This window comes from Oncorhynchus keta, chromosome 15, assembly GCF_023373465.1.
Source record: "Oncorhynchus keta strain PuntledgeMale-10-30-2019 chromosome 15, Oket_V2, whole genome shotgun sequence".
Classification (NCBI taxonomy): domain Eukaryota; kingdom Metazoa; phylum Chordata; class Actinopteri; order Salmoniformes; family Salmonidae; genus Oncorhynchus; species Oncorhynchus keta.
Genome location: NC_068435.1, coordinates 43,409,976 through 43,554,154, shown reverse-complemented (window position 1 = coordinate 43,554,154; position 144,179 = coordinate 43,409,976). Strand labels below are relative to the sequence as shown.

Here is a 144,179-nt window from a genome sequence, read left to right as displayed (position 1 = left end):
AGATTTTTTGTGTCCCCCACCCCTGTCAAATCTGCCCTTCCCTGCCCTAGGCCAACCATACCAAACGTCCCCAAAGGATTGGTGTGGTCTGGGGCTGGTGCACTTGGTTTCAGGGAAGGGAAAAGCCCAAACACATCTGTTGACTTCCCCACTTGTGGACCCCGTCCCCTCACGGTGGCACACATACACATACACACACACATACACACACACACACACACATACATATACATATACACACACACACACACACACACACACACACACGTACACACACACACACATACACACACACACACATATACACACACACATATACATATATACACATACACATACACACACACACACACATACACATACACACAAATACACATACACATACACATACACATACACATACACACACATATACACACATACACGTACACACACACACAGTAAGGTCTGACGTACACACACATTTTACACACATACACACACACACACATACATACAGTTACACATACACATATACATTCACACACATACACATACAGAAACATGCACATACACATGCACATACAAATACACATACACATGACACATACACAAACACATACACATATACATATACGTACACACACATACACACATACACACACACTTACACATACACATACACATATACATGACAAACAGAAATACAGTTTTATAGCTAATGTCACTATACACATATTGCCATGAGGCACAGAAACATGTGCAGTTTTATAGCTAATGTGCACTATTCACATATTGCCATGCAGTCATACAGAAACATGCAGTTTTATAGCAAATACTATTCTACACATATTGCCATGTGGCATACAAAACATGTGCAGTTTTATAGCTAATGTCATACTATTCTACACGTATTGCCAGAGTCATACAGAAACATGTGCAGTTTTGAGCAAGGATTCATTTCCTGCCATTTTACACCTATTGCCATGAGGCATACAGAAACATGTGCAGTTTTATAGCTAATGTCATACTATTCTACACATATTGCCATGAGGCATACAGAAACATGTGCAGTTTTATAGCTAATGTCATACTATTCTACACATATTGCCATGAGGCATACAGAAACATGTGCAGTTTTATAGCTAATGTCATACTATTCTACACATATTGCCATGAGGCAAACAGAAACATGTGCAGTTTTATAGCTAATGTCATACTATTCTACACATATTGCCATGAGGCATACAGAAACATGTGCAGTTTTATAGCTAATGTCATACTATTCTACACCTATTGCCATGAGGCATACAGAAACATGTGCAGTTTTATAGCTAATGTCATACTATTCTACACATATTGCCATGAGGCATACAGAAACATGTGCAGTTTTATAGCTAATGTCATACTATTCTACACATATTGCCATGAGGCAAACAGAAACATGTGCAGTTTTATAGCTAATGTCATACTATTCTACACATATTGCCATGAGGCATACAGAAACATGTGCAGTTTTATAGCTAATGTCATACTATTCTACACATATTGCCATGAGGCATACAGAAACATGTGCAGTTTTATAGCTAATGTCATACTATTCTACACATATTGCCATGAGGCATACAGAAACATGTGCAGTTTTATAGCTAATGTCATACTATTCTACACATATTGCCATGAGGCATACAGAAACATGTGCAGTTTTATAGCTAATGTCATACTATTCTACACATATTGCCATGAGGCATACAGAAACATGTGCAGTTTTATAGCTAATGTCATACTATTCTACACATATTGCCATGAGGCATACAGAAACATGTGCAGTTTTATAGCTAATGTCATACTATTCAACACATATTGCCATGAGGCAAACAGAAACATGTGCAGTTTTATAGCTAATGTCATACTATTCTACACATATTGCCATGAGACATACAGAAACATGTGCAGTTTTATAGCTAATGTCATACTATTCTACACATATTGCCATGAGGCAAACAGAAACATGTGCAGTTTTATAGCTAATGTCATACTATTCTACACATATTGCCATGAGGCAAACAGAAACATGTGCAGTTTTATAGCTAATGTCATACTATTCTACACATATTGCCATGAGGCAAACAGAAACATGTGCAGTTTTATAGCTAATGTCATACTATTCTACACATATTGCCATGAGGCAAACAGAAACATGTGCAGTTTTATAGCTAATGTCATACTATTCTACACATATTGCCATGAGGCATACAGAAACATGTGCAGTTTTATAGCTAATGTCATACTATTCAACACATATTGCCATGAGGCAAACAGAAACATGTGCAGTTTTATAGCTAATGTCATACTATTCTACACATATTGCCATGAGGCATACAGAAACATGTGCAGTTTTATAGCTAATGTCATACTATTCTACACATAATGCCATGAGGCATACAGAAACATGTGCAGTTTTATAGCTAATGTCATACTATTCTACACATAATGCCATGAGGCATAAATCAAATAAAATAAAATCAAATTTTATTTGTCACATACACATGGTTAGCAGATGTTAATGCGAGTGTAGCGAAATGCTTGTGCTTCTAGTTCCGACAATGCAGTAATAACCAACAAGTAATCTAACTAACAATTCTAAAACTACTGTCTTATACACAGTGTAAGGGGATAAGGAATATGTAAATAAGGATATATGAATGAGTGATGGTACAGAGCAGCACAGGCAAGATACAGTAGATGGTATCGAGTACAGTATATACATATGAGATGAGTATGTAAACAAAGTGGCATAGTTAAAGTGGCTAGTGATACATGTATTACATAAGGATGCAGTCGATGATATAGAGTACAGTATATACGTATGCATATGAGATGAATAATGTAGGGTAAGTAACATTATATAAGGTAGCATTGTTTAAAGTGGCTAGTGATATATTTACATAATTTCCCATCAATTCCCATTTTTAAAGTGGCTGGAGTTGAGTCAGTGTCAGTGTGTTGGCAGCAGCCACTCAATGTTAGTGGTGGCTGTTTAACAGTCTGATGGCCTTGAGATAGAAGCTGTTTTTCAGTCTCTCAGTCCCAGCTTTGATGCACCTGTACTGACCTCGCCTTCTGGATGATAGCGGGGTGAATAGGCAGTGGCTCGGGTGGTTGTTGTCCTTGATGATCTTTATGGCCTTCCTGTAACATCGGGTGGTGTAGGTGTCCTGGAGGGCAGGTAGTTTGCCCCCGGTGATGCGTTGTGCAGACCTCACTACCCTCTGGAGAGCCTTACGGTTGAGGGCGGAGCAGTTGCCGTACCAGGCGGTGATACAGCCCGCCAGGATGCTCTCGATTGTGCATCTGTAGAAGTTTGTGAGTGCTTTTGGTGACAAGCCGAATTTCTTCAGCCTCCTGAGGTTGAAGAGGCGTGGACCAATTCAGTTTGTCTGTGATGTGTATGCCGAGGAACTTAAAACTTGCTACCCTCTCCACTACTGTTCCATCGATGTGGATAGGGGGGTGTTCCCTCTGCTGTTTCGTGAAGTCGACAATCATCTCCTTAGTTTTGTTGACGTTGAGTGTGAGGTTATTTTCCTGACACCACACTCCGAGGGCCCTCACCTCCTCCCTGTAGGCCGTCTCGTCGTTGTTGGTAATCAAGCCTACCACTGTTGTGTCGTCCGCAAACTTGATGATTAAGTTGGAGGCGTGCGTGGCCACGCAGTCGTGGGTGAACAGGGAGTACAGGAGAGGGCTCAGAACGCACCCTTGTGGGGCCCCAGTGTTGAGGATCAGCGGGGAGGAGATGTTGTTGCACACAGAAACATGTGCAGTTTTATAGCTAATGTCATACTATTCTACATATTTTGCAATGAGGCCGATCATTAAAAAAAAAAGCTAGTTCTCTGCTATTCGACACATTTTGTGTCGTTCGCACGCACGCACGCACACACACACACACACACACACACACACACACACACACACACACACACACACACACACACACACACACACACACACACACACACACACACACACACACACACACACACACACACACAAAGACCCCAAGTACCAACCAGTGGACACAATCTGGTCATGGTAGAGAGGACTTGACACTTTCTACCCACAAATGTGATTTTCACTACTGAACTTGACCTGAAACCCTGATCCTGGGTTTGTTTTGATTCAATGGTCTTAATTACGCAATCTTTACAGGAAACGTATGATTAAGCAGAAGTTTGTTGGGTGTTCCCCCCCATCCTCCGTCACCCCAGCCAACCCCTTTCTCGCTCTGAAAAACCCCCCACAGATCCAGACATACCAGATCAGGTTCCTAATTTTAGGGTTTAAAAGCTAAGGCTCTGGTCAAGAATGATCAGTCATCTCCTCTCCTCCAGCCGGTTCTAGCCTTCTGAATCAGACGAGAACACAGTTGAGAACACTACAGAACATCTCCATGGCAACCATGCAGCTGTGCCACAGAACAATAGCGTGCCTCGCTCTCTTCACTGTCGTTCTCTCAATAACGACCACTGACACTGGTAAGTACAGTCTAATACTGTAGTGAATTTGTGGGGTATAGCCCTTGCAGGACTTGAATCAACAACTTTTCATCTGTTTTCCCCACTAAACTTGACCTTATCTCAGGGTCCCATTAGCTATATACCAGCAAGCCAGGCGCGTGTGTGCGTGCGTGAGTGCCAGCGTGCGTGTGTGTGAGCTGTGGTGTGTTTAGCCTTGAGCCAGGCAGCGGGCTGGTGAATAATCGACAGATCTGTTGAATCTCAGAACAGACAGACAGTCTTCTCTCCATCTCACACTGCATCTCTCACCTTGCCTGCCGAGCCACTAATCATACCTCCCTCTGTAACTGACGAAGGCCAGACAGACAGCAGATACGCAGAAACAGGGGAGTGAAGAAGGGATTCAGAGAAGGATAGAGATAGACTGATACGATGCAGATGGACAGAGAAAGAGGGAGAGGGAACATTTAGAGAGAGAATGAGATACTGTACATGGATGCGGTCCATTCCTTGGTCCTGGAGTGCCTTCCACCCGGGCTCCCGTCAGACCCTGGCATTTGTGCGAAAACACTTTTGGTGACCTACCATGGTTCCTGACTCCTCGAGACACCTGTAAAGAACAAGACTCATCGGCAAGCTCCGACTGGTCTCCTTCAACCTCTGTCTGTCCCTCACCGTCCCTGGTCTCACATATCCCTGGACTTTGTCACAAGTCTGACCCCATCTGATGGCAACACTGCCATCCTGACAGTAGTGGGCCGGTATTCCAAAGCCGCCCACTTCATTCTTCTCCCCAAGCTACCCTCCGCCAAAGAGATGGCCAGCGGCTCTTCTACAGACCACCTCCGTGTATCGACGACAAGCGGACCGCCACCGGATCCAGTATCCCCGGTATCGTCTCGGGCAGATGGTATGGTTGTCCACCCGGGATCTGCCCCTCCGGATGGAGTCCCACAAACTTTACCCCAATTTATCAGCCCTTTCCCCATCTCCAAGGTTATTAGCCCCTCTGCTGTTTGCCTTTTCAAATCAAATCAAATTTATTTATATAGCCCTTCGTACATCAGCTGATATCTCAAAGTGCTGTACAGAAACCCAGCCTAAAACCTCAAACAGCAAGCAATGCAGGTGTAGAAGCACGGTGGCTAGGAAAAACTCCCTAGAAAGGCCAAAACCTAGGAAGAAACCTAGAGAGGAACCAGGCTATGTTTTGTTGCCCCGTACCCTCCCACCGTTCATGTGTCTAGAAACAAACCCATGTCTTACAGCCCTTTGTCTCCTGTTTTTGTTTGTCAAGCCTACCAGTGATTTTCCCCTTGCTCCTGTCTGTTTCTAGTTCCTGTTCTCTAGTTTTCCCAGTTTTGACCATTCTGCCTGCCCTGACCCTGAGCATGCCTGTCGTTCTGTACCTTGTCACACCACCCTGGATTTTTTTTTTTACCTCTGCATGCCCTGACCCTGCCTGCCTTTCTGTACCTTTTGGAATCTGACCTGAATTTCTGACCTTTGCCTGTCCTTGACCTGTCGTTTTGCCTGCCTCCTGTTCTAGTAATAAACATTTGTTACTTCGACACTGTATGCATCTGTGTCTTCCCTAAAACGTGAAAGACTGACCTTTTCACAAAACTGATATATCATTTATAGATCGTCAGGTAAGTGTGCTCTTGACCGGCTTGATGTTCTTTACATTTCGGTCATCAGATTTACCACCAATGCTCCATACAGGACACATCACTGCTCTCTATACTCCTCTGTAAACTGGTCATCTCTGTATACCTGTCGCTTATTTATAAAACCCTCTTAGGCCTCACTCCCCCCTATCTGAGATACCTACTGCAGCCCTCATCCTCCACATACAACATCCGTTCTGCCAGTCACATTCTGTTAAAGGTCCCCAAAGCAAACACATCCCTGGGTCGCTCCTCTTTTCAGTTCGCTGCAGCTAGCGACTGGAACGAGCTGCAAAGAACACTCCAACTGGACAGTTTTATCTCAATCTCTTCATTCAAAGATTCAATCATGGACACTCTTAGTGACAGTTGTGGCTGCTTCGTGTGATGTATTGTTGTCTCTACCTTCTTGCCCTTTGTGCTGTTGTCTGTGCCCAGTAATGTTTGTTCCATGTTTTGTGCTGCTGCCATGTTGTGTTGTTGTCATGTTGTGTTGCTACTATGCTGTGTTGTCATGTGTTGCTGCCGTGTTATGCTATGTTGTCTTAGGTCTCTCTTTATGTAGTGTTGCGGTGTCTCTCTTGTCGTGATGTGTTTTGTCCTATATTTTTTTTTTTTTTTCATTTTTAATCCCAGCCCCCTTCCCGCAGGAGGCATTTTGCCTTTTTGTAGGCCGTCATTGTAAATACGAATTAGTTCTTAACTGACTTGCCTAGTTTAAAAAATATATATATATGTTTCTCTTTATCTAGCTAATAGAATATCTACCTAATAATAATAATAATAATATATGCCATTTAGCAGACGCTTTTATCCTCTCTTTCTTCTCTCCGTCTAACATCCCCCTCTCTCTTTCTCTAGCTAATTAAATATCTACCCCCCCCCTTCCCCTCTCCGTGAAATCCTCCCGCGCTCTCTATCCCCCTCTCCCTTGCCTTTCAGACGTTCACTACCAGCAGGGGGTAAGAGAGAGCTCAGAATTATATTTATTTATTTATTTCACATTTATTTAACTAGGCAAGGCAGTTAAGAACAATTTCTTATTGACAATAATGGCCTACCAAAAGGCAAAAGGCCTCCTGCGTGGACGGGGCCTGGGATTAAAAATATATATATACACTACTGGTCAAAAGTTTTAGATCACCTATCAGTCGAGGTTTTTTCTTTATTCGTACTATTTTCTATATTGTGGAATAATAGAGAAGACATTAAAACTATGAACCAAAAAAGTGTTAAACAAATGAAAATATATTTTATATTTGAGACTCTTCAAATAGCCACCCTTTGCCTTGATGACAGCTTTGCACAGTCTTGGCATTCTCTCAACCAGCTCCATGAGGTAGTCACCTGGAATGCACAGGTGTGCAATGTTAAACGTTAATTTGTGGAATTAATTTCCTTCTTAATGTGTTTGAGCCAATCAGTTGTGTTGTGACAAGGTAGGGGTGGTATACAGAAGATAGCCCTGTTTGGTAAAAGACCAAGTCCATATTATGGTAAGAACAACTCAAATTCAAAATCAGTTAAAAACAAATTATTTTCTACAATAACGGCCTATCAGATTAACTGCCTTGTTCAGGGGCAGAACGACAGATTTTTACCTTGTCAGGTCGGGGATTCTATTCAGAAAACTTTTGGTTACTGGCCCAACGCTCTAACGACTAGGCTACCTGCCACCCCAAATAAACAAAGAGTAACGACAGTCCATCATTACTTTAATAAGACATTGTCAGTCAATATGGAACATTTCAAGAACCTTGAAAGTTTCGTCAAGTGCAGTCGCAAAAACCATCAAGCGCTATGATGAAACTGGCTCTCATAAGTACCCCCACGGGAATAGAAGACCCAGAGTTACCTCTGCTACACATGATCAGTTCATTAGAGTTAACTGCATCTCAGATTGCAGCCCAAATAAATGCTTGACAGAGTTCAAGTAACAGATACATCTCAACATCAACTGTTCAGAGGAGACTGTGTGAATCAGGCCTTCATTGTTGAATTGCTGCAAAGAAACCACTATTAAAGGACATCACAAAGAAGAAGAGACTTGCTTGGGCCAAGAAACACAAGCAATGGACATTAGACCAGTGGAAATTTGTCCTTTGGTCTAGAGTCCAAATTGGAGATTTTTGGTTCCAACCGCCGTGTCTTTGTGAGACGTTGTGTGGGTGAATGGATGATTGCTTCATGTGCATTTCCCACCGTAAAGCAAGGAGGAGGAGGTGTTATGGTGTGGGGGTGCTTTGCTGGTGACACTCTGTGATTTATTTAGAATTCAAGGCACACTTAACCAGCATGGCTACCACAGCATTCTGCAGCGATATGCCATCCCATCTGGTTTGGGCTTGGTGGGACTATCATTTGTTTTTCAACAGGACAAAGACCCACCATACCTCCAGGCTGTGTAAGGGCTATTTTACCAAGAAGGAGAGTGATGGAGTGTTGCATCACCTGGCCTCCACAATCCTCCGACCTCAACCAAATTCAGATGTTTTAAAAATTATAATATTTAACCTTTATTTAACTGGGCAAGTCAGTTAAGAACAAATTCCTATTTACAATGACAGCCTATGAACAGTGGGTTAACTGCCTTGTTCAGAATGAAAGATTTTTACCTTGTCAGCTCGAGGAGCCAATATAGCAACCTTTCGGTTACTGGCCCAACACTCTATACATAAGTCTAACCGCAGAGTGAAGGAAAAGCAGCCAACAAGTGCTCAGCATATGGGGGAACTCCTTCAAGACTGTTGGATAAGCATTCCAGATGAAGGTGGTTGAGAGAATGCCAAGTGTGTGCAAAGCTGTCATCAAGGCAAAGGGTGGCTATTTGAAGAATCTCAAATATAAAATCAAACACTTTTTTGGTTACTACATGATTCCATATGTGTTATTTCATAGTTTTGATGTCTTCACTATTATTCTACAATGTAGAAAATAGTACAAATAAAGAAAAACCCTTGAATGTGTAGGTGTTATGAAACTTTTGACCGGAAGTGTACATATATAAGTATAGGATAAAACACACATCCCCAAAAAGAGAGACAACACTACATAAAGAGAGACCTAAGACAACATAGCAAGGCAGCAACACATGACAACACAGCATGGTAGCAACACAATATGACAACAACATGGTAGCAACACAACATGGTAGTACAAAACATGGTACAAACATTATAAGAGTGTCCATGATTGAGACTTTGAATGATGAGATTGAGATAAAACTGTCCAGTTTGAGTGTTTGTTGCATCTTGTTTTAGTCGCTAGCTGCAGCGAACTGAAAAGACGAGCAACCCAGGGAAGTGCGTGCTTTGGGGACCTTTAACAGAATATGACTGGCAGAACGGGTGTTGTACGTGTAGGATTAGGGCTGCTGTAGATATCTCAGATAGGGGGGAGTGAGGCCAAAGAGGGTTTTATATATAAGCATCAACCAGTGGGTCTTGTGATGGGTATACAGAGATGACCAGTTTACAGAAGAGTATAGAGTGCAGTGATGTGTCCTATAAGGAGCATTGATGACAAATCTGATGGCCACATGGTAAAGAACATCTAGCCGCTCGAGAGAACCCTTACCTGTCGATCTATACATTATTTCTCCGTAATCTAGCATGGGTAGGATGGCCATCTGAATCAGGGTTAGTTTGGTAGCTGGGGTGAAAGAGGAGCGATTACCATAGAGGAAACCAAGTCTAGATTTAACTTTAGCCTGCAGCGTTGATATGTGCTGAGAGAACGACTGTCTAGCCATACTCCCAAGTACCTCAAAGTCTAAACCCCCAGAGGTAGTAATCACACCTGTGGGGAGAGTGGCATTCTTCTTACCAAACCACATTACCTTTGTTTTGGAGCTGTTCAGGACACCGTTAAAGGAAGAGAAAGCTAGTTGGACACTAAGAAAGCTTTGTTGTAGAGCATTTAAGACAAATTCCCAGGAGGGGCCAGCTAAGTATAAGACTATCATCTGCATATAAATGGATGAGAGAGCTTCCTACTGCCTGAGCAATGTTGTTGATCTAAATTGAGATGAGCGCGGGGCCTAGGATCGAGCCTTGGGGTACTCCCTTGGTTTTTATTTTATTTTTATTTAACTTGGTAAGTTGACTGAGAGCACATTCTCATTTACAGCAAAGACCTGAGGAATAGTTACAGGGGAGAGGAGGGGGGTGAATGAGCCAATTGTACGCTGGGGATGATTAGGTGGCCATGATGGTATAAAGACTAGATTGGAAATTTAGCCAGGACACCTGGGTTAACACCCCTACTCTTACAATAAGTGCCATGGGATCTTTAGTGACCACAGAGAGTCAGGAGACCCAGTTAACGTCCCATCCGAAAGACAGCACCCTACATAGGGCAGTGTCCCCAATCACTGCCCTGGGGCATTGGGAAAGAGTGCCTACTGGCACCAATCCTGCTTCCTGCTTTAGCTTCAGAAGCAAGCCAGCAGTGGTGTGCAGGGTGTTATGCTGCTGGCTTACCACCCTGCATCCCACTGCTGGCTTGCAGTGGCTGAGACAGCAGATTTTCTGACTTTATACACTGCATTCTTTGTGAGAGGTAGCAAACCAAGCCAGACCCCTCAGAGACACCAATACTCTGTAGCCGGCCCACAACACAGGAATGGTTTACCATATCAAAAGCTTTGGACAACTCCATAAAAATAGCAGAACAACATTGCTTAGAATCAAGGGCAATGGTGACATCATTGAAAACCTTTAAGGTTGCAGTGACACATCCATAACTTGATCGGAAACCAGATTGCATACCCGAGACAATACTATAGACATCAAGAAAGACAGTCAGTTGATTATTGACAAGTTTTTCCAACAATTTTGACAAACAGGGCAAAATAGAAATATACCTATAACAGTTAGGATCAGCTCGATCTCCTCTTTAAGTAAAGGACAAACCATGGCTGCCTTCCAACCAATGGGTACCTCCCCAGAAAGGATGGACAGGTTAAAAAGGTCAGAGATAGGCTTGGCGATGATAGGTGCATCAACCTTAAAGAAGAAAGGGTCTAAACCCAGATGTTTTTTGGGGGGTCAAGTTTCAGGATCTCTTTTATCACATCGGACTCAGACTGCCTGCAGGGAGAAACTTTGTAGTGGGGAAGGGGGAAAAGAGCGAGGAGCATCGGGGATAGTCGCATTAGAAGGGGTAGGAGATGAGGAAATGTTGGACGGGAAATGAGGCATGGCTGAGTCAAATAGGAACCCTGACTAAACAAAGTAGTGATTAAAGAGATCAACCATGTGCTTCTTGTCAGTTTCAACCACATCATGAACATTAAGGGACATGGGCAGCAGTGAGGAGGAGGGTTTATTCTCCAGATCTTTAACCTTTTTTCAGAACTTCTTTGGGTTAGACTAACAGAGAGATAACTTCTCCTTAAAGTAGCTAACAACTTTTGCCTTCCGGATAACCTGAGTGCACCTATTTCTCATTTGCCTTATTTCTCACAGCCAGTCAGCCTGAGTGTGCGTGTGCCGAGCCTTTCGCCAAATGTCATTCTTAATGTGGAGTAACTCAAGATCACGGTCGAACCAGGGGTGTGTTTGTTAACAATACCACTGAAAATATCAATAAAAGAAGGCCCAAGTGTCTTCGACAGAGGGGATCAAGCTGATTCTATACCATTTTACAGAGGTCAGTTCATGAAGGAAGGTTTGCTCATTAAAGTTTTTAGTAAGTGTTTATGACAAATCAGGACAGGTCCTTTCACTGAGCAGCTACATTACGAACACAGGCTGTAAAACAGTGATCATTAAGGTCATTACAGAAAACACCAGACTGATACCTAATCAGGATTATTTGTGAGGATAACATTGAGGAGAGTAGCCTTTTCTGGGTGTTTGGAGTCATACCTTGTGGGATTGGTAATAATCTGAGAAAGATTTAGGGAGTCCCATTGCTTTAGGAATTGGTCAGGTCCCAGTTCAGGTCACCTAGCAGGACAAATTCAGACTTAGTGTAAGGTGCAAGGAGAGAGCATAGGGCAGGTAGGGTACAGGCCGGTGCTGATGGAGGACAATAGCACACAGCAACAGTTAACAAAGAGCTATTTGAAAGTTTAATGCTTAAAACCAGCAGATCAAATTGTTTTGGGACAGACTTGATGGAGACAACTGAGCACTGAAGGTGATCCTAAAGTAAAGATTGCCACTCCACCACCTGTGGAAGATCTGTCTTGCAGAAAAAGCTTATAACCAGAAAGGTTAACATTAGTATTCAAAACACTCTTCCTTAACCACGTCTCAGTAATGACCAACACATCTGGATTGGAGCTGTGAACCCACGCTTTCAATTGATCCATTTTAGGAAATAAGCTTCTAGTGTTAACGTGCAGAAAACCCAGACTTTTACGAGAGCAGAGATCAGTGAAGCAGATATCAGAGCACAAGTCAGAATTGGGGCTAGCAGCATTAGACAGGCCAGGGTGTACATGCACATTTCCAGATATCATCAATAGTAATACAATCAAGGCACAACAGAGTACAGGGACAGCTCTACAGTGCTGATTTAAGACATCTGAATGTGCATTAGATGGCAACAATATCATGTTGTACAGCAATTTCATCAGGTAACATGAATACAAAGCCAGCAAGAGGTGGTTAGAATAGGATGGGAGGCCAAAAGTCTGTGTAACCAATAGACAGTGGTTACACAGACCTTTGGCCTCCCGAGTGTGGGAACAAACATAGTCTGTCCCACGGTTGGATAAAGAAAGTTCGTAGTCAACAAGGAATGCAGGAGTCATGAGACAAATAGCAAAATGGACAATATAATATTTTTTATATATAACGACTTGGGGCTAGCCATTGTAAGTTCCGAGTCACTCGCCCCAACAGTGCCTGTGTGCTGGAGACGAGCGAAAGCTCGGGAGAGAGGGGGGAGTGCGGTGGGGGTACCTGTACCAGACAGGGGGAGACAGGCCAGGGCAGACGGTGAACAGATCGCCAGGTGGAATCCAAGCAGCAGTGCAGCAGGCAATGGGAGTAGGTGTCACACCCACTTGGGAGAAGCTTTTATTTCTGGAGGCAGATTTCTTGTAGAAAATTCCAGTGGATGGTCTGCGGGAGGGGGCTTCAAATGAGGCTTCAAAGACTCCTGCCACTTTTTGGGCCCAAAGGCCTCGACACCTCTCACTTCATGCCTCAGTGCTAATTGAAGTTGTATCTGGTATGTCCTAGCAAACCTGGGAGCCTTAACTCAGCATTCAGTCCCCATAAAGTAAAATATATCATTGTAATGTACTTTATTTTTGTATTAAAAAATATATATTCTTGGCATTCAAAATAGCATCAAACACAACTCACTCAGTTCCAGGTTGGACGGTGTCCTCAGGTTTCTGCTGTTTGTTTGCTAGAGCACCCTCCGTATAGCTTGGAAAAAGGAAACCTTGGTAGCAGTAATCCCTTCGGGTAATTTTGGCCATGCTGTGGGAGGTAGCGTCCTACATTTGTTCCTTGGCTTCCCTGAAGGAGCAAGGTCATCAACGTACAATTTGATTTGCTACATGCGCCGAATAGAACAGGTGTAGTAGACCTTACCGTGAAATGCTTACGTACAAGCCCTTAACCAACAATGCAGTTCAAGAAATAGAGTTAAGAAAATATTTATTAAATAAAGTTTTTAAAAAATGTAATTAAAAGTAACAATAAAAGAACAATCACGAGGCTATATACTTCCATGCATACTCTAGCCACTACATCCACCCACAGAGAAGAACACACACAGACACACACCATGCTAAACATGCAAATGATAAAAGACTTGAGGAATCAAAGGTTCTGCCACCCCTGTGGGCACTCTCAGAAAAAGGTTGCCTTGGGGTGGAGCTGACACACACCGACACACACACTAGCTACAGTGTGAAGTAGGAGCATCACATTGCACCTCCACAGCCACTTACAATCTGTGGAATAGTCATTGGGCAGGAGGCAGCCAGTGCTTTGGTACTGTTATAATAGTTCACGCGCGGCTGCTCTACAGAAGTGTAATTACCTCTGCAGTGTTATTAAGCTGTTTTATTACACACATTCACACTGCCCACCCTCCTGCCTGCCTGTCTGTCTTTCTGTCTGTCCACTCAACCAGGAGTCATAGGTTTTCCTCTCTCACAGAGGCCAAAAACATGCAATGAATGCTCAATGTGCCTCAGATAGTGCAGCACACTTGTCAATGTGAATTATTTCTCATATTTCCTCACTTTTGAAAATGAAAAGTTATTTATTAACAAATTAGGCACATTTGGGCAGTCATGATGCAACATTTTGAAAAGAAATGCAATGGTTCATTAGATCAGTCTAACACTTTGCACATACACGGCTGCCACCTAGTGGCCAAAAAATAGATTGCACCTGGGCTGGAATAATACATTATGGCTTTTCTCTTGCATTTCAAAAACGATGGTAAAAATTGTATTAACTTTCGAATGTGTTATATTCTCCTAAATTCCTTTCCCATTTCCACAAACTTCAAAGTGATTCCTTTCAAATGGTATCAAGAAATATGCATAACCTTGCTTCAGGTCCTGAGCTACAGGCAGTTAGATTTGGGTATATAATTTTAGGCGAAAATTGAATTAAAGGGGCAGATCCTTTTAACATATAATCGGCAGGGTAGCCTAGTGGTTAGAGCGTTGGACTAGTAACTGAAAGGTTGCAAGTTCAAATCCCCGAGCTGACAAGGTACAAATCTGTCATTCTGCCCCTGAACAGGCAGTTAACCCACTGTTCCTAGGCCGTCATTGAAAATAAGAATTTGTTCTTAACTGACTTGCCTGGTTAAATAAAGGAAAATAAAAAAAAATGCAAACAACACAGTTCAAATGATGTCATGATTGTTTTGTTTTCATGAAATGTATGGTTTGCATTTCCTTTCATTGCTGATGCTATGTGTCAGTGTGAATCCTTTTTCATATTTCACCCCTTTCAGGGATGTAACATTACACTTGTGTAGCTAATAGGCTTTGTGTTTGTAGATCGACTGAGGTGAATGAACTTACTGCAGCCAAGGTGATCATGGCTGGGGTCAATTTGGCTTGTTTTTGCTGTTCTCCAAATACCATTTTAACGTTTTTTTTTTTGTCATTTTAACGGTTTTTTTGTTGTCATTTACTGCATCCGGACCTCACTAAAACTCAAACCCTGGTTACGGCCCTGGCAACAGATGCTGGGGGTAGAAGTGTATTTAAGCTGAAGGAATACACTGAAAGTTCATGTAACAGTCAGGTGGTTGATCTGAATAGCATTAAACCCACACATCCCTGCTCACTTCAACAGCGGCCATGAGCTGATGTTTTTTTTATAGAAAAAACAATCATGGCATATATTATTATTATACATTATGTTTACATCTGTGTGACAGGACAAACTTTGATCAGCCATAATCAATTCATTAAGAGAACAACAAACACATATCTGTGTGTGTGTCTGTCTGCTTGTGTGTCTGCCTGTGTGTGTGTGTGTGTGTGTGTGTGTGCGTTGTACGGTGGAGATTTGTCTGGCTCTCATGCGCTTATCTGACTCTCCTCAGGGTTCTATAAAACAATAAGCCTATTTAATGCAGCCCATTTGTGTGCATGTGTGTCAGTATTAGCATATATATGTTTATGTGTGTGTGTGTGTGTGTGTGTGTGTGTGTGTGTGTGTGTGTGTGTGTGTGTGTGTGTGTGTGTGTGTGTGTGTGTGTGTGTGTGTGTGCGTGCGTGCGTGTGTGTGTGTGTGTGTGTGTGTGTGTGTGTGCATTATTCTATCTCCGTCATGTTTGTTTCCTGGCTGTTTACGATGAGTCTCTCCTCTCAGCTCCCAGATCGATGTCGGGTGAGGATATGAGAGTCAGTATTGATTGTAATTTCCTGCAACGCTCATTCCAATCGCCTGCCGTATCACCAATCTAATTTCTATCTGCAGCGCAGTCAGTGATCCAAAAGAACCAGGGAATAACCAATAAATGAATAACAAATAAATGAATATTCTACCAAGGCATTCTCACTCCTGCATAGATAAACAGGGTGCTTGTATGGAGAGTTGACAATGACTCTCAAAGAGTGTGTGTGTGTGCGTGCGTGTGTGTGCGTGCGTGTGTGCGTGCGTGTGCGTGCGTGCATGTGCGTGTGTGTGTGCGTGCGTGTGCGTGCGTGTGTGTGTGCGTGCGTGTGTGTGCGTGTGCGTGTGCGTAAGGATATATATCTCCACACAGATTGAATGGGTGTACAGGGAAAAGCAGGTGCCAAGTCCTAATCTAATGATTGGATGCTTGTGATTCAGGCTTTTATGTCGCTGGAGATTTGATGTTGTTTACTGATGGACGAGAAAGGAAACTAATATTTGGGATGCGTTCAGCTGTATCCCACGTGGGACGGGATTCAAGGGTTCACTCCTAATATCAGAGCAAGCAGGAGAGTTAAGAGTTATGGTTGAGAATACAAATGTGGTGATCATCTCTTTTCTCCAACGGGGGCCTAGTTCTTTCCTCCCTCCCTTTTACTATACCTCTCCTTCGGCCCCTCTCCCTCTTTGCCCTTCCTTATCTCTCTCCTTCTACCCCTCTCCCTCTCTACCCTTCCTTATCTCTCTCCTTCTACCCCTCTCATTATATACACCTCTCTACATCTCCTCATTTCACTGCCGTCCTGTCCCCTAATCTATCTATCTTTCTCTTCCTTTCCCCCCTCTCTTTATCCTGTCATTCACCCTCCTCTCTCTCTCTGTGTGCACTGTCTTGTTCTGTTCAGTTAGACGTGGTAATAAGATGGAAAGCAGGTCTATTATACTGCCACTCAGCCTGGCATTAAGTACTTCTCTCCGGAGTGGCTATACTGCTGTGCAAAAGTGTGAATATTTGGGCCTCTGCCCTCTCTCTCCCTCCCTCCTTCCCTAGCCCTGTCGATCTAGTGCTGTGTTAAAAGTGGACATGTGTGGCGTCCGTTTCAAAGTCCTACCTCAGCAAGTACAGCTGCCATTGCACCCTTGCCCACGGTAAAACACATCCGCTGTCTGTCACATAGGAAGCCGATGCCACACAATTATACAAAATTGAATTGGAGCAGTGAAGTTTAACTCAGACCTGGCCTGAGCTAAGGACATAATGACATTGACTTCACTGTATGGGACAAGGAGAGACCGAGTGTGCAGCTATTGCAACTCTACAGGCCCCATTTAGACAATGTAAAAAAAGCTCTGCTACTGTCACCCACCCACACCCACTGAAAACCTCACTCCATTTCTCCACTTCAGGGGGGAAAGAATTCACAAATTACTACTGCACAACATACACTATCATATCATACATTCCCAGTGTCCAGTGTTTACATTGATGGCAGTTCTGTCCTTGAGCTGTTCTTGTCTATTGATGTTCTGTATTATGTCATTCTGTATTATGTTTCATGTTTTGTGTGGACCCCAGGAAGAGTAGCTGCTGCTTTTGCAACAGCTAATGGGGATCCTAATAAAATACTAAATACCAAACTCACGCTGTCTTCTATCTCTCTAAATAGAGACCAGTGGCCCAGTATAAGAGGTGTGTGTGTGTGTGTGTGTTAATGCGTTTGTTGTGAGGGGTCTTTTAGTCACAATCTTCCGTTCATAGTGAGCGCTCATATTTTCCTCTCCACCACCACAGCAGAGTCACTCTGTTAGTGATAGACCACAGGGGGATAGTTTCGGAGGAAGAAGAGGAAGGTGAAAGAGGGGGGGGTTATCAGACCTAATGGTGTGGGTGGAACTTTCTCTACCTATAAGGCCAGGGCTAAGAGATAGCCGATCAGTCAGAACGGCTGGGCAGCACATGAAGACTTCTATACCTAAAGACTTTCAAATCTGAAAACTTCCAACACCTAAAAATGAGGTTGAGACTGGTGTTCTCTTCTCTGCTCTGTGTAGCCACATGGATGACCAGGGTCGATGCAAGTGAGTTCTTACCTCTTATTTCACGGCTGGAAGTGTGCGTGTCGACGGTGTATGCATGTAATGTGTGTAAACCAGTAATGTATTGCCATGTTTTACCCTGTATAGGCTTTGGACCAGTCAACACTTGCTGTCTTAAGCTGACTCAGAAAAGAATCTCTCCTAAGAAAGTAGTGGACTACACCGTACAGACTACAGCACTGTGTCCCATCGATGTCATAGTGTGAGTACCCTATATTCATGTTTCCCACACAGTCACGCTACACCGTAAAGATAAGAATTCGTCCTGTTGAGAGTATCCTACACTGTCATACACAACTCCTGGTTTTACTTCACTACCAGTGCCGTGATCAGAAAAGGACAAAGTGAATAAAAGAATAACCTCGCCAGAGGAGACAATTGACCTCTTGATTCGTCTTCTTCCAGGTTACACACCATAGAAAGGAAGACGATCTGTGGTGACCCAAGAAGTGATTGGGTAAGGAAGGCCATGGGAAAGGTGGACGAAACCAAGGCAATCAAGAGAGAGGAGGAGGAGGAGGGACAGGAGGGCAAGAGAGTGACCATGGCACCGGCAGTGCCACGTAAGCAGGGAAAGGGACAAAAGAAGGGAGCCAAAAAGGGAAAGAGGAAAGGAGGGAAGAGAGGAGGAAAGAGAGAGGGAAGAGGGCGCAAGAGAACTGGTGTAAAAAACCAATTGAGTAACTGAGCACAATTGATGTTAAGTCTAAATTGTGGATTTCTGCCTCTAGGAGGAGAGCAAGAAAATCAACTGCTGTAAAAGCAGTACAATGGCAAGGACTTCTGCCTATGTTGGCATGTTGTAAAGAAATAAACATTTCAATGAGGACTGGACACAAAGTTGTTGTTTTTTACTCTCTGTGTCTCTGATATATGGGACCGACGCTGTTTTAGTAAAATACTGAATGAAAAAATCATAGCACAGAACTTTTAAATCAAATTTGTATTCTTGCACTGGCTGCCACTAGCGCATGTTTGAGAAAGGTTCAGGCCTCTTGGGATGATGGTGGTACAGTACGTTGCCTCGCCTACCTTTGTGGAATCTAACCTAGTTTTTATATGCATTTCTCCAGACCTTCTGATAAATGACTAGAATGTACATCTCCACATGGCCTTTCTTCCATATAGGCCTAGACTTACATTAACATGCAATCAAAATGCAAACAACACAGTTCCAATCATGTCATATGTTTTCCTTTCATCGCTGATGCTATGTGTCAGTGTGAATCCTTTCTCATATTTCCCCCCTTTCAGGGATGTAACATTACACTTGTGTAGCTAATAGGCTTTGTGTTTGTAGATCGACTGAGGTGAATGAACCTACTGCAGCCAAGGTGATCATGGCTGGGGTCAATTTTGCTTGTTTTTTGCAGTTCTCTAAATACAATTACATTTTATTTGTATAGAAACGTTTTAAAAGTTGAAGCTTATCGACTGCATCCAGACCTCACTAAAAATCTAACCCTGGTTACGACCCTGGCAACAGATGCCGAGGGTAGAAATATGGGTAGAAGTGTATACAATGAATGAAGGAATACAATCAAGTAACAGTCAAGTGGTTGATCTGAATACCATTTAACCCACACATCCCTGCTCACTTCAACAGCGGCCATGATGAATGAGTAGAATGTACATGTAAATAACACGCTTGTCTGTTTTAAAGTTACATTTGTATCTATTACCTACCCTGCTACCTCTTAATGTTCTTTATATTCGTACGTTTTGTCTCTCAATATTGCGTGTTTATGTTAAGTCAATAAAACGATATAATCATGATAACTTTTGTCACCTGGTGGTCATGATGTATTTGAAGTCTTAACACAATAAGCCACTATCACATGACAGTTGTCCCATATGAATAACTTCTCAAAAACATTCAATCATCTCCTTTCATTACACGGGGATGTAAACTGGCGAGGGCCCAAAAAGGTGACACTTTTGTTTTGCACTGAAACATGCTGCAGGGGGAAATGCAGGTTTAAACTAATTAAACAACAAATAATATCTGATCTACTGTACATGATCAGTCTCTTTGTGTAAAATAAAAAGTGGTTCATGTGAACCTAACTCACAGCCAAATGTAAGGAAAGCCATCCAATGCTATTTGTTGCCTAGACTTTACAGCAAATGACACTTGAGTCTTGAGAAGAAAACTATACACTAACATTGCAGTTAGCCATGACCGCCTTCACAATAGAACGCTTGTGACCACACACATCTAAATATAGCACTTGGGATTTTTTATTTTTTTTTAAACTAGGCAAGTGAGTTAAGAACAAATTCTTATTTACAATGACGGCCTACGCCGACCAAACCCGGACGATGCTTGGTCAATTGTGTGCCACCCTATGGGACTTCCAATCACAGCCGGTTGTGATACAGTCTAGATTTGAACCAGGCGTCTGTAGTGATGCTTCTAGCACTGAGATGCAGTGCCCCAGACCACTGCGCCACTCGGGAGCTATTTTAAGTAGAAATAGAATGAAACAAACAGACATTCAATTTTTGCTCTATTATCGTGGCCACTATAGTAGGGAAAGGGAAAGGGGGATACCTGGTCAAATGTGTCTTCCGCATTTAACCCAACCCCTCTGAATCAGAGTAGACATAGATCAAGTGCCCAAGGCTACATGTGTGCAAAAATAACATTCACTGAGTAAAACATGAAATAATCCCCCCTGCTCACACCAAGTGTTACTGTCAGGTTTAACACAACAAAAGCAATATCTTTGGGCTACACTGGACATTATTACATTGTGCACATTATTACATTGTACACTTTCTGCCTGGGGACATCTGTTCTACAATGTGCCAGCGGAGCATGATACCCTTTTGTTGGCATAATTGATCTCCTTCAGACAGAGAGTACACCTGGCATACCCCTTTCTATCCACTGTATTGAAAAAGTGAGAAAGAAGAAGTGAGTGTGGTGTTCCTTGCACCTCTATAGTAGGATCCAGCTTAAGCCAGGCCCGGCTCCAGCTACACTTAACTGTTTAACAAGCAACGCCTCATTTTCACCTAATTCTCTCATTCTGAAAATGAACCACATACTGTAGAGGCAAAACATTAGTTCACAGATAGTAGTTAGTTCGTTGGCTAGTTAACTAGTTAACATTTCACACAGATTGCCAGGGTCCAGTAAGCAACTAGCGCTGTATTTTAACTTGAGGAACGGCAAGGAGTCGTATAGCGTTACCAGTAAATACTATAGCGAATTGGTTAGGTTACTAACGTTAGCTCATTTGATGTTGTAAAATTGTCTGACTTTATTCGGCAGCTAATTTTCACATCATAAACTCAATTATTTGATCAGTTAAATTGGCTAACGTTGCTCAACATTTCTCTGGCTAGCTAACGGATAATTCGATCTGACTAGCAAGATACTTAACAATGCTAACAATACCTGTTCCAACACACTTTCTCCCTCACCTCAAACTTTCCAAATGCCAGTTGTTTTTCGGTTAGAGCTCATGACGTACGCTTCATCACCTTCTCACCCCCATCTTCGTGGTCAGGCTTCTTACTTACCTCTTCGATATCGTTCAGGGGGCGCGCTGGTGTAAGTTAACTGGCAAACTGCCTTTCCGCTCTCTTTCCAGGGCGAACACTGATGCTGTAACTTGGTTGCAAATTGGTTGTCTTTTCTCTCTTCAGTCGCGTGCTACGTGCTGTTGTTAAATGAACGATTGGCTGAGCCTGGGATACAGCCAGTATTGCTCCAAACGCGCATCACTTGTTCGCATATAGCCAGTAGTCATCCAAAGCCCCCCTTCTCCCCTCGGCCAAACTTTTAAACTTTTCTCATCAGATCTACACGAATCACGTAGGTCACCTATTTGGATTGAAAATGGCAAATTTTTGCCGAAAGGTGACTGATTAATTGCTATATGTGTTCCTGAAAAAAGGTTTTCTTCTGATGTTGATATGTGCTTATTTCTGTACTGTGCAGTAAATGCTTAATTAAGAGCCTCTATAGAACCTGGCCCATATTTTAGCAAGCATTCTCTTGTGGTTTGGAGTGGACTTCTCAAACCTCATACCAGGTAAGACAGCTACAGTGGTGGAAAAACTACCCAATTGTCATACTTGAGTAAAAGTATAGATACCCCGCCCTCCTTTCGGCAAATCAGATCACGACTCCATTTTGCTCCTCCTTTCCTATAGTCATAAACTCGAACAGGAAGTACCCGTGCTAAGGTCTTTTCAATGCTGACCAATCAGAGTCAGAGTCCATGCAGACTGAGATATGTTGTGGGTAGCCTCTGAGAATAACATTGACAGATACATTGACACTGTGACTGAGTTCATCAGGAAGCGTATAGGAGATGTTGGAGGAGATGTTGGAGATCTTGTTATAGGAGATGTAGGAAATGTTGTTATAGGAGATGTTGTTTCCACTGTGACTATTAAAACCTACCCAAACCAGAAACCGTGGATAGATGGCAGCATTCGCGGAAAACTGAAAGCGCCGAACCACTGCATTTAACCATGGCAAGGTGACTGGGAATATGGTTGAATACAAACAATGTAGTTATGCCCTCCATAAGGCAATCAAACAGGCAAAATGTCAGTACAGAGACAAAGTGGAGTCACAATTCAACGGCTTAGACACAAGACTATGTGGCAGGGTCTACAGACAATCCCGGATTACAAAGGGAAAACCAGCCATGTAGCAGACACTGACGTCTTGCTCCCGGACAAGCTAAACACCTTCTTTGCCCGCTTTGAGGATAACGCAGTGCCACGGACGCGGGCCGCTCCCAAGGACTGTGGCCTCTTGCTCCCCTGGCCGACGTGAGTAAGACATTTAAGCGTGTTAACCCTCGCAAGGCTGCTGGCCCAGACAGCATCCCTAGCCGCGTCCTCAGAGCATGTGCAGACCAGCTGGCTGGAGTGTTTACGGACATATTCAATCTCTCCCTATCCCAGTCTGATGTCCCGACTTGCTTCAAGATGTCCACCATTGTTCCTGTAACCAAGAATCCAAAAACAACTGAACTAAATGACTATCACCCCGTAACATTCACTTCTGTCATCATAAAGTGCTTTGAGAGGCTGGTTAAGGATCAGATCACCTCTACCTTACCTAAAAACACTAGACCCACTTCAATTTTCTTACTGCCCCAATAAATCCACAGACGATGAAATCGCTATCGCACTGCACACTGCCCTATCCCACCTGGACAAGAGAAATACCTAACTAAGAATGATGTTTATTGACTATAGATCAGCCTAAAAACACCACAATACCGCTCCAAGCTTATCATTAAGCTCAGGGCCCTGGGTCTGAACCACGCCCTGTGCAACTGGGTCCTGGACTTCCTGGCGGACCACACCCAGGTGGTGAAGTTAGGAAACAATACCCCCTCTTCGCTGAATCACAAGGTTACGTACTCAGCCCCCTCCTGTACTCCCTGTTCACCCATGACTGCGTGGCCAAGCACGCCTCCAACTCAATCATCAAGTTTGCAGACGACACAACAGTAGTTGGCTTGATTACCAACAACGATGAGACAGCCTAGGAGGTGAGGGCCCTGGCGGAGTGGTGCCAGGAAAATAACCTCTCCATCAACGTCAACAAAACAAAGGAGCTGATCGTGGACTTCAGGAAACAGCAGAGGGAGCATGCCCCTATCCACATCGACAGGACCCGCAGCAGAGAAGGTGGAAAGCTTCAAGTTCCTTGGCGTACAAATCACTGACGGTCCACCCACCATCAATCTGAAACGGTCAATCCACACAGACAGTATAGTGAAGATGGCGCAACAGTCCCTCTTCAACCTCAGGAGGCTGAAGAAATTTGGTTTGGCCCCTAAGACCCTCATAAACCTTTTCAGATGCACAATTGAGAGCATCCTGTCGGGCTGTATCACCGCCTGGTACGGCAACTGCACCGCCCACAACCAAGGGTTGTGCGGTCTGCCCAATGCATCACCTGGGGCACACTGCCTGCCCTCCAGGACCCCTACAGCACCCAATGTCACAGGAAGGCCAAAAAGATCCTCAAAGACTTCAACCACCCGAGCCACAACTAGGTTCACCCCGCTATCATCCAGAAGGTGAAGTCAGTACAGGTGCTCAGGGGTGCGAAGGTGAACGGCAAGGCACTGGAGCGATGAACTGAACCTTGCTGTCTCTGCCTGGCCGGCCTCCCTCTCTCCACTGGGATTCTCTGCCTCTGACCCTATTACGGGGGCTGAATCACTGGCTTACTAGTGCTCTTCCATGCCGTCCCTAGGAGGTGTGCGTGGTTTGAGTCATAGACGTGATCTTTCTGTCTGGTTTTGCGCCCACTCTTGTTCGTGTGGTGGAGGAGATCTTCGTGGGCAATACTCAGTGTTGTCTCAGGGTAGTAAGTTGATGGTGTGTTGATGTCCCGATAGTGGTGTGTGAGCTGTGCTTTAGAAAAGTGGGCGGGGTTATATCCTGCCTGGTTGGCCTTGTCCGGGGGTTTCGTCGAACGGGGCCACAGTGTCCCCCGATCCACCCGTCTCAGTATCCAGTATCTATGCTGCAATAGTCTATGTGCCGGGGTGCTAGGGTCAGTCTGTTATGTCTGGTGTCCTGTGTGAATTTAAGTATGCTCCCTCTACTTCTCTCGTTCTCCCTGTCTCCCTCCCTCCCCTACCAGAGGACCTGAGCCCTAGGATCATGCCTAAGGACTACCTGGCCTGATGACTCCTGGCTGTCCCCAGTCCACCTGGTTGTGCTGCTGATCCAGTTTCAACTGTTCTGCCCGCGGCTAGGGAACCCTGACCTGTTCACCAGATGTGCTACCTTGTCCAGGACCTGCTGTTTTCGACTCTCTGTTTCTCTCTCTACCACACCTGCTGTCTTGACCTCTGAATGCTCGGCTATGAAAAGCCAACTGACATTTACTCCTGATGTGCTGACCTTTGGCACCCTCGAAAACCACTGTGATTATTATTTAACCCTGCTGGTCATCTATGAACGTTTGAACATCTTGAAGATCAATCAATATTTATATATTTCTTAATGACATTATTACTTTTAGATTTGTGTGTATTGTTGTGAATTGTTAGATATTACTGCACTGTTGAAGCTAGAAACACAAGCATTTCGCTACACCAGCAATAACATCTGCACCCCAAAAATTGTATGTGACCAATAACATTTTATTGTATTTATACCTTAATAAAAAGTTACTCAAGTAAAAAATTACTTGAGTAAAAGTCAATTAAAATGTTATTGTTTTAAAAATGTATGGTTAGCCAGGGTCACACCAACACTCAGAAATTATTTACAAAATATGCATTTGTATTTAGTGAATCTGCCAGGCCAGAGGCAGCAGGGATGACCATGTGTTCTCTTGATAAGTGCGTGAATTTGACAATTGTCCTGTCCTGCTAAGCATTCAAAATGTAACAAGTACTTTTGGTTGTCAGGGAAAATGTATGGAGTAAAAAGTACAACATTTTCTTTATGAATGTAGTGCAGTAAAAGTAAAAGTTGTTAAAAATATAAATAGTAAAGTAATGTACAGATACCCCTAAAACTACTTAATCAGTACTTTAAAGTATTTTTACTTAAGTACTTTACACCACTGGGTAGCTAAAGGTAAATTAATAAAGTAATAGTGTGTTAATCTGAGTCTGAGGCCATGATCTTCTAAATAATTGTGGCGTGTCTACCTTTTCACTGGAACTGAATCGTATAACCAAAAACACCACTTCCTGTACTCTAGAATCGAGTGTGTAGAATAGTGTGTGTATAGTGCGTATATGCATGTCTTTATACAGGCCTGGTTTCAACCACAGGTTACATATCTGATAGTTTGTTCTCAGAAAAACAAAACAAATACAAATACATTTAAAAAAACTTGTGACAAACAGGATGTGCGTGATGAAGACAGACTGACAGATTAAAACCTTTTCTTTCAGAAGTATTTTTCATTAAAGATTACCTCGGCCTAACTGGTCAAAGCAAATCCAGTAATCGATGACAAGGCCCGCGAGAGAATGTGTACAGCTGTTGTTTCAGCCACAGAGCTCTATCTTAGACAGTGATACAGCCTAGCTGATAATAAAGTGCCACACAGAAAACGTTTGCTCCTGTTCTCACACTGTCTTCTTCCTTTAAAACTCTTGAGTTGCTTTTCATTATCGCTGCCTCTGTCTCCTGCTAACCTTTCTCTGGTCTCCATAGAAAAGATAGGAGCAGAGTTTTAATGTAGAAGGGTTTCCACCACTGTGGGTTGTGTCGGGTTAACACACGTAGCCTACCTAATGGTGGATAACATGTGTTAACCACAGCTAGTGAGACCCTCTACTTCTGACACTGGCGAAGAAAGGAACAACAGTAGGAGTCCTAACCTTTCCCCTTCTTTCCCCTTCTGACTGACAGACCACAGAGAGCCTCTCCATCACCACAGAGACTACACACACACACACACACACACACACACACACACACATACATACATACATACATACATACATACATACATACATATATACATACATACATACATACATACATACATACATACATACATACATACATACATACATACATACATACATACATACATACATACATACATACATACATTACACAAACACAGAATACTGGAACCTTTTCACTGCACTGGTAACGAGACAGGATAATGATGTCACTGATGATGACAACAAAGCAAAACTACAGATACAGGTACAGTAGAAACCAATGACTCTGACTCCGAATCAAGACTGCCTCTCATTCCTTTGGAGAACAAGACATTCCCAGTCTCAAACAAACTCTTATGGGCTAATTGTAAAAGAAGGACATCACTTAAGAAATGCATTAAAGGCATTTAATCCTAATCATCGCTACCAACAATGTAGTAGCAACAAGTGATTGTTTTCTAATCTCCCTCCAGAAGTGAGTGTTTTTATGTAAATGTTTTTCATGAATAACCAGAGTCAAAATGAAGGTACAGTTTGCTTTAGCTGCCTTTCAAGACACCCAAGGAGGGTACTGTACACACATGAGGAATTATACAATAATATGGTAATATTAACAGATGCTTTTATCCAAAGAAACTCATAGTTAGCAACATACTGTACATTGTGTGACTTACACACAACCATACACACTAAATAGTATTCATAGTGCACAGAACGATGTGACGTTACAGAGGTGGAAACAGAATTGGAGGTGTTGTAAGTGGCTGTACAGACGGAAGGGGAAAATCCGCTGTGGCATACTAGAGCATTCGCTACACCTCAAACACTCATACCTACTCCACAGCAGCCCCCAAAACCCCTTCAGGTTAACAGAGAGACAGCGTTAACTTTCTCTCTTCCCACATGTAGTAACCTATTTAACATCAACCGCCACTGTTAAGTGTACACCGCGCGCTAACCGGTTGCTCCACCGGAGCTCCAGCCATGTTTTACTGTGTACACCGATACAGTTGAAACAACTCCACAGCTTTCCCTCTCTCCTGGAGCCATTGAAATTGATCATTCTAGAATGAGTCTAATTCCAGAAAGCACCGTCTGGTTCTGACTCCATGGTTGAAAGACAGAGGTCACTAGATGGCCATGCTAAACTGTCACGTTCTGTCTTTGTTTTAGTATGGTCAGGGCGTGAGTTGGGTGGGTTGTCTATGTTCGTTTTTCTATGATTTGCTATTTGTGTGTTTGGCCTGGTATGGTTCTCAATCAGAGGCAGCTATCAATCGTTGTCCCTGATTGAGAAACATATTTAGGGAGCCTGTTTTCTATTGTGTTTCGTGGGTGATTGTTGTCTGTTGTGTGTCTGCACCAGCCAGAACTGTTTTCGGTTGTTTCTCTTTGTTATTTTTGTTGTTTCCGTGTTCATTTGAATAAATATGGACACATACCACGCTGCACATTGGTCCGATCTCTCTTACTCCTCATCAGAGGAAGATGACGAACATTACATAAACTGGATAATAGTGTCAATATGATCAGATTTGATGAGTAGGTACTAGGTAGAGATTGTTCTTTATCAAATAGGGTAAGAGGTCAAATTCAGGGTAAGGTTATAGTTCAGGTTTGGGGTTAATAGCATTTGTGTAACATTTGTGTCTATCCATCTGTCCTTTCTAGCACGGCCTGATGTGACGATCATGGAACTTATGGGTAGAGGTCAGCAGAAAACGTCACCTTTAACATCAATACCTGCTTTTCTTAACTTACCCCTCTTAATCATTGGTATGCGTTGCTTTTATGTCACTTTTTTCACTTATAGTATTGTAAAGTGCTGCTCATCCATTGCTAATGTCTAGCGCGCACCAGGGTGATGCATGGCAGCCATTTTGCACCAGAACCCTCACCACATGTTGGCTATCACATTGGATGACAGAGGACAACAAATCGGCCATTTAAAACTAGTATTTTATTAAGAAACATTATACATTGTTTAGGCATACTGGCAAATAGCCAGCAAGTTAACACACAATCACAATCATCAAATTCACTGTGGAAGTAAATTCGATTGAATCATTCATAAATATATAAAGATATTCATTAAAGTGACATAAACGTTATAATAGCTGCATATTGAAAATATTCAAACATTCAAAGTTAATAGTCGGCTGTACTAGGAACTGGAAAATTCTGTCCTTCTACGTCTTGTGGTGAGTTGTTGACCATTGAGAAGCAATTTTGGGGTGGCGAGCTGAAAATGTTGTTTTGTGAGGGTTGTTGGCTGGTTGTGCGATAGTGGTGGTTGTAGTAGAAGTAGTAGTTGAGGTGATGTGATGTTTTTGCAGTGTGTGAGACTTGTTCTTCTCGTTCAGGTACTGCATGGTTTTCTGTGCCCAGGGGTTGGAAGTGTCAGAGCAGATTCGTAGGCCTTTCACTGTGACAAACCTGGGGAAAGAACAGGTTTAAAAAAAACAATTAGACCAGTCACAATACGCGCTCAAAACAGTCATGCTTTCTATGAACCAACTGTCTATCTGGGTATAATGCATTATGAATGCATTCATATACTGCATTCACAACAGCTGAAATAAGTAAGGGATAATCAATGGAAAATGAACAATGTGAAAAGTGTGTTCCAAGACCCGCTAGCGGAGTGAAACTAACCTTCCACAGTTGCATTATTTATGCCTTTTATACCATGGCTACCATGGCTATAATTTAACACATTTGCCGCTAGAGATGTGTTCATTTGCAGGTAAAAAGTGTTCAATGTTCAACATCCACTGACGTAGCTAGCAAGTTTACTCGATAGCTACTGTAGTTGCCTTGGTAGTCAAACGAACAGACTTGCTAGTTTAGCTAACCACACCATCAGTCCTGGCGTGCTATTCTTAATTTCGAATTCAACAATGCCAATGATGTTATGAGCACTTACATCACTGCCTTTATGTTACACATGGCTGTGTCCTGTAGGTAGTAGGAATCGATCCGGTTGCGGCGCACTCTAGTGCCTTTAATCTCCAAACAGCAGGAGATTACTGATCCACCGGCTACAAGAGAGAGAAGAGTTGTAATTATCATGTTCATCATCATCCATGTCCACTGTACTTATAAAGCATGACATCATTTTCTTCCCCTTGAATTTCTATCGTCATCAATTTGCTTCCTATGCTAAGAACAAACATCTTGAGTGGAATCTAACACTATCTAACCAAATGCATGATCACAGGACACACACACACACACCTTGAGCAGAAGTGGTGGACATCAGTAGAGCGGTGGTGAAGAGAAGCAGGAGAGCGAGGAGGGCCTTCATTCTGCCTGTATCACTGGGTCTGCAGTCAGATGTGTCACGCTCACCAGAACTGTAGCTCTTTTTAAGCCCACCAACCTCATACTCATACTCAACACACCCGTATGCAAATACTTTTCCTACACTCAGAGAGCATCACAGACGGGTTTCCTCCCACAGAACCCCCTAACCATGAGGACTGTCTCCCCTGCTATCACTTTCTCATCACTGGTGACTTAGCGGGTTTCCATAGCGGTGGTGAGTGACACTACTCTAGCCATAGATTTCTAGTTCTATGACTGTAGTACTGAGAGGCTGGTTTAATGCATGTCTATGTGGACACAGAGGGAAGCGCTGTGTTTTGGTTAAGAAATGGCATGATAACATGCCCGACTGGTCTCTCAGTATTAGTGTTAGTGAGACAGTTTAATAAGAGGCCCATGTAGCATTTGAGGCTAACCACAAGATAGGTTTGCGATGCAAGGCAGAACATTTTCAGAGGCGTCACATCCAAATGGAAGATGTGGCTTGAGTGGGACGCCAAACAATTCCTACGCTAACCCTGACTGACTGTGCATACTGTACTATTCACACAGTAGTGGCAGTAGTGTGGCAGACACTGTTCAAATGGAGACTTCAACCTGTCACCGTGTGAGAGTCAGTTACCACAAGGGTAAAATGAGAAGTTGCCAATGACCTTTTATTTTTATATCAAAGCTTTTGCAGCAGTAAAAACACCTGTAGAATCAATGTATATATCTTAAACTGATTTAGAAACAGTTTACTAGGTAATAAATGCATGACAAAAAAAAAATACAAAAAAAAAAAATTCTAAAAAGTAAATAAGCATGTTAGTGTTTGTCATGTAAATACTGTTTAGGTCCAGTTTGAACAATCCAAGACTGATCTGTCGGGTGGCAAGGATATTTCCTCCAAATATTCTGCTACAAATACTGTGGTGATTGTCCAACTCCTATAATGATGTTATGCACCATGGTGACCATCACTTTGAAGGTAAACTGACCAGGAAAACCCCTAGTCAGATGAATCCTGCGTAGTCGAGATGTGTTTTCTGTTGCTGCAGGTAAAGAGGTAAAGTTGAACCTGATGAGTGGAGCTACTCATCTCTCCGACCACAGATTGTTTAGACCTCTCTAAATAACACACACACGCATTCACACACACCGTTTCCACTGGTTATGATATTTCTGTGGCCACGTGTTCTTTAGACTCCTGAAAGTCCCCTTAACGTTCTTGGGACATTGTGTCATGGCCCCCTGGAGGTGTTTGACACGTGATGGTCCCAGGTGCCCCAAACGATTACAAGTAAAGTAATTAAATGGTATGGGGGTTATAAGGTAACTGTTATAATGTTCAGCTAAAATAGTGTAAAATCTTCAATCAGTGACTATATGATAGCATTTGGCATGATCACTTCACACTGACTTTTCAATATGACCCCACATGCGTTTGAATTTACAACCTCTGGACTTGGGGTGTGCTGAACTTCCTGCTGGGCCACCAAAATCTGTCAAATTTCAGAAGTCCCCTACACATTCATCAGTGGTTCACCAATCAGGGGCTTAATGGGCTTGGCAACAGCAAACAAGGACGATGTGTCATGAAACTAGGGTAAATGTGCCCTGGGTAAAATGTTTGTTTGTTTGTTGGTAGAACGCCTCTTTGCGACCATTAGGTGACGTCCCTGGGACGAACCGGGGACTACACAAAAACCTCCAGGGAACCACGACACAACATCCCAAGAACGTTCAGGCGCCCTCCAGGGGACCATGACACAACGTCCCAAGAACGTCCTAAAAACGTCCTCGGGGACATTCCCGGGACCAACCGAGAACTAGACAAAACCACCAAGGGACCAGGACACAACGTCCTGACGACTTCAGGCCGACTATTACGTGACATCACGGGGTCGTCCTAACGAACTCATTATTGTTTGCAGGGGTCATATCTGAAAGTAATTGTTATCACTGCCCAGATGAATCATTGGATATTATTAGAGATGCCTTTTCTGTTGCTGTGGGATCTGAGTCAGGGTTTTATCTGATGAGTGGAGCTACTATTCTCTGATCATTTACACACACACACGCGCTCTTTCCACTGGTTTATGTGTTATGAAGTGTTCTTAACACAGGGCCTCGGTGTGACATGGTAAGAACAGAACGGTGATGGGGGCTGAGGGAGGGACAGGAAGAGAGTGAGAGAGGTGAAGAAAAGACAGGGGCTTACAAGAAAGGAAGTAGGGGTAGTGTTGGTGGTCTACTCAGTCATTCCATCAGTGTTTGCATGAAATAAGTCGCAACACAACCACTGTACAGTAAGAAGCATTTAAAGTAGCTGAGGACAGAGATTGATTGCGTGTCCTATTCGTACGGTTCATGCAAATAAGGCAATCACCATCAATAATAATAATAATTATAAGTAATATAATAATAATATGCCATTTAGCAGACGCTTTTATCCAAAGTCATGTGTGCATACATTCTACGTATGGGTGGTCCCGGGGATTGAACCCACTACCCTGGCGTTACAAGCGCCATGCTCTACCAACTGAGCTACAGAAGGACCATAAGTAATAATAATACAATGTAGACAGTTGAAATATAAGTGGCCGAGCACGTATGCATAGATCTGTGCAAAAGACAAAGAGGAAGAGAGAAAGAGAGAGAGAGAAAGAGAGAGAAAGAGAGAGAGAGAGAGAGAGAGAGAGAGAGAGAGAGAGAAAGAAAGTAAGACAGAGAGTGAGAGAAAGAGCAGAGGTGTCGTCTAACCACAAACATGTACTGTAGGTGAGATAAGTGTGTAGGAGAGACTGGAACACTGTAGTCCGTTATCACAGCCCATGTGTTCAAAAGTACACACTGCGCGTTGCCCACACACACACACACACACACAGACTTCTGTTCCAAGCCCGAGGGTTGCTCTCCGGTTGAGAGACAAAGAGTGTATAGCCTCAGGGCTAGTCTATGTTAATGTGCCTCCAGGATATATTAGCTAAGTCATATTTAATATACTGTTCCGTCTGTATAGGGATTCCTATGGTGGGAGAGGCATGGGGAAACTCTGACCATCACTTCCCCTCTCTCTCTGTTGTCCTTCCCTCCATCACATTTTTGGGTGCAAATGAATGGGTAAGCATGGAGATGGTCATTTCCAAACTAGTTCTCTTTAAGCCATGTTCTGGGCTGAGACAGGCCTATCGACAGATAACTTAAACTCCTAGCCAACCTGAATGTAATAAAGGTTTGTTGAAAGGTTGCACATGATAGTCAGAAAAGGGCAGAGAAGTAAATAACACAACCAGGTTTGGGGTTAATTCCACAAATGCAATTCTAGTTCAATTCCCCCTCATTGTAAATTCCATTTAATTCAATTCAAATTCCTGGTCAGTCTCTGAATTCAGTGATGATTAAATTCCTCCCAATTACAATGTTGGGTGCATTCCAATAATTAAATTCCAAATTAAATTCCCAAACAATTCCACAAATTCCAATTCCTTCAGCCATTCAGGCGGATCATGTCACTTGTTAGCTATTCTGGCAATATACAAATCCATGTAAAAATGACTTATTTGTTTTATACCAGGTGGAATTTTAAATGGAATTAGAATTGACCCCAACTAGACAGACACTGGACCCAACTAGACAGACATCAATTAAATAATAATAATAATCATCATCATCATAATATTATAATATATGCAATTTAGCAGATGTTCATAAACTCGTATGGTTCATAAACTCGTATGGGTAGCTCAGGTTAATAAACTCTGTCTATCAAAGACAATTCGTAAAAATCCAAATAACTTCACAGATTGTCATTGTAAAGGGTTTAAGCACCGTTTCCCATGCTCGTTCAATGAACCATAAACTATTAGTGAACATGCACATGTGGAACGGTCGTTAAGACACTAACGGATTACAGACAGTAGGCAATTAAGGTCACGGACATGAAAACTTAGGACACTAAAGAGGCCTTTCTGCTGACTCTGAAAAACACCAAAAGAAAGATGCCCAGATGCTAATCTGTGTGAATGTGCCTTAGGCATGCTGCAAGGAGGCATGAGGACTGAGATGTGGCCAGGGCAATAAATTGCAATGTCCGTACTGTGAGACGCCTAAGACAGCGCAACAGGGAGACAGGACGGACAGCTGATTGTCCTCGCAGTGGCAGACCACGTGTAACAACACCTACACAGGATTGGTACATCCGAACATCACACATGCAGGACAGGTACAGGATGGCAACAACAACTGACTGAGTTACAACAGGAACGCACAATCCCTCAACCAGTGTTCAGACTGTCCGCAATAGGCTGAGAGAGACTGGACTGAGGGCTTGTAGGCCTGTTGTAAGGCAGGTCCTCACCAGACATCGCCTATGGACACAAACCCACCGTCGCTGCACCAGACAGGACTGGCAAAAAGTTATCTTCACTGACGAGTCGCGGTTTTGTCTCACAAGGGGTGATGGTTGGATTCACATTTATAGTCAAAGAAATTAGCGTTACACCGAGGCCTGTACTCTGGTGTGGGATCGATTTGGAGGTGGAGGGTCCGTCATGGTCTGGGGAGATGTGTCACAGCATCATCGGACTGAGCTTGTTGTCATTGCAGGCAATCTCAACGCTGTGTGTTACAGGGATGACATCCTCCTCCCTCATGTGGTAGGTACCCTTCTTGTAGGCTCATCCTGACACGACCCTCCAGCATAACAATGCCACCAGCCATACTGCTCTTTCTGTGAGTGATTTCCTGCAAGAAAGCAATGTCAGTGTTTTGCCATTGCCAGCGAAGAGCCCGGATCTCAATCTCATTGAGCACGTCTGGGACCGGTTGGATCGGAGGGTGAGGGCTAGGGCCATTCCCCCAAGAAATGTCTGGGAACTTGCAGGTGCCTTGTTGGAAGAGTGGGGTGACATCTCACAGCAAGAACTGGCATATCTGGTGCAGTCCATGAGGAGGAGATGCACTGCAGGACTTAATGCAGCTGGTGGCCACACCAGATACTGACAGTTACTTTTGATTTTGACCCCCCTCTTTGTTCAGGGACACATTATTACATTTCTGTTAGTCACATGACTGTGGAACTTGTTCAGTTTATGTCTCAGTTGTTGAATCTTGTTATGTTCATATAAATATTTACACATGTTAAGTTTGCTGAAAATAAACGCAGTTGACAGTGAGAGGACGTTTCTTTTTTTTTGCTGAGTTTATATGTTAATAGAGCCAAAGGAACATTAGACAAGATCAGTAATTGACACAGGCTTTGCGAGACAGCATACGACATCACATATTACAGTATGTATTTTTTAGCGTACGCTGAATACACAAAGATGTTCAAATAAACCTAGATGTAAACTAAACCCAGCAAGACATTCCCAGGTAAGGGATAGGTCAAGCTCTTACAACTTGGCAACGACCAAACTCTGGATTCTGAATGGGGGAAAAGCAGAACATCTGTTGTTACACTCTCTCTTTCCGTTCTAATTCATAAATGTAAGACTTTCGCAATAGCTTAAACTACATCTTCATTCAGATAAACGGATGACCAAACTGCTGGTAAAGTCTAGGCCTACTTCTGCTTTTCATGAAGGGGGAATCACAATGCAGAACTAGAGAATAATGGCGTTTTCAAACATGAATTCAAGTCATTTGGTAATTTGTCTTTCACTATTTCAGGGTGCACTTTATCTGAACGACCACAACAACACCTTGCCCAATGCAGTCTGAAGACAGGCCGTGCCCTGAAAGGCATGACTACCCAACCCATGGGTCCAAACATGACTCAATACCCACACCATCTACCTGTTTCCTGTCACACCAAACTCATATGTAACACAGACACAGAGCTGTCTCTAAGGAAATCAATGGGACGGATGCATCTCAATAGCTTTAGGCAATACGTTTCTGCATATACTATGAGTTGCCTTTTTATCCACAAAGGCATATTTTCGCTCAATTCCTATTTTTGCCAAAAGTGCGATCTGAAGTACAGGAGAGTGGAGTCTGCACACTGCAAAAAGTCATCATCAATAGTCCCTGTTGTGGTGAACCTTTCTGCCTGGTAAGATGCTGGTGGTGGTAAGAAGCTTCCCCTAGTCCAGGGATGAGCAACTAGCCGCTCGCCGACCATTTGAAAGCCCTCAGATCATTGGAATTATTTATTTTTTACTCAGTCGGGGTCTCAACTTACTGTTGAGAGTTAGAATAGTAGAATGCAATTCCTTAATATGGTTGTGTATCAGCTGTTTTTCTCTTGTTATGTCAGTCACTGACAGTCTATCTAAACTTGTTATTATGTTCGAATTACTGACCTGGCTAAGAAAACATATATTTTGTTAGTCAGTCTCACTCAGATATCAAATGAACAACTGCAAACATTTCTCTCCAGCTCATTTTCCTCTCTGCCCCATGTCAAGATGTGTAGAATCGCAGCAAACTTGTTTTAAAACTGCAAATGAATGCAAAATTATATATACAGTGGGACAAAAAGTATTTAGTCAGCCACCAATTGTGCAAGTTCTCACACTTAAAAAGATGAGAGAGGCCTGTAATTTGCATCATAGGTAGACTTCAACTATGACAGACAAAATGAGAAAGAAAATCCAGAAAATCACATTGTAGGATTTTTAATGAATTTATTTGCAAATTATGGTGGAAAATAAGTATTTGATCAATAACAAACGTTTATCTCAATACTTTGTTATATACCCTTTTTTGGCAATGACAGAGGCCAAACGTTTTCTGTAAGTCTTGACAAGGTTTTCACACACTGTTGCTGGTATTTTGGCCCATTCCTCCATGCAGATCTCCTCTAGAGATGTTCTATGCGGTTGAGATCTGGAGACTGGCTAGGCCACTCCAGGACCTTGAAATGCTTCTTACGAAGCAACTCCTTCGTTGCCCGGGCGGTGTGTTTGGGATCATTGTCATGCTGAAAGACCCAGCCACGTTTCATCTTCAATGCCCTTGCAGATGGTAGGCTTTGTTACTTTGGTCCCAGCTCTCTGCAGGTCATTCACTAGGTCCCCCCGTGTGGTTCTGGGATTTTTGCTCACCGTTCTTGTGATCATTTTGACCCCACGGGGTGAGATCTTGCGTGGAGCCCCAGATCGAGGGAGATTATCAGTGGTCTTGTATGTCTTCCATTTCCTAATAATTGCTCCCACAGTTGATTTCTTCAAACCAAGCTGCCTTACCTATTGCAGATTCAGTCTTCCCAGCCTGGTGCAGGTCTACAATTTTGTTTCTGGTGTCCTTTGACAGCTCTTTGGTCATGGCCATAGTGGAGTTTGGAGTGTGACTGTTTGAGGTTGTGGGCATACTGATAACAAGTTCAAACAGGTGCCATTAATACAGGTAACGAGTGGAGGACAGAGGAGCCTCTTAAAGAAGAAGTTACAGGTCTGTAAGAGCCAGAAATCTTGCTTGTTTGTAGGTGACCAAATTTCCACCATAATTTGCAAATAAATTCTTTAAAAAAATGTTAAAGATTTTTTTTTCTCATTTTGTCTGTCATAGTTGAAGTATACCTATGATGAAAATTACAGGCCCCTCATCTTTTTAAGTGGGAGAACTTGCACAATTGGTGGCTGACTAAATACTTTTTGCCCCACTGTATATATATATATAGGCCAACGAATTGGTGTGGACTGGGGCTGGTGCACTTGGTTTCAGGGAACAGAAAACTCTCCCTCTTTCTTCCTCTTTTCAGTGTCCTGCTCTGACCGCAAAGGACCGATCTGGATGGAGGGAGGAAGGATGGAAGGAGGGAGGGCGGGAGAGGAGGAAGGAGGGCTGTGAAATGTGTGCAGTCACCAGCACATGATCTCATGACCTCACAGCATGCCCAAACATATCTGTTGACATCCTCACTTGTGGCCCCCGTCACCCCACCCCACCATGCCACACATACACATACAAATACACACAGTGTCGTATGGCAGTATAGAAAAATGTGCATTGTTAAGTTGCTAATTCCCTGCTATTCTACACATTTTGAGTAGTGCACACACACACACACACACACAAAACACACACACACACCCCAAGTACCTACCACTGCACAGTGGAAATCACAATCTAGTAACCCCTAGCCCTGGGTTTGTTTCATTTCAATGGACTAGGCCCGTGCAAATTAATGTCCCTATAAGACTCATGAAAGAACCATCCCCTAACCTAAATCCAACATAAATTCTACATTTTCCAACAGTAGAGAAATCCATAGGCCTGAATCCATCTAGTCAGTGGCCTGACCATCATTTTTTCAGAGTTTCATTCAATAAGCACACCATGGTCCTAATTACACAATCTTTGCAGGAAATGTCTGACGAAGCGGAAGCACCCATGAGTGTCCCCCCCCTCCCCCGTGACCCCAGCCAACCCCATCCTCGCTCTGAAAAAATTAAAAACAGATCCGGTCGGACTGAATCAGGTTCCTCATTTTAGGGTTTAAAAGCTGAGGATCTGGTCAAGAAAGATCAGTCATCTCCTCTCCTCCAGCCGGTTCTAGCCTTCTGAATCAGACAAGAGCACAGTTGTGAACACCACCATAGCAACCATGCAGCTGTGCTACGGACCAATGGCGTGCCTCGCTCTCTTCGCTGTCATTCTCTCGTTAACAGCCACTGACACTGGTAAGTACAGTCTGCTACTGTAGTGAATTTGGGGGGTATTGCCCTTGCAGGACTTGAACCAACAACTTTGCATATGTTCATCCAACAACTAAGATTATGCCAAGAGATCTGTAACCCTTGGCAAAGTTATTGGTTTAGCCCTATTTTTGTGTTTTATAAACTCTGTAAATATAATATTTTCTGGAATAAAATCAGTTATTACAAATTTGCTGTACTAGAGGAAATTAGAGCGGGGTGGTGGTGGGGGGTTAAAACATTCTTTACTTACTTGCCTAGTTAAATACAAAAAAAATAATGTTTGACTTTCAAGAAAAACATATTGGTCAAACTCCGGCACAAATTCCTGTTAGCTACATAAAACTAATCCCATACAGTCATTGAATAATCTTAAATCCCTGTTAGGTGCATAAAATTAATCCCATACAGTCATTGAATAATCTTAAATCCCTGTTAGGTGCATAAAATTAATCCCATACAGTCATTGAATAATCTTAAATCCCTGTTAGGTGCATAAAATTAATCCCATACAGTCATTGAATAATCTTAAATCCCTGTTAGGTGCATAAAATTAATCCCATACAGTCATTGAATAATCTTAAATCCCTGTTAGGTGCATAAAATTAACCCCATACAGTCATTGAATAATCTTAAATCCCTGTTAGGTGCATAAAATTAACCCCATACAGTCATTGCATAATGCTAACTGGTTAAATTGGATTACTTTTCTCTATAATTTAGCCTAACAACAGGGTGGAACTGTCTGGATAAGACAAACAGACCATCATCAAACATGGGAAGATAGATCAAACTGAGTGTATATACACTATATATACAAAAGTATGTGGACACCCCTTGAAATTAGTGGATTTGGCTATTTCAGCACCCGTTGCTGACAGGTGTATAAAATCAAGCACACAGCCATGCGATCTCCATTGACAAACATTGGCAGTAGAATTGCCTCACTGAAGAGCTTAGTGACTTTAAATGTGGAACTGTCATAGGATGACACCTTTCCAACAAGTCAGTTTGGGTGGTGGTGGGTTAAAACATGTTGTAATAAACCACATATGCTTCTTTAACTCTTCAGACGCCAACAAGGTTCACAACTGTTGCACAAAGGTCTCCAAGCAGAAGATCACCGTGCCCATCATCGGCGCCAGACTGCAGAAAAAGGCCCTCCCCTGCGTCAACGCTGTCATGTAAGAACCTCTCCACCCCAACAGAACACAGAACTTCACAAATCATCATGTATTCAGGCCCACCCTTACAACCTCCAGACAGACGAATGAATTAGGACAAAAGAGTAGGACAGCTGTCTCAATGTTGTCATCTTGTGTTCCGCACAGCTTCGAGACCGACAACGGAGAGACCATCTGCAGCCATTGGAAAGAGTCCTGGGTTCGAAAAGCATTCTTCCAACTGGAGTAAGTCCTCAACAATATAACCAATGAGTGATCAATAGTCAGTCCTATTCATTCATATACATAGTGTAGTACTCCCTGTAGGCTAATCCTGAAATACTCACCGGTTACCTACTTTCATGGCTGGCTAGAGTAGGTGACTTGCATAAAGACCTGTACAAGCGCCATTAGTAGAAAAGACCGGACGTAAAAGAAATAAATGGTTGGTGGAAAGTTGAAATGCTTACTTTTGCTGCTGTTTCTTCTAGGATGGCCAGAAAGTCACTGGACACACAGGTCCCCACCGCCAACTCCCCCACCACATCGCCATAGAGGACGCTCTTCACCCTCATCATCATCATCGTCACTCGCTGCACTTGAGGGATGGCGTTGTTTAAACCTGTAATTGAAACGATAAACTATTACATTATTTATGCTAAAGAAGGTACATGTAAAGCCATCGAGATAATATGAGAGAAACTGGTGTATTTATTATTTATTGCCAGTTGAAGTATTTATTGGGTGTTTTATATGTAGATTGAATGGCTTTGTATGAATTGCAGTTTGCTATATGCTATTAACATTTTGTTCATTCATATGATGTGCATTTTAAAGTCAAAGGTCAACAGCCTATTTCCAAGTTGAAATAAAATGGAGATGTAAGAATGTATGTCAAGTATTTATACCAAATAAAACAACTGAATCCTTTGCTATCCCATCTTATAATCAATCCCCTTAGTCATTTCGTTAGAAACATGAGTCCTGCGTATTGTACATTTGCATGGGTTAGTTGGCTTCACACTCCCATTCATTTCTTCATTCTGAACCAGATTTTGGCTGAATCGCCTCTACTTATAGATTCTTGCCGCCACCGGGCGGATTCAATTTAGCATTGCAGCTACATACATTCAACATGTATGGACCTTTCCTTATTTCATCTCTTTCATTTCACACTTGACTTCGAAGCTCCATCAGCTCCTAGGGTTTGCGTTTACAGTTGATGCAATTACGGTGGACGACTAAACGGAAATGAAAACCACATGGAAATATGTTGTGACCTGCTGCACCGGTGTAGATGGAAGGGGGGGAGAGAAAGTTCCTAGATGTGTGCACGACCTCTCGCACTCCACTGGCTCCTTGACACGTGACATTCGGACGTTTCCTTTCAAAAAAAAAATCCGAAGCTCCAAACGGACCATTCTAGTCATTCGCTTCCCAGCTAACGGCCTTATTAACGTTTCACCTGGAGCCTGTCTATCAAACGAGGTGACACGGAGGTTTGATGAGGCATTGTAATGACGGTAGTTCGCTTACGTTAGATGTTCGTGTCATTCGGTAAACAAGTCGAGCAAAATTATTCGAAGGATTATGCTAAATAATCACGAGTTGGAACCGCTAACGTAACTAGCTAACGTTACTCGCCGAACTGTTGGCCAGCGGCTAATCAACTGCTATCCTAAATGTACTGTACTTTTGTATTCTTGACAGGTGCAAACGAGCCACGGTAACATCGTGCGCAAGATGGGGTTGTCGTTGTCATATCCACTGGTGAAAGAGCCAGAAAGTTATGTGGATCCTGATCTAAACGAAGGTAATGGCGTCAACAACCGTTAGTAGCTCAAATGCTGAATGAATAACCTGTGCATGGCTGGTGTACCATTCTTGTTTCCCAACGCCTCACCAGACTCCGAAGAGATGAATTTCGCTATGGAAATGCATGAGATTAACTTGAGCTACACATACGACATGATCCAACAGAGGATTCGCTCTATCAAGGAGTCCGCCAAATTTGACAGTGAGTTTGGACCTCGTAATATTTGTTGTAAATCAGAAATACTCGGGCTCCCAAGTGGCGCGGTGGTCTTTGGCACTGCATCTCCGTGCTAGAGGTGTTACTGCAGACCCTGGTTCGATCCTGGGCTGTTTCACATCTGGCTGTGATTGTGAGTCCCCAAGGGCAGCGGCCAATCGGTTGGGAGGTCATTGTAAATAAGAATTTGTTCTGTACTTACTTGCCTAGTTAAATACAAAAAAAATCATGTTTGACTTTCAAGAAAAACATATTGGTCAAACTCTGGCACAAATTCCTGTTAGCTACATACAACTAATCCCATACAGTCATTGAATAATCTTAAATCCCTGTTAGGTGCATAAAATTAACCCCATACAGTCATTGAATAATCTTAAATCCCTGTTAGGTGCATAAAATTAACCCCATACAGTCATTGAATAATCTTAAATCCCTGTTAGGTGCATAAAATTAACCCCATACAGTCATTGAATAATCTTAAATCCCTGTTAGGTGCATAAAATTAACCCCATACAGTCATTGCATAATGCTAACTGGTTAAATTGGATTACTTTTCTCTATAATTTAGCCTAACAACAGGGTGGAACTGTCTGGATAAGACAAACAGACCATCATCAAACATGGGAAGATAGATCAAACTGAGTGTATATACACTATATATACAAAAGTATGTGGACACCCCTTGAAATTAGTGGATTTGGATATTTCAGCACCCGTTGCTGACAGGTGTGTAAAATCAAGCACACAGCCATGCGATCTCCATTGACAAACATTGGCAGTAGAATGGCCTTACTGAAGAGCTTAGTGACTTTAAATGTGGAACTGTCATAGGATGACACCTTTCCAACAAGTCAGTTTGTTGAATTTCTGCCTTGCTAGAGCTGCCCCGGTCAACTGTAAGTGCTGTTATTGTGAAGTGGAAACATCTAGGAGCAACAACAGCTCAGCCACAAAGTGGTAAGGTCACACAAGCTCACAGAACGGGACCACTGAATGCTGAAGCATGTAAAAATTGTCTGTGCTCGGTTACAACACTCTCTACCGAGTTCCAAACTGCCTCTGTAAGTAATGTCATCACAAAAACTGTTTGTCTGGAGCTTCATGAAATGGGGTTCCTTGGCCGAGCAGCCGCAAACAAGCCTAAGATTACCATGCGCAACGCCAAGCATCGGCTGGAGTGTTGTAAAGCTCGCCGCCATTGGCCTCTGGAGTGATGAATCACGCTTCACCAACTTCATGGCAACATTTTGTCCATTTGCGGTTTCAGCATGACAATTCCCCCGCACACAAAGCGAGGTCCATACAAAATGGTTTGTCGAGAGATTGGTGTGGAAGAACTTGACTGGCCTGCACAGAGCCCTGACCTCAACCCTATCAAACACCTTTGGAATGAATTGGAACGCCGACTGTGAGCCAGGCCTAATCGCCCAACATCAATGCCCGACCGCACTAATGCTCATGTGGCTGAATGGAAGCAAGTCCCCACAGCAATGTCCCGCCCAAAAAATAATGGCACTTCCTGAACTTCATGTCATTGTTGGAAGGGGCTGTTTTCTTAAATGAGAATTACTACAAATTACTACAAAGTAACAGGGTGGAAAGTGATATCAGGGACACACAAATGTTAAATACAAATATAATAAATACAATAATCATGAAAAAATATATATAATTTGATGAGATAAATTTTAAGGACTATAAAAGAATGAAGAAATACAGCCTTAACAGCCAAATGCTCCATCTTAACATAGGGAGGGCAAACCCATGTTGGTGAATTCTGGTATATCATCAAATAAGTCAAATCACAGCATGTTTTTGGATTTAATACATTTTTTAAAATTCCATTTATATTCCGAAAACCTTAGTTGAAAATGATGCCGTTGCTGATCTTGTTGACAAGACGATTGAATAAATAGCCTAATGTCACAACAGCTTTGAAGTTCCAAATCAATAACCACAATGCAGAAACAGTTTGATACATTGAAAAACCTAAACATTCAAATGTATTATCTACACATACATGTGCAACAATAGTAATCATATTTCTTCGATAATTTTTTTAACAACACCTTGTGAACTGCACACGCACCAAAAACCCTGTTTTGACAAGTGACAATATATTACTCATATTGATCAGGGGGGGAAATCAGGTTGTACGTGCTGTTGAAACTAACAACAACAGAAAACATGGAAACTGGATATTTTTTTACATCATGGATTAGAGAACAACCTGCAGAAGATAGACAGCTACATTTCAGTGTTGAATTTTGATAAGGGTGTTGCCAAAACCAAGACAAACGCAACACTGTTTTATCAATTACTCCTAACGATATCAAGTTGATTTCAATAGAGGGGGGTGGGGGGGGTGATAGGTTGCACGTTCTGTTCACTAGCACAACTCAAAAACCACACAATCTGGGAATCATTTGTATTTCACTGGTAGAGGACAACACGTGGATGACGAGCTACATTTTGAAGTGTTTGCTTTTTGATTGACGCGAGTCACCAACGTGGCGAGTGTAATGTGACATTGTTCATCACTCCTATCACTACACATTGAAACCAATAGAACGGCCCAAGCGTTTGGGTAGTATGTGCTGTTTTAAACGTACGTTATATCAAGGCCGTACGGACACCAGGAATGACCTATACATGGTTGGTTTGACGAGAATTTGTAGAAGGCTTCTATCTATATTTTGGAATGGGCGGATGTTGATTTCGGGAGGTTGCAATCACGGAAGAGGGAACAAATCACCTCCTCTGATAGTTAACTTCAACGAATCACAACCCGCCATAGGATAACAATGGTTGGTTGCTGTTGAAGAGAGCGTTTGAATGTCAAATCCGTGTATTGGTGTGTGGCCAACGAGAGACCGTCCCCGAATTATCTAATAGCTGCGTTCTAAGTCCTGCGACACCCCCCCCCCCATTGACAAAATCAGCAGTACAAAACCAACGATATTGATCCGTTTTAAGCAATTGATATTGTGACGTCATGTTGCCTATAAACTTTTCTACTTACATCACCAATCTGAATTCAAAAAGGATCTGTACAGTGTGTTCAGAAAGTATTTACTACTTGCTGTGTTTTTATAAATGTAACCCGTGTGTGTCTGCCTGCGTGTAGAGTACAGCTACGACTGGAACACCAGTGTGTTGGATCTGAAGGACGAGTTCCCCCACTGGACAGCTGATGACCTGCTCAACCTGAGACGTCAGTTTGAGATTTTTGACACCAACAAAGACCGCCTGCTGGACTTCAGCGAGTTGTGAGTGAACGGAGTACACGCCGATGTGACTTTTGATGTCATGTGGCTACTCGGTGGTATTTAGCTCAAGCCTAGGGGGCTGTAGGTGGCAGCACACGCACACAAATGCCATCTACAATAACGAGGTAGGTCTACTAGTAGCCTTATTGTATATAAAGTGGCTACTGCGAGCACAGACTTACCTCCCTCTACCCCCTGACAGTTGCGCTTCTCTGAACATGGTCAACGATGCATCAACTATGGAGGCCAGGAAAGAAATGTTTAGTAGAGCGGACAAGGACAACTACAAGTCCATCAACTTCGAGGAGTTCCTCCAGGTAGAGCACATGTAATGGCGCTGATGGGGAGTCTCTGCATCTACTTCCAACTCGGACCTCGTTGGCTCGTCTTGCACAACAGGGGATGAGTGTGTCCCCGTTTTCTCTTGTGTCTCGGCCTACATTGTGATTATACCGGTCTGCGTTGTAACTGTGCTGTGTCCCCTCCAGCTGATGTATGACCTCAAGCAGGGCACGCCGGTCCCCAAGCCCTTCGAGAGCGAGGACGACAAGGACACGGCCACCGGTGACATCATCTGTGAAGTGGCCCGCATGGACACCTTTCAGCAGATGTGCTACGGGGTCTTCTAAACACAAATACACACTCCTGATGACATGATGGGTTTGTTGTGCCTTAACTGGGATTGAGGAAATGACGTTGTATAAATTGGCTTTATATAATTCAAAATGATTAAATATACAGTTATTTTTCCCAACCTCTTGGTTTGTCTCAGGTGATTATTTGAAGTCGTGATGGGTTCTGGTTTTGCACTGTACTGTTGAACTCGGTCACATTCACAACTAATGCCCATGCCGTTGTCAGCTCTAGTTCTACAGTAATGTGACTCAAGTAAATAATCAAGGCTGGCATTACCTCAAATAATAGTTTATTTCTGCCGACCTTAAAAGAAACAAACGTTCAACATTTAAATTGAAGCCGTTGACTTACTAGCTTATGTTGTGAATTCAGAGGACCCCTGTAAGCTTAAGCACTACAGTCATCAACAACAGCAAACATCAGAGCTAATGCATTATATTTCAAATAATATCTGCATCATTTCACCACATTACTGAATGCTGGGATTACTGGTGATGTAGGAGAATGTTGCTGTGGCTGGATGTTTCTTTCAGATCGGGGTGGGGGGGCTTTCCCGTCACAGTCTTGCTGCTAGACATCTTCTTCAGTTCGGCGCTGCATATGACACAGAATATGAAACTCAGGACATTTTGAAGCAGACTCGCATGATTGTCTTTCTTTAGAAGGCAGTCGTTTGTACATGAAGACACTGGGTAAAAACCTGTACGGCAAGTTCTATTGACATCCAGTCTTGTGGTTTTGGTGTATTTTGTAGTTCTGAAACCACAGTGTTTTACCCAAAAGGCTCAGACTTTTCTGTTTCCATCTACGAGGGACGTTTGTCTCACTGGGCCATGGCTCCGGCTGTCCTGCTCTCACTCGGGACCAAAGCCAGGACACTGGTACTTTTCAGCTGACATTTTACATACCACTGGCTAACTGTGAACTTTAACACCTCACAAAGCAACTGTTGTGATGGTGCAGAGGTTGTTGATTCTGTTCTTCACAAGTCCTCACTGTCAACACTAGCTATGAAAACACAATATCCTTAGTGTAACATCAAGGAGTACACACTAGTGTAACATCAAGGAGTACACACTAGTGTAACATCAAGGAGTACACACTAGTGTAACATCAAGGAGTACACACTAGTGTAACATCAAGGAGTACACACTAGTGTAACATCAAGGAGTACACACTAGTGTAACATCAAGGAGTACACACTAGTGTAACATCAAGGAGTACACACTAGTGTAACATCAAGGAGTACACACTAGTATAACACTGGTGTTCCAGTCGAAAGGCGGCATGTGTGGTCTTATTAAGAGAAGTGTGTTTGCGTACCTGAGACGAGCCAGAGCCTTCCTCACCCATTCGTCCTTAACTGTGGCGCACACCTTTTTGTTCTTCAAGGTGTAGAAGCTACGACAGGAAACACACCATACATAATTATGCGTGTTTGATGCCAACGTTTGTAAACAATGTCAAACTAAAACGATATAGCCTCCACGTGGTTAATAGAACAACCAATTTTTTTTATATTGTGGATGGTCAGTCCTTGCGTCCATAGCTCTGTCTATGAATTTGAGAGTGGTTATATTTCTGCAGGCCCATACCTCATCTTTTTACCCAATCAGAGGCGGGGTCACTCTTTGTTATTGTTTTAATTAAGGACTGTAGCTTTATACCCTTGACCCCATAGAGATGACAAAATATGAACATACATTCTAAGACTATGGTAAAGGTGTGTGTGTGTAGACTTTGTTCAGGGCTTACATGATAGCGTCGATGTTGCACACCTCCTTGGAGCTCTGTAGTTTGTAGCCTTTTATCTGCTGGTCAGGTACAGGCTTCTCCTGGTACTCCACACAACAGTAAAGTCTCCTAGGACCGTCTGAACACATGCACAAACATCAGTCAGCCACATGCCACACACACATGCAGACCACAAGAACATGAATGTCAAATGTTCATTTCACTGTAATCTATTCTGTGAACTACAATGCTCGTCTTCTAATCTGATCTAACCTAACCAACGTGACCCCAAAACAGAGTTGGCAGGTCTCACAGCTAGACCTTATCAGACCTTGGTAAAACAAAAAAGTGGTACATGTACATGGGCAAAACTCTTAAATGGGTAAATTGGTTACCAGGTAAACTTACATGAGGCTGAGGTTGAACTGAACATGGTCACAACACAGCAGAGAAGCAGGATTGTCTCCAGGTATGTGGGAGCCATGGTGATGGTAGACTAGAGAAGATACACCAAACGTGCCTACGGACTGATCCTATATACCCCTAGAAATAGGTGTGTGCATGTGAGTGTGTGTTTGTTGACGATTCTGATACATGTCAATCATGTCCTTCACTCCTAACCTGTGGTTTCTAAATTGAGGACAGGAAACCCATCTCTGCATATATATATCAGTTGTTGCACTGGTTGTCGCTGTATGCTAATTTGTTCTCAGTCGTATAACCTGGTTAAGATCATATCATAATGGTGCTTGAATGGTGTGTGTTTTGACTGATATGCATACAGTAGTGACCGTACAAATCTAGGGACTAATGCATTGTCAAGGCCAACTCAGGCTCCCCTCGACCTTTCCCAAAAAAGAGCAACATCACCCCACATGGGCATATTAAAAAGGTGTTTGGCTGTCATGTCTGATATTCAAACTCTAACATTCATGAGTCGAGCATCTTTTACAAGCTCAAGAATAGTCAGTAATAATATTATGAGAGCACAGGAGGTTGGTGACACCTTGGTGTGGCAGGTAGCCTAGTGGTTGGAGTGTTGGGCCAGTAACCAAAAGGTTGCTGGATCAAATCCCTGAGGTGACAAGGTAAAACATCTGTTGTTCTGAACAAGGCAGTTAACCCACTGTTCCCCAGTAGGCCGTCGTTGTAAATCAGAAATTTGTTCTTAACTGACATGCCCTGTTAAATAAAGGTTGAATTGAAATGAAAACATTGGAGAGAACAGGCTTGTGGTGATGGCTGGAACGGAGTAGGTGGAATGGTATCCAACACATGGTTTCCGGTTTGATGCCGTTCTGTTCCAGCCATTATTATGAGGCAAGCCTCCCCTGTATGAGAGTGTTTGTGGTGAAGTTATGAAACAATAGCAGGTTGTCAAAAAAAAACCTTGTCTGTACCGTGACCTATTTAGTGGTTCCTGCAGAAAGCTGACAAGAGCAAACCCAGATCACCTGACCTAGATCAAATAAATGCTATTATTGTGTTGTCATGCGGCACTGAACATTAGTCTCAATAATAAATGCCATGAGAAAAATAGCTAGTGGGGAAATACAACTATGTGGGTTCGATTGAGCCCAGAATCTGGTGCAGCACTATGAAAGAAAATATATGTGACCTAACTACCGAAGATCAATAAAAAAGTGCATGTTTCAAGTACATTTTTGAACAGTTTTTGAACAATATTAGCATAATAGCTTCAAATCAATTGATTAAAGCTCAGATCAATAATAGTTTAACAGAACCCATCATTTGCTACTTCTGTGGCAACTATGACAATTTTCAAATGCTTTTTTTGTCATTCATTTAAGCCACTTTAAACGTTCCAATATATATGCAGCTGCTATTGAAAAGCCATCCACATACAGATTTCTGAGAAGTAGCCTATTGATTTTGGGTCAGCTACATGAAGTGTTTTTCACGTAAAGTATTTGAGTAATACTCCAATCGAACAACATATTAGCGGGGGACTGACAGTGTGGGAGTTTGGGACAATGTATTTGTATATATTATGGATACCCATTATATACCCATTAGCTGCTGCCTTGGCAGCTCTTCCTGGGGTCCAGCAAAATTAAGCCAATTTATACCATTTTAAAAACATTATAACACATTCACAGATTTCACAACACACTGTGTGCCCGCAGGCCCCTACTCCACCACTACCACGTATCTACAGTACAAAATCCATGTGCATGTATAGTGCGTATGTTATCATGTGTGTGTGTGTTTGTGTGCATGTGTCTGTGCCTATATGTGTTGCTTCACAGTCCCCGCTGTTCCATAAGGTGTTTTTTAATCTGTTTATTAAATCTAATTTTACTGCTTGCATCAGTTCCTTGATGTGGAAAAAAGTGCCATATAGTCACAGCTCTATGTAGTACTGTGTGCCTCCCATAGTCTCTTCTGGACTTGGGGACTGTGAAGAGACCTCTTGTGGCTTGTCTTGTGGGGTATTCATGGGTGCCCGAGCTGTGTGCCAGTAGTTCAAATAGACAGCTCAGTGCATTCAACATGTCAATACATAAATACAAGTAGTGATGAAGTTAATCTCTTCTCCACTATGAGCCAGGAGAGACTGACGTTAATATTAGCTCTCTGTGTACATCCAAGGACCAGCCGTGCTGCCCTCTTCTAGGCCAATTGCCAATCTACTGTAAGTCCTTTTTTGTGGCACCTGACCACAAGACTGAACAGTAGTCAAGGTGCAACAAAACTAGGGTCTGTAGGACCCGCCTTGTTGATAGTGTTGTTAAGAAGACAGAGCAGTGCTTTATTGTGGACATACTTCTCCCCATCTTAGCTACTGTTGTATCAATATGCTTTGACCATGACAGTTTACAATCCAAGCAGTTTAGTCATCTCAACTTGCTCAATTTCCACATTATTTATTACAAGTTTTAGTTGAGGTTTAGGGTTTAGTGAATGATTTGTCCCAAATACAATGCTTTAAGTTTTAGAAATGTTTAGGGCTAACTTATTCCTTGCCACCCACTCTGAAACTAACTGCAACTCTTTGTTAAATGTTAGTCATTTCAGTTAGTTTTTTAGCTGACATGTATAGTGTTAAGTCATCAGCATACATTACTCAAAGTTAGTGGCATGTCGTTAGTAAATATTGAAAAAACAAAGGGCCTAAACAGCTACCCTGGGGAATTCCTGATTCTACCTGGATTATGTTTGAGAGGCTTCCATTTAAACTTCCAGTGAAACTGGAGGGCGCACAATTCAAATAAACAATCGTAAATATTATGGATTTTAAACATTTATGTACATTTAAGTGTCACATATCGGCTGAAAGCTTAAATACTTGCTAATCTAACAGCGTTGTCCGATTTATAGTAGCTAGTACAGCGAAAGCATGCAATGCAATTGTTTGAGGACGGCACTCGACATCAAAATATTTTTCCACAGGTACAGGTTTTATACATTCACATATAACAATTAAATATTCATATACTTTTTGATTTGTCATCCAAAGTGTCCCAGCTATAACATGTAGTGCCGTTTTGTTAGATACAATTTAGTTGGCGCCATCGATTTGAGTAATCCACTCGTTCAACTTGCAGAGAAAGGAATCCAAAAATCTACCCCTAAACTTTGTTTCAACAAGTCAAAATACATTTCTATTTACTCCTCAGATACCCTAAAATGTAATCAAACTGTAATATTTATTTCGGAAAGAAGTATGTTCAATAGGAAACCGATTTTAGCATGCCCATAGTGTCTTCCTGGCGCATGCAATCAAGAATTTCCAAGACTGTGTCCTTCTACTAAAACTGACTTTTTTTTTTTTTTTTAAGTTACAAGCCTGAAACCTTGAACATAGACAACTGACACATTGTGGAAGCCATAGAAATTGCATCCAGGGAGCTAATTTTCAATATGACCTTTCTCTTGCATTTCTAAGAGGATGGTCTCTAAACATTATTATTTATTTTTAAATCTAGTTGGTTTTTCTTTGGATTTTCTCCTACCATATCTATTGTGTTATATTCTCCTACATTATTTTTTACATTTCTACAAACTTCAAAGTGTTTTCTTTCCAGTGGTACCAATTACATGCATATCCTGGCTTCAGGGCCTGAGCTACAGGGAGTTTACTTTGGGCACGTCATTCAGGCAGGAAGTGGAGAGAAAAAGGAGCCTAGCCCTAAGTTAAAGAATGCTGTGGCAGATGGCAGGGAGAGGTGAGGGGAGTGGTTATTGAGGGGAGATATCTTGCAGCCCCCTAGCTCCACACCCAAGCCTTATTTGGACTTCCTGCCCCAACGAGGCGAGGCTGTGAGTGAGCTTTACTGTAAAATAGCATTGTATCTGGTCAAACACAATTTTTTCCAGGATTGATAGCAGGCTGATTGGTCGGCTATTTGAGCCAGTAAAGGAGGCTTTACTAACTATTCTTGGGTAGCGGAATGACTTTAGCCTCCCTCCAGGCCTGAGGGCACACACTTTCTCGTAGGCATAAATTGAAGATGTGGCAAATAAGAGTGGCAATATCGTCTGCTATTATGCTCAGTAATTATCCATTCAGATCGTCAGACCCCGGTGGCTTGTCATTGTTGATAGACAACAAAACAATTTTCACCTCTTCCACACTGACTTTATGGAATTCAAAACTACAATTCTTGTCTTTCATAATTTGGTCCAATATAAGTGGATGTGTAGTGTCAGCGTTTTTTGCTGGCATGTCATCCCTAAGTTTGCTTATCTTGCCAATGAAAAAGTCATTAAAGTAGTTGGCAATATCAGCAGGCTTTGTGATGAATGAGCCATCTGATGGTTCAATGAATGATGGAGCCGAGTTGGCTTTTTTCCCCAAAATGTAATTCAAGGTGCCCCAAAGGTGTTTTACTATCAATCTTTATATCATGTATCTTTGTTTCATAGTATAGTTCATTTTTTGTTTAGTCACATGATTTCTTCATTTGCAGTATGTTTGCCAATCAGTTGGGCTGCCAGACTTATTTGCCATACCTTTTGCCTCATCAAAGTTAGAGATTGTCTAACGGTCTCTCACATAAGATCATATTTTTTGCTGAAATATCTATATCAGCAGTTGAATTTGTGTACTCTGAAATGGTGCATTGCCATCCATAAACTGTCACCACAGAGTGCTGATGTGGAGGAAGGGGTGCCTGCATCTGTTTTAAACAAGATCAGAATTTCTCAGCGATGTCTGAATGCATGGCTCACTGTGCCCTTAGGTAGGATGTTGACACACTCATCTCAAGGTTTTCACTCACCCTCCACCCACACCCACACCCACACTCCACAGCCTTTTTGTCAATGTTGTAGTTTTAATCATAACCAGTGGAGGGGGATATGGTACAGTAATTCAAATAAAAATACATGTAATCTGCATTAATAGATTTAATATAATCTCATTCCATTCTGTATTGTTAGATTTGTCAGTAGACGTCAATGATGTATATAAACACTAGATTGCGATTTGCTATGTATTGGCCAATGAGAAGCTTTGAAGCCTCCCGTCGGCCATATTGGTACTCCTCAGAAGAAGCAGTCCTCCATAGGAATGTACAGTATTTCAATTAAATGTTTCAAGGACAAAATAACATGTATTTAAGTATTATTTGGTTGTTGTGGGGACAGTAACATAAGTACTCTCAAAAAAATGTATTTTTTTATTTGTATGTTTAACTCACACAATGTCATTTAAAAGTGTGCATTACGTTGTCTGTAATAGAATAAACATGGTAAAAATGAATGTAGACATCAATAAATGCATTTCTATAGCTTCCAAAATGTTTTTTTTACAATGGTGGGGGAGTAGTAAAATGGAGGTGCGGTGGCAGTCATGTAGTGTATGTATAAATCATTGATAGGCACATATGCAAGCTCTTGGTCTTTGTCTGACCCTCTCATGTCTGTCTGTGTCATATCTGCACTGACTGGCTCTGGTGTTCATTGTCCGGCAGTCTTTAACTGGCTCTGGTGTTCATTGTCCAGCAGTCTTTGACCTTGTGCATCCCCCGCACCTTGGAGTCTTTTGGTATACTCCAGTCAGCTATCTCTGACCCTGGTGACCCCCGAAGTCTCAGTCCTTTGGTACAGACTAATAAACTCTATCTCCAGAATGCAGTGGAATCAGAGCAAGCCTTCCAGTTGATCTGTAGACTATCATTGACTTTGATGAGCCCAGTCCTGGAGATGTGTCAGACAGACCCATGCTTTGATCATCCTCAGTTTAGGCAGAGAGAGAAGGAAGGAAAACATGGTGGGGAGGTCTAAGTGTAGCACGAACCAATAGACGTAACCTTGAACCCGGAGCTCCCAGGTTTGGGTTCGAATCAGCCAGTAGAAGATGGTGAATAACACCTATATAAAGTCAAATGGATCAAGCAGGTTCAGAGGAACTCTCCGTGAGTTGGTCTATCTTGGTGTTTGTCTCTCCCTGTCTGTCTCTCTCTCTCTCTCTCTTTACCATGCAAAACACAGGGCCTTGTTGTCCTCTCATCCTTGAAGAACTGAGAGGTAAAGAAGGCAAAGAAAGAAGTGATGATTGGTTATTTGACACTTCCCTCCTTCGCCCTCCTCCTGCATGTGTGTGAGTGTTGTTAGTTGGTGTGAAAGAACAAACATGGCGGAGGGGGCTGTCAACAGACAGAGACAGGAAGTCAAAGGTGACGAGTGACGGATCTCAAAACCAACTTCCTGTTGGGAGAGTCCACTGTTCTCTTCCTTATTTTTGGTCTCCTCTTCTCTCCTTTCTGCTCGCAAAGCTTTGCTCTGTAATACCCAAGTTAATGCTTTGTTAACAGAGGGCTGGTGTAGAGCTGCTTTGTAGTGTGTGTGTGTCTCCTGTCTCATCAGTGCAACAAGGGCCTGACATGTGCAATCATCTGTTTACATCGAATCCCCAAGTAATCTCCCTCATAACACAGTTCACTTTGTTTCCTTCCCCCTGCTCACTCAAAGAGACATCAACAGAGGGATCCTTCTCTGAGAAGACACCTTTCATCTCTTTTGCTCACTCACTCTTCCTCTCTCTCTCTCTCTCTCTCTCTGTCTCTCTCTTTCTCCCCTCCTCTTTCCCCACATCCTCTGCCACTTTGATTTATTGTGGCTCTTGTGCCCTGTAATCATGTTTGTTTTCAGTAACAGTGGGAAGTGAGTCTGTGTTTATATAGTGGTGCTCCTATACAGTGGCATGTGAGTGGTGATCTGTGTTTGAGTTCAGTGTGAATGTTGTCCAACACGAAAGAGCTAAATGTTTGCATAAGCAAAACACGTGTGTGTCTGTGTGTGCGAGAGAGAGAGAGAGAGCAAGAAAGAAAGTCTTCCCTGTCCACATATGTCTTGCCTTGGGCCTCTCTCCCACTCGCCCTCCCAAAATGGTGGAAAAGGCGGGAGGGAGTCCCTTTGAGTTGCCCACCCACACACTGTGTCCTCCGGTCACCTCTCTCCTGCATGGGCTGTGGGGCAACAGAAGCTGCAAAGGCGTTGCCTTAAAACTTCCAGTGGAAGCTCGTGTTCCTCGAGTCCTCTCCGATTGAACAAGTACTGTGTCATTAAGTGTGAATTACCAGCAACGATTTAGATACTAGATTACAATGAGTCTCATTCCAGAATGTCACACGCACACATACAGCGGAGGACCCTCTTGACTGACATAATTAATGGCTGTGGAATAGTGGTTAGCCCTAAGCCTATTTCCTTGATGAATATCATCCATCAACAGAGCGACACAAACTACCAAGACGGATGGGAATCATAGTACATTCCCTCTGGAAGTAAGGACACGCTCACACAAACGCACACCCAAGACACACACGCTTTGGAACTATTAGTGGTTGGTTATATATAACCATGTGAGTCGTGACGGAGACCTCAGGGTGTGCGAGAGAGGGAGATGTTGAGAGGTGTGGTTTGGTCAAACGTACACATACAAACACGCGCACACACATACATGCGTGGGGTGAGAGGCAGGATGGAGCCTGCGGGGTCACCAGGTGACCTGAGAGTGTGCGTCGCAGACTGTGCTGACAGACAGACACAACCAAGGCCACCACGGAATCTACCACCACCCCACAGCTCTCTCTCTCTCTTTTTCCTATCTTTCTTTCCCAGTCACTCACTGCCTCTCTCTCTCGATTTTCTCACTCACTCTACCCATCTCTCTCTTTCCCTTTGGGACTGCAGTGATCTGTTCATTCTGCCTTAGTGTACCAGTTGGAGAGAGGGAGAAAGTGTTCCCCTGTTCCTGAGGAGCGAGTCGCCAACAAGACGCCAGCACAACAGATGGATGGATGGAGAGAACAAACGTGTTCTGCATCATATCACTTCACTTTACATAACCGCACACACTGACTCACACACTCACAGATACCCACACATAGATGAACGCGTAAAAAGTTATCTTTCTACCACATGCTAACAAGGAAAGACAGCAATAGAACGAGAGGGGGGATGAGGAGAATTAAAGAGGGGAGAGGTTCCCTGGCTGTGTTCTTTTAGCGTCAAAGTAAGCAAACAAATAAAAGGACACACACTCCTGGGTTTACTGACGACATCTTCTGCTGCCCTCTTCTTCCTCTGTTGGCAACTTAAACCTTTTCACACACACACACACACACACACACACACACTCCTGGGTTTACTGACGACATCTTCTGCTGCCCTCTTCTTCCTCTGTTGGCAACTTAAACCTTTTTTCACACACAGACACACACACACACACACTCCTGGGTTTACTGACGACATCTTCTGCTGCCCCCCTTCTTCCTCTGTTGGCAACTTAAACCTTTTTTCACACACACACAAACACACACACACAAATGCTTAACAGATAAATGCCAGCAGATACATTATGGCAGAGGATTGCAAGGGGATTTGACCTCTTTAGTCCTTTCATCAGAGCATATGAAGGAAAAGAGAGGAGAGGACCATCATGCTAGACTTGATGCACCTGGAGTCTTATTCCGCCAACTCTCCCTCAGAGCAGCCGGTGGCTCAGTGGAATCACGTCAGCTGTGTGTACACTCATGCGTGTGTGTGTGTCTGTGCTCCCTCAGAGTGGTGTGACAGATGCTAGCGATCCCTAGGTCTCACCACTACGCCTCAGGCATGTTAATGATGCTCCGTTAACTGTGGGCTCTGGTCACACGCGTGAACATACACACACACACAAATATCTGCTACCCTCTTTCTATGTTTGAGCCCCAATATAATAGCACAGATTGTGCTGTCTGTTAACCCGTAGTCTTGTTCGTGGAGTGCACGTGATATATGAGGAGGTTTTTGAAAGGCCCCATACAGAAGCTCCACTAGCAACACTTCTGTCCTCTCCTTCTCCTCCTTTGTTCTTCTGTCTTAACCACCCACATATCTTTTACATCCCTGGAGCCTTTACCAGACCTGCAGCTCATACATACATACATACATACATACATACATACATACATACATACATACATACATACATACATACATACATACATACATACATACATACATACATACACAATACATACATACATACATACATACATACATACATACATACATACATACATACATACATACATACACACGCACACATGCACACACACACATACAGAGAGAGAGAGAGACCAGGTTGCTGTTGACCAGGATGGTGCAGGTACTTCATGCCCGACGCGATGCCACGCAACATGCCCACAAACTGGATCACTGTGAACTGACCGTCGTGTTTCTAACACAGAGAGAGAGAGAGAGGGCAAGCGAGAGTGAGACATGCTATTTGAAAATATCTCGTTGCCCGAGCTCCTTACACACACAACACATGTCCAACATCTCTCCATACACAAGCATCCCCCTATCCTTCTCAGCGATGTGTCTACAAAGCAGTTAGACATATATTTGTCACACTATTAAAGGGCCCTTCTGTGAACTTCTCCCCATGACTCCTTTTATCACTACTTCTATGACGAGTACCCGATGGTGTCTGTGGGAGGCATGAGGAGTTAGTTGGAGATTTGAGGAGGGGGTTTGGAGAGGGCCAAGATGACTTCACTGTGGCTTCAGGAGCTCTTCTGGGGGTTAGTGGGTTTGGTGGGTTTAGGCTTTCTAGTAATTAGGGGAAGGTAAAGTATCCCTAGGGGTTAAGGGGTGCTCACATACACACACTCTCTCACACACACACACACACACACACACACACACACACACACACACACAATATAGATGTGTGGGCAGTAGGAGCCATCTGGGGCCCTATAGGAACAAAACATGTGTGTGGGGGCCGAAGGCTCGGGGCCGCAGTGGGAGTTCACTCTTCAGATCTGGGAATCCCACAGGAGAATGGGAACACCATCACGACGGTCATCAATCAAAACTACACTGACACAAACGAGCCTGAACAACGGCCTGCAACTCCATAATGTCACTGTGTCACCTCCGACCCGTGGCGAGGGTCTGCCCACTGGCACCCGCGTTCGATAGGCCCCTGCCCTCCACGGCTCGATGTGATTGGACACCGACTCCACAGCAAAGCTGCCACCCGCTCTCGGCTAATTGGGTCTTTGTGAATGCGCAGTCTGTCGTGGGTTTGGAGGAAAATGAGGTGGTGAAAACGGCATTATGGTCTGCGGCGGTGAGTGACGGGTCGATGTGAGGCGATGGGTTTCGGTCTCAAAGCACCAGATGCTCTTCCTGGTTCCATTATGGTGCATTATGGGGGACGGGATGGTTTCGCCTGAGCAACCGAAATGACACAAAGGCGTTCAGAATAGGACCCTGGAGAAACACAAACACACAGCACCCTGTACTAAGGGCCCCGCCCGGACCTGAGAATGGCCCCATGCACCGAGATGGAAAGTGTATGGCGAACACACATACGATTCACATATACAGGTCTCACACACAATAGATTCTCCCTCCGTCTCTAAATTGAGGTCAGCACAAAAGTTACACACTCTCACTCGAGGTTGAACACGTTTCAATATGACAAAAGGCCTCTCGTCGACATCGCAAACACCCTAGGTAGAGCTCCTAACAAAACACACGCAACTCGCGTGACCCGGTCAAAAGCAATATTAGATGTGGACAGGACGGAATTAAAGATCGTGGACTACCAAGTCGGGGTTGGGATAAACAGCCGTAACAGGCTATAGTAAAAGACCTGTGTCTCTTCTCTCTTAAGAGACATCCACTGTGTTGCTTTGTGCAGCCGCTCCATTGAGAGAGAGAAGGTGTGGGAGGACGCAAACCCCTCTCTTTGTTCTTCCTCAACGCTTCTACAGCCTGCACAGGATGGAGGCAGACTTTATTTCCGAACAGAGTGTGTAATAATGGCTGCGGTGCGTGCCTGCCTCGGTGGACTACCTGCATACGGTCGATGTAAGCATAGTATGACCTTTGCCAAGGGGTCTGGATCGTTATGGCACGGTGGTGCGCGTGTCCCGTTACGGCAACGTTTCTGGTATTCAGACCCTTTTTATGTTGACAGTGTCACTGTTCTTATTGTGTAGTTGTCCATAGCCTTAGGCAGGTTTGGGGAGTAATGGATTACATGTAATCTGTTACATGTAAGGGATTACAACAAATATGTAACTGTAATCCGTTACGTTACCCGGAAAAACACTGTAGCCGAATTACAGATACTTTTGAAAAACTAGATGATTTCTTTGAGGATTACTTTTAAATTCAGAAAGGATATTTGGGAGAAAAAAAATATTTGACACTTCTCTGTTTTCTCAATGACATTCAAATCAACATTGAAAAAAGGTGCAAGTGTAAGTTTGTTCCAGCTGAGCGAGTCTGACCACAAGTCAGAGATCACTATGACGACACACCTAATGGGTTTGACGGATCGTGTAACAATAGCAGGAATAGGCTTTTGTAGGCTACAGTCCAAGCTATGTCTTCCAATGGTGCGACTGCTGTCGGCATCCTAAGATTATCCAACTTGAATGAACGCTTGGAGGTAAGGATGACAGCGGTGGTGTAGTCTACGGCGATATGGATATCACTTATTAATGATATTTACAAAGTGCATTGATGTGAATCACACTGCTGCCCTCTCATTTAGCCATTTGCGCCTTACAGATTGTGGTTGATGTGGACGGCTGTTCACAAATTTAAATGTGTATTTGAACCCAATAATGGTTGAATTCAGGACGTTTAAGCTGCCTATCAATCATTGTTTTTGAAACCAGTGGACAGCCAGTGAAAAATGTGCTCTTGCAACAGCTGCATAGTGCGGATCCCAGTTTATGGAATAAAAGTGGAGCTTTAATTGCTCAATCTATTTCCATTAGCCTAATGGACACATGTTCAAACTCGCACACATTTGATAGCCTTAAAGGGGCAATCTGTAGTTGCTACATCCATTTTGGGATTTATAAATTATATACATTAAAGTGAAGATATAATGTAATATTATTATTTTATGTGTTAGAAAGCAAAGGGTTAGAAGAAGCCTACATAACCAACCCATAAAATTACATTTAGATGTCGTTCCATTGGTAACATACATTTTTGTCTTCTTGCCTCTTAAGGGGAATGTCATCTCAAAGTAACTAAATGTTACTCTACCTTTATTTAACCAGGCAAGTCAGTTAGGAACAAATTCTTATTTACAACAGCATACGAGGAAACACTGGGTTAACTGTCGTGTTCAGGGGCAGAGCAACATATTTTTACCTTGTCAGCTCGGGGATTTGATTCAGCAATCTTTTGGTTACTGGCCCATCGCTCGAACCACAACCTGACGTAATTAGATTACATTGCTGAATTTGGGTAATCCAAAAGTTACGTTTTTGATCACAATTTTTGGACAGATAACTAGTAACAGTAACTGATTACATTTAGAAAGGAACCTACCCATCCCTGGCCTTAGGTTATTGAGATAAATCAGCATCACCCCAGATCTCACTCCCAATGGAAGAGCGTCAGGTAGAGAGAGAGATATTAGCTAAAGACAGGGGGCGCTATCTCCCTCTTGTTTTTCCTGCATCCTTGTCAGTGAGTCATTGTAAATGCAGCAAGCAACAAACTTGACTGGGACGTATGTCAGTTCAACGTCTCGTTTTGATTTACATTTCAACTAACATGAATTCAATGTGAAATCAACAAAAAAAAGCTCATTATGCCATTGGACTTAGGTTAACAGTTGGGTGGGGAAAAAAGACGAAATAGCAAATCGAAACAGTTTCTCACGTTGACTAAATAAATATAAATAAATAAATATATGTCATTTAGCAGACGCTTTTATCCAAAGCGACTTACAGTCATGTGTGCATACATTCTACGTATGGGTGGTCCCGGGGATCGAACCCACTACCCTGGCGTTACAAGCGCCATGCTCTACCAACTGAGCTACAGAATGTCATCACATATATTTATTTGGCTTGCAATAACGTGGAAACAACGTTGGTTCAACCAGTTTTTGCCCAGTGGGAAGTGATCTTCATATTTGATGTGTTGTGTTCCCAGTTCCAAAACGACAATATATAGTCAACAGCACACTATTTTATCTATCACTTTTGTTTCAATCTACAAGCAGTTTTCTATCTTAAATGAGTCCTATTCAATCCCAAACAACAAAAAAAAGGTAATTATTTGTCACATACTACATATGTTTCGTTAAAAAAAGCTTGTCTGTTGATTTATCGAAACGATCACGTTGTATTGGCTCATCATGACGAATCAATGACGCGGGCTTAGTGTGATGTTGTCACACGACTGTCAGTGACTTAATTGCCAGGAGCCCAGGTAAAAACAGTAAAAACACGCAGACATTACAACATAATCTACACATATAACAACTCACACGTTGACAAACACGTCCACCCTATGCCAGCGAGATACCACTGACCAGAGAAGAGAAGATACCTTCAACTGCGTCAGAGGGAGCGAGAGAGGACCTCCTTTTGCCCACAGCGTTCCAAGTATATCATTCCCACACACACACACAGTTTTCCGACAGGGATGCGCGGAGCTAAACGGAGACACCTCCATACAGCACAAATGGCTGCGAGTTTTTGCAAAACAACTTGTGCGTTCATATGGATGTTTACAGTTATTTCCACCGCTCGAGTGTATCCACCTAACGAAGGTAAGGAAATCCGTGTTTTGCAATTGTTTAGGCTTAAGGGAGGGTACGGTTCTCCGAAATATTTGGTTAGGCTACTTAACGTGTCTTAATTGAGGGTCCGTTTTTATCCCTTCATATTCGGGCACTATTGGAAACTGCTGTTTCTTATTTCGCATGTTACATACTTGGGAGTTAAAGTATGTACATACAGTTGTTCCTCTTTCATTTGACTTTTATCCAACAATTTGTTTCACAAGCTTAGAATGATGAATGATACTCGCAATCACTGCAATCCAAAAACATGTATGTTGGTTGCCTCCCAAACTATCTTTCTTTGTCATTTTAGCTGAATTTCAATGTTATGCAGTCAGTAGCCTGCTCAGCCGAAAGCAGTTTGAACAGGGGCACAAATTAAACCTCCAGATTCTGACAAATGTCACATTTGTAACAAGTAAAACGTCAAAACATTTTCGGTTTCAGCAGTGACCTACGGCCTTTGCGCTACGGGTTTTTTTTATATCCCAAATCAAATCAAATTGTATTTGTCACATATGCCGAATACAGACATTACAGTGAAAATCTTTCTTACAAGCCCTTAACTAACAATGCAGGTTTAAGTAAAAAATAAGAAATTATAGTAACAAATAATAATAGAGTAGCAGTAAAATAACAATAGCAAGGCTATATATAGGGCATACCGGTACAGAGTCAATGTTGCAGTGGTCGAAGGCACTGCATCTCATTGCTTCAGGTGTCACTACAGACACCCTGGTTTGAATCCAGGATGTATCCCAACCGGCATTGACTTGGAGTCCCATAGGGCGGTGCGCAATTGGCCCAGCGTCGTCTGTGTTTGGCCGGTGTAGGCTGTCATTGTAAAAAAAAATAAAAAAAATGTTCTTAATTAACTGACCTGCCTAGTTAAATAAAGATTACATTTAAAACATGTACAGGGGCACGAGTTAATCCCAACACAGTGTCATGGGCGAGCTAAATGTGTAAAGTTTAGCCCAAAATCTATACATTCGTTCCAGTATATTTGAGATAGTCTGTCTGTTTGTGATATTTGATCAATCTTATCATTTTCTTTCCAAGTCTGCATCTGTATGAATACAGTATTTACGGGTTCGTACTGCCAATGGAAAGTGGAAATCACCTTCCGTACCTGTCTGTAACTGTGTGTTTCAGAGACGTTACTGGACACAAGGACAGTTCCTGGCGAGCTGAAATGGGCGGCAAGTCCAACAGAAGGAGGGGTATGTGGTCCTGCCGAGACAAAATAACCTATTTCAGTGAGATTGTGTTTTATGATGCATAGTTTTACACAGGTAGACTATGGGTGAGTACCCTATAATCCAAGCTAGACGGCATTCTACTGCAGACTCCATCTCCCTCTGTCTTCATTGCAAGCACACCCTCTCTCGCGCTCACTTTCACTCTCGCCAGCCTCTTTGTTAGTTTAAGAGTTATTGGTGAACTTGACTCCTCTCCAGTCTCCCTGTGCTCACTTTCTTTTACTGAACTGCTTGATTGACAAGGTCCTGGTCCCCACACACTGAGCCCTTTGATTGCCAGCGTACCCCCCCCCTCCACCCATTGCTTACGCGCGCACACGCACGTACGCACACACAAACCCCTCTCCACATCACAGTCGGGGCCCGTGTCCAGCTTTACGACTGTGACAGCTGTGATTTCTGTCCTTCAACAAAGACTCCAAAGGAGGGAATAAAGCTTGGAGTCATACTCTATGACAGCTCCTATAGAGCACCTCTACACACACACCGTCTCTGGCTCGGTTCGTCTAAAGCTCTCACCAGCAGGGAGTGGGAGGCCACATTATTATTCCATGGTAATAAGATGCCATAGTTAGGCAAGGTCACCATGCAAGTCCATAAAACGTCCTTGATAAACTATCCAAGGTAAACGCATGGAAGGTTTTGTCATCACTGAAGCTGATTAATGACTAGAAATGACTTTGGTCTAATGATCAGAATGTGTGTGTTCCCAGTGGGAGGAGGTAAGCATCATGGATGAGAAGAACGTCCCTATCAGAACGTACCAGGTGTGTAATGTGATGGAACCCAGCCAGAGCAACTGGCTTAGAACCGACTGGATCCCTCGGTCTGGAGCGCAGCGCATCTACGTCGAGATCAAGTTCACCCTCCGGGACTGTAACAGCTTGCCTGGAGTCACCGGCACTTGTAAGGAGACCTTCAACCTTTACTACTATGAGTCTAACAACGACAGAGAGCACTACATCAGAGAGAGCAACTTTCTCAAGATCGACACCGTGGCAGCCGACGAGAGCTTCACTCAGGTTAGGAGCCTTGGTTTGTTTTTTAATCTCTTTTTTAAATTTTAAGATCTGATGGTGTGTTTGATTATGTTTTTTCAATGTGAAAATTACAATGAAGGAACATTGTTGTGTTCTTATGGCTATTTATTATCAGTAATTATGTTATTATTACAATGATCAGGTGGACATTGGGGACCGCATCATGAAGCTGAACACTGAGGTGCGTGACGTAAAGGTCACAACCCGGAAGGGTTTCTACCTGGCGTTCCAGGATGTTGGCGCCTGCATCGCTCTGGTTTCCGTACGTGTCTTCTACAAAACCTGCCCCCTCACTGTCCGCAACTTAGCAACCTTCCCAGATACCAACACCGGAGCTGACACTTCCTCGTTAGTGGAGGTCAGGGGGTCGTGCGTGAACCAATCAGAAGAGAGGGAGGAGCCCAAGATGTATTGTGGCGCAGACGGGGAATGGCTGGTCCCCATTGGAGGGTGTGTCTGTAACTTGGGATACGAGGAGAAAAGCGGAGCCTGTCAGGGTAAGGCATTTGATTTACTTTTAATTTAATGACCACATTTTCTTCTAAATTGTATCGAACCCCCGGGCGTATGCACTTAGGCGACTGAGCTAAAGTTAAGTCATCAGCTCTTGGACCTCTGGAAGAGAGAGTGAGGGAAATAGGCGAGACTGGAGGGAACAGACGTTCTGAAGACAGTTTTATAGCACACCATTACTCTCTCTGAATAGAGAGTCTCTGTTCCACACACACACACACACACACACACACACACACACACACACACACACACACACACACACACACACACACACACACACACACACACACACACACACACACACACACACACACACACCAGTTGAGCGTCAGTGCTTCAGTAGGGTATGATATACAGCTGTGGGTCTATTCTCTCAACCCTATTTATTATGGCCATCCCAGCAGGCTAATTATATAACAAACAGCTTCAACTTTTAAAGGCCTGCGGACCCGAGCAGAAGGTGTGTGTCTGTGATAGTCGAGAAAGGGACAGCAATCAAACGTTTCTGTATTTGACAGACACCAGCTTCTCTCCCTCCCTCTCTCTCCATCCAGACCTCCCTCTCTTTATCCATAGCAGAGTTAATGATGTCTAAAGGCTGTTTTCTTTAACAAGATTTAACTAGACTCTTGACTCTGATCACCTTTGAACTGAAGTGAAGGACTAGCTCTTTTTAAGTATTTCCTTTTCCCCACTCTAAGTTGAAACAGCCCACTCAGGATTGGAGTGCTCTAGTGATTTGCAAATACACTGTCAGGCTTGACGACCGATTGGACCCTAGATTAAGTCTCCCCGTCATATTAATTAGCGGATTGCAAACAATGGACGGGTGACCAATAGGGAGAGAGAAACGACAAAGCGAGGCAGGGAATGAGTAGAAGACTGTTTAGCGCTACAGAGTGCTATAAAGAGACAGAGAGAGAAATAGAGCAGTGCAGAGAGATACCGGAGGATAGAGGTGGAGTAGGGGTGGAGGATTGGAGAGAGAGGGGGGAAGGAGGAATTAGTTTGTGAATAGAGAGGGGGTTCTATAAGGAGGCCATTTAAGGCATCAATGATAGCCCAGCCCCTACCCCCATTGTTACTATGTCTGGGTGTTAGAGGTGGTGCAGTGAGCTCACACAGGGGCAAGAACACAAACATAAGAGAGGTTATCCCCCCCGCTCCCCTCAACTATATCCCCCAATGTCCCTTACCCCCAACCTTACCCCCCTTACCCCCACACACGCACATACACACACACACACCTTTAAGAGCAGGGTCATGACCAGGCTTGATGAAGCCGTCAAAAACGTTGACAGACACACACACACATACACTCTGTTAAGTTGTGAAGGGCAGGGTCATGACCGAGGTTGATAAAGACGTCAAAACTCTGACAGCTGTGATTCGGGCTGGGAGGAGAGGAATCAAGGGAGGGGACAGAGAAGGGGAGAAGAGATAAACAGAGGTGGTTTAAATGTGAATGGGACAGCCAGACTCCGGAATGAAAAAGGATCTCTGCGTTTTGTTAAGAGTTTTGTTAGACTTTTGACGGCGCCTTTTTAGAGGGACTTTGTTCAGCTGTGGTTGCTCATCTGCTGCTATTACTGGGTGTCCTATGTGGGCGTTATCTGTGTGTGTGTGTTTCTCATTTCTGCAGTGTGTATATGTGTTTGTGTGGGATATACAGTGCCTTTGGGAAAGTATTCAGACCCCTTGACTTTTTCCACATTTTGTTACATTACAGCCTTATTCTAAAATGTATTTAATATTTTTTTACCCTCATACATCTACACACACTACCCTATCATGACAAAGCAAAAACTGTTTTTTACAAATTCTTGCAACTATTATTTTTATTTCATAAATAAAATATCACATTTGCATAAGTATTCAGACCCTTTACTCAGTACTTTGTTGAAGAACCTTTGGCAGCGATTACAGCCTAAAGTCTTTTGGGGTATGACGCTACAAGCTTGGCACACCTGTATTTGGGGAGTTTCTCCCATTCCTCTCTGCAGATCCTCTCAAGCTCTGTCAGGTTGGATGGGGAACGTGGCTACACAGCTATTTTCAGGTCTCTCCAGATGTTTGATCGGGTTCAAGTCCGGACTCTGGCTGGGCCGCTCAAGGACATTCAGAAACTTGTCCCGAAGCCACTCCTGCGTTGTCTTGGCTGTGTGCTTAGGGTCGTTGTCCTGTTGGAAGGGGAACACTCGCCCCAGTCTGAGGCCCTGAGCGCTCTGGAACAGGTTTTCATCAAGGATCTCTCTGTACTTTGCTCCGTTCATCTTTCCCTCGATCCTGACTAGTCTCCCAGTCCCTGCCCCTGAAAAACATCCCCACAGCATGGTGCTGCCACCACCATGCTTCACCGTAGGGATGGCGCCAGACGTGACGCTTGCCATTCAGGCCAAAGAGTTCAATCTTGGTTTAATTGGACCAGAGATTCTTGTTTCTCATGGTCTGAGTCTTGGAAGGGATGCACCTGAGCTCAATTTCGAGTCTCATAGCAAAGGGTCTGAATACTTGTGTAAATAAGGTATTTCTGTTTTTTTCTTTGCCTTGTCATTATGGAGTACTGTGTGTAGATTGCTGAGAAAAAGACATTTCATCCATATTAGAACAAGGCTGTAACGTAACAAAATGTGGAACAAGTCAGGGGGTCTGGATACTTTCCGAAGACACTGTGGAGGGAGAGGTGAAATAAAGCGAGTAAGAGAGGGACAGAGAGAGACCTGAAATGAGATTTAATAAGATGCATGGTGGCAGTTGTCCAAGTGTGATCGACGTCAGAGAGACTTTATAACTGCAACTCACTCCGGTGCACCTTCAGTAACTCAACCAACAGAGGATTTGGTTGTGTGTGTGTGTGTGTGTGTGTGTGTGTGTGTGTGTGTGTGTGTGTGTGTGTGTGTGTGTGTGTGTGTGTGTGTGTGTGTGTGTGTGTGTGTGTGTGTGTGTGTGTGTGTGTGTGTGTGATTGTGTATTGTGTGTGTGTGTAGAGATAGATGGCCAGAGAGAGAGACAGGGCCAGCGTTATGGGTGGGCCTTATGGGGCCTGGCCCTACTGTACCTCCTTGCCCATCCAAATAAAATAACTCTCCACATTTACTTTTCATCAGCCAATATGATGAGTAGGCCTAACAAATGGCAAAATAACTAGCCTATGTCAATTTACTATCTTTCATAGTACAAAAGTTAAAAATGTAAAAAGTTAACCTATTCTATTCTGTGCAGGACATAAATGTGTCTCGTTTCAGGAAACTAGGCGTATGTCACGGGTCACTACTTCACAGGAGAGCACAGGAGAGCCACTTTCTGGAGGACCGAGTTTTGAAATCAGTAGAATAGAGTACGATAGCTAAGGAGATGGAGAAAACACTTATCTCCGGATTACATCTTCATACTAAGGGCAGCCATGGCATCCTTGATAGGGAGAAGCGCCCATCCATGATGTATATGGGTAAGATAGTCTAGCTAGCCACATTTTCAGATATTACACGTTTCTAATTTTGACAAAGTCATTTTCATTTCAAGTTCAAGTGTACTGTTAGCTAGCTAGCTAACGCTAGCTGGCTGGCTCGCTAGCTGACGTTACATGTATGATCTAACCTGGCTGGTTAGCTACCTGCAGATTCATGCAGGTAGCTACATGGCTTAACCTCTTGGACCCCCCGGATCCGGGATAATTGTCATCAATTACGCTAAATAGCATTGTGCATCGGTCAAATAATCTCACTAGAAAATATTCATATTCATGAAATCACAAGTGAAATATAGCGAAACACAGCTTAGCCTTTTGTTAATCACCCCGTCGTCTCAGATTTTGAAATTATGCTTTACAGCGAAAACAATGAGCGTGTGTAAGTTTAGCGATATACGCGCAAAACATTATATACACCTAGCGGCAGGTAACTTGGTCACGAAAATCAGAAAAGCAATCAAATTAATCGTTTACCTTTGATGAGCTTCAGATGTTTTCACTCACAAGACTCCCAGTTAGACAGCAAATGTTCCTTTTGTTCCATAAAGATGTTTTTTATATCCAAATACCTCCGTTAGTTTGATGCGTTATGCCTAGGAATCCACCGGAAATAGCGGTCACGACAACGCAGACAAAAATTCCAAATTATATCCATAATATCGACAGAAACATGGCAAACGTTTTTTATAATCAATCCTCAAGGTGGTTTTCAAATATCTATTCGATAATATATCAACCGGGACAGTTGGTTTTTCAGTAAGACCGTGAGGAAAAATGGCTACCTCTCTGTTTAAAATCACACTGAGAGCCAACAACTGACCACTTACGCAATGTGGACGTTTACGCTCATTCTTCAAAATAAAGGCCTGAAACTACGTCTAAAGGCTGTTGACACCTTAGGGAAGCCACAGAAAAAGGAATCTGGTTGATATCCCTTTCAATGGGCAATAGGGATGCATAGAAAGACAGGGGTTTCAAAATAAGAGTCACTTCCTGATTGGATTTTTCTCAGGATTTCGCCTGCAATATCAGTTCTGTTATACTCACAGACAATATTTTTACAGTTTTGGAAACTTTAGAGTGTTTTCTATCCTAAGCTGTCAATTATATGCATATTCTAGCATCTGGTCCTGAGAAATAGGCGGTTTACTTTGGGAACGTTATTTTTCCAAAAATAAAAATAGTGCCCCCTAGCTTCAAAATACTCCACTATGCAAGTAACCATTTCAATAGAATGTAACTGCGACAACTGTTGATTAGACGTAGCTGGTAAATTCGCTCTGGCGATCTACTCTGATTTCAGAGCACTCTCATCTGAGTGTGCCAGAGTGCAGAATAACTGACATATTTACGAACACTCAACACCCGTTGAATATGGATATTACTTTAGAAATGTGTGTGATCACAGTGCTGTGTGTTGCTTCTCCTTCTGTGTCTGTAAAACAAAAGGTATTGGCAGTCTGAATATTCATATCCTGTCTGCTTCTCTCTGTGGGAGAATACTGAATACATGATCATCACCTGTCTACTGAAAGAGAAGAGAAGAGAAGAGAGCGAGCGAGAGAGTGAGAGAGACGAGGGAGACCGATAGAGAGATGAGATAGGTGTAGGGAGTGGGAGAACAAGAGGAGAGAGTGAAAGGGAAACATTCACAGTAAAGGTGCCCTTTTATTGCTATCATCTAGGTCATTTACATATTCATTTTTTTTGCCGCAAATTCAAATCCAGATAAAATGCAAATCTATCTCATTACATACAGTGTGTGTGTGCCTGCCTGTGTGTGTGTGTGTGAGTTTCTCTATAACCCTGTCCTGTCGTCCTCTCTCTCTCGCTCTCTCTCTCTCTCTCTCTCTGTGAGTCGGAAGTGCCCCTGACCGCTCCAGTGTGTCGGCTGTCTAGGTGATGGATAGAGGGAGGGACGGAGTGATGGATGGATGGAGTGATAAATGAGAGGGAGGGATGGACATCAGAGGGAGTTATGGGTGCCTGGTAGACCTGGGGAAAACTAGATGAGTTTTTCCAGAGTTAACCATTGTAGATTAGTGATCCCAAGGCCTGTCCCATTCACTCCTCTGTGATCAAGGGGCTCTTCAACAGTGTAGCAGAATATAGCTACTTAAATGTTGCAATCTTGTCTGATTACGTAATCCCTCTTGTGTTCCGGTACTTCCTCTTGTGGCTCGTGAACAAAATCAGAGTTCCTAACCAGAAGAACTATGATCCTCAATGCAGATGTGCCACCTCTGCAGTGACACACAACAGAACATCTGTATGAGAGCCTGGTTAGATGTTATATATGGCTCCCCTGAGTGACTGAGATGTCTGTCTGTCTGTCTGACTGTCAGCCTGCCTTTCCCTTAGGGTAAACCAGGATTAGCTCCTACCTCACCACCGCACACACAGATATGCAAGCACAGCCCTGTGTGTTTGTATGTGGAATGCATTTGTCATTGGAAAGGTGTTGACACTCGTTGTCTTGGAGGATATTTACAGAGTTTGTCGCTCCTCTTCCTCCATCAGTCACCCAGACCTGCTAGTTACACACTAGTCTAGGTGGATTTAGTTTCACATTCACACAGTGTTTAGTGTGTGTGCCCAGGCTGGGGGAGGGGCGGTTGGAACTGACAGTCAGAATATTAGCATGTCAGACGCCCCCAAAATTGGATATATATGGGAAATATATGTCTCTATGGTCATACGTTTGGTTAGGAAGTGCAGCTCAGTTTCCACCTCATTTCAGTGTGCACATGTGGGCAGTGTGCACATAGCCTGTCTTCTCTTGAGAGCCAGGTCTGCCTTCGGCGGCCTTTCTCAATAGCAAGGCTATGCTCACTGAGTCTGTACATAGTCAAAGACATGCTTCTCACTCACTCACTCACTCACTCACTCACTCACTCACTCACTCACTCACTCACTCACTCACTCACACACAGTTTATGGAGTTTGTAGTAAAAATGAAGTAGCCAACACTCATTTCCTTACTCTACCCAACTCAGCATTTTCTGTCAAATGAAGAGCAAAGGGGAAGGAGAAACTACAGGAGTGGAGAGGGATCTCTCTTGCACACAGAGAGAGAGAGAGAGAGTTTAGGGATAATAGAGAGTAATGTGAGTTGTCTACCCCTTACCTGCTGGGTTTGGCTAGCAGCTTCAGCTGCTCTCATCAGGAGACTGGAGACAAGAGCCAAGGATCTGATTGTTTACACTGCGTGTGTTTGTGTGTGTGTGTCCTACTGTCCTTCCTCCTCTGTCAACTGCCACCCCCCTCCCTCACACACACACACTCCTACTGTGTGCGTTCTGCTGGGCGGGACTCCTGTCTCTGAGTCTGATGGACGACCCAGGGGATGTCCATCATAGAGACACGTGATACCTGACCTGCCGTTGACATGAACACACACACACACACACACACACACACACACACACACACACACTCCCAAACATGCACAAACACACCGGCACACATACAGCCACACTGGCACACATTGTTGGCACACCGTGAGCTATTGCATTGTAGCAGGAGTGCAGGACTCAAGGCTGTGAGCTGGCTTTGTCTCCGTCCCATCCTGCCTTTCTCCCTTTTTTTCACAATGAACAGAGGGAAGGTGAAAGAGAGAGGGAGAGAATAAGAGGGAGTGTGGCCACCAACCCATAAACACTCCTTCTTTCTTTCTCTCGCTCATTCCCTATCTTCTATGTTTCTGTCCCTCTCTCTTCTCTTTCCCCACAGTCTCTGATATTCTCTATTTTTCATCATTCCTCTCTCTGAAGGGAAAGGCTTGTGTGTGTGTGTCATGATTTGTGTTTGTGCTGCAAAGGGAGAGTGAGCGTTGACCTGGAATGACAGCTCATAAAGGCGTTATTAGCCCTATATAAGAGAGGGCTACAGTGGACTGCTTCTCTCTCTCTCTCTCTCTCTCTCTCGCACCCTCACAAAGACCACCATCCTCAACAGTTTACGACCTTATGGTGTCACACACACACCAAGGTCTCTGCAGATAGTATTATAATACCCGGAACTTCACTCACTCATTGATAGCGGGGGCTCAGTCAAAAACAAACCTGCACTTGCCTTTTTTCAACTAGCACTGACTTTCTGATAACTTCTGTATTGAGGAAAAATGCATTTACTATGACTGTGATACGTGGTTGTCTGCATTCATCTTAAGATTGAAGAATGCACTAACTAATTGTACGTCACTCTGGATAAGCGCGTCGGTTAGATAAATGACTCAAATGTAAAATGTCGACATCAAGGTCTACAGCTGTAAAGTGATTGACATACAAGCAGGGTTCAAAGATGTGAATGGCTCCTATCTGTGTGTGTTAGTGCACGTGTCTGTGCATGTTCTTATGCAGTCAGCGCTTAACTGGTATCGATTGAGCTATAAAAAAAACAATCTTCAAAGCATTCCAGAGAGAGGAAAAACAGAGAGGGGGGGGAGAGAGAGGACAAACAGAGAGGGGGGGAGAGAGAGGGGAAAAACAGAGGGAGGAAGGAATACAGAGAGGGAGGGAGAGAGAGAGGAAAAACAGAGGGAGGAAGAGAGAGGAAAAACAGAGAGGGAGGAAGGAATACAGAGAGAGAGGGAGGGAGAGAGAGGAAAAACAGAGAGGGAGGAAGGAATACAGAGAGAGAGAGAGGGAGGGAAAGAGAGAGGAAAAACAGAGAGGGAGGAAGGAATACAGAGAGGGAGGGAGGGAGAGAGAGAGGAAAAACAGAGAGGGAGGAAGGAATACAGAGAGGGAGGGAGGGAGCGAGAGGAAAACAGAGAGGGAGGAAGGAATACAGAGAGGGAGGGAGGGAGCGAGAGGAAAAACAGAGAGGGAGGAAGGAATACAGAGAGGGAGGAGCGAGAGGAAAAACAGAGAGGGAGGAGGAATACAGAGAGGGAGGGAGCGAGAGGAAAAACAGAGAGGGAGGAAGGAATACAGAGAGGGAGGGAGAGAGAGGAAAAACAGAGAGGGAGGGAGGAATACAGAGAGGGAGGGAGGGAGAGAGAGGAAAAACAGAGAGGGAGGGAGGAATACAGAGAGGGAGGGAAAGAGAGAGGAAAAACAGAGAGGGAGGAAGGAATACAGAGAGGGAGGGAGGGAGAGAGGAAAAACAGAGAGGGAGGAAGGAATACAGAGATGGTGGGAGGAATACAGAGAGGGAGGGAGAGAGAGAGAGGAAAACAGAGAGGGAGGAAGGAATACAGAGAGGGAGGGGGAGAGAGGAAAAACAGAGAGGGGGAGGAATACAGAGAGTGAGGGAGAGAGAGAGAGGAAAAACAGAGAGGGGGAATACAGAGAGGGAGGAGAGAGAGAGGAAAAACAGAGGGAGGAAAGAGAGAGAGAAAACAGAGGGAGGAAAGAGAGAGGAAAAACAGAGAGGGGGGAGAGAGAGGAAAAACAGAGAGGTAGGGAGAGAGAGAGGAAAAACAGAGAGGGAGGAATACAGAGAGGGAGGGAGAGAGAGAGAGGAAAACAGAGGGAGAGAGAGAGAGGAAGGAATACAGAGAGGGAGAGAGAGAGGAAAAACAGAGAGGGGGGAGAGAGAGAGGACAAACAGACAGGGAGGGAGGAATACAGATAGGGAGGGAGAGAGAGGAAAAACAGAGAGGGGGGAGGAATACAGAGAGTGAGGGAGGAGAGAGAGAGGAAAAACAGAGAGGGAGGAAGGAATACAGAGAGGGAGGGGGAGAGAGGAAAAACAGAGAGGGGGAGGAATACAGAGAGTGAGGGAGAGAGAGAGAGGAAAAACAGAGAAGGGGGAATACAGAGAGGGAGAGAGAGGAAAAACAGAGGGAGGGAGAGAGAGGAAAAACAGAGAGGGAGGGAGAGAGAGGAATACAGAGAGGGAGGGAGAGAGGAATACAGAGAGGGAGGGAGAGAGGAATACAGAGAGGGGGGGAGAGAGGAATACAGAGAGGGAAGGAGAGAGGAATACAGAGAGGGAAGGAGAGAGGAATACAGAGAGGGAGGGAGAGAGGAATACAGAGAGGAATACAGAGAGGGAGAGAGGAATAAAGAGAGGGAGAGAGGATAGAGGAATAAAGAGAGGGAGAGAGGATAGAGAGGAATACAGAGAGGGAGGGAGAGAGGAATACAGAGAGGGAGGGAGGGAGAGAGGAATACAGAGAGGGAGGGAGGGAGAGAGGAATACAGAGAGGGAGGGAGGGAGAGAGGAATACAGAGAGGGAGGGAGGGAGAGAGGAATACAGAGAGGGAGGGAGGGGAGAGAGGAATACAGAGAGGGAGAGAGGAATACAGAGAGGGAGGGAGGAATACAGAGAGGGAGGGAGAGAGGAATACAGAGAGGGAGGGACAGAGGAATACAGAAAGGGAGAGAGGAATACAGAGGGAGAGGAATACAGAGGGAGAGGAATACATAGAGAGGGAAAGGAAAAACAGAGGGAGAGAGGAATACAGAGAGAGGGAGAGGAATACAGAGAGGGAGGAAGGAATACAGAGAGGGAGAGAGGAATACAGAGAGGGAGGAAGGAATACAGAGAGGGAGGGAGAGAGAGGAAAAACAGAGAGGGAGGAAGGAATACAGAGAGGGAGGGAGAGAGAGGAAAAACAGAGAGGGAGGAAGGAATACAGAGAGGGAGGGAGGGAGAGAGATGAAATACAGAGAGGGAGGGAGGGAGAGAGGAAAAACAGAGAGGGAGGAAGGAATACAGAGAGGGAGGAAGGAATACAGAGAGGGAGGGAGAGAGAGAGGAAAAACAGAGAGAGGGAGGAATAGAGAGAGGGAGAGAGAGAGGAAAAACAGAGAGGGGGGAAGGAATACAGAGAGGGGGAGAGAGAGGAAAAACAGAGAGGGGGGAGGAATACAGAGAGGGAGGGAGAGAGGAAAAACAGAGAGGGGGGAATGAATACAGAGAGGGAAAGAGAGAGGAAAAACAGAGAAGGAGGGAGGAATACAGTGAGGGAGAGAGAGAGAGGAAAAACAGAGAGGGAGGAAGGAATACAGAGAGGGAGGGGGAGAGAGGAAAAACAGAGAGGGAGGAGGAATACAGAGAGGGAGGGGGAGAGAGGAAAAACAGAGAGGGGGGAGGAAAACAGAGAGGGGGGGAGAGAGGAAAAACAGAGAGGGAGGAAGGAATACAGAGAGGGAGGGAGAGAGAGGAAAACAGAGAGGGAGGAATACAGAGAGAGGAATACAGAGAGTGAGGGAGGGGGAGAGAGGAAAAACAGAGAAGGAGGAAAAACAGAGGGAGGGAGAGAGGAAAACAGAGAGGGAGGGAGAGAGGAATACAGAGAGGGAGGGAGAGAGGAATACAGAGAGGGAGGGAGAGAGGAATACAGAGAGGGAGGGAGAGAGGAATACAGAGAGGGAGGGAGAGAGGAATACAGAGAGGGAGGGAGAGAGGAATACAGAGAGGGAGGGAGAGAGGAATACAGAGAGGGAGGGAGAGAGGAATACAGAGAGGGAGAGAGGGAGAGAGGAATACAGAGAGGAATAAAGAGAGGAATACAGAGAGGGAGAGAGGAATAAAGAGAGGGAGAGAGGATAGAGGAATAAAGAGAGGGAGAGAGGATAGAGAGGAATACAGAGAGGGAGGGAGGGAGAGAGGAATACAGAGAGGGAGGGAGGGAGAGAGGAATACAGAGAGGGAGGGAGGGAGAGAGGAATACAGAGAGGGAGGGAGGGAGAGAGGAATACAGAGAGGGAGGGAGGGAGAGAGGAATACAGAGAGGGAGGGAGGAATACAGAGAGGGAGAGAGGAATACAGAGAGGGAGAGGAATACAGAGAGGGAGAGAGGAATACAGAGAGGGAGGGAGAGAGGAATACAGAGAGGGAGGGACAGAGGAATACAGAAAGGGAGAGAGGAATACAGAGGGAGAGGAATACATAGAGAGGGAAAGGAAAAACAGAGGGAGAGAGGAATACAGAGAGAGGGAGAGGAATACAGAGAGGGAGAGGAATACAGAGAGAGGGAGAGGAATACAGAGAGGGAGAGAGGAATACAGAGAGGGAGAGAGGAATACAGAGAGGGAGGAAGGAATACAGAGAGGGAGGGGGAGAGGAAAAACAGAGAGGGAGGAAGGAATACAGAGAGGGAGGGAGAGAGAGGAAAAACAGAGAGGGAGGAAGGAAACAGAGAAGGAGGGAGGGAGAGAGATGAAATACAGAGAGGGAGGGAGGGAGAGAGGAAAAACAGAGAGGGAGGAAGGAATACAGAGAGGGAGGAAGGAATACAGAGAGGGAGGGAGGGAGAGAGAGAGGAAAACAGAGAGAGGGAGGAATAGAGGAGAGGGAGAGAGAGAGGAAAACAGAGAGGGGGAAGGAATACAGAGAGGGGGGAGAGAGAGGAAAACAGAGAGGGGGAGGAATACAGAGAGGGAGGAGAGAGAAAAAGAGAGGGGGGAAAAACAGAGAGGGAAAGAGAGAGGAAAACAGAGAGGGAGGAATACAGAGAGGAGGGAGAGAGAGAGGAAAACAGAGAGGGAGGAAGGAATACAGAGAGGGAGGGGGGAGAGAGGAAAAAGAGAGGGGGAGGAATACAGAGAGGGAGGGAGAGAGGAAAAAACAGAGAGGGAGGGAGAGAGGAAAACAGAGAGGTGGAGGAGGAATACAGAGAGGGAGGGGGAGAGAGGAAAACAGAGAGGGAGGAAGGAATACAGAGAGGGAGGAGAGAGAGGAAAAACAGAGAGGGAGGAAGGAATACAGAGAGGGAGGGGGAGAGAGGAAAAACAGAGAGGGAGGAAGGAATACAGAGAGGGAGGGGGAGAGAGGAAAAACAGAGAGGGAGGAAGGAATACAGAGAGGGAGGGGGAGAGAGGAAAAACAGAGAGGGGGAGGAATACAGAGAGGGAGGGGGAGAGAGGAAAAACAGAGAGTGAGTGAGATACAGAGGACAAACAGAGAGGGGGGGAGGAATACGGATAGGGAGGGAGAGAGAGAGGAAAAACAGAGGGAGGAAGGAATACAGAGAGGGAGGGAGAGAGAGAGAGGAAAAACTGAGGGGGGGGGGATACAGAGAGGGAGGGAGAGAGGAAAAACAGAGAGGGTGGAAGGAATACAGAGAGGGAGGGAGAGAGGAAAAACAGAGAGGGAGGGAGAGAGAGGAAAAACAGAGAGGGAGGGAGAGAGAGAGGAAAAACAGAGAGGGAGGAAGGAATACAGAGAGGGAGGAAGGAATACAGAGAGGGAGGGAGAGAGAGGAAAAACAGAGAGGGAGGAAGGAATACAGAGAGGGAGGGAGAGAGAGGAAAAACAGAGAGTGAGGGAGAGAGAGAGGAAAAACAGAGAGGGAGGGAGGAATACAGAGAGGGAGGAAGGAATACAGAGAGGGAGGGAGAGAGAGGAAAAACAGAGAGGGAGGAAGGAATACAGAGAGGGAGGGAGAGAGAGGAAAAACAGAGAGGGAGGAAGGAATGCAGAGAGGGAGGGAGAGAGAGAGGAAAAACAGAGAGGGAGGAATACAGAGAGGGAGAGAGAGAGAGGAAAAACAGAGGGAGGAAGGAATAAAGAGAGGGAGGGAGAGAGAGGAAAAACAGAGAGGGAGGAAGGAATACAGAGAGGGAGGGGGAGAGAGGAAAAACAGAGAGGGAGGGAGGAATACAGAGAGGGAGGGAGGAATACAGAGAGGGAGAGAGGAAAAACAGAGAGGGAGGAAGGAATACAGAGAGGGAGGGAGGAATACAGAGAGGGAGAGAGAGAGAGGAAAAACAGAGAGGGAGGAAGGAATACAGAGATGGAGGGAGGAATACAGAGAGGGAGGGAGAGAGAGGAAAAACAGAGAGGGAGGAAGGAATACAGAGAGGGAGGGAGAGAGAGAGAGGAAAATACAGAGGAGGGAGGAAGGAAAACAGAGAGGGAGGGAGGGAGAGAGAGGAAAAACAGAGATGGAGGGAGGAATACAGAGAGGGAGGGAGAGAGAGAGGAAAAACAGAGGGAGGAAGGAATACAGAGAGGGAGAGAGGAAAAACAGAGAGGGAGGAAGGAATACAGAGAGGGAGAGAGAGAGGAAAAACAGAGAGGGAGGAAGGAATACAGAGAGGGAGGAAGAGAAGGAAAGAGAGGGAGGGAGGGAGGGAGAGAGGAAAAACAGAGAGGTGTGGAGGAATACAGAGAGGGAGAGAGAGGAAAAACAGAGAGGGAGGAAGGAATACAGAGAGGGAGGGAGAGAGAGGAAAAACAGGGGGGGAGGAAGGAATACAGAGAGGGAGAGAGAGAGGAAAAACAGAGAGGGAGGAAGGAATACAGAGAGGGGGAGAGAGAGAGGAAAAACAGAGAGGGAGGAAGGAATACAGAGAGGGAGAGAGAGGAAAAACAGAGAGGGAGAGAGAGGAAAAACTGTGGGGGAGGAAGGAATACAGAGAGGGAGAGAGAGGAAAAACAGAGAGGGAGGAAGGAATACAGAGAGGGGGAGAGAGAGAGGAAAAACAGAGGGAGAGAGAGAGAGAGGAAAAACAGAGAGGGAGGAAGGAATACAGAGAGGGAGGGAGAGAGAGGAAAAACAGAGAGGGAGGGAGAGAGAGAGGAAAAACAGAGAGGGGGGAGGAATAGAGAGAGTGAGGGAGAGAGAGAGGAAAAACAGAGAGGGGGGAATACAGAGCGGGAGGAGAGAGAGAGGAAAAACAGAGGGAGGAAAGAGAGAGAGGAAAAACAGAGAGGGGGGGAGAGAGAGGACAAACAGACAGGGAGGGAGGAATACAGATAGGAAGGGAGAGAGAGAGAGGAAAAACAGACAGGGAGGGAGGAATACAGATAGGAAGGGAGAGAGGAAAAACTGAGAGGGGGGAGGAATACAGAGAGTGAGGGAGAGAGAGAGAGGAACAACAGAGAGGGGGGGAATACAGAGAGGGAGGAGAGAGAGAGGAAAAACAGAGGGAGGGAGAGAGGAAAAACAGAGGGAGGGAGAGAGGAAAAAGAGAGAGGGAGGGAGGAAAAACAGAGAGGGAGGGAGGAATACAGAGAGGGAGAGAGAGAGAGAAAAAACAGAGGGGGGAATACAGAGAGGGTGGGAGAGAGAGAGGAAAAACAGAGAGGGAGGAAAGAGAGAGAGGAAAAACAGAGAGGGGGGGAGAGAGAGGAAAAACAGAGAGGGAGAGAGAGAGAGGACAAACAGACAGGGAGGGAGGAATACAGATAGGGAGGGAGAGAGAGGAAAAACTGAGAGGGGGGAGGAATACAGAGAGTGAGGGAGAGAGAGAGAGGAACAACAGAGAGGGGGGGAATACAGAGAGGGAGGAGAGAGAGAGGAAAAACAGAGGGAGGGAGAGAGAGGAAAAACAGAGAGGGAGGGAGGGAGGAAAAACAGAGAGGGAGGGAGGAATACAGAGAGGGAGAGAGAGAGAGAAAAAACAGAGGGGGGAATACAGAGAGGGTGGGAGAGAGAGGAAAAACAGAGAGGGAGGGAGGAATACAGAGAGAGAGGGAGGGAGAGAGAGGAAAAACAGAGGGAGGAAGGAATACATAGAGAGAGGGAGAGAGAGAGGAAAAACAGAGAGGGAGGGAGGAATACAGAGAGGGAGAGAGAGAGAGAAAAACAGAGGGGGAATGAGACAGAGAGGGTGGGAGAGAGAGAGGAAAAACAGAGAGGGAGGAAGGAATACAGAGAGAGAGGGAGGGAGAGAGAGGAAAAACAGAGGGAGGAAGGAATACAGAGAGAGAGGGAGAGAGAGAGGAAAAACAGAGAGGGAGGGAGGAATACAGAGAGGGAGAGAGAGGAAAAACAGAGAGGGAGGAAGGAATACAGAGAGGGGGAGAGAGAGAGGAAAAACAGAGAGGGAGGAAGGAATACAGAGGGAGGGAGAGAGAGAGAGAGGAAAAAGAGGAAAACAGAGGGAGGGAGGAATACAGAGAGGGAGGGAGAGAGAGAGGAAAACAGAGAGGGAGGAAGGAATACAGAGAGGGAGAGAGAGAGAGAGGAAAAAACAGAGAGGGAGGAAGGAATACAGAGAGGGAGAGAGAAAACAGAGAAAAACAGAGAGGGAGGAAGGAATACAGAGAGGGGGAGAGAGAGGAAAACAGAGAGGGGGGAGGAAGAGGGAGGAGAGAGAGAGGAAAACAGAGAGGGAGGACGGAATACAGAGAGGGAGGGAGAGAGAGAGGAAAAACAGAGAGGGGGAATACAGAGAGGGAGAGAGGAAAAACAGAGGGAGGGAGAGAGAGGAAAAACAGAGGGAGAGAGGAATACAGAGAGGGAGGGAGAGAGGAATACAGAGAGGGAGGGAGAGAGGAATACAGGGAGGGAGGGAGAGAGGAATACAGAGAGGGAGGGAGAGAGGAATACAGAGAGGGAGGGAGAGAGGAATACAGAGAGGGAGGGAGAGAGGAATACAGAGAGGGAGGGAGAAGAGGAATACAGAGAGGGAGAGAGAGAGGAATACAGAGGGAGAGAGGGAGAGAGGAATACAAAGAGGGAGGGAGAGAGGAATACAGAGAGGGAGAGAGGGAGAGAGGAATACAGAGAGGGAGGGAGGGAGAGAGGAATACAGAGAGGGAGGGAGGGAGAGAGGAATACAGAGAGGGAGGGAGGGAGAGAGGAATACAGAGAGGGAGGAAGGGAGAGAGGAATACAGAGAGGGAGAGAGGAATACAGAGAGGGAGGGAGAGAGGAATACAGAGAGGGAGGGAGAGAGGAATACAGAGGGAGAGGAATACATAGAGAGGGAAAGGAAAAACAGAGGGAGAGAGGAATACAGAGAGAGGGAGAGGAATACAGAGAGGGAGAGGAATACAGAGAGAGGGAGAGGAATACAGAGAGGGAGAGGAATACAGAGAGATAGATAGAGAGAGCGTGAGAAAGAAAGTGTGTGTGAGAGAGGTAGAGCCTACAAGAAGAGAGGGATGGTTAGGACAGCATTGATTACAGAGACGGGACATTCCTATGGGAAGACTTCCTCTAATGATGAGTGTCATAAAACGCTCTGTCACACACACACTGTCACCCCCATTTACAAACACAAACTCTGTCACTCCCACATTCCGAACCACTCCCACTGCGATGACTTGGTCACCCCCTGGAAATGAAATAGGGGGAGAATATAGATAGTAACGTAATTACTTCCAGAAGAGTTGTGAAAAAGTGAATGATTTCATGAATGGGTTGACAGCCATGGCGTAACGGTTTTCTTGAGTTGAAGGAGAGGAGGACCAAAATGCAGCGTGGCTATTTAGATTCATTTTTTAATGAATAAGAGCACGAACAGTACAAAAACAATAAACGTAACGAGAAAACCTAAACAGCCTATACTGGTGCAAACTAACACAGAGACAGGAACAATCACCCACAAAACCCAACACCAAACAGGCTACCTAAATATGGTTCCCAATCAGAGACAATGACTAACACCTGTCTCTGATTGAGAACCATATCAGGCCAAACACAGAAACAGACGAACTAGACACACAACATAGAATGCCCACTCAGATCACACCCTGACCAAACAAAACATAGAAACATACAAAGCAAACTATGGTCAGGGTGTTGTTACACATGGGGGTTGGGCATTCTGAATAAGTCAAACTGAGTATTGTCATGTCAATGCATGTGTTTTGTTTGTACTAGAATGAAAATGAATGGAATCTCATCCTCTCTCTGTAGCGTGCACGGTCGGTTTCAACAGAGCTGTGTCTACAGACAGAGCATGTTCCAAGTGTCCTCCGCACAGTCACTCAGAGAAGGAGGGGGCTGCTGTCTGTGACTGCAACCCGGGATACTACCGCTCTGAGAGCGACCCTGCATCTATGCCCTGCACACGTAAGAACACACACATCATTTCCCCCCAGGGGGTCGATTAATCGATCAATCTATACATCTGTACTCTTTCTCCTCTCGGTTCCTCTTCTCTCTTTTGTCCTCTCTCTCTTTCCTCTGTCGTCCCTCTGTACTGATCTAATGACTTCTGACTAATCCACCATGTCCTGGACGGGAGATAAGGCGTTGCGATCGAATGAATAGGCCTCGGGTTCAGTTACATGGCACTTTCAGTCCCTCTCTCTCCTTCTTGCTCTCTCTCTCTCTCTCTCTCTCTCTCTCTCTCTCTCTCTCTCTCTCTCTCTCTCTCTCTCTCTCTCTCTCTCTCTCTCTCTCTCTCTCTCTCTCTCTCTCTCTCTCTGACTGAGACCTTGGTCTGTTTGTCATAAACTTAATTATGCCTATATACAGCACAGAGTTCAACCAGTCAGCCTGAGAACGCAGACAACACTCTCCCACACAAAAACATAACGAAAAACTGTAACACAGAGGAAAGTATATGTAACCACAGCCACAATATATTTTCTAACTCAACCTCCCTGTCCTATGTATCCCAGAACCTCCATCTGCTCCGCAGCAGCTGATCTCCGAGGTCAACGAGACGTCAGTGGTTCTGGAGTGGAGCACCCCCCTCAGGCTCGGAGGGAGAAGTGACATCAGCTACAGTGTGGACTGCCTGCTCTGCCACGGACCTGAGAGTCAAACCGGGAATCGAACTCAGATTGGGAGTCAACTCGGAGAAGCTGGTAGCCTTGCGGCTCTTAAGGGTCCTCTTGGGGCCCAGCTCTGCCTGCCCTGCAGTCAAGACGTCCTGTTCTCTCCCCAGCAGAGTGGCCTAAGGGCCACCAGGGTGTGTGTGAGCGAGCTGCAGGCACACACACGCTACACCTTCACCATTCTCGCTCACAACGGGGTCTCCCAGGGCCACAGTGCAGGGGCAGGACAGAGTGTGTCTGTCACTCTCACCACCAACCAGGCCGGTGAGTTTGTGTGAAGGAGTGTGTAAGTAAGGAGGGGTGTGTGTGTGTGTGTGTGTGTGTGTGTGTGTGTGTGTGTGTGTGTGTGTGTGTGTGTGTGTGTGTGTGTGTGTGTGTGTGTGTGTGTGTGTGTGTGGCCAAGTACAGGCTGTGCATTGCATGGAGTGTGGGGGATTGAGGGGAGTGTGTGTGAGAATGTATGTGAAGCAGGTAGCCTTTAATTGGGGAATGTGAATTGGATTAAGTTGGAAGAAGTGTATGTGCCTGCTGGTGTGTGTCTGTATACGGGCCTTCAGAAAGTATTCATACCCTTTGACTTATTCCACATCTTGTTGTGTTACAGCCTGAATTCAAAATGGATTAAATATATATATATTTTTATATTTTTTCTTCTTACACACAATACCCCATAAAGGTGAAATGTGTTTTTAGAAAATAAATGTTTTATTGGTAATGAAATACAGAACTATCACATTTACAAAAGTATTCACACCACACCCCTTTGCACACTCCAAATTGAGCTCAGGTGCATCCAATTTCCTTTTATCATCCTTTAGATGTCACTCCAACTTGATTGAAGTCCACGTGTGGCCAATTCAATTGTTTGGACGTGATTTAGAAAGAAACACGCCTGTCTATATAAGATCCCACAGTTGTCAGAGCAGAAACTACATCATGAAGTCAGTAGATCTCCGAGATAGAATTGTGATGAGAAGGGTATAAAACAATTTCTAGAGTGTTGAAAGTTTCCAACAGCACAGTCTCCATCATTGGGAAACTGAAAAAATATGGAACTACTCAGACTCTGCCTGGAGCTTGTCGGCTGACTAAACCGAGCAACCGGGAAAGAAGGTCCTCGGTCAGGGAGGTGACCAAGAACCCAATGACCACTCTGACAGAACGGCAGAGTTCCTTGGCTGAGATGGGAGAACCTGCCAGAAGTACAGCAGCCTCTACAGCACTTCACTAACCTGGGCTTTTTGCGTGGCCAGACAGAAGCCACTCCTGAGAAAGTTACATGACAGCACACCATGAGTTTGCAAAAATGCATGTGAAAGACTCAAAGTATAAGGCAAAATATTCTGTGGTTTGATGAGATAAAACACTTTGGCCTGAATACAAAGTGCTATGTCTGGATATAACCAGGCACAGCTCATCACCCGTCTAACATCATCCCTACCGTGAAGCATGGTGGTGGCAGCATCATGTGGATGCTTTTCAGTGGCATGGACTGGGAGAAGGGTAAGGATACAGGGGACAATGAATGTACAATGACCCCTAGTATACAGCCAAAGCAAGGCTGGAATGGCTTCAGAACAAGAATGTGAAAGTCCTTGAGTGGCCCAGCCAAAGCCCAGACTTGAATCCCATGGAAAATCTGTGGAAAGACTTGAAGATTGCTATTCAGCGCCGATCCCCATCTAACATAGCAAAGATTGAGAAAATCTGCAAGGAACAAATCCAGATGTGCAAAGCTGATACAGACATACCCAATAAGACTTAAAGCTGATACAGACATACCCAATAAGACTTAAAGCTGATACAGACATACCCAATAAGACTTAAAGCTGATACAGACATACCCAATAAGACTTAAAGCTGATACAGACATACCCAATAAGACTTAAAGCTGATACAGACATACCCAATAAGACTTAAAGCTGATACAGACATACCCAATAAGACTTAAAGCTGATACAGACATACCCAAGACGACTTAAAGCTGATACAGACATACCCAAGACGACTTAAAGCTGATACAGACATACCCAATAAGACTTAAAGCTGATACAGACATACCCAATAAGACTTAAAGCTGATACAGACATACCCAATAAGACTTAAAGCTGATACAGACATACCCAAGACGACTTAAAGCTGATACAGACATACCCAATAAGACTTAAAGCTGATACAGACATACCCAATAAGACTTAAAGCTGATACAGACATACCCAATAAGACTTAAAGCTGATACAGACATACCCAATAAGACTTAAAGCTGATACAGACATACCCAATAAGACTTAAAGCTGATACAGACATACCCAAGACGACTTAAAGCTGATACAGACATACCCAATAAGACTTAAAGCTGATACAGACATACCCAATAAGACTTAAAGCTGATACAGACATACCCAATAAGACTTAAAGCTGATACAGACATACCCAAGACGACTTAAAGCTGATACAGACATACCCAATACGACTTAAAGCTGATACAGACATACCCAAGACGACTTAAAGCTGATACAGACATACCCAAGACGACTTAAAGCTGATACAGACATACCCAATAAGACTTAAAGCTGATACAGACATACCCAATGAAGACTTACCCAATAAGACTTAAAGCTGATACAGACATACCCAATAAGACTTAAAGCTGATACAGACATACCCAATAAGACTTAAAGCTGATACAGACATACCCAATAAGACTTAAAGCTGATACAGACATACCCAATAAGACTTAAAGCTGATACAGACATACCCAATAAGACTTAAAGCTGATACAGACATACCCAATAAGACTTAAAGCTGATACAGACATACATAAGACTTAAAGCTGATACAGAGACTGATACAGAAAGCTGATACAGACATACCCAAGAAGACTTAAAGCTGATACAGACATACCCAATAAGACTTAAATGATACAGACATACCCAAGACGACTTAAAGCTGATACAGACATACCCAAGACGACTTAAAGCTGATACAGACATACCCAAGACGACTTAAAGCTGATACAGACATACCCAAGAGACCAAGACGACTTAAAGCTGATACAGACATACCCAATAAGACTTAAAGCTGATACAGACATACCCAATAAGACTTAAAGCTGATACAGACATACCCAATAAGACTTAAAGCTGATACAGACATACCCAAGACGACTTAAAGCTGATACAGACATACCCAAGACGACTTAAAGCTGATACAGACATACCCAAGACGACTTAAAGCTGATACAGACATACCCAAGACGACTTAAAGCTGATACAGACATACCCAAGACGACTTAAAGCTGATACAGACATACCCAAGACGACTTAAAGCTGATACAGACATACCCAAGACGACTTAAAGCTGATACAGACATACCCAAGACGACTTAAAGCTGATACAGACATACCCAAGACGACTTAAAGCTGATACAGACATACCCAAGACGACTTAAAGCTGATACAGACATACCCAAGACGACTTAAAGCTGATACAGACATACCCAAGACGACTTAAAGCTGATACAGACATACCCAAGACGACTTAAAGCTGATACAGACATACCCAAGATGACTTAAAGCTGATACAGACATACCCAAGACGACTTAAAGCTTATACAGACATACCCAAGACGACTTAAAGCTGTAATAGCCGCCAAAGCTGCTTCTACAAAGTATTGATTCAGGCGTGTGAATAATTATGTAAAATTAGATATTTCTGTATTTAATTTTCGATACATTTGCATGTAATCCATTTTGAATTCAGGCAGCAACACAACAAAATGTGGAATAAGTTAAGGGGTGTGAATACATTCTGGAGCAGTACATGGGAGTAATGTGTGTGAGTGTGTTTGTCAAACTCTCAAGGAGTGACTTGTCTCGAAGACATAAACAGAATGCCACGGTCTTATTGGCTTATGCCACGGTGTGTGCGTGTGTGTGTGTGTGTCACGTGCGGGGAGAAAGTGTGTTGGTTTGATCACCTCTACATTTAAGAGGTCTGTAAAGTTTTTTACAAGGTGTTTCATTTGAGCTTCTACGGGGAGTGTGAGTCAGATGGAGTCTGTGCCCATGTACGTGGTTTTTCCGTGTGGTTTACTTTGCGTGAACTGGAACACTGCCCACTGACTCTATCTTTACAATGTCTTTGGCTGCATTTACACAGGAAGACCAATTCTGATTTTTTTTCCCAGGAATTGACCTTTTGACCAATCACATCAGATCTTTTGACATCAGATCTTTTTCAGAGCTGATCTGATTGGTCAAAATATCAATGAGTGGAAGGGAAAAAAATATCAGATGCCTAGGTAAACACGGCCTCTGAGTCCCTGATAGTGGCAGACACACCTGCTCTGACTACCCGTGGGAAGTGTGTTGTCTCCCTGTGTAGCGAATAGAAAGGAAGTGGGAAAGACAATGATAAAGGGATAGAAAGGATGTAGGAAAGACAATGATAAAGGAAGTGGGAAAGGCAATGATAAAGGGATAGAAAGGATGTGGGAAAGACAATGATAAAGGGATAGAAAGGATGTGGGAAAGACAATGATAAAGGGATAGAAAGGAAGTGGGAAAGACAATGATAAAGGGATAGAAAGGATGTAGGAAAGACAATGATAAAGGAAGTGGGAAAGACAATGATAAAGGGATAGAAAGGAAGTGGGAAAGACAATGATAAAGGGATTGAAAGGATGTGGGGAAGACAATGATAAATGATAAAGGATGTGGGAAAGACAATGATAAAGGGATAGAAAGGATGTGGGAAAGACAATGATAAAGGGATTGAAAGGATGTGGGAAAGACAATGATAAAGGGATTGAAAGGATGTGGGAAAGACAATGATAAAGGGATAGAAAGGATGTGGGAAAGACAATGATAAAGGGATAGAAAGGATGTGGGAAAGACAATGATAAAGGGATAGAAAGGAAGTGGGAAAGACAATGATAAAGGGATAGAAATGATGTGGGAAAGACAATGATAAAGGATAGAAAGGATGTGGGAAAGACAATGATAAAGGGATAGAAAGGAAGTGGGAAAGACAATGATAAAGGGATAGAAAGGATGTGGGAAAGACAATGATAAAGGGATTGAAAGGATGTGGGAAAGACAATGATAAAGGGATAGAAATGATGTGGGAAAGACAATGATAAAGGAAGTGGGAAAGGCAATGATAAAGGGATAGAAAGGATGTGGGAAAGACAATGATAAAGGGATAGAAAGGATGTGGGAAAGACAATGATAAAGGGATAGAAAGGATGTGGGAAAGACAATGATAAAGGGATAGAAAGGATGTAGGAAAGACAATGATAAAGTGATAGAAAGGATGTGGGAAAGACAATGATAAAGGAAGTGGGAAAGACAATGATAAAGGGATTGAAAGGATGTGGGAAAGACAATGATAAAGTGGAGGATGTGGGAAAGACAATGATAAAGGGATAGAAAGGATGTGGGAAAGACAATGATAAAGGGATTGAAAGGATGTGGGAAAGACAATGATAAAGGGATAGAAAGGATGTGGGAAAGACAATGATAAAGGGATAGAAAGGATGTGGGAAAGACAATGATAAAGGGATAGAAAGGATGTGGGAAAGACAATGATAAAGGGATAGAAAGGATGTGGGAAAGACAATGATAAAGGGATAGAAAGGATGTGGGAAAGACAATGATAAAGGGATAGAAAGGATGTGGGAAAGACAATGATAAAGGGATAGAAAGGATTTGGGAAAGACAATGATAAAGGGATTGAAATGATGTGGGAAAGACAATGATAAAGGGATAGAAAGGAAGTGGGAAAGACAATGATAAAGGAAGTGGGAAAGGCAATGATAAAGGGATAGAAAGGAAGTGGGAAAGACAATGATAAAGGAAGTGGGAAAGGCAATGATAAAGGGATAGAAAGGAAGTGGGAAAGACAATGATAAAGGGATAGAAAAGTGGGAAAGGCAATGATAAAGGGATAGAAAGGATGTGGGAAAGACAATGATAAAGGGATAGAAAGGATGTGGGAAAGACAATGATAAAGGGATTGAAAGGATGTGGGAAAGACAATGATAAAGGGATTGAAAGGATGTGGGAAAGACAATGATAAAGTGATAGAAAGGATGTGGGAAAGACAATGATAAAGGGATAGAAAGGATGTGGGAAAGACAATGATAAAGGGATAGAAAGGATGTGGGAAAGACAATGATAAAGGAATAGAAAGGATGTGGGAAAGACAATGATAAAGGGATTGAAAGGATGTGGGAAAGACAATGATAAAGGGATAGAAAGGAAGTGGGAAAGACAATGATAGGGATAGAAAGGAAGTGGGAAAGACAATGATAAAGGGATAGAAAGGATGTGGGAAAGATAATGATAAAGGGATAGAAAGGAAGGGAAAGACAATGATAAAGGAATGGGAAAGGCAATGATAAAGGACAATGGAAAGACAATGATAAAGGAAGTGGGAAAGACAATGATAAAGGATAGAAAGGATGTGGGAAAGACAATGATAAAGGGATAGAAAGGATGTGGGAAAGACAATGATAAAGGGATAGAAAGGATGTGGGAAAGACAATGATAAAGGGATGAAAGGATGTGGGAAAGACAATGATAAAGGGATAGAAAGGATGTGGGAAAGACAATGATAAAGGGATAGAAAGGATGTGGGAAAGACAATGATAAAGGGATGAAAGGATGTGGGAAAGACAATGATAAAGGGATTGAAAGGATGTGGGAAAGACAATGATAAAGGGATAGAAAGGAAGTGGGAAAGACAATGATAAAGGGATAGAAAGGAAGTGGGAAAGACAATGATAAAGGAAGTGGGAAAGGCAATGATAAAGGGATAGAAAGGATGTGGGAAAGACAATGATAAAGGGATAGAAAGGATGTGGGAAAGACAATGATAAAGGGATAGAAAGGATGTGGGAAAGACAATGATAAAGGGATAGAAAGGATGTGGGAAAGACAATGATAAAGGGATAGAAAGGATGTGGGAAAGACAATGATAAAGGGATAGAAAGGATGTGGGAAAGACAATGATAAAGGGATAGAAAGGATGTGGGAAAGACAATGATAAAGGGATAGAAAGGATTTGGGAAAGACAATGATAAAGGGATTGAAATGATGTGGGAAAGACAATGATAAAGGGATAGAAAGGAAGTGGGAAAGACAATGATAAAGGAAGTGGGAAAGGCAATGATAAAGGGATAGAAAGGATGTGGGAAAGACAATGATAAAGGGATAGAAAGGATGTGGGAAAGACAATGATAAAGGGATAGAAAGGATGTGGGAAAGACAATGATAAAGGGATAGAAAGGATGTGGGAAAGACAATGATAAAGGGATAGAAAGGATGTAGGAAAGACAATGATAAAGTGATAGAAAGGATGTGGGAAAGACAATGATAAAGGGATAGAAAGGATGTGGGAAAGACAATGATAAAGGGATTGAAAGGATGTGGGAAAGACAATGATAAAGTGATAGAAAGGATGTGGGAAAGACAATGATAAAGGGATAGAAAGGATGTGGGAAAGACAATGATAAAGGGATTGAAAGGATGTGGGAAAGACAATGATAAAGGGATAGAAAGGATGTGGGAAAGACAATGATAAAGGGATAGAAAGGATGTGGGAAAGACAATGATAAAGGGATAGAAAGGATGTGGGAAAGACAATGATAAAGGGATAGAAAGGATGTGGGAAAGACAATGATAAAGGGATAGAAAGGATGTGGGAAAGACAATGATAAAGGGATAGAAAGGACGTGGGAAAGATAATGATAAAGGGATAGAAAGGATGTGGGAAAGACAATGATAAAGGGATAGAAAGGATGTGGGAAAGACAATGATAAAGGGATAGAAAGGATGTGGGAAAGACAATGATAAAGGGATAGAAAGGATGTGGGAAAGACAATGATAAAGGGATAGAAAGGATTTGGGAAAGACAATGATAAAGGGATTGAAATTATGTGGGAAAGACAATGATAAAGGGATAGAAAGGAAGTGGGAAAGACAATGATAAAGGAAGTGGGAAAGGCAATGATAAAGGGATAGAAAGGAAGTGGGAAAGACAATGATAAAGGAAGTGGGAAAGGCAATGATAAAGGGATAGAAAGGAAGTGGGAAAGACAATGATAAAGGAAGTGGGAAAGGCAATGATAAAGGGATAGAAAGGATGTGGGAAAGACAATGATAAAGGGATAGAAAGGATGTGGGAAAGACAATGATAAAGGGATTGAAAGGATGTGGGAAAGACAATGATAAAGGATAGAAAGGATGTGGGAAAGACAATGATAAAGGGATATAAAGGATGTGGGAAAGACAATGATAAAGGGATTGAAAGGATGTGGGAAAGACAATGATAAAGGGATTGAAAGGATGTGGGAAAGACAATGATAAAGGGATAGAAAGGAAGTGGGAAAGACAATGATAAAGGGATAGAAAGGAAGTGGGAAAGACAATGATAAAGGAATTGGGAAAGGCAATGATAAAGGGATAGAAAGGATGTGGGAAAGACAATGATAAAGGGATAGAAAGGATGTGGGAAAGACAATGATAAAGGGATAGAAAGGATGTGGGAAAGACAATGATAAAGGGATTGAAAGGATGTGGGAAAGACAATGATAAAGGGATAGAAAGGATGTGGGAAAGACAATGATAAAGGGATTGAAAGGATGTGGGAAAGACAATGATAAAGGGATAGAAAGGATGTGGGAAAGACAATGATAAAGGGATAGAAAGGATGTGGGAAAGACAATGATAAAGGGATTGAAATGATGTGGGAAAGACAATGATAAAGGGATAGAAATGATGTGGGAAAGACAATGATAAAGGGATTGAAAGGATGTGGGAAAGACAATGATAAAGGGATAGAAAGGATGTGGGAAAGACAATGATAAAGGGATAGAAAGGATGTGGGAAAGACAATGATAAAGGGATTGAAATGATGTGGGAAAGACAATGATAAAGGGATAGAAAGGATGTGGGAAAGACAATGATAAAGGGATAGAAAGGATGTGGGAAAGACAATGATAAAGGGATAGAAAGGATGTGGGAAAGACAATGATAAAGGGATTGAAAGGATGTGGGAAAGACAATGATAAAGGGATAGAAAGGATGTGGGAAAGACAATGATAAAGGGATAGAAAGGATGTGGGAAAGACAATGATAAAGGGATTGAAATGATGTGGGAAAGACAATGATAAAGGGATAGAAATGATGTGGGAAAGACAATGATAAAGGGATTGAAATGATGTGGGAAAGACAATGATAAAGGGATAGAAAGGATGTGGGAAAGACAATGATAAAGGGATAGAAAGGATGTGGGAAAGACAATGATAAAGGGATAGAAAGGATGTGGGAAAGACAATGATAAAGGGATAGAAAGGATGTGGGAAAGACAATGATAAAGGGATAGAAAGGAAGTGGGAAAGACAATGATAAAGGAAGTGGGAAAGGCAATGATAAAGGGATAGAAAGGAAGTGGGAAAGACAATGATAAAGGAAGTGGGAAAGGCAATGATAAAGGGATTGAAAGGATGTGGGAAAGACAATGATAAAGGGATAGAAAGGATGTGGGAAAGACAATGATAAAGGGATTGAAAGGATGTGGGAAAGACAATGATAAAGGGATAGAAAGGATGTGGGAAAGACAATGATAAAGGGATAGAAAGGATGTGGGAAAGACAATGATAAAGGGATAGAAAGGATGTGGGAAAGACAATGATAAAGGGATTGAAAGGATGTGGGAAAGACAATGATAAAGGGATTGAAAGGATGTGGGAAAGACAATGATAAAGGGATAGAAAGGATGTGGGAAAGACAATGATAAAGGGATAGAAAGGATGTGGGAAAGACAATGATAAAGGGATAGAAAGGATGTGGGAAAGACAATGATAAAGGGATTGAAAGGATGTGGGAAAGACAATGATAAAGGGATAGAAAGGATGTGGGAAAGACAATGATAAAGGGATTGAAATGATGTGGGAAAGACAATGATAAAGGGATAGAAAGGATGTGGGAAAGACAATGATAAAGGGATAGAAAGGATGTGGGAAAGACAATGATAAAGGGATAGAAAGGATGTGGGAAAGACAATGATAAAGGGATAGAAAGGATGTGGGAAAGACAATGATAAAGGGATAGAAAGGAAGTGGGAAAGACAATGATAAAGGAAGTGGGAAAGGCAATGATAAAGGGATAGAAAGGAAGTGGGAAAGACAATGATAAAGGAAGTGGGAAAGGCAATGATAAAGGGATAGAAAGGATGTGGGAAAGACAATGATAAAGGGATAGAAAGGATGTGGGAAAGACAATGATAAAGGGATAGAAAGGATGTGGGAAAGACAATGATAAAGGGATTGAAAGGATGTGGGAAAGACAATGATAAAGGGATTGAAAGGATGTGGGAAAGACAATGATAAAGGGATAGAAAGGATGTGGGAAAGACAATGATAAAGGGATAGAAAGTTTGTGGGAAAGACAATGATAAAGGGATTGAAAGGATGTGGGAAAGACAATGATAAAGGGATAGAAAGGATGTGGGAAAGACAATGATAAAGGGATTGAAATGATGTGGGAAAGACAATGATAAAGGGATAGAAAGGATGTGGGAAAGACAATGATAAAGGAAGGTGGGAAAGACAATGATAAAGGGATAGAAAGGAAGTGGGAAAGACAATGATAAAGGAAGTGGGAAAGGCAATGATAAAGGGATAGAAAGGATGTGGGAAAGACAATGATAAAGGGATAGAAAGGATGTGGGAAAGACAATGATAAAGGGATAGAAAGGATGTAGGAAAGACAATGATAAAGGGATAGAAAGGATGTGGGAAAGACAATGATAAAGGGATAGAAAGGATGTGGGAAAGACAATGATAAAGGGATAGAAAGGATGTGGGAAAGACAATGATAAAGGGATAGAAAGGATGTGGGAAAGACAATGATAAAGGGATAGAAAGGAAGTGGGAAAGACAATGATAAAGGAATAGAAAGGAAGTGGGAAAGACAATGATAAAGGGATTGAAAGGATGTGGGAAAGACAATGATAAAGGGATAGAAAGGAAGTGGGAAAGACAATGATAAAGGGATAGAAAGGAAGTGGGAAAGACAATGATAAAGGGATAGAAAGGATGTGGGAAAGATAATGATAAAGGGATAGAAAGGAAGTGGGAAAGACAATGATAAAGGAAGTGGGAAAGGCAATGATAAAGGAAGTGGGAAAGACAATGATAAAGGAAGTGGGAAAGGCAATGATAAAGGGATAGAAAGGAAGTGGGAAAGACAATGATAAAGGGATAGAAAGGAAGTGGGAAAGACAATGATAAAGGGATAGAAAGGATGTGGGAAAGATAATGATAAAGGGATAGAAAGGAAGTGGGAAAGACAATGATAAAGGAAGTGGGAAAGGCAATGATAAAGGGATAGAAAGGAAGTGGGAAAGACAATGATAAAGGGATAGAAAGGAAGTGGGAAAGACAATGATAAAGGAAGTGGGAAAGTCAATGATAAAGGGATAGAAAGGATGTGGGAAAGACAATGATAAAGGGATAGAAAGGAAGTGGGAAAGACAATGATAAAGGGATAGAAAGGATGTGGGAAAGACAATGATAAAGGGATTGAAAGGAAGTGGGAAAGACAATGATAAAGGAAGTGGGAAAGGCAATGATAAAGGAAGTGGGAAAGACAATGATAAAGGAAGGGAAAGACAATGATAAAGGAAGTGGGAAAGACAATGATAAAGGAATAGAAAGGAAGTGGGAAAGGCAATGATAAAGGAATAGAAAGGAAGTGGGAAAGATAATGATAAAGGGATAGCAAGGAAGTGGGAAAGGCAATGATAAAGTAATAGAAAGGATGTGGGAAAGACAATGATAAAGGGATAGAAAGGAAAAGAGGTGAGAAAGGTCATGGCCTGATCCCAAGAGAAAAAGGTAAAAGTGTCATCCAGGACTCAGCTGTGGTTGATTGGGTCATTGTGACTGCCATCAAACATTCAGGGAAGTGTTTTTTTTATAACTCCAAATGTGGATTTGGATGAAAACCTGTCAATCCTGTAGCTTGAATTATTTTAGTTGCGGATGTTATGCCATTGTGTCTTATACATTCTTTTCTGGTAAACTATTCAAGAGATTCAATACACAAACATAAAAGCCATGATATATCTCTGGGCTGTCCTAGTTCTTCAACTTGTGTACCTCTCTCACTCACTCAGCTCCCTCCCCAGTTACATCCATCCAGGCTGGTGATGTCACCAGGCATGGTGTGTCGTTGGCATGGCAACAGCCCGATCGTCCCAATGGTGTGATCCTGGAGTATGAGGTCAAGTACTACGAGAAGGTGAGATGCCTCGTGCGAACCGCGGTTCAGAAATCCTTTTAAAAAATTACAAAATTACACTCTTAGAAAAAAGGGTTCCAAAAGAGTTCTTCGGCTGTCCCCATAGGAGAACTCCTTTGTGTTCCAGGTAAAACCCTCTGTGGAAAGGGTTCTACAAGGAACCCAAAAGGATTCTATCTGGAACCAAAAGGGGTTCTTCAAATGGTTTTCCTATGGGGACAGCCAAAGAACCGTTTTAGGTTCTAGATACCACTATTTTTGATACCACTTTCTTTTTTTGGAAACCTATAACTGGTGTGTGTGTGTGTGTGTGTGTTTTATGTGCATCCCATGCATGTTTGTGAGTGTTCACATGCTATCTGCTTAAACTGGTATCAATAGACCTATAAAACAACCAATAAACAATCTTCAAAGCATTCCTTGTGTTTGACGTGGAAAAAGAGGGAGGGAGACATGAAGGGAGAGACTACGAGATGCATTTTTTTTTGCGGAGAGAGCTAGATGGGTGGGAGTGATTTGTAGTTGATTTGGAATTGTGTGGCTACAGTTTGTCCTTGCTTGTCTGGTTTTGTGATTATAGGCCTAGGGTCCACAGGGAGAGGTATTTCGCTCCAGAACCACACATTGTTCTGCAACTTCAAGTTACATTTTAGGATCATGACCTCATCCGTGACCCCTTATCTTTACACTTCCCAGTTAAAATGGGGTGTATTTAAGTTATGCTGTATCTTGGAAAGAGTCATGTATATGACCGCAGATTTCTGCTCATTAACAGATCCCTCCCCTCTTTCTCTCTTCCTGTCTCTCGTCCCATCAGGATCAGAAGGAGAGCTCCTACCGCATCATGAAGACGGCGTCTCGCAGTGCTGACATCACTGGGCTGAGTCCGCTCACGGTGTACTTGTTTCAGGTGCGCGCTCGCACAGCCGCCGGATACGGAGAGTTCAGCGGCCCCTTGGAGTTCTCCACCAACTCAGGTAGAAGACAGTCTAATCTATTATATTCGGCTGTTTTTGAGCAAGAGATATTCCATTTTTTGGGGGGGACCTGTTTTTAATGAAAACATCCTGGTTTGTAACCTGTTGTCTCCTCCCACTGACAGATCCCTTGCCTCTGATTGGTGATGCCGCCAGCTCCACCCTGCTCCTGCTGTCAATCAGCGGAGGTGTGATTCTACTGCTCACCTCCACCGCAGTCTTCATTATCAGCCGCAGGTACAAACACATATGGCCTCAGAAGAACAAGCAACCGCTAAGACACACACACACACACACACACACACACACACACACACACACACACACACACACACACACACACACACACACACACACACACACACACACACACACACACACACACACACACACACACACACACACACACACACACACACACACACACACACACACACACACACACACACAGATCACCTGGGGCTTTGGAGGGGGATTAAAGAGGAGACAGTATGTCCTTCTAAAGGTCTGATTGTTCACCTGGTAATCCCCTTGTCCCTGACTTATCATTAGTGTCTCCACAACAACACAGCCACTGTATCAGCTTCCCCCTGGCCTCCGAACACTCACACACAACCTCTCCCTTGAGGCCTCTTTTTACTGACAGTGGCTCTCAAGGTATGACACACCACACCGCTTAAAGACACAATGGGTAGTGTTACAGACAGGTTCTGTAAGATAACACACCTTTCCTCCTATATTACCCAAGGCACTATTCTCTCTCCTTCCCACACTCCATCCCCCTTCTCCTTCTTCCCCTCTACTCACCTTGATTAACCCGTCTCTGCTTGGATTGGTCAAAGTAGCTGTCAATCACTCACATTGTGTGTGTTCCGTGCCACTCACCACTTCTTCCTCTGCCTTTCTTCTTTCAGGAGGGGCAAATACAGCCAAGCCAAGCAAGACTCCGAGGAGGAGAAACACCTAAACCCAGGTAAGACCGCACACACACATCTCATCCTATTTCACAAACATGTCGAACTCCTTTCCCCAACCCATCTCCTCCCCTTTCTCCATCTGTAGGTGTGAGGATATATGTGGACCCGTTCACCTATGAGGACCCAGACCAGGCAGTTCATGAGTTTGCCAAAGAAATTGACGCCTCCTACATACACATAGAGAAGGTCATTGGCATTGGTAAGGGAGCCTGACACACACGCTCACAGTAAATCATCAAGGTTTTGAAGGTGTGTTGTAGGTGAGTGTGGGGATGTGTGTAGTTATTTATACTGTGTGTGTTGTAGGTGAGTTTGGGGAAGTGTGTAGTTATTTATACTGTGTGTGTTGTAGGTGAGTTTGGGGAAGTGTGTAGTTATTTATACTGTGTGTGTTGTAGGTGATTGTGGGGAGGTGTGTAGTTATTTATACTGTGTGTGTGTGTGTGTGTGTGTGTGTGTGTGTGTGTGTGTGTGTGTGTGTGTGTGTGTGTGAGTTTGTGTGTGTAGTTATTTATACTGTGTGTGTTGTAGGTGAGTTTGGGGAAGTGTGTAGTTATTTATACTGTGTGTGTTGTAGGTGAGTTTGGGGATGTGTGTAGTTATTTATACTGTGTGTGTTGTAGGTGAGTTTGGGGAAGTGTGTAGTTATTTATACTGTGTGTGTTGTAGGTGAGTTTGGGGAAGTGTGTAGTTATTTATACTGTGTGTGTTGTAGGTGAGTCTGGGGAAGTGTGTAGTTATTTATACTGTGTGTTTTATAGGTGAGTTTGGGGAGTGTGTAGTTATTTATACTGTGTGTGTTGTAGGTGAGTTTGGGGAAGTGTGTTAGTGTGTAGTTATTTATACTGTGTGTGTTGTAGGTGAGTTTGGGGATGTGTGTAGTTATTTATACTGTGTGTGTTGTAGGTGATTCAGGGGTGTGTGTGTTTATACTGTGTGTGTGTGTGTGTGTGTGTGTGTGTGTGTGTGTGTGTGTAGTGTGTGTGTGTAGTAGGTGAGTTTGGGGAAGTGTGTAGTTATTTATACTGTGTGTGTTGTAGGTGAGTTTGGGGAAGTGTGTAGTTATTTATACTGTGTGTGTTGTAGGTGAGTGTGGGGAAGTGTGTAGTTATTTATACTGTGTGTGTTGTAGGTGAGTTTGGGGAAGTGTGTAGTTATTTATACTGTGTGTGTTGTAGGTGAGTTTGGGGAAGTGTGTAGTTATTTATACTGTGTGTGTTGTAGGTGAGTGTGGGGAGGTGTGTAGTTATTTATACTGTGTGTGTTGTAGGTGAGTGTGGGGAGGTGTGTAGTTATTTATACTGTGTGTGTTGTAGGTGAGTTTGGGGAGGTGTGTAGTTATTTATACTGTGTGTGTTGTAGGTGATTGTGGGGAAGTGTGTAGTTATTTATACTGTGTGTGTTGTAGGTGAGTTTGGGGAGGTGTGTAGTTATTTATACTGTGTGTGTTGTAGGTGATTGTGGGGAAGTGTGTAGTTATTTATACTGTGTGTGTTGTAGGTGAGTGTGGGGAGGTGTGTAGTTATTTATACTGTGTGTGTTGTAGGTGATTGTGGGGAAGTGTGTAGTTATTTATACTGTGTGTGTTGTAGGTGAGTGTGGGGAGGTGTGTAGTTATTTATACTGTGTGTGTTGTAGGTGAGTTTGGGGAGGTGTGTAGTTATTTATACTGTGTGTTATAGGTGAGTTTAGGTGTGTAGTTATTTATACTGTGTGTGTTATAGGTGAGTTTGGGGATGTGTGTAGTTATTTATACTGTGTGTGTTATAGGTGAGTTTGGGGAAGTGTGTAGTTATTTATACTGTGTGTGTTGTAGGTGAGTTTGGGGATGTGTGTAGTTATTTATACTGTGTGTGTTATAGGTGAGTTTGGGGAAGTGTGTAGTTATTTATACTGTGTGTGTTATAGGTGAGTTTGGGGAAGTGTGTAGTTATTTATACTGTGTGTGTTATAGGTGAGTTTGGGGAAGTGTGTAGTTATTTATACTGTGTGTTGTAGGTGAATGTGGGGATGTGTGTAGTTATTTATACTGTGTGTGTTATAGGTGAGTTTGGGGAGGTGTGTAGTGATTTATACTGTGTGTGTTATAGGTGAATGTGGGGAAGTGTGTAGTTATTTATACTGTGTGTGTTGTAGGTGAGTGTGGGGAAGTGTGTAGTTATTTATACTGTGTGTGTTATAGGTGAGTCTGGGGAAGTGTGTAGTTATTTATACTGTGTGTTATAGGTGAATGTGGGGAAGTGTGTAGTTATTTATACTGTGTGTGTTGTAGGTGAGTTTGGGGAAGTGTGTAGTTATTTATACTGTGTGTGTTATAGGTGAGTTTGTGGGAGGTGTGTGTAGTTATTTATACTGTGTGTGTGTGTTATAGGTGAATGTTTGGGGAAGTGTGTAGTTATTTATACTGTGTGTGTAGGTGAGTTTAGGTGAGTTTGAGTCTGGGGAAGTGTGTAGTTATTTATACTGTGTGTGTTATAGGTGTGTGTGTGTTGTAGGTGAGTTTGGGGAAGTGTGTAGTTATTTATACTGTGTGTGTGTGTTGTGGGGAAGTGGTGACTGTGTGTGTGGGTGAGGTGTGTAGTTATTTATACTGTGTGTGTTGTAGGTGAGTTGGGGAAGTGTGTAGTTATTTATACTGTGTGTGTTGTAGGTGAGTTTGGGGAGTGTGTAGTTATTTATACTGTGTGTGTTGTAGGTGATTGTGGGGAAGTGTGTAGTTATTTATACTGTGTGTGTTGTAGGTGAGTTTGGGGAGGTGTGTAGTTATTTATACTGTGTGTGTTGTAGGTGATTGTGGGGAAGTGTGTAGTTATTTATACTGTGTGTGTTGTAGGTGAGTTTGGGGAGGTGTGTCGTTATTTATACTGTGTGTGTTGTAGGTGATTGTGGGGAAGTGTGTAGTTATTTATACTGTGTGTGTTGTAGGTGAGTTTGGGGATGTGTGTAGTTATTTATACTGTGTGTGTTGTAGGTGAGTTTGGGGAGGTGTGTAGTTATTTATACTGTGTGTGTTATAGGTGAGTTTGGGGAAGTGTGTAGTTATTTATACTGTGTGTGTTATAGGTGAGTTTGGGGATGTGTGTAGTTATTTATACTGTGTGTGTTGTAGGTGAGTTTGGGGAAGTGTGTAGTTATTTATACTGTGTGTGTTGTAGGTGAGTTTGGGGAGGTGTGTAGTTATTTATACTGTGTGTGTTATAGGTGAGTTTGGGGAAGTGTGTAGTTATTTATACTGTGTGTGTTATAGGTGAGTTTGGGGAAGTGTGTAGTTATTTATACTGTGTGTGTTATAGGTGAGTTTGGGGAAGTGTGTAGTTATTTATACTGTGTGTTGTAGGTGAATGTGGGGATGTGTGTAGTTATTTATACTGTGTGTGTTATAGGTGAGTTTGGGGAGGTGTGTAGTGATTTATACTGTGTGTGTTATAGGTGAATGTGGGGAAGTGTGTAGTTATTTATACTGTGTGTGTTGTAGGTGAGTGTGGGGAAGTGTGTAGTTATTTATACTGTGTGTGTTATAGGTGAGTCTGGGGAAGTGTGTAGTTATTTATACTGTGTGTTATAGGTGAATGTGGGGAAGTGTGTAGTTATTTATACTGTGTGTGTTGTAGGTGAGTTTGGGGAAGTGTGTAGTTATTTATACTGTGTGTGTTATAGGTGAGTTTGGGGAGGTGTGTAGTTATTTATACTTTGTGTGTTATAGGTGAATGTGGGGAAGTGTGTAGTTATTTATACTGTGTGTGTTGTAGGTGAGTTTGGGGAAGTGTGTAGTTATTTATACTGTGTGTGTTATAGGTGAGTCTGGGGAAGTGTGTAGTTATTTATACTGTGTGTGTTATAGGTGAGTCTGGGGAAGTGTGTAGTTATTTATACTGTGTGTGTGTGTGTGTGTGTTGTAGGTGAGTTTGGGGAAGTGTGTAGTTATTTATACTGTGTGTGCTGTAGGTGAATGTGGGGATGTGAGTAGTTATTTTTACTGTGTGTGTTGTAGGTGAGTTTGGGGAAGTGTGTAGTTATTTATACTGTGTGTGTTGTAGGTGAGTTTGGGGAAGTGTGTAGTTATTTATACTGTGTGTGTGTGTGTTGTAGGTGAGTTTGGGGAAGTGAGTAGTTATTTATACTGTGTGTGTTATAGGTGAGTTTGGGGATGTGTGTAGTTATTTATACTGTGTGTGTTATAGGTGAGTTTGGGGAAGTGTGTAGTTATTTATACTGTGTGTGTTATAGGTGAGTGTGGGGAAGTGTGTAGTTATTTATACTGTGTGTGTTATAGGTGAGTTTGGGGAAGTGTGTAGTTATTTATACTGTGTGTTGTAGGTGAGTGTGGGGATGTGTGTAGTTATTTATACTGTGTGTGTTATAGGTGAGTGTGGGGAAGTGTGTAGTTATTTATACTGTGTGTGTTATAGGTGAGTTTGGGGAAGTGTGTAGTTATTTATACTGTGTGTTGTAGGTGAATGTGGGGATGTGTGTAGTTATTTATACTGTGTGTGTTATAGGTGAGTTTGGGGAGGTGTGTAGTGATTTATACTGTGTGTGTTATAGGTGAATGTGGGGAAGTGTGTAGTTATTTATACTGTGTGTTGTAGGTGAATGTGGGGATGTGTGTAGTTATTTATACTGTGTGTGTTATAGGTGAGTTTGGGGAGGTGTGTAGTTATTTATACTGTGTGTGTTATAGGTGAATGTGGGGAAGTGTGTAGTTATTTATACTGTGTGTGTTGTAGGTGAGTTTGGGGAAGTGTGTAGTTATTTATACTGTGTGTGTTATAGGTGAGTCTGGGGAAGTGTGTAGTTATTTATACTGTGTGTGTTATAGGTGAGTCTGGGGAAGTGTGTAGTTATTTATACTGTGTGTTGTAGGTGAGTTTGGGGAAGTGTGTAGTTATTTATACTGTGTGTGTTATAGGTGAGTCTGGGGAAGTGTGTAGTTATTTATTCTGTGTGTTGTTGGTGAGTTTGGGGAAGTGTGTAGTTATTTATACTGTGTGTGTGTGTGCTGTAGGTGAATGTGGGGAAGTGTGTAGTTATTTATACTGTGTGTGTGTGTGTTGTAGGTGAGTTTGGGGAAGTGAGTAGTTATTTATACTGTGTGTGTTGTAGGTGAGTTTGGGGAAGTGTGTAGTTATTTATACTGTGTGTGTGTGTGTTGTAGGTGAGTTTGGGGAAGTGAGTAGTTATTTATACTGTGTGTGTGTGTGCTGTAGGTGAATGTGGGGAAGTGAGTAGTTATTTTTACTGTGTGTGTTGTAGGTGAGTTTGGGGAAGTGTGTAGTTATTTATACTGTGTGTGTTGTAGGTGAGTTTGGGGAAGTGTGTAGTTATTTATACTGTGTGTGCTGTAGGTGAGTGTGGGGAAGTGTGTAGTTATTTATACTGTGTGTGTTGTAGGTGAGTTTGGGGATGTGTGTAGTTATTTATACTGTGTGTGTTGTAGGTGAGTGTGGGGGAGTGTGTAGTTATTTATACTGTGTGTGTGTGTTGTAGGTGAGTGTGGGGAAGTGTGTAGTTATTTATACTGTGTGTGTTGTAGGTGAGTTTGGGGAAGTGTGTAGTTATTTATACTGTGTGTGTTGTAGGTGAGTTTGGGGATGTGTGTAGTTATTTATACTGTGTGTGTTGTAGGTGAGTTTGGGGAAGTGTGTAGTTATTTATACTGTGTGTGTTGTAGGTGAGTGTGGGGAGTGTGTAGTTATTTATACTGTGTGTGTGTGTTGTAGGTGAGTCTGGGGAAGTGTGTAGTTATTTATACTGTGTGTGTTGTAGGTGAGTGTGGGGAAGTGTGTAGTTATTTATACTGTGTGTGTGTGTTGTAGGTGAGTCTGGGGAAGTGTGTAGTTATTTATACTGTGTGTGTTGTAGGTGAGTTTGGGGAAGTGTGTAGTTATTTATACTGTGTGTGTTGTAGGTGAGTTTGGGGAGGTGTGTAGTTATTTATACTGTGTGTGTTGTAGGTGAGTCTGGGGAAGTGTGTAGTTATTTATACTGTGTGTGTTGTAGGTGAGTTTGGGGAAGTGTGTAGTTATTTATACTGTGTGTGTTGTAGGTGAGTTTGGGGAAGTGTGTAGTTATTTATACTGTGTGTGTGTGTGCTGTAGGTGAATGTGGGGAAGTGAGTAGTTATTTATACTGTGTGTGTGTGTGTTGTAGGTGAGTTTGGGGAAGTGTGTAGTTATTTATACTGTGTGTGTGTGTGCTGTAGGTGAATGTGGGGAAGTGAGTAGTTATTTTTACTGTGTGTGTTGTAGGTGAGTTTGGGGAAGTGTGTAGTTATTTATACTGTGTGTGTTGTAGGTGAGTTTGGGGAAGTGTGTCGTTATTTATACTGTGTGTGTGTGTGTTGTAGGTGAGTTTGGGGAAGTGTGTAGTTATTTATACTGTGTGTGTGTGTGTTGTAGGTGAGTTTGGGGAAGTGTGTAGTTATTTATACTGTGTGTGTGTTGTAGGTGAGTTTGGGGAAGTGAGTAGTTATTTATACTGTGTGTGTGTGTGTTGTAGGTGAGTTTGGGGAAGTGAGTAGTTATTTATACTGTGTGTGTGTTGTAGGTGAGTTTGGGGAAGTGTGTAGTTATTTATACTGTGTGTGTGTGTGTTGTAGGTGAGTTTGGGGAAGTGTGTCGTTATTTATGCTGTGTGTGTGTTGTAGGTGAGTTTGGGGAAGTGTGTAGTTATTTATACTGTGTGTGTGTTGTAGGTGAGTTTGGGGAAGTGTGTAGTTATTTATGCTGTGTGTGTGTGTTGTAGGTGAGTTTGGCGAGGTGTGTAGTTATTTATGCTGTGTGTGTTGTAGGTGAGTTTGGGGAAGTGTGTAGTTATTTATGCTGTGTGTCTGTGTTGTAGGTGAGTTTGGCGAGGTGTGTAGTGGCCGTCTGCGTCTCCAGGGAAAGAGGGAGATCTACGTGGCCATAAAGAGTCTGAAGGCAGCATACTCTAACAAACAGAGGCAAGATTTCCTCTCTGAAGCCAGCATCATGGGACAGTTCGACCACCCAAACATCATCAGACTGGAGGGCGTGGTCACGCGATGTGAGTGATTGACAGCTACTTTGACCAATCCAAGCAGAGATTGACAGGTTCCGTCTACATTTATAAAGATATAAAAATGCAGAGGACCCCGAAACTGATCCTTGTGGAACACCCCCCTGTCTTAATCGCTGCTTGTTTGTCTCCTGTGCAGGTAAACCAGTGATGATCATCACAGAGTACATGGAGAATGGATCTCTTGACGCCTTCCTCAGGGTAAGAGGTCCTAGTGTTTCTTGGAGCGTCAGGTAGCCTAGTGGTTAGAGCGTTGGACCAGTAACCAAAAGGTTGCTGGATCGAATCCCCGAGCTGACAAGGTGTAGCTCTGAACAAGGCAGTTAACCCACTGTTCCACGGTGGGCTGTCATTGTAAATAAGAATTTGCTCTTAACTGACTTGCCAAGTTAAGCAAAGATTAGAAATAAGTTCTATCTCTATGTCTTTGTACTGTGTGTTATATTCTAAAACAGCGGGGGTTTCAATTAAGACCTAGACAACCAGATGAGGGGAGTTCCTTACTCGTCAGTGACCTGAATTCAGCCCTCCGTGGAGTGAGTTTGACACCTGTCCTAAAATCTCTCTCTCTCTCCGTTAGAAACACGATGGTCATTTCACAGTGATCCAGTTGGTGGGCATGCTGCGTGGCATCGCGTCGGGCATGAAGTACCTGTCTGACATGAGCTACGTTCACCGAGACCTGGCCGCCCGCAACATCCTGGTCAACAGCAACCTGGTGTGCAAGGTGTCTGACTTCGGCCTGTCCCGGGTACTCCAAGAGGACCCTGAGAATGCCTACACCACACGGGTAAGAACACAGGGAGAACATAGAACACTAACATGTCTATCTGGGGTAATGTGAGATAGGTTCATGTTTCAATGACTGTAAGATCACTCACCTTTCAACTATGGGTCCTTTGTGCTAGACTGTGGATTCAATTACAATTCTCTTCCCATGTGTTACAGGAGGTGACTGGGACGTACCACTCTCCAGGGGGGAAGATCCCCATCAGATGGACCTCTCCAGAGGCCATCGCCTACAGGAAGTTCACCCCATCCTCTGACACCTGGAGCTATGGCGTGGTCATGTGGGAGGTGATGTCCTATGGAGAGAGACCATATTGGGACATGAGTAACCAGGATGTAAGTGTGTTTTCTATGTAATGGATTTCCCCTGAACGTGGAATCTTTTTTTGTGTGGACTGAAGCAAAGTTAGATGGTTACAGTGCATTTGGAAAGTATTCAGAGCCCACTTTTCCCACATTTTGTTACGCAACAGCCTTATTCTAAAATGGGTTAAATCAGTCTACACACAATGCCCCATAATGGTAAAGTGAAAACAGGTTTTTAGAAATGTGTGCAAATGTATTCACTGTCGACAAAGTTAGTTAAACATGCTTTCTTACCCTCTTTCTCTATACCCTGTTCTCTCTCAATTCAATTTAAGGGCTTTATTGGCATGGAAAACATATGTTAACATTTCCAAAGCAAGTGAACTAGATCAAATCAAAGTTTATTTGTCACGTGCGCTGAATACAACAGGTGTAGGTAGATCTTACAGTGAAATGCTTACTTACTGGCTCTAACCAACACTGCAAAAATGGTATTAGGTGAACAATAGGTAAGTAAAGAAATAAAACAACAGTAAAAAGACAGGCTATAAAAGTAGCGAGGCTACATACAGACACCGGTTAGTCAGGCTGATTGAGGTAGTATGAACATGTACAGTGGGGCAAAAAAGTATTTAGTCAGCCATCAATTGTGCAAGTTCTCCCACTTAAAAAGATGGGAGAGGCCTGTAATTTCATCATCGTAGGTACACTTCAACTATGACAGACAAAATAAGAAAGAAAAATCCAGAAAATCACATTGTAGGATTTTGAATGAATTTATTTGCAAATGATGGTGGAAAATAAGTATTTGGTCAATAACAAAAGTTTATCTCAATACTTTGTTATATACCCTTTGTTGGCAATAACAAAGGTCAAACGTTTTTTGTAAGTTTTCACACACTGTTGCTGGTATTTTGGCCCATTCCTCCATGCAGATCTCCTCTAGAGCAGTGATGTTTTGGAGTTGTTGCTGGGCAACACAGACTTTCAACCAGGCAGTGATGCAACCATGCTCTTGCAGCTGTAGAACCTTTTGAGGATCTCAGGACCCATGCCAAATCTTTTTAGTTTCCTGAGGGGGAATACGCTTACTCTTCACGACTGTCTTGGTGTGTTTGGACCATTCTAGTTTGTTGTTGATGTGAACACCAAGGAACTTAAAGCTCTCAACCTGCTCCACTACAGCCCCGTCGATGAGAATGGATGTGTGCTCAGTCCTCCTTTTCTCTCCTTAGTCTTGGTTAGGTTGAGGGATAGGTTGTTGTCCTGGCACCACCCGGCCAGTTCTCTGACCACCTCCCTATAGGCTGTCTCGTCGTTGTCGGTGATCAGGTCTACCACTGTTGTGTCATCTGCAATGATGGTGTTGGAGTCGTGCCTGGCCATGCAGTCGTGGGTGAACAGGGAGTACTGGGGGGGACTGAGCACGCACCTCTGGGGAGCTCCAGTGTTGAGGATCAGCGTGGCAGATGTGTTGCTACCTACCCTCACCACCTGGGGGCGGCCGGTCAGGAAGTCCAGGATCCAGTTGCAGAGGGAGGTGTTTAGTCCCAGGATCCTTAGCTTAGTGATGAGCTTTGAGGGTACTATGGTTGAACGCTGAGCTGTAGTCAATGAATAGCATTCTCACATACGTAGGTGTTCCTTTTGTCCAGGTGGGAAAGGGCAGTGTAGAGTGCAATAGAGATTGCATCATCTGTTTGGGCGGTATGCAAATTCGAGTGGGTCTAGGGTTTCTGGGATAATGGTGTTGATGTGAGCCATTACCAACTTTTCAATGCACTTCATGGCTACGGACGTGAGTGATGCAGGTTGCCTTTATGTTCTTGGGCACAGGGACTATGGTGGTCTGCTTGAAACAACATGTTGGTATTACAGACTCAATCAGGGACATTGAAAATGTCAGTGAAGGCACCTGCCAGTTGGTCAGCACATGCCTGGAGCACACGTCCTGGTAATCCGTCTGGCCCTGCAGCTTTGTGAATGTTGACCTGTTTAAAGGTCTTACTCACGTCTGCTACGGAGAGCGTGATCACACAGTCGTCCGGAACAGCTGATGCTCTCATGCATGCCTCAGTGTTGTTTGCCTTGAAGTGAGCATAGAAGTGATTTAGCTCTCTGGTAGGCTTGTGTCACTGGGAAGCTCGCGGCTGTGCTTCCCTTTGTAGTCTGTAATATTTTGCAATCCCCGCCACATAAGATGAGCGTCAGAGCCGGTGTAGTATGATTCAATCTTAGTCCTGTGTTGACGCTTTGCCAGTTTGATGGTTCATCGCAGGGCATAGCAGGATTAATTGTAAGCTTCCGGGTTAGAGTCATGCACCTTGAAAGCGGCAGCTCTACCCTTTAGCTCAGTGCAAATGTTTCCTGTAATCCATGGCTTCTGGTTGGCGTATGTACGTACAGTCACTGTGGGGACGATGTCCTCGATTCACTTATTGATAAATCCAGTGACTGATGTGGTGTCCTCCTCAATGCCATCGGAAGAATCCCGGAACATGTTCCAGTCTGTGATATCAAAACAATCCTGTAGTTTAGCATCTGCTTCATCTGACCACTTTTTTTATAGACAGAGTCACTGGTGCTTCCTGCTTTAATTTTTGCTTGTAAACAGGAATCAGAAGGATAGAGTTGGGGTCTGATTTACCAAATGGAGGGCGAGGGAGAGCTTTGTACGCATCTCTGTGTTTGGAGTACAGGTGATCTAGAATTGTTTTCCCTCTGGTTTCACATTTAACATGTTGATAGAAATTTGGTAGAACTGATTTAAGTTTCCCTGCATTAAAGTCTCCAGCCACTAGGAGCACCGCTTCTGGGTGAGTGGTTTCCTGTTTGCTTATTTCCTTATACAGCTGACTGAGTGCGGTCTTTGTGCCAGCATCTGTCTGTGGTGGTAAATAAACAGCCACGAAAAGTATAGCTGAAAACTCTCTAGGCATGTAGTGTGGCCTGCAACTTATCACAATATACTCTACTTCAGGCGAGCAAAATCTAGAGACTTCCTTAGATTTCATGCACCAGCTGTTGTTTACAAATATACACAGCACGCATATCCATGTCGTCATTCAGCCACGATTCCGTGAAACATAGAATATTACAGTTTTTGATGTCCCGTTGGTAGGATATTCGTGATCGTACCTCGTCTAATTGGTTGTCCAACGATTGCACGTTGGCGAGTAGTATTGACTGTAACGGCAGCTTCCCCACTCGCTTTCTACGGGTCCTGACCAGACATCCGGCTCTTTGTCCTCTGTACCTGCGTCGCTTCCTCTTGCAAATAACGGGGATGTTGGCCCTGTGGGGTGTTTGGAGAGTATCTTGTGCGTCGTCTTTGTCTAATCCGAGGTGAGTGATCGCTGTCCTGATATCCAGAAGCTCTTTTTTTGCCGTAAGATACGGTGGCAGAAACATTATGTACAAAATAATTTACAAATAACACGAAAAAAACCCCCCACATAATAGCACAATTGGTTGGGCGCCCGTAAAACTGCTGCCATTTCTTCCAGCGCCATTTTCCCTTAGTAAACAAAAGTGAGATAATCAATAAAAAATGAACAGTAAACGTTACACTCACATAAGTTCCAAAAGAAGAAAGAAATGACAAATGTCTCTCTCCCTCTCCAGGTGATAAAAGCAATAGATGAGGGCTACCGTCTGCCCCCGCCAATGGACTGTCCTGTGTGTCTACACCAGCTGATGTTAGACTGCTGGCAGACAGAGAGAACACACAGACCCAGCTTCACACAGATCCTCAACATGCTGGATAAACTCATCCGCAACCCGACCACCACTCTGAGGAGGACAGGAGGAGACAGGTACACACGGGGGACACAATGTCTTTCATTGCAAGCTCTTTCAATGTGTTTTTCCAGCATAACATTCACTCCCCATAACTACCTCAACCTCTGTCTTTATCTCTCTGTGCAGACCTGTTCCCAGTCTGTTGGAGCCTGTAGGAGGTCCAGAGTTTGTGTCAGTGTGGTCAGCAGAAGACTGTCTTCAGGCTATAGGGATGGGCATGTATAGAGACACGCTCACTACTGCTGGATACACCAGCCCTGACAGCCTGCTAACCCTCACACATCAGTGAGTCTCTCTCTAATCCCCCTCTCTCTATATATCACTATGGCTCTCTCTATTTCTCTGCTAACCCTCACACATCAGTGAGTCTCTCTCTAATCCCCCCTCTCTCTATATATCACTATGGCTCTCTCTATTTCTCTGCTAACCCTCACACATCAGTGAGTCTCTCTCTTATCCCCCCCCCCTCTCTCTATATATCACTATGGCTTTCTCTATTTCTCTGCTAACCCTCACACATCAGTGAGTCTCTCTCTAATCCCCCCCCCCTCTCTATATATCACTATGGCTCTCTCTATTTCTCTGCTAACCCTCACACATCAGTGAGTCTCTCTCTAATCCCCCCCCATCTCTCTATATATCACTATGGCTCTCTCTATTTCTCTGCTAACCCTCACACATCAGTGAGTCACTCTCTAATCCCCCCTCTCTCTATATATCACTATGGCTCTCTCTATTTCTCTGCTAACCCTCACACATCAGTGAGTCTCTCTCTAAACCCCCCTCTCTCTATATATCACTATGGCTCTCTCTATTTCTCTGCTAACCCTCACACATCAGTGAGTCTATCTCTAATCCCCCCTCTCTATATATCACTATGGCTCTCTCTATTTCTCTGCTAACCCTCACACATCAGTGAGTCTCTCTCTCTCTGTATCTCTCTCTCTAACCCCCCTCTCTATATATCACTATTGCTCTCTATTTCTCTCCCTCTATTTCCCCCCCCGCTCTCTCTTTCTCTCTCTCTCTTTCTTTCTGGGTGGGTACTCATAGTCTTCTTAACTCTGAACATGTCTAATTGAATTATTCCATGTTTACAGGGATATGACCAGTATAGGAATTATCACACCATCACACCAGGACCAGATCCTTGCCAGTGTGCAGCAGGTATTGCTGTCCCACATGCAACAAATACAGGAACAGATGCCAGACAGTATGGTTCCCGTCTGAGCCAGTGAATGGATACAAAACTAAAACAATTTTTTTTAATGAATTTTATTTACCTCATCCATGCACTTTAGAATGAGATTTTCACAAGGAATTACATCAACATACAAAAAACTACAACAGAAAATATGAACGGAAGAGAGAAAAGCAGCACTTTTATAAACCCTATGAACTTTGACCTTTGAACTATGACCTGAGGTTTGACCTGAGGCTGAAGAAGCTGCTGAAGATGGTTTCACTGCAACACTGAGGAAACAACAAGACATTTTGTCCATTTTTTGTTTACTTTTTGTACATACGTGTCCGTGTAAATAACATTTCATCTGCTCCTGATTTTTCTTTTTAAAAACATTTTTTGTTGTTGTTGATTTTGTGTCATCCCGACTTGTCATGCGCGAAACGTGTCTGTAGCTCATTCAGAGTGGTGCCATAGTTTTCAGTTTAGAAACTGTTTTCTCTCCCGTACAAATTTCAAAACGGAATAGACACCTCCAGTTTGCCTCATATGCATCTCAGGACTAGACTACCAATTTGTCTTTATACCAGAAGGACTCCAGCTCACATTCCCACGAAGAAGTAATCCATCCATTGAGCTTTGTAGATGAGGACTAATGAGTGCTACAAATATTCACCAACAAAGATTTGTAAGTTAAAGTTAGTGAAGCATAGTTCGACAAATAAAAACAGGACAAATTGAATGTCGTCTGGAAGTCGAGAAACTTAATGGACGAGCTGATAAAGTGTAGTTCTGAAGCATCACTGTGTGTGCGTGTGTGTGTGTGTCAGGGTTGGGGTCAATTCCATTTAAATTCCAGTCAATTCAGAAAATACAATGACATTCCAACTCCAATTCTCTTCCAATGCTTTTCAATCAGTAAAATGTTCAATTAGAATTGGGTTTACTTTCTGAATAGACTGGAATTGAAATGGAATTGACCTCAATCCTGGTGTGTGTGCTTGCCTTTGAGGACTAGTTTGGGATATTCAAAGACAGAAATATGGGCAGGGGAGCGTTTTGTGATAGAATGTATGTGTGCCAAGCTCTTGCTGGCTTTTTATTTAGGATGAGCACATTAACAACAGTATTAGCTAGTTTTATCTCGTCAACGATTAACATATACTCTAGGTATTACATGTCTTTGTAAAATGTTACTGTTTGGAAATACAATCAGGTGCATAAAGGATTTCATTCTATTTATCGTCTTCTTATTATCCAGGTTGTACATTGTGAAATAGGACAAATGTAAATGACTGAAATGGGTCATTTCTGTCTGAACTTCTTTTTGATGCTGATGCGGAAGAGTGTGTGCGACTGGGAAGTGTGTGTGTGTGTGTGTGTGTGTGTGTGTGTGTGTGTGTGTGTGTGTGTGTGTGTGTGTGTGTGTGTGTGTGTGTGTGTGTGTGTGTGTGTGTGTGTGTGTGTGTGTGTGTGTGTGTGTGTGTGTGTGTGTGTGTGTGTAACTGGGAAGTGTGTGCACTGGTGTGGTCTGACTGGCAACAAAGCCAGGTGGATTAAAGTGAAGGGTGCTGGGAGGCATTCTGTTAAAACGTTCAGTGGTGTGGAGAGAGCCATCTGCTAAACACACACGGAGAATCGCATACACAGTGTGTCACACACACACACACACTGTGACACACACGCAGCAGGAGAGAACTTCGGGCACACACACATGGACAGCATAGGTGAAGGACATCGGTAGCAGTACAACACAGATATGTCACTTTAGCAACGACATGTACTTGCACAAAACCAAACCTCAATTTCACATTCAAATCAGGGATATTTGCTTTTTTGGATTAAATAAAATCCTTGCCAGCTGGAGACAACAGGCAAATCACCTTGGATACTCAGACATTCTACACCGGGGTTTTGCATATGATCTGAGAGAGACACACACACACACACACTCGCACCAACACAAAGCCGGCCTGTGGGTTAGGGGTGTGGGGCAGATATGCTGGGACAGTCTTTTTGAAGAGTTGATCCTGTTAATGGTGTTAGACACACTCCTCTCTCCCACAGACGAAACCCATCTCGGACAAAACCCACTCTGTCCTTATAGATTCATGTGCGCCCACTCTCCCACTCTAATAGAGTTTGAGGGAGACCGGAGCACGAAGATAGACACCCGTTCTTAATCTGTCCGTCTGTCTACGCAGGCTGCCACTGAAAAAAACATGTTAAGAGAACAGAATCTCTGTTAGGATGAATGCTTCAATTAAAAAATTCTCCCCTCTGTCTCTCGTGCGCTCTCTCTCTCTCCCGCTCTCTGTAGGGTGTCATTGTGGTCTTTTGGTCACTAGATTAGTGTGGTAATAGAACAGGCTAATCTCGCCTGGTCTTACACAGGGGGAGTGACTGTGGGGTGTCTTTAATAGCCAGCCAACCGTACCCTAATGTGTGTGTGACTGGGAGGAGAGAGACAGCGTTTAGACACACACACACGCACACACAGTCGCACGCACATACACACACACACACACACAGCCAGGGTTTACATTTCTTTCAGGATTTCCATTTAAATGCATCACCTCATTGACCAACGCAATGCCAGAGGCATTCCCACGGTAACCCTGGTGTGCGTGTTTTGTGTGTGTGTACGTGCAAGCAAGTTTGCATGCCCACTGGTACTGGTAGAGAGGTGACAGGCAGTCCCCCCCAGTGTAAAATAGCATACACTGAGTATACGAAACATTAGGAACATCTGCTCTTTCCATGACATCGACAGGCCAGGTGAATCCAGGTGAAAGCTATGATCCCTTATTGATGTCACTTGTTAAATCCACTTCAAATCAGTGTAGATGAAGGGGAGGAGACGGATTAAAGAAGGATTTTTAAGCATTGAGACAATTGAGACATGGATTGTGTGTGTGTATTTTAGTGCCTTTGAACGGGTACGGTAGTAGATGCGAGGAGCACCGGTTTGTGTCAAGAATTGCTACCAGCCAACTTGACACAACTGTGGGAAGCATCCCTGTGGAACACTCGACACCTTGTAGAGTCCATACCCCGGCGAATTGAGGCCGTTCTGAGCGCAAAAAGGGGTGCATCTCAATATTAGGAAGGTGTTCGTAATATTTTGTACACTCAGTGTATACAGAAACGCCTAGTCCCTCTTTTTATCTCCCTCTCTCACGCCATCCTGGCGTAGCCACCTGTCCAATTTGGCAACCTGTGCTCCCTTTATTACTGAAGCCACTGACTCGAGTCATGTGATCCACCTCTCCCGCTGCCAGTGGACAGATAACATCTGACAGACATTAAAAGCTGACTAATGAGTCTGAGACAGACATTAGCAGCCAATTAATGAGTCTGATGTGGCATCCTACCACAGCACCTTTCACCCTATAAACTGTTCAGACAGTTGGGTAATAGCTCTATGACTTTTCTGAGGAATAGTTATAAGGAATACTTCAAACAGCCACAGCCATTTAATGGAGTCTTGTCAAGGAAAGTAAGTGGCTGTAATGAAAACCAACAAACAGAGTCTCAGAGTGGAAATGCTGATGATCCTAATGAATACATTGACAGAGGGGACCTGATCCTAGATGGACCCAGAGTTGAGGAGTCCTGGTTTAAAGGTCATAGAGGGGTCGCTGAGGGCGTAGTTGTCCGGGTCAGGGGAGGAAGGGTGTGGTCTGCAGACCTACAATGTCTCTGTCATTGTCTATTCAGAATCTCCTTGGGGAATACCAGTGTGATTAACACTAATATTGCTGCTCTCTACGAAGCCTCCTCCCGCCGTTACATTACACTAGGACCACCAATTGCCAATCACATTTACAGACTACAAGCCCCAGTCCCCAACCCCAAAAATATTATCTTTAAGATGCACGCATCTATGCACGCACATAGTGAAAGAGAGAGAGGGGGAGAGAGAGAGCTGAGAGTTACAGCAACACCTCATGAAGGTGGCACCGACAAAGAAGGGCGACATCTTACGAGTTCGACCCCAACTTGGCTATATAGTGACTTATATCGTGTTGATCTTAAAAGAAAATGTGTACTAACATCACACATGACCACCAAGCACTTCTGGACATCAGATCAAAAGTTACGAACCTCGATTTCAACTTCGAATGCGACTCAGCTGTTCCACTGTTCATACCGAACCTTTATTCATTGTTCCAGGGGCTACCATAACGCAGCCAGTGTAGACGCGGGAGACAAGGTGGGGAAATTGGTTGCGATGAGAAAACAAAACGCCGCTCCCCTATGTTCTACTGGCAAATGTCCAGTCACTGGAGAATAAGATGGATGAGCTTCGTTCGAGAGTCTCCTAGCAGAGAGACTTGAAAAGCTGCTATATTATATGTCTTACTGAAACGTGGCTGGATGATGATGCTACGCACGCAGTACTCGTGGATTGTCCATGCAGCGGCAGGATCAGAAGGCAGCCTCTGGGAATTCAAAAGGAGGTGGAGTGTGGTTTTTCGTCAAATAACAACTGCCGTGCTGCTTCAAGTGTGTAGGAAATAAGGACTACTTATCTGTAATTATCACAGTTGTCTACATCCCTCCATCAGCCAACACCACTCTGGCACTCAGCAAACTGTAAACTGGGGCCATAGACATTAACCTCTCTGGTACAAGTGGGACGCTATAGTCCCACATCGACAACAGCCAGTGAAATTGGAGGAGGGGGGGGGGGTGCCAAATTCAAAACAACAGAAATCCCTCATTAAAATTAAAATAAGTATTATCCACCATTTTAAAGATAAACAACTTGTAAATCCAACCACAGTGTCTGATTTCAAAAAGGCTTTACTGCGAATGCACACCATGCGATTATGTTAAGTCAGCACCTAGTCACAGAAAACCATACAGCCATTTTTCCAGCCAAAGAGGAGTCACAAAAAGCAGAAATAGAGAAAATTCATCACTAACCTTTGATGATCTTCATCAGATGGCACTCATAGGACTTCATGTTACAAAATACATGTATGTTTTGTTTGATAAAGTTCATATTTATATCCAAAAACCTCAGTTTACATTGGCGTGTTATGGTCAGAAATGCATTGTCTCAAACAAACATCCGGTGAGCCACATCAAATTACAGAAATACTCATTATAAACATTGATAAACGATACAAGTGTTAAACATACGAATAAAGATAAACTTCTCCTTAATGGAACCGCTGTGTCAGATTTCAAAAAGGCTTTACGGAGAAAGCACACTTTGCGATTATGTCAGGTCTGCACCTAACCACAGAAACCCATACAGCCATTTTCCAGCCAAGGAGAGTGTCACAAAAGTCAGAAATTGCATACAAATTAATCACTTACCTTTGATGATCTTTATCTGGTGGCACTCCCAGGTCTCCATGTTAGACAATAAATGTTTGTTTTGTTCGATAATGTCCCTCTTTATGACCAAATGCCTCCTTTTTATTTGCACGTTTTGTCCAGTAATCCAAATGCTATGTCCAGACGAAAAGTCAAAAGAAAGTATAATAAAAGTCAGTAGAAACATGCCAAACGATGTTTAAAATCAATCCTCTGGTTGTTTTTGTCATAAATAATCAAAGATATTTCAACCGGACAAAAGCTTCGTCAATAGGAAAGGAGAAACAAGAAAGGCGCGTTCCCTATCAGGCGCATGGCTGATGAATGGAAATTTCCACTGGTCACTGATTGAAAGTGCTGTATCTCCCTCATTTTTCAGAGTAAAAGCCTGAAACAATGCCTAAAGACTGGTCACATGTAGAGGAAGGCACAGAGCTCGTGAACTGGGTTCTAAGTCTTTGTATGGTGGATAGGCTTTCAATGAAAAAACAGCCTTTCAAAAATAATAGTACTTCCTTGTTGGATTTTCCTCTGGTTTTCACCTGCCATATCAGTTCTGTTATACTCACAGACATTATCTTAACAGTTTTGGAAACTTTAGAGTGCTTTCTATTCATATCTACTAATTATATGCATATCCTATCTTCTGGGCCTGAGTAGCAGGCAGTTTAATATGGGCACGCTTTTCATCCAAAATTCCGAATGCTGCCCCCTACCCTAGTGAAGTTAAAGAAACTGCTCACCCAGAGGCAGTGTTTCTAGTGGGCGGAGACTTTAACCCAGGAACACTTAAAACCGTCCTATCTCACTTCTACCAACACGTTCCATGCGCCACTTTATTCTACCCACAGAGATGCATACAAGGCCCTCCCTCGTCCTCTTTTTGGCAAATCTGACCATGACTCCATTCTCCTGCTTCCGTGTTAGAAACAAAAGCTCAAACGGGAAGTACCAGTGATGCCCTTAATACGGAAGTGGTTGAATATAGAAGACGCGCGGCTACAAGACTGTTTGACTAGTACATATTGCGATGTGTTCCGGGATTCATCCAATAGCATTGAGGAGTTTACCACAACAGTCACAGGCTTCACCAATATATGCATAGACAATGTCATCCCCACCGTGACTATAAGAATAGATCCAAATAAAAAAACATGGATTATAGGTAATATCCACAATGGGCTAAAGGCTAGAGCTACTGCTTACAATGAACGGGACACGGACATGGACACATACAAGAAAGCCCCCTACGACCTCTGACGAGACATGAAAGCTCCAAGCTCATTTGTAATTGTGAAGTGCTTTGAAAGGCTGGACATGAGACACATCAACACCATCATCCCAGACATTGTAGACCCACTCCAATTCGCATACCACCCCAAGAGATCCACAGATAACGCAATCTTCATTTTGCACTTCACACTGCCCTCTCCCATCTGGACAAGAGGGGAAATAACTATATGAGAATGCTGTTCATCGACTACAGATCAGCGTTCAACACCATAGTGCCCTCAAGCTCATCATCAAGCTAGGGACTTTCGGACTGAACCCCTCCCTTTGCAGCTGGATCCTGGACCTCCTAATAGGCCGGCTCCAGGTGGTGAGGGTTGGCAACAACACCTCAGCCACATTGACCCAACACGGGAGCCCCTCAGGGGTGTGTGCTTAGTCCCCTCCTGTTCAACCACTACTGAATGGCCAAGCATGACTCCAACACCATAATCAAGTTTGCTGACGACACGACGGTGGCAGGCCTGATCACCGACGTGATGAATAAGCCTACAGGGAGCGGGTTAGAGACTTAGCAGTTTGATGCCAGGACAACAACCTCTCCTTCAACTTCAGCAAGACCAAGGAGCTGATAGTGGACAATTGGAGAAAGAGGGGAGAGCACAGGGCACTTGTGGAGTGGGACAAGAGCTCCAAGTTCATTGGCGTACACATTAAACAAAGGACTTAAAATGGTCCGCACACACCCGCACAATCATGAAGAGGACACGGCAGCACCTCTTCCCCCTCAGGAGGCTGAAAAGTTTTGGCATGGGTCCTTGGATCCTCAAAAAGTTCTACAGCTACACCACTGAAAGCATCTTGACTGGACGAATCACCACTTGGTATGGCAAATGCACCGCCTACAGAGTGTGGTACGGACAGCCTAGAACATCACTGGGGCAAAGCTCCCTTCCATCCAGGACCTCTATATCAGGCGGTGTCAGGGGAAGGCCTGAAGAATTGACAAAGACTCCAGCCACCCAAGCCATAGTCTATTCAATCTGCTACCGTGCAGCAACGGTACTGGATATTTGGCTCTCGGACCAACGGGCTCCGTTACAGCTTCTACCCCCCAAGCCATAAGACTGCTAAAAAGCCAGATTGCTAAATATTCAATGAATGGTACCTGAACTATCTGCACTGACTCTACTCACACTTACTAGACTATGTATACACACTCACACACACTACATTGACACTCCCACACAAAACCCACACACTTTCACATACGCTACATATTCACACACACGCATGCCGACAAACACACATACATACATACACATTCACACTCACACACACACTTTTACACTCAGAATTTGCTGCTCCTACACTGTTCTCTGTTTTAATTGTTTTATTATCTATCCTGATACCTCGTCACTTTACCCTGCCTTCATATACTGTAGACAGTTGAAGTCGGAAGTTTACATACACCTTAGCCAAATACATTTAAACTCAGTTTTTCACAATTCCTGACATTTCATCCTTGTAAAAAATCCCTGTCTTAGGTCAGTTAGGATCACCACTTTATTTTAAGAATGTGAAATGTCAGAATAATAGTAGAGAGAGTGATTTATTTCAGCTTTGATTTCTTTCATTACATTCCCAGTGGGTCAGAAGTTTACATACACTCAATTAGTATTTGGTAGCATTGCCTTTAAATTGTTTAACTTGGGTCAAACAATAAGTTGGGTGAATTTTAGCCCATTCCTCCTGACAGAGCTGGTGCAACTGAGTCAGGTTTGTATGCCTCCTTGCTCACACACGCTTTTTCAGTTCTGCCCACAAATTTTCTATAGGATTGAAGTCAGGGCTTTGTGATGGCCACTCCAATACCTTGACTTTGTTTTCCTTAAGCCATTTTGCCACAACTTTAGAAGTATGCTTGGGGTCATTGTCCATTTGGAAGACCCATTTGCGACCAAGCTTTAACTTCCTGACTTATGTCTTGAGATGTTGCTTCAATATATCCACATAATTTTTCTTTCTCATGATGCCATCTATTTTGTGAAGTGCACCAGTCTCTCCTGTAGCAAAGCACCCCCACAACATGATGCTGCCACCCACCGTGCTTCACGGTTGGGATGGTGTTCTTCGGCTTGCAAACCTTCCCCTTTTTCCTCCAAGCCCAACGATGGTCATTATAGCCAAACAGTATTTTTGTTTCATCAGACCAGAGGACCTTTCTCCAAAAAAGTACGATCTTTGTCCCCATGTGCAGCTGCAAACCATAGTCTGGCTTTTTTTACGGAGGTTTTGGAGTGGCTTCTTCCTTGCTGAGCGACCTTTCAGGTTATATCGATATAGGACTACTTTTACTGTGGATATAGATACTTTTGTACCTATTTCCTCCATTATCTTCACAAGGTCCTTTGCTGTTGTTCTGGGATTGATTTTCACTTTTTGCACCAAAGTACATTCATCTCTAGGAGACCGAACGCGTCTCCTTCCTGAGGGGTATGACGGCTGCGTGGTCCCATGGTGTTTATACTTGCATACTATTATTTGTACAGTTGAATATGGTACCTTCAAACGTTTGGAAATTGCTCCCAAAGATGAACCAGACTTGTGGAGGTCTACAATTTCTTTTCTGAGGTCTTGGCTGATTTCTTTTGATTTTCCCATGATGTCAAGCAAATACATCCATAGGTACACCTCCAATTGACTCAAATTATGTCAATTAAATATCAGAAGCTTCTAAAGCCATGACAATTTTCTTGAATTTTCCAAGCTGTGTAAAGGCACAGACTTAGTTTATGTGAACTTCTGACCCACTGGAATTGTGATACAGTGAATTATAAATGAAATAATCTGTCTGTAAACAATTGTTGGAAAAATGACTTGTGTCATGCACAAAGTCGATGTCCTAACCGACTTGCCAGAACTATAGTTTGAAACTAGGGGACACTATTTTTATTTTTGGAAAAATAACGTTCCCAAAGTAAACCGCCTATTTCTCAGAACCAGATGCTAGAATATGCATATAATTTACAGCTTAGGATAGAAAACACTAAAGTTTCCAAAACTGTCAAAATATTGTCTGTGAGTATAACGGAACTGATATTGCAGGCGAAACCCTGAGGAAAATCCAATCAGGAAGTGCCTCTTATTTTGAAACCGTTGTGTTCCTATGCACCCCTATTGGCCATTGAAAGGGATATCAACCAGATTCCTTTTTCCACGTATTCCCCAAGGTGTAGTTTCACGCCTTTATGTTGAAGAATTAGCGTAAACGACTACATTGCATAAGTGGCCAGCTGATGGCTCTCAGAGTGATTCTTGCGTAAAAGAACAAGGTAGGTAGTTTTTCCTCCCGGTCCTACTGAAAAGTCAACTGTCCCGTTTGATATATTATCAAATAGATATTTGAAAAACACCCTGAGGATTGGTTATTAAAAACGTTTGCCATGTTTCTGTCGATATTATGGATATAATTTGGAATTGTTGGCGTTGTCGTGACCGCTATTTCTGGTGGATTTCTCAACATAACGTGACCAACAAACGGAGGAATTGTGGGTATAAAAATAATCTTTATGGAACAAAAGGAACATTTGCTGTCTAACTGGGAGTCTCGTCAGTGAAAACATCCGAAGATAAAAGGTAAACGGTTAATTTGATTGTTTTTCTGATTTTCGTGACCAAGCTTCCTGCTGCTAGCTGGACATAATGCTAAGCTAGGCTATCGATAAACGTACACAAACGCTTGTCTTGCTTTGGCTGTAAAGTATAATTTTAAAATCTGAGATGACAGGGTGATTAAAAGAAGGCTAAGCTGTGTTTCACTATATTTCACTTGTGATTTCATGAACATGAATATTTTCTAGTAATATTTTTTGACCGTTGCGCTATGCTAATTAGTGTAGTTGATGACAATTCTCCCGGATCCGGGATGGGTAGTTCCAAGAGGTTTTAAGTGGTTGAAAAACGAGTTTTAATGACTCCAGCCCAAGTTTATGTAAACTTCCGACTTCAACTGTATCTACCTCATGTACCTCGTACCTCTGCACATTGATCTGGTACTCCCTGTATATAGCTCCATTCTTGTGTACTTTATTTGATTCCTCTTGTGTTACTATTTTAATCTCTGCATTGTTGGGACGGGCTCGTAAACAAGCATTCCAGTTGTATTCGGCGCATACAGGGGTGAAAATACATTTATACGGTTTGGTACGGCGTCCCTACAAAATATATAGTGGGGGTAGGCCGTATCGGTAAAACATGAGCATATCAAAATAACTAAAACAACATTTCAAGAAAACTGTAGGCTATTACACCACTTTTTATAATTACCACATTTCAGACGCATGAAAAATGAGTGGTATAGCCTACGTTCCAAAATGAGACGTCGTTCTAGGAGAACACAAACGTTTTGCCAAGGCAGAGATGAGTGGTCAACTCCTACACTCACGCGGTCAGCAAAGAGTTTGTGTCACTGGCCTACACTCAATACCTCATGATGTCAAAGTGGAATTATGTTTTTAGAAATGTTTACAAACGAATACAAAATGAAATGATATGTCTTGAGTCAATAAGTATTCAACCCCTTTTTGGAATGGCGAGCCTAAATAAGTTCATGGACTCAATCTGCGTGGACTCAATCTGCATGGACTCAATCTGCATGGACTCAATCTGCATGGACTCAATCTGTGCGCAATAATAGTGTTTAAAATGATTTTTGAATGACTACCTTATCTCTGTACTCCACACATACACAACATGACCAAAAGTATGTGAGTCCTCCGCCAAACGTTACAGTTAGTACTATGCATTGGGGCAGCTAGCGTTCTCCTGGCATCCGCCAAGCCCAGATGCATCCGTCGGACTGCCCGATGGTGAAGTGTGATTTATCACTGCTGACGTTGCTTCCAGAGGCAGTTTGGAACTCGGTAGTGAGTGTTGCAACCGAGGACAGACCATTTTTACACGCTACGCGCTTCAGCACTCTGTGGTCCCATTCTGCGAGCTTGTGTGTCCTACCACTTCATGGCTGAGCCGTTGTTGCTCCTAGACGTTCCCACTTCACAATCACAGCAATTGCAGTTGACCGGGGAAGCTCTAGCAGGGCAGAAATTGAATGAACTGACTTGTTGAAAAGGTGTCATCCTATGACGGAGCCACGTTGAAAGTCACTGAGCTCTTCAGTAAGGCCATTCTACTGCCAATGTTTTATATGGAGATGGCATGGCTGTGTGCTCGATTTTATGCATCTGTCAGCCACGGGTGTGGCTGAACTAGCTGAATCCACTAATTTGAAGGGGTGTCAACATACTTTTGTATATGTAGTGTACAATTATCTGTAAGGTCCCCAGTCGAACAGTAAATTTCAAACACAGATTCAACCACAAAGACCTAGGAAATGTTCCAATGCCTCGCAAAGAAGGGCACTTACTGGTACAGCAGATGGGTAAAAAAGCAGACATTGAATACCCGTTTGAGGATGGTGAAGGTAGTAATAACACTTTGGATGGTGTATCAATACACCCAGTCACTACAAAGATACATCGGTCCTTCCTAACTCTAAGAGGAAGGAAACTCCTCAGGGAATTTCACCAAAATTAGTTACAGAGTTAAATGGCTGTGATCAGAGAAAACTGAGGATGGATCAACAACTTTGTAGGTACTCCAAAATACTAACCTAAATGACAGGAAGCTTGTACAGACTAAAAAAATATTCAAAAAATGCATTCTGTTTGCAATAAGACACGAAGTGAAACTGCACAAAATGGGGCAAAGAAATTATGAACATTAAGTCCTGAATACAAAGCATTATGTTTGGGGAAAATCTAACAAGACACATCACTGAGTACCACTCTTTATAGTTTCAATACTTTTTTTTATTTAACCAGGCAAGTCAGTTATGAACTAATTGTTATTTACAATGACAGCCTAGGAGCTGTGGGATTTCTGCCTTGTTCAGGGGCAGAACGACCGATTTTTGCCTTGTCAGCTCAGGGATTCGATCTAGCAACCTTTCAGTTACTGGCCCAGTGCTTTAACCACTAGGCTACCTGCCGCCCCAAAGGGTAGTTATCCTGTTGGAAGGTGAACCTTCGCCTTCCAGAATGGCAGTGGCTGCATCATGTTATGGATATGCTTGTCATTGGCAAGGACTAGTGAGTTTTTGAGGATAAAAATAAATGGAATAGAGATAACCATAGGCAAAACCATAGAGCAAAACCTGGTTCAGTCTGATTTCCACCAAACACGGGAAAATGTACCTTTCAGCAGGATAATAAACTAAAACTCAACAATTGAAACAAAAATATGTGTGTAAATATGTGTAAATATTGTACAATACTGGTGTGGAAAGCCCTTAGAGACTTACCCAGAAAGACTCACAGCTGTAATTACTGCCAAAGGTTATTCTAACAGGGGGTGTGAAGGTTTCATTTTAGAATACCTTTGCAAAAATGTCCAAAAACGTGTTTGCATCTTGTCATTATGGGTTATTGTGTGTAGGTGGGTGAGAAATAAATATATTATCCGTTTGGAATGCAGGCTGTAACACAACAAGATGTGTAATAAGTCATGGGTTATGAGTACTTTCTGAAGGTACTATACATGGCAAGTGGATGAACGTGCACGGGTAGCCTAGTAAAGGAGCCCTTTGAAGTGATTGTTTGACATCGGGACTGGTTGTGTTTATGCCACAATAAATGGTAATACATTGAATCAATGAATAGGGATTCTATACAGTGCATTCGGAAAGTATTCAGACCGGGCTGACTTTTTCCACCAGTTGATTTTGTTACGTGTCAAATGCTTTTTTCCTCATCAATCTACACAAAATAACCCATAATGACATAGCCAAGCCAGGTTTTTGAATTTTCTGCAAAATGTATAAATAAATATAAAACTGAAATATTACATTTACATAAGTATTCAGACCGTTTACTCAGTACTTTGTTGAAGCACCTTTGGCAGCGATTACAGCCTCTTGTCTTCTTGGGTATGACGCTACAAGCTTGGCATACCTGTATTTGGAGAGTTTATCCCATTTTTCTCTGCAGATCCTCAACCTCTGTCAGGTTGGATGGGGAGCGTCGCTGCACAGCTATTTTCAGGTGTCTCCAGAGATTTTAGATCGGATTCATGTCCGGGCTCTGGCTGGGCCACTCATGGACATTCAGAGACTTGTCCCGAAGCCACTCCTGCGTTGTCTTGGCTGTGTGCTTAGGGTCGTTGTCCTGTTGGAAGGTGAAACTTCAACCCAGTCTGAGGTCATGAGAGCTCTGGAGCAAGTTTTCATCAAGGATCTCTCTGTACTTTGCTCCATTAATCTTTCCCTTGATCCTGACTAGTCTCTACCACAATCCTTCACCATAGGGAATGTGCCAGGTTTCCTCCAGATGTGACGCTTAGCATTCAGGCCAAAGAGTTCAATCTTGTATTCATCAGACCATGAGAAACAAGTAATTTAGGTGCCTTTTGGCAAACTCCAAGAGGGCTGTCATGTGCCTTTTACAGAGGAGTGGCTTCCGTTCGGCTACTCTACCATAAAGGCCTGATTGGTGGAATACTCTGTCAGAGTAACCATCACCTCCCTGAACAAGGCCCTTCTCTCCCGATTGCTCAGTTTGGGCGGGCGGCCAGCTCCAAGAAGAGTTTTGGTGGTTCCAAACATCTTCCTTTTCAGAATGATGGAGCCCACTGTGTTCTTGGGGACCTTCAATGCTGCAGACATTTTTGGTACCCATCCCCAGATCTGTGCTTCAACACAATCCTGTCTCAGATCTCTATGGACAATTCCTTCGACCTCATGGCTTGGTTTTTGCTCTGACATACACTGTGAACTGTGGGACCTTATATAGATAGACAAGTGTGTGGCTTTCCAAATCATGTCCAATCAATTGAATATACCACAGTTGGACTCCAAGTTGTAGAAACATCTCAAGGATGATCAATGGAAACAGGATGCACCTGAGCTCAGTTTCGAGTCTCATAGCACAAGGTCTGAATACTTATGTAAATAAGGTATTTCCTTATTTTTTTTGCTTTGTCATTATTAGGTATTGTGTGTAGATTGACGAGGTAAAACGTTTATTTAATCCATTTTAGAATAAGTCTGTGACGTAACAAAATGTGGATAAGGTCAAGGGGTCTGAATACTTTCTGGATGCACCATTATGTAATTCTATGGTTAGGCCCATAAATAAATTCATACACTCGTAAGCGCGTGCACATATAGCGGGTCCCGTACCGGGAATACATTAATTATACTTTCACCGCTTCGGCGCATGTGACAAATAACATTTGATTTGGTTTGAGATGCTGCTGACTGTATTGTGTTTGTCCGGTCCAGGGCACAATGACAAAAGTGCAGGTTCCTCCTCTCCTGCTCTCTTTTCCCCTTGTCCATGAGTGTGTCCACTGATCCTGGTAGAGAAATGTGGGTTCTCTCTCCTGAGCTGCCAAGGTACCAGACTGCTCCCCATCTGCCACCAGATACACCCCTCCTGTGTGTGTGTGTGTGTGTGTGTGTGTGTGTGTGTGTGTGTGTGTGTGTGTGTGTGTGTGTGTGTGTGTGTGTGTGTGTGTGTGTGTGTGTGTGTGTGTGTGTGTGTGTGTGTGTGTGTGTGTGTGTGTGGTGTCCTAATTGTGTGTGAGTCCTCTATTCTTTAATGTCTGTGTCCTCTGTGATACACTGTTAAAAAAAACGAAACCAATTAATCAGCGTTATTCTGTGAGTTGACTGGACTTCAACAGGAGAAGAATTTGAGCTAATGCGTTAACATTTGTTTACTGAACAAGCTTAATAGTGAGCTGAATATAAAACTACAAATTAATGTTTGCTCAAAACCACTCGAAACCATGCCCATCATTATCATATTTCCCACTATGCTCTACTGCAGGTTGCTTTTCAGAATTGCGATTCCATGCCAACATACATCAGATTGTTCTGGCAATTCTCACATAGAAACTTCATTGGGAGGATAATGTTTACATTTATTTCACAAACCATTTTTTAGGAAATCATGATGAAAGTGGACATTTTGGGCCCTTTTTAGACCTATACATGTCTCCTGTAAGACCCTATGATCTGTGAACCGTACATGATACAGACAACATCTTGGTGTCATTATACTCCTTATAGTGGGCTCAGACATGGCTGGTTTTCCCTTTGTAATCTGTGATTGTCTGTAGTCTCTGCCACATACTCCTTGTGTCTTAGCCATTAAATTGCGACTCCACTTTGTCTCTGTACTGACGTTTTGCCTGTTTGATTGCCTTATGGAGGGCATAACTACATTGTTTGTATTCAACCTTATTCCCAGTCACCTTGCCATGGTTAAATGCAGTGGTTCGGCGCTTTCAGTTTTGCGTGAATGCTGACATCTATCCACGGTCTCTGGTTTGGGTAGGTTTTAATAGTCACAGTGGGAACAACATCTCCTTTCCACTTCCTGATGAACTCGTGGCCGTGTATACGTCAATGTTATTCTCAGAGGCTACCCACAACATATCTCCAAGTCTGCATGGATTCTGAATAGTCAGACCAGCATTGAATAGACCTTAGCACGGTACTTCCTTTTCGAGTTTCTGCCTATATGAAGGGAGGAGCAAAATGGAGTCGTGATCGGATTTGCCGAAGGGAGGGCGGGGGAAGGCCTTGTAGGCATCCCAGAAAGGGGAGTAACAGTGGTTGAGTGTTTTAGCAGCGCGAGTACCTCAGAATATGTGGTTTCAAGATTGCATGAAGTCCAGTGTACTTCCATGACGGCCACCGGGGTATCGGCTTGAGGGGGAATATATATAACCGAAGAGAATTGTCTTGGGAGGTAATACGGTCAGCATTTGATTGTGAGGTATTCAAAAGGACAAAAGGACTTGAGTTTCTGTATGTTATCACAATCACACAATGAGTAGTTTATCATGGAACATACACCACCGCCTTTCTTCTTCCCGGGGTGTTCTTTATTTCTTTCTGTGCGATGTACTGAGAACCCAACTGGCTGTATGGATGGTATATACAGTATATTTGGAGATAGCCATGATTTCGTTGAACAGAGTACATTACAGTCCCTGATGTCTCTCTGAAGGATATCCTCGCCATGAGCCCATCTACTTTATTGTCCAGAGACTGAACATTAGAAAGTAATGTACTCAGAAGAGGTAGATGGTGTGCCCAGACTAGAGGTCGGACTAGAGGTTCACTCCGAAAACCTGTTCTCCACCGCCGGTAAACAAGGCTGCTTTAAAGTGCTCTTTTACAAGTTCTCAGTTTAGGATTGTCCGGGATCAATTCACCTACTTGGGAGTAAAAGTGACAAGGAAATATTCAAATTTGTTTCAGGAAAACTTTGTTGCTCTAGAGGACAGTTTGAAACAATATTTTACTTTTTGGAATTCGCTACCCCTTTCTCTTATCGGAAGGATTAATGTCATTAAAATGAATGTGTTGCCCAAAATCACTTTTTCATTTCACTGGATCAAACATTCATGCATTTTATTTGGGATGGCAAGGTACCACGGATTGGTAGAAAACATTTACAGAAGCCTAGGTCATTGGGGGGTTTAGCTCTACCAAATTTTCAGACATACTACTGGGCTGCAAATTTCAGAGCCCTTCTGTACTGGCTGCAGATTGATCCTACTGGCCCTAGACCACTCTGGGTCCAGATGGAGTCTGAATCGTGTAAACCTGCAGCACTTTCCTCTGTGTTGTGCTCGTCTCTCCCAGTGTCCCGAGGCAAAAGGTGTGTCAACCCAAGTGTAAAGCAGTCTCTTAAAATGTGGAATCAGTTCCGTTTAGCCTTTAGCCTCCGAGGCTTTTCTCTATCAGGCCCAATCAATCAGACCATTTTATTTCCTCCATCTTTGAATGATGGGGCTTTTGGCATTTGGCACTCACTAGGCCTCTCCTCGCTAGCCCAATTATTCTTTGATTATACATTTGCCTCTTTCTCTCAGCTGCAGGAAAAGTTCAATCCCCCCCAATCCCACTTTTTCCGCTATCTCCAGACTAGAAACTTTGTCAGAGCGAACACACCTGGATTTCCCCATAGGCCTGCGAATACAGCTATAGAGAGCATCTTGGAGTTGAACCAGCTTCCTAGGGGTGCAGTTTCAGATGTATATGCAATCATTGATGACTTACAGAACCCTTCCTTGGTGCCTTTAAAGACTCGATGGGAAAAGGATTTGGGGGAGGAACTTGGGGAAGACGCCTGGGAATCTGTGCTGCACAGGGTGCACTCGTCCTCTTTTAGCACTAGACACAGCCTCATTCAATTCAAGGTGGTTCACCGTATCCACTGGTCGGGGGCCAAACTTGGAAGAATATTCTCTGATTTTGATCCTACCTGTGTCAGATGTAAGGTGGAACCAGCCACACTGTTGCATATGTTTTGGGGCTGTCATAAACTGTCAGGTTTCTGGGAATTAATATTTAAATGTTTCTCTGATATATATGACTCTGTTATAGATCCGTCTCCCCTTACAGCCTTTTTTGGAGTACTGCCCATAGGTACCCTCCTGTCAAGAATCCAGTCGGACACTGTTGCCAAGAATCCAGTCGGACACTGTTGCTTATACAACTCTTTTAGCTAGACGGCTAATACTACAGAACTGGAAGATGGCAGCTCCCCCGTCTTATAAATATTGGGTGAGGGATGTGTTGTGCTCTCTGAAACTAGAAAAATGTCAATTCAATTCACGTGGGAACCCCAAACTGTTTAATGGGGCTTGGGCTCCATTCCGGTAAACAGTCCATCCTCTGATGGCATTCCAATTAAAACTAAAATAAGTCTGTATTTGACCCCGCTGTGAGTTAAGAGTTGGAGGAGCTTCTCTCTGTGTTTTTGCTGGGGGGGGCATTAAGGTCCATGTGCTTATTGATTGTGACCCGCGGATGCCTTGTTCATCTTGCCCGGGCAGAGACTGAAGTGTGAGTTTGTTTTTCCCAGTTATTTTGACATTTTGTTCACTACATGAATAATCATTCTATTTTTTTGATTTTAAAGCATTGTAAACTTTATTTTTGGTCCAGTGGATGGTCGGTCTGTGGCCATGACTGTCTGTGAGTGGTTGCATTTCTCCACCCTTATCCCTTGACTGTTTACAGGAACAATGGTGAGGTGTTTGCTCTGTCCCTGTACTATAGATTGCCCTTTAACCTTTGCAGCCTTCTGCCTGGTGTGTTTAACTTGTCTAAAGTCTGGTATCTTTAAAGCAATTTTTTAATTTGTATTTTTATTTGTATTTTTTTTCTAGTTGAGTATATTATTTATATTGCTTTGTGTTGTGTTTGTCTGTGTGTGTGTGTGTGTAAAACTTAATAAACAGAGTTAAAAACAACAAAGAAAATTGCCCTGGGGGTTACGAACAAGGATCCAGTTCGAGGAAAGTCATATTCCTGTTGGTAATGCTGTTGAGTTACCGCCACTCTGAAATCCAAAAGTTATTTCCAAGTGTATTTAATAACACAAAAAAACATTCTGGGCTAATAATGTAGGAAATAATGTAAGAAATAATACACCAAAAAATCTAATACTGCCAAGTTGCTTAGGAGCTAGAAGCAGAGCTGCCATGTCTGCCAAAAACATCCTCTCAATGTCAACTGCCTTTATTTTCAGCAAACTTAACATGTGTAAATATTTGAATGAACATAACAATTTTCAACAACTGAGACATAAACTGAACAAGTTCCACAGACATGTGACTAACAGAAATTTAATAATGTGTCCCTGAATAAAGGGGGGATCAAAATCAAAAGTAACAGTCAGTATCTGGTGTGGCCACCAGCTGCATTAAGTACTGCAGTGCATCTCTTCCTCATGGACTGCACCAGATATGCCAGTTCTTACTGTGAGATGTTACCCCACTCTTCCACCAAACCACCTGCAAGTTCCCGGACATTTCTGGGGGAATGGCCCTAGACCTCACCCTCCGATCCAACAGGTCCCAGGCGTGCTCAATGGGATTGAGATCCAGGTTCTTGGCTGGCCATGGCAGAACACTGACATTCTTGTCTTGCAGGAAATTAAATACAGAACGAGTAGTATGGCTGGTGGCATTGTCATGCTGGAGGGTCATGTCAGGATGAGCCTGCAGGAAGGGTACCACATGAGGGAGGAGGATGTCTTCCCAGTAACACACAGCGTTGAGATTGCCTGCAATGACAACAAGCTCAGTCTGATGATGCTGTGATACACCTTCCCAGACTATGACGGACCATCCACCTCCAAATCGATCCCGCTCCAGAGTACAGGCCTCGGTGTAACGCTCATTCCTTCCAAGGTAAACGCCAATCCGACCATCACCCCTGGTGAGTCAAAACCGCGACTCATCAGTGAAGAGCACTTTTTGCCAGACCTGCCTTACAACAGGACTACAAGTCCTCAGTCCAGTTTCTCTCAGCCTATTGAGGACAGTCTGAACACTGGTTGAGGGATTGTGCGTTCCTGGTGTAACTTGGACAGTTGTTGTTGCCATCCTGTACCTGTTCCGCAGGTGTGATGTAGGGATGTACCGATACTGTGCAGGTGTTGTTACACGTGTTCTGCCACTGCGAGGATGATCATCTGTCCATCCTGTCTCCCTGTAGCGCTGTCTTAGGTGTCTCACAGTACGGACATTGCAATTTATTGCCCTGGCCACATCTGCAGTCCTCATGTCTTCTTGCAGCATGCCTAAGGCATGTTCACGCAAGATGAGCAGGGACCCTGGGCAACATTATTTTGGTATTTTTCAGAGTCAGTAGAAAGGCCTCTTTAGTGTCCTAAGTTTTCATACCTGTGACCTTAATTGCCTACCGTTTGTAAGCTGTTAGTGTCTTAACGACCATTCCACAGGTGCATGTTCATTAATTGTTTATGGTTCATTGAATGAGCACAGTGTTTAAACCCTTTACAATGAAAATCTGTGAAGCCTAGTTGGTTTTTGAAAGATTTCATGTAGTAGAACTGAAAAAGGCTTCTCCACTTTCTGGAGGACAGAGTTTTGAAATCAGTGGAATGAACAGTGGAATTAGAGAAGGAGATGTAGAAAATTCTGGCAATTTATTGCAAATATGCAGAGAGATGTCGAAAAGAGAACACACAAAAGGATGTTCTATACAATACCTGTCTCTGGATTACATCTTCAATCTAAGGGCAACCATGGCATCCATGACAGAGAAGGAGAAGCATCCATCCATGTATACGTAAGATAGTCTAGCTAGCTACATTTTCAGATATTGCTTGTAAATTTGTCAGAACGCTGTTGTCATTTCAAGTTAAGGCGTACTGTTAATTATCTAGCTAACGTTTGCTGGCTGGCTCACTAGCTAATGTTAGTTGTATGATCTGTGTAGAAAAAGTATACGTATCTCAGAGCCATTTGCATGGTTAGTTATTGCCCAGTGTTAGTTAGCAGACTAACATTGGACCTGGTTGGTTAGCTACCTGCATATTCATGCAGGGAAGTAGCATTATGAGTTAGGATTATGGTTCATTGTTTAGCTAGCTAGCTAAATAACTAAACAAAAGACTCCACTATTCAAGCAGCCATTTCAATAGAATGTTCATGATGTCAATGCAACAACTGTCAATAGACGTAGCTGTTAAATTCGCACTGGCTATTGACTCCGTGCCAGAGCTCTGTGCCAAAGAGCAGAATAACTGACACATTTATGAACGCTCAACACCCGTGGCCGGTGTCAGTAAACGTTGGCAAAATAGCGTAATTCAATTATTGCCAGCAGCACAGTTATAGTCACTAATGGTCTGGTTAACATAAAAACAGCCTAACCAGCTCTGCTAGGGTGAGTAAAATGGTCAGAGTGAGCCGTTCTCTCATTTGTGTCTGAAAGTAGCTAGCAAGCTAGCCAACGTTAGCCAGTTAGCTTGGGTGCTTGACTGCTGTTGTTAGGTCAGAATGCTCAAATCAACCCTACTCCTTGGTCAGAGCGTCCAGTGTGCTTTCTGAACGCTCTGAGAGCCCCCCCTTGGCAAATCAGTCCATAACTCCATCTTCCTACTTCCTGCTTTACAAGCAAAAACTCCAGAAGTACCTGTGATGCGCTCAATACGGATGTGTTCCACTGAAGCGGACCCTAGGCTAAAGGACTGTTTCACTAGCACAGACTGGAATATGTGACCATACTTGACTTTTTCCCACAAATTGAATCGTTACAGAATTATAATAAAATTGATTAAATTATACATTTTCCCTTGGCAATCTACACACAATAATAACCCAGAATGACGAAGCGAAAACAGGTTTTTAGAAATTCCTTATTTGCATAAGTATTCAGACCCTTTGCTATGAGACTCGAAATTGAGCTCAGGTGCATCCTGTTTCCATTGATCGTCCTTGAGATGTTTCTACAAATTGATTGGAGTCCACCTGTGGTAAATTGGATTGATTGGACATGATTTGGAAAGGCACACACCTGTCTACATGAGGTTCCACAGTTGACAGTGCACGTCAGAGAAAACACCAAGCCATGAGGTCGAAGGAATTGTCCGTAGAGCTCCGAGAGAGGGTTGTGTTGAGGCACAGATCTGGGGAAGGGTACCAAAACATTTCTGCAGCATTAAAGGTCCCCAAGAACACAGTGGCCTCTATCATTCTTAAATGGAAGAAGTTTGGAACCACCTAGGCTCATCCTAGAGCTGGCCACTCGGCCACACTGAGCAATCGAGAGATGTATTTTGAATACATTTGCAGTGTTTTTGCTTTGTCATTATGAGGTATTGTGTGTAGATTGGTGAGAATATTTTAAAAAAAATCAATTTTGGAATAAAGCTTTAATGAAACAAAACGTGGAAAAAGTCAAGGGGTCTGAATACTTTCTGAATGCACTGTACATACCACAACCAGAAGCCATGAATAACAGGCAACATCTGCACTCTGCTAAAGGCTAGAATTGCCACTGTGATGGAGCAGGAAACTAATCCGGACGGTAATAAGACATTTCGCTACGACCTTAGATGAGCCATGAAACAGTCAAAGCGTCAATAGACGACTGAGATCGAATCCTACTCTGCTCGATGGATGTGGCAGGGTTTGCAAACTATCACGGATTACAATATGAGCTGCCCAGTGACGCAAGCCTACCGGACGAGCTAAATGCCTTCTATGCTCACTTCGAGGCAAGAAACACTGAACCATGCATGAGAACAACAGCTGTTCCGGACGACTGTGTGATCTCTTTCTCCGCTACGGCTAATGATGTCAGTAAGACCTTTAAACAGGTAAACATTCGCAAGGCAGAGGGCCCAGACGGAACACCAGGATGCGTCCTTAGAGCATGCACTGACCATCTGGCAAGTGTCTTTACTAAATGCTTAACCTATCCCTGACCAGGTCTGTAATACCAACTTGTTTCAAACAGACCACTATAGTCCCCGTGCCCAAGAACACCAAGGTAAACTTCCTAAATGACTCTCTCCCCGTAGAAGGCACATCTATAGCCATGAAAATCTTTGAAAGGCAGGTCACTGCTCACATCAACACCATCATTCCAGACGTCCTGGACCCACTCCGATTCATACACCGCCCCAACAGATCCACAGATGACCCCATAACTATTGCACTCCACACTCCCCTCACACAACTGGACTAAAGGAATACCTATGCTGTTCATGGACTACAGCTCAGCATTCAAAACTCATACCCTCCAAGCTCATCACCAAACTCAGGACCCTGGGACTGAACACCTCCCTCTGCAACTGGATTCTGGACTTCCATTAACACGGGGGCCCCTCAGGGGTGTGTGCTTAGTCCCCTCCTGAACTCATCAAGTTTGGTGACGACAGAATGGTGGTAAACTGATCACTGACAACGATGAGGCAGCCTATAGGGAGGAGGTCAGAGACCTGGCAGTATGGTGCCAGGAAAACAACCTCTCCATCCCCCAATGTCAGCAAGACAAAGGAGCTGATCATGGACTACAGGAAATGGAGGGGCGAGTATACCCCCATCCATATCGATGGGGCTGTAGTGGACCGGGTTGAGAGCCTCAAGTTTCTCTGTGTCAACATCCCTAAGGAATTAACATGGTCCACATAGTTGTGAAGAGGGCACGACCTGACCTCTTCCCCCATCAGGAGGCTGAAAAGATTTGGCCTGGGCCCCCAGATCCTCAAAAAGTTCTAGAGCTGCATCATTGAGAACATCTTGATGGCAAGCAGTACCAGTGAACCAAGTCTGGAACCAACAGGACCCTGAACAGCTTCTTCCTCCAAACCATAAGACCGCTAAACTAGACTGCTAAATATCTAATCAAATGACTTCCCCGACTACCTACATTTACCCTTTTTGTGCTAACTATCTTGCACTGACTCTATGCACACACAGTGGACTCTACCCACACACTCACACATGCTTACCCTAACCCCCAACACAAACTTACACAACACAACACACACATTCACTTTTTTTGCACTAACTCTCCTGCTCTGACTATACACACACACACACTGGACTCTACCCACACTCTCACACATACTTACACCAAACACACACACATACATACATACATACATACATAAACACACACACAGAATACATATGTTCACACGCAAACACACACTCTCACACTCACCACATATGCTGCTGCTGTCTATTATCATCCTGTTGCCTAGTCACTTTACCCCTGACTATGTACATAGCCACCTCAATTACCTCGTACCCCGGCACATCAACTGGTACTCCCTGTGGTTCTACCTCAGCCATGTTATTTTTTACTTGGTATTTGTCATTCAACTTGTATTCACGCCTATAGTTACTATATATCTATTTATCTTTAACTCATGTGACGAATAACATATGGGTGGTAACTTACAATTCACTCGAAAGACAAGGCACACTGCGCCATATGCAAATAAGGTCGAATAAATTCGGGAGTTAAATTGTTTGTTCACTCAACCTAAAATTACAAGTTGAGTGAACATTCGATTCAACTTGAAAATGTATGTTATTTAAGATCCATGCCCAAATGTTGAGCAAACTCACAATCCTATTGTAGCAGGTTGCCTTACAATTGTGCGTTGAACCAACATCTTTTTGTTGTTGCAGTGTAGGCCGGGATTCAGTCGTAGAAATTTGTATCAAGTTTGAGTCACACAGACAACCAGGGTTTAACATCCAGTCAGTTACACTGTACATATCGAAATCGGCTAAATATCCAATTCCCTCTTCTGCATATCTCTATATGTGATTGATTGGTTGTCCTTGATCGGTGGATTTATTGGTTGATTGACTGACTGATTGTCCTACTGTTCCCCTCTCTCCACTCTAGGTATGTGTCACTCTAAAATAGGTCTGTGTCTGTGGGTTCTGTTAGAGGTCAGAGAGAGGTAGACAGAGGGGAGGAGGAGGCGGAGACGAAAGGCATGTCAATCAATCTGGCATCTCGCTGAGTGAACAAATGAAGTGTTGTGGTTATTGGGGTGCAGGGTTAATGCAATTACTGTCCTCAGCAGCAGGGTAACAGCGGTGTGTGTGTGTGTGTGTGTGTGTGTGTGTGTGTGTGTGTGTGTGTGTGTGTGTGTGTGTGTGTGTGTGTGTGTGTGTGTGTGTGTGTGTGTGTGTGTGTGTGTGTGTGTGTGTGTGTTAGACATAGAGAGAAATGGCAAGGGGGATGGATAGAATAGAGAACAAGACAGGCCAACATGAACATCGGCCATGCGCAGTAGATCATCTGCTGTGTGTCGACGAACGGTGGTGATTCAACATGTCAAATCATTGGAGAATTAACAGAAATTGACGGCCAATGTTCTTTGGTCAGAGGCGATAGGACGGCCACCTGCTGTGCACAGCCAACGTTTGTGTAGGTCTGTCTTGTTCTTAAAATAAGAGTGAGAGAAAGGTAGAACATTTGACAGAGTGAGGGGGTAGAGAAATTTGGAGAGGGGCGGGAAAAGACTGAAGAGAAACATTCTGACATTAATTAGCAGGGTACTGTGGGCCATGAAATCCAAGAAGGTCATGATATGGGGCACATGTATGGGGAGGAGACCTTAAAACAGACGTGTGTGTGTGTGTGTGTGTGTGTGTGTGTGTGTGTGTGTGTGTGTGTGTGTGTGTGTGTGTGTGTGTGTGTGTGTGTGTGTGTGTGTGTGTGTGTGTGTGTGTGTGTGTGTGTGTGCGGCACAGAGGGACATGAAAGTGCAGTCCGTTCTGCTAGGGGATGTCTGAAAGGTGGCCCTTTACTTCCTGTTTTGGATCACATGAGACAAACATAGACTAGGGTTACTGTCCTAATGAGAAACAGTCTCTATATATCTCTCTCTGTCTGTTCATTTGTGTGTGTGAGAGTGAGTGAGTGACAGAAAGAAAGAAAGAGAGAGAGAGAGAGAGAGAGAGAGAGAGAGAGAGAGAGAGAGAGAGAGAGAGACATCCAAATGAACTATGACCCCAACTTCAGAGCCAGATCACTTAGCTCCCTAGCCAACCAAATCAACCAACACAACTTACACATTGTGCCTTTCAGGAGGACTACTCTTAGAAGAAAGGTGCTATCGAGAACCTAAACGGGTCCTTCGGCTGTCCCCATAGGAAAACCCTTTGAAGAACCCTTGTTGGTTCAAGGTAGAAACCTTTTGGTTACAAGTTGAACCCTTTCCACAGAGGGTTCTACATGGACCTCAAAATGGTTATACCTGGATCCTATGGGAACAGCCAAAGAACCCTTTTTGGAACCACATTTGTCCAAGAGTATACCATTAACGTTGATGCTACCCAACTCAAAGAAAAGAGAATTCCATTGTATTAACTTTTTTGAAATCCTCTTGGTGTGTGTGTGTGTGTGTGTGTGTGTGTGTGTGTGTGTGTGTGTGTGTGTGTGTGTGTGTGTGTGTGTGTGTGTGTGTGTGTGTGTGTGTGTGTGTGTGTGTGTGTGTGTGTGTGTGTGTGTGTGTGTGTGTGTGTGTGTGTGTGTGTGTGTGTGTGTGTGTGTGTGTGTGTGTGTGTGTGTGTACAGTAGGTGTATGTCTGTAACATGAATCCCCTAGGCTCTGGAGGCTGTTCAGCAGCATGTTTCAGTTGCATCAGTCAGATCGTCCGTTCCTGGCTTTTTTGTTATGGTTTCATAGGAACATCTGAAAACACCGAGTCTGCTTTCCCTTGGCAGGGGGTACACTCCCCACTGCTGTTGGAGGATGGGAGAAAATAAAGAGTGAGTGGGAAGGGGAGGATGGAGAGGAGAGTGTTTTTGAGAGCGTGAGAGAGTGATAGAGAGAGAGAAGAAGGTACACATACTGTCTCTTGCTGATGAAAGAATCTGTCATGGATCTTCTCTCCTTTAAGCGCCTCTACACTCATCTCTCCATCTGTTCATCTCCTCGGTGTGAGGGGTGCTCAGAAATGTGCAATATAACACATAACACTCTTAATAACAATGCCCAACGTACAGTGTGCCGTCATGAGAAAGAGTGTCTGTCCATCCCCAGAGGGGACTGAAATCAATAGTGCATCATTTGTGTGTTTGTGTTTGTGTGTGCGTGTGTGCTTGCGTGCGTGCGTGCGTGTGTGCGCACGTGCGTGCGTGCGTGCGTGTGTGCATGGGTGTGTATGCATGCGCGCACACGCTTGTGTGTGTCTTACAAAGTCAACTACAAATCTGTATCACATCGTCTTTCAGACTAGCAATCTACATTACATCATGTCTCCTATTATAGATCATTATCTATCTCCGCCTCCGTTACAATCTGATGCTGCTCCCCGATGTCTGTTTGCTCTCTAGAGAATGAATGCAGTGCCTGAAATGCAATGCACACGCACGCAAAATACACGCGCGCCCGTGCACCCACAGTTGTCTGAAGAAAGAGGTAGTGGCTAGTGTGTTGACAGAAGGGCGTGTGCTCGTGGGGTCAGACCTATGACCAGTGTTGCTTCTAGTAAAGTCCCATTTACTGGAAACAAAGGTGAGGAACGCAACACAACCCTCTTGGTTTGACTGGGACTCTCCCGTTGCGGTACCATATTCTCCTACCGCGTCAAACATTTCTATTGCAACAATATACAGAATGAAACATACTGTATGTACATGAGTTTGGAAGATGCCCAAAATTGGGATTCCTTAGCTACGGAATAGAGGAAAAGAAAGAAGTGTGAAGGAGAAAATAGTAAAGGAGGTGGTTGAAAAATACAACCAACATTTTCAGGTAATAGCAGGGTGAATGGACTCCCATAGATTCTGTACTTCAATTCAACATTTATAACCACAGAGACCCTTATTGACAGCAATAACCACTATGTCTACATCAAGCAAGGCTGACCAAATACATGCTGGGGTATATCGGAGTCGGTTCGAATAGCTAGTCTGACTATGACACACAAGGAAAGATCCTACAGCTTCAACAATATTTACATAAGATCAAATGTATCAAAGACAGCGTTTCGAGCATTCCACTACGGCTGGAGAGAAAGAGACATTGTCAGTGAACATCGGGCACTCGGAGCTGAGGACATGCCACCCGCTAGTCAAACACAGACCGGACAATTACTGATGTTTGGACTGAAACATGATACACCCTGGAGAGAGAGAAAGAGAAAGAGAGGAGAAGAAAAAGAATGAGAGAGAGAGAGAGAGAGAGAGAGAGATGGAGAAAGGGCAACGGTGAATGGAGAGATGAGAGAGAGGGGAAGGGGTACACTTTCACAGCCAGGAGTCCAATCAATGGAGAAAGAGAAGAATTGAGTCATTTGCAGTCAAGTCGATTCAGTGAACTTGCTCAGGCAGCCATGACGGCAGAGTAAGAATTGGCTGTGAGGTCATGGGAAAAGACCCCAAAAGCAGAGAAACTTCATGGAAATGTCACAGACTGGGTATCAATCCTAGGTCATTTGTGGGCCTCAAGACCATGTTAGCACATTGAGCTAAAGCCTACAGGTAATTGCTCTGGTAGATAACATGAAGCCTCAGGATCAAGGTAAGGCTACTCATTACATGTTCACCAAACCCTCTCCACTACATGAGCACATTTAACTTGTTATAGTACTGGGGCGCTTGACTGCAGAACAGAAGAAGAGAAGAGTGCCTGAGAGAAATACATTAAAAGTGAGTAGAGATGGAGAGAGTTTTGTCCTTTATGGGCTCCCTACACCTCTATCTCAGTTGGGATGAGTTGAATCTTGATAGGACAGACTATAGACGAGGGGATTTCTATTTGAAATCAATTACTTTGTTGTCTCCGCCCAAGGCAAAGACAAACACAGACTCTGCTCAGAGATACTTAGGAGCTAAAACACATTTCAACAATGTCAAATATTTTCTTTACTGAGCTGCTGGTTGATCAGTCAGCCTGGCAATAAAACGTTCTTCCTTAGCAGCTGTAAGGAACACCACAACCCCCCTTACTGATAACATGTCCATGTCCATGTCCACATGTGTCCTGCAGTATTGAGGATAACACCGTATGTGTCCATGAATGAACTCTTCACATGCCAGAACCTGCATGCAAGGTCAACCATTACATAGCCCTACTACACACAAATAACCCTCACCCTTACACCCCCCCCCCCCGGTCATAGTGTAGTAATCTACAGAGGTCAGAGCAGAGCAGAGCAGACAGTCTGCCTGTCACATCTCCCCTGCTTCATTACTGAGAGAGAGAAAGAACTCCACCTCTACCTCACCTCTCGCACGACCAGCCTCTCCCTAAACCTCTCAACCCCCTAACCCAACCCATCTTTCCCCCTCTATAGAAAAAAAACAGAACCACCACAGTATGTTAATTCCAGGACAGATTTCCAATCACGACGGAGTGCCAAAAACCAACCACAGCAGTTGATACCACTGCAACATACCAAAACCACACTCCAGGCTCCAAAACCATACTCCAGGCTCCAAAACCATACTCCAGGCTCCAAAACCATACTCCAGGCTCCAAAACCATACTCCAGGCTCCAAAACCATACTCCAGGCTCCAAAACCATACTCCAGGCTCCAAAACCATACTCCAGGCTCCAAAACCATACTCCAGGCTCCAAAACCATACTCCAGGCTCCAAAACCACACTCCAGGCTCCAAAACCACACTCCAGGCTCCAAAACCATACTCCAGGCTCCAAAACCACACTCCAGGCTCCAAAACCATACTCCAGGCTCCAAAACCACACTCCAGGCTCCAAAACCACACTCCAGGCTCCAAAACCATACTCCAGGCTCCAAAACCACACTCCAGGCTCCAAAACCACACTCCAGGCTCCAAAACCATACTCCAGGCTCCAAAACCACACTCCAGGCTCCAAAACCATACTCCAGGCTCCAAAACCACACTCCAGGCTCCAAAACCATACTCCAGGCTCCAAAACCACACTCCAGGCTCCAAAACCATACTCCAGGCTCCAAAACCATACTCCAAAACCATACTCCAGGCTCCAAAACCATACCAGGTTCCAAAACCATACTCCAGGCTCCAAAACCATACTCCAGGCTCCAAACCATACTCCAGGCTCCAAAACCATACTCCAAAACCATACTCCAGGCTCCAAAACCATACTCCAGGCTCCAAAACCATACTCCAGGCTCCAAAACCATACTCCAGGCTCCAAAACCACACTCCAGGCTCCAAAACCACACTCCAGGCTCCAAAACCACACTCCAGGCTCCAAAACCACACTCCAGGCTCCAAAACCATACTCCAGGCTCCAAAACCACACTCCAGGCTCCAAAACCATACTCCAGGCTCCAAAACCACACTCCAGGCTCCAAAACCATACTCCAGGCTCCAAAACCACACTCCAGGCTCCAAAACCATACTCCAGGCTCCAAAACCATACTCCAAAACCATACTCCAGGCTCCAAAACCATACTCCAGGTTCCAAAACCATACTCCAGGCTCCAAAACCATACTCCAGGCTCCAAAACCATACTCCAGGCTCCAAAACCATACTCCAAAACCATACTCCAGGCTCCAAAACCATACTCCAGGTTCCAAAACCATACTCCAGGCTCCAAAACCATACTCCAGGCTCCAAACCACACTCCAGGCTCCAAAACCACACTCCAGGCTCCAAAACCACACTCCAGGCTCCAAAACCATACTCCAGGCTCCAAAACCACACTCCAGGCTCCAAAACCATACTCCAGGCTCCAAAACCATACTCCAAAACCATACTCCAGGCTCCAAAACCATACTCCAGGTTCCAAAACCATACTCCAGGCTCCAAAACCATACTCCAAAACCATACTCCAGGCTCCAAAACCATACTCCAGGCTCCAAAACCATACTCCAGGCTCCAAAACCATACTCCAGGCTCCAAAACCATACTCCAGGCTCCAAAACATTTACATTTTACATTTAAGTCATTTAGCAGACGCTCTTATCCAGAGCGACTTACAAATTGGTGCATTCACCTTATGACATCCAGTGGAACAGCCACTTTACAATAGTGCATCTAAATCTTTTAGGGGAGTGGGGTGAGAAGGATTACTTATCCTATCCTAGGTACCATACTCCAGGCTCCAAAACCATACTCCAGGCTCCAAAACCATACTCCAGGCTCCAAAACCATACTCCAGGCTCCAAAACCATACTCCAGGCTCCAAAACCACTCCAAAACCATCCAGGCTCCAAAACCATACTCCAGGCTCCAAAACCACTCCAGGCTCCAAAACCTCAGGCTCCAAAACCATACTCCAGGCTCCAAAACCATACTCCAGGCTCCAAAACCATAAAACCATACTCCAGGCTCCAAAACCATACTCCAGGCTCCAAAACCATACTCCAGGCTCCAAAACCACACTCCAGGCTCCAAAACCATACTCCAGGCTCCAAAACCATACTCCAGGCTCCAAAACCATACTCCAGGCTCCAAAACCACACTCCATCACCAAATCACATTAGGAATATAAATACATATACAGTAAAGCCTGGAAATGTGTTCATTTTCCAGTAGACGTGTTCAACATCCATTGAAGTAGCTTGCAAGTTTACTAGACAGCTACAGTGGTTGCCTTGGTAGCCAAACAAACAGACCTGTTAGTTTAGCTGACCAAACCATCAGTCCTACAGTAGCTTGCTATTATGAAAATCGAATTCAACAATACCAATACTGTTTTCAATTCGACGTTTGCTTTCAAAAGCAGCTCAAACAAAACATGTAAAAATGTACTGTAGCCATTGAATTCTACCGTGCAACTATAGCGTGCGTTAATAGGGAACTAATGCAGGCTCTAGAATGTCCTTCAAGCCAATCAGAAAGGAGTATTCAACAATGCCATGGTATAATTAAGTGATAATACCCGAGAAGCCGGTGTCTGGAGGATGTATTGACACAAGGTATTTGTAACGTCGTTCTTCGTTTGTCGAAAGAGAGTCGGACCGAAATGCAGCGTGGTTGTTACTCATGTTCTTTAATGAATGAAATGACGATACATGAAAATAACGTAATATACAAAATACAAAACAACAAACGGAACGTGAAACCTATTACAGCCTATCTGGTGAAACTACACAGAGACAGGAACAATCACCCACAAAATACAAAGCGAAACCAGGCTACCTAAATACAGTTCCCAATCAGAGACAACGAGAATCACCTGACTCTGATTGAGAACCGCCTCAGGCAGCCAAGCCCATACAACACCCCTACTCAGCCGCAATCCCAATAATACAAAAACCCCAATACGAAATACAACAACATAAACCCATGTCACACCCTGGCCTGACCAAATAATTAAAGAAAACACAAAATACTAAGACCAAGGCATGACAGTATTGTTCGGCCCGAGACCAAGTCGATGGACGGCAAAGCGTGCCAATATATCCTCCAAACACCGGCTTCGAGGGCATTAACACTTTTATACAACGGGTTACCTACATATTCAAATACTGAATGACATATTTTCATGTAAAAAACTTTATTTTGATTCATTTACTCATACTCTTTCATCATTCCAAAAGATATAGTCCCGACACAAATCAAGGGTTGCTACCCAAGCCGGCTGGTTGTTCATTCTATCAGTTTGGTTGCTAGTGTCGCAACCCAGTGGTTCAGTCTTCTTGTTCCTTATCTATGGACAAGACCCACTTGTTCATTCTAAATGTTCCATTGCCATACTGGCTGGCAATGTCCTTATCCCTTGGTTGCTACCAATCTATGGCTAACATACTGTACAGTCGCGTCAAAAAGTGCTGGTGACATTAATTTGAAAACATCCATAACAATGAGCTAATGAGGCAGGATTTCGCCTGGCATAGAACATTTGCTCATTCGTCAGGACACTGTTGTTCAGAGGAACTAGCCAACAACACATTTAACACAATCACTTCATACTGAAGCTGGAAAGACTGCAACCTGGCTGCACTGCTTCATTTGACCCTTTCTCAATTGACATTTCTTTGTATATTATCCATAATGATGCTAGCCATGATTTTGACTGGCTGAGAAATGCTGCCTGCCTGCCTGCCTGCCTGTCTGTCTCATCCTGACATCCTGAGATCGAATTTGAATATTGAAACAATGTTGCAAATGTCAGGGAGACAGAGAACAAGGTTTATATAAATCTCCGCTGTTGAAAACTAAATGTTAGTCTAAAAGAAATGTGAGATAATGTCTAGATGCTTTTTGTAGTGGAGATGAAGTTTATAAATTGCCGGGCTGGGCTGATGAGACAGTTGATTGCGCAGTCAGATGGAACAGACTAAATAGGCATTTTAACATCCAAGAAATAGCCGGTAGTAACTTTTGGAATAGACGCCAGCTGGAATGTAGTTTTTAACCAACCTGCAGTCAGGATTACACCCACCCATTGTATTACAGCCAGTGTCTATTCCGCAAGTTACCACCGGCTAAATCTCGGATTACAGGCAACATCTGCATCGAGCTAAAGGCTGGAGCTGCCACTTTCAAGGACACTTATAAGAAATCCCGCTATGGCCTCAGATGAACCATCAAAACAAGCAAAGCAAACAAACAAACAAGCAATGCAGGATTAAGAATGAATCCCACTACACCGACTCTGACGCTCGTCGGATCTGGCAGGGCTTGAAAACTATTACGGACTGCAAAGTTCCTGGACATCAAGTTCCTTGGTGTCCACATCACCAACGAACTATCATGGTCCAAACACACCAAGACAGTTATGAAGATGGCACAACAACACTTTTTCCCCCTCAGGAGACGAGATTTGGAAAAGATTTGGAATGGGTCCCCAGATGCTCAAAACGTTGTACAGCTGCACCATCGAGAGCATCCTGATCGGTTCTATCACCGCCTGGTATGGCAACTGCTCGGCATCTGACCGTAAGGCGCTACAGGGGGTGGTGCGTACGGCCCAGTACATCACTGTCAGAGGAAAGCCTCAAACATTGTCAGAGACTCCAGTTACCCAAGTCCTAGACCGGAGTGCCAAGTCTAGGCCCGAAAGGCTCCTTAACAGCTTCTTTTCTTTTCGCCATAAGACTGCAGAACAATTAATAAAATGGCCACCGGACTATTTACATTGACACCCCTTCCCCCCTCCTCCATTTGTTTTGTACACTGCTGCTATTCGCTGTTTATTATCTATGCATAGTCACTTCACACCTACCTACATATACAAATGACCTCGACGAACCTGAACCCCGCTCATTGACTCGGTACAGGTACCCCCTGTATATAGCCTCGTTACTGTTATTTTATTGTGTTACTTTTTTATCATTTTTTACTTTGTTAATTTGGTAAATATTTTCATTTCAATGTGATTCCTAAAATGACTCCTATCCTGGCAGTATTCTGGCATGCTGTCATGGGAGCAAAGTGTGCAAACTATAAAACCTTCAACAGACCATGGTTGTAGGGCGTTTTGCTGTGCTGTGTAAATAAATCGTATCTAACTCAATATACAATCTCAATTTTGGGCAAGCTATGCCATCATATCAGATTTGGATTAAAATGACTTTATCACTGGTTCCCAAATCCCCAAAAACTCTGTAACCTTTTGTTGGTTTCTTATGGGGGTTTATCATATCCATGGTAACGTGATAAGAACAGTGATGGCCCAAAAACCATGAGTGGGCTGATAGGGGTGACGCAATGCATGATGGGTAGGTACGTACAGAGTCACCTCCCACACAGGACCAACTCTTCGTCTCCGTCTCGTTCTCTCCCTCTGGAGTTCAAACACTTCCCATCTGCTTTGATCTGCTCTCTCCATCCATCTCTCTCTCTCGCTCTCTGTCTCTCCATCCATCCATCTCTC

At 43.5% G+C, this 144,179-nt stretch overlaps 6 protein-coding genes across 12 annotated transcripts; 4 read left to right on the top strand and 2 right to left on the bottom strand.

Annotated features, from left to right (window-relative positions):
* The first annotated feature begins 4,301 nt into the window (after positions 1-4,301).
* LOC118395027 (C-C motif chemokine 2-like) lies at positions 4,302-19,887 on the top strand. Of its 2 annotated transcripts, none has more exons than XM_052464204.1 (3): positions 4,302-4,520; positions 18,196-18,310; positions 18,514-19,887. In XM_052464204.1, exons 1-3 carry the CDS (start codon positions 4,436-4,438, stop codon positions 18,794-18,796), a joined length of 483 nt encoding a protein of 160 aa, XP_052320164.1. In that variant the 5' UTR covers positions 4,302-4,435; the 3' UTR covers positions 18,797-19,887. The 2 variants fall into 2 exon arrangements, with proteins under 2 accessions (XP_052320164.1, XP_035644681.1); XM_035788788.2 differs by lacking the exon at positions 4,302-4,520 and adding an exon at positions 17,918-18,090.
* An 8,575-nt stretch (positions 19,888-28,462) lies between these two features.
* Positions 28,463-33,441, bottom strand: LOC118395021 (eotaxin-like). Its single transcript, XM_035788782.2, has 3 exons — positions 29,754-33,441; positions 29,443-29,557; positions 28,463-28,952 (listed from the first exon to the last, which is right to left on the bottom strand). Exons 1-3 carry the CDS (start codon positions 29,821-29,823, stop codon positions 28,706-28,708), a joined length of 432 nt encoding a protein of 143 aa, XP_035644675.1. The 5' UTR covers positions 29,824-33,441; the 3' UTR covers positions 28,463-28,705.
* A 4,845-nt stretch (positions 33,442-38,286) lies between these two features.
* On the top strand, positions 38,287-40,568 carry LOC118395023 (C-C motif chemokine 4-like). The gene is made up of 4 exons (XM_035788784.2): positions 38,287-38,455; positions 39,543-39,654; positions 39,802-39,879; positions 40,125-40,568. The coding sequence occupies exons 1-4, from the start codon at positions 38,380-38,382 to the stop codon at positions 40,186-40,188; spliced, it is 330 nt and encodes a 109-aa protein (XP_035644677.2). The 5' UTR covers positions 38,287-38,379; the 3' UTR covers positions 40,189-40,568.
* Positions 40,569-40,788: 220 nt separating this feature from the next.
* Positions 40,789-45,688, top strand: si:ch211-122l24.6 (uncharacterized protein LOC557261 homolog). 5 transcript variants are annotated; one of them, XM_035788775.2, is made up of 6 exons: positions 40,804-41,121; positions 41,344-41,446; positions 41,540-41,650; positions 44,793-44,934; positions 45,137-45,251; positions 45,423-45,688. In XM_035788775.2, the coding sequence occupies exons 1-6, from the start codon at positions 40,885-40,887 to the stop codon at positions 45,561-45,563; spliced, it is 849 nt and encodes a 282-aa protein (XP_035644668.1). In that variant the 5' UTR covers positions 40,804-40,884; the 3' UTR covers positions 45,564-45,688. The 5 variants fall into 5 exon arrangements, with proteins under 5 accessions (XP_035644669.1, XP_035644668.1, XP_035644671.1 ...); XM_035788778.2 differs by having other exon boundaries at positions 41,107-41,255; XM_035788777.1 differs by lacking the exon at positions 40,804-41,121 and adding an exon at positions 41,136-41,156.
* A 159-nt stretch (positions 45,689-45,847) lies between these two features.
* On the bottom strand, positions 45,848-47,949 carry LOC118395022 (C-C motif chemokine 20-like). Its single transcript, XM_035788783.2, has 4 exons — positions 47,713-47,949; positions 47,326-47,443; positions 46,894-46,971; positions 45,848-46,164 (listed from the first exon to the last, which is right to left on the bottom strand). Exons 1-4 carry the CDS (start codon positions 47,786-47,788, stop codon positions 46,056-46,058), a joined length of 381 nt encoding a protein of 126 aa, XP_035644676.1. The 5' UTR covers positions 47,789-47,949; the 3' UTR covers positions 45,848-46,055.
* An 11,142-nt stretch (positions 47,950-59,091) lies between these two features.
* On the top strand, positions 59,092-110,701 carry LOC118395068 (ephrin type-A receptor 4-like). 2 transcript variants are annotated; one of them, XM_052464200.1, is made up of 18 exons: positions 59,092-59,230; positions 62,531-62,598; positions 63,351-63,659; positions 63,820-64,174; positions 81,213-81,368; positions 81,923-82,345; positions 94,268-94,392; positions 95,210-95,369; positions 95,495-95,606; positions 96,284-96,342; positions 96,432-96,545; positions 103,187-103,372; positions 103,524-103,585; positions 103,965-104,174; positions 104,333-104,509; positions 108,104-108,294; positions 108,407-108,565; positions 109,381-110,701. In XM_052464200.1, the coding sequence occupies exons 3-18, from the start codon at positions 63,369-63,371 to the stop codon at positions 109,508-109,510; spliced, it is 2,910 nt and encodes a 969-aa protein (XP_052320160.1). In that variant the 5' UTR covers positions 59,092-59,230; positions 62,531-62,598; positions 63,351-63,368; the 3' UTR covers positions 109,511-110,701. The 2 variants fall into 2 exon arrangements, with proteins under 2 accessions (XP_052320160.1, XP_052320159.1); XM_052464199.1 differs by lacking the exon at positions 59,092-59,230 and adding an exon at positions 61,016-61,363.
* Positions 110,702-144,179: the final 33,478 nt, after the last annotated feature.

Bases quoted from the DNA above. Each gene is read 5' to 3' on its own strand.
- LOC118395027 (XM_052464204.1), top strand. From the start codon at position 4,436: ATGGCAACCATGCAGCTGTGCCACAGAACAATAGCGTGCCTCGCTCTC. The intron at 4,521-18,195 runs GTAAGTACAGTC...TACCCTGTATAG, and splicing joins AATAACGACCACTGACACTG to GCTTTGGACCAGTCAACACT. The intron at 18,311-18,513 runs GTGAGTACCCTA...GTCTTCTTCCAG, and splicing joins TGTCCCATCGATGTCATAGT to GTTACACACCATAGAAAGGA.
- LOC118395021 (XM_035788782.2), bottom strand. From the start codon at position 29,823: ATGAAGGCCCTCCTCGCTCTCCTGCTTCTCTTCACCACCGCTCTACTG. The intron at 29,558-29,753 runs GTGTGTGTGTGT...TCTCTCTTGTAG, and splicing joins GTCCACCACTTCTGCTCAAG to CCGGTGGATCAGTAATCTCC. The intron at 28,953-29,442 runs GTAAGTGCTCAT...TTCTTTCCCCAG, and splicing joins TGTAACATAAAGGCAGTGAT to GTTTGTCACAGTGAAAGGCC.
- LOC118395023 (XM_035788784.2), top strand. From the start codon at position 38,380: ATGCAGCTGTGCTACGGACCAATGGCGTGCCTCGCTCTCTTCGCTGTC. The intron at 39,655-39,801 runs GTAAGAACCTCT...TGTTCCGCACAG, and splicing joins CCCTGCGTCAACGCTGTCAT to CTTCGAGACCGACAACGGAG. The intron at 39,880-40,124 runs GTAAGTCCTCAA...TGTTTCTTCTAG, and splicing joins AAAGCATTCTTCCAACTGGA to GATGGCCAGAAAGTCACTGG.
- si:ch211-122l24.6 (XM_035788775.2), top strand. From the start codon at position 40,885: ATGAAAACCACATGGAAATATGTTGTGACCTGCTGCACCGGTGTAGAT. The intron at 41,447-41,539 runs GTAATGGCGTCA...ACGCCTCACCAG, and splicing joins GGATCCTGATCTAAACGAAG to ACTCCGAAGAGATGAATTTC. The intron at 41,651-44,792 runs GTGAGTTTGGAC...GCCTGCGTGTAG, and splicing joins GGAGTCCGCCAAATTTGACA to AGTACAGCTACGACTGGAAC.
- LOC118395022 (XM_035788783.2), bottom strand. From the start codon at position 47,788: ATGGCTCCCACATACCTGGAGACAATCCTGCTTCTCTGCTGTGTTGTG. The intron at 47,444-47,712 runs GTAAGTTTACCT...GCATGTGTTCAG, and splicing joins CAGTTCAACCTCAGCCTCAT to ACGGTCCTAGGAGACTTTAC. The intron at 46,972-47,325 runs GTAAGCCCTGAA...TTCCTGTCGTAG, and splicing joins TGCAACATCGACGCTATCAT to CTTCTACACCTTGAAGAACA.
- LOC118395068 (XM_052464199.1), top strand. From the start codon at position 61,237: ATGCGCGGAGCTAAACGGAGACACCTCCATACAGCACAAATGGCTGCG. The intron at 61,364-62,530 runs GTAAGGAAATCC...TGTGTGTTTCAG, and splicing joins AGTGTATCCACCTAACGAAG to AGACGTTACTGGACACAAGG. The intron at 64,175-81,212 runs GTAAGGCATTTG...CTCTCTCTGTAG, and splicing joins GAAAAGCGGAGCCTGTCAGG to CGTGCACGGTCGGTTTCAAC.